At 40.7% G+C, this 132070-nt stretch overlaps 1 protein-coding gene, 1 non-coding gene and 1 pseudogene across 2 annotated transcripts; 2 read left to right on the top strand and 1 right to left on the bottom strand.

The window, feature by feature from the left end:
• Positions 1-37014: 37014 nt before the first annotated feature.
• LOC140824175 (U-box domain-containing protein 52-like) lies at positions 37015-81468 on the top strand (annotated as a pseudogene).
• Positions 81469-82435: 967 nt separating this feature from the next.
• On the bottom strand, positions 82436-83285 carry LOC140823005 (mitochondrial import inner membrane translocase subunit TIM23-1-like). The gene has a single exon (XM_073184054.1). It carries the CDS (start codon positions 83184-83186, stop codon positions 82659-82661), a length of 528 nt encoding a protein of 175 aa, XP_073040155.1. The 5' UTR covers positions 83187-83285; the 3' UTR covers positions 82436-82658.
• A 20522-nt stretch (positions 83286-103807) lies between these two features.
• On the top strand, positions 103808-103913 carry LOC140824870 (small nucleolar RNA R71). Its single transcript, XR_012116488.1, has one exon. It is a non-coding gene; the product is annotated as a small nucleolar RNA R71 (small nucleolar RNA).
• Positions 103914-132070: the final 28157 nt, after the last annotated feature.

Below are 132070 nucleotides of genomic sequence, written 5' to 3' on the forward strand. Positions count from 1 at the left end.
TCAGTAGTTAATTTAGTTTCTATTTACTTTTTGCATTCTATATTTGTTAGGAAAAGTCATGGATAAGTAAAATGTATGGCCGATTATGAAAATTGAATTGTGGTCCTGAGGGTTATATGTGTTCATAAGAACCTAGGAGTCACAGATATTTTGCACTGTCGTGTTTATTGATACTATTGTTGCTTAGAGACAAGTGTATGCCTGTGATGCTAAATAGACGACAGATATCTGATTCTTGGTAATTCTTGCATGACATTGATTGACACTTTCACAAACATAGAAATGATCTAGGCAGTTTTTCACAATATCCTTGGTCCTGTGTTCTTTGTTATTGTCAATTGTAGCCCTTTGAGCTTCAAGTTAATTGAGATGCTTACTTTTTCTTCGTGCACCTGTTTCATATATCATTTTGATTGAAAATTGCATGTGACTAGTTGGTATGAGATGATTAATGGATTGAAGGTAATATAGAACTTGTTTGAGCACTTTTCGTGGCGAAATACGGATAATATGTGACATAGGAATGATTTAGGCGATCTTTGAAACCGTTGAGCCTTCGAGCCTACCAAATGAAAATGAAATATCCCTAGTGTCCCATTTTGAGCCTACAAAAAAAAAATCAAGTGGTGTGTGTCAAAGACATACAATTAGCCCCCACTTGTATCTATTCTATATCCCACAGAAACTACCAAATGAAGCTTATACACCTATTTTCCTACCTGATTTTGAGAGAAATAAATTCATTGATGTTGTAATGATTCAAATTCTCCTTGAAAAGAAAAATAAAAAGTTAAAGTGTACGAAAAGGAGTTGGCAAATAAAAGAGGAAGAAAAAAAACAATGAAAAGAATCACACAAAAGTGGTGAAAAAGAAAAAAATGGAAAATGGAAGATATGATTGGGAAGAAAACAATAAAGAGATGGTGAATGAAATGCTAGCGAAATTGACGAAGATTCGATTATTTCTCTCAAATTTTGAATTCCATATCTTTTATTGTAGCCATGAGCCGTGGCCTAACGTTACAAGCCTACAAGACCTATTAACCTTGTCTCATTTATCCAATATACTAGTGGAGAAAAGTTGTTCAAGTCAAGCCGATGGATGCCTGAAAAACATTGTCAACGAGTATAGACTTTAATCACTTGCATGCAAGCATCTCATGGTGTGATTTCATCTTTGGTACATTTTTGTTGAATAGTTATTAAGCCAATTAATCACCGATAAAGTCCTTTGTGATCAGCTGCACTGAGCTGATGATTTCTTGAGTTTTTAAGGCGAGTGGGTATGACAACTCTATCTTTAAAGGCCCTAAAACTCCTTGCTTGAAAATTTGCGGAAAATTAAAAATTTTCTTTTTAAAAATAAATGGATTGCCTCATTCATAAAATCAACTGATAACTCAAGTTCAATGTTTAAAATATAGCAGCGGAAAAATAATTTTTGCCAACAACAACAATTTAAAATTTATCCAACGACTGATAAAATTGTTTGCGGAAAAATAACAACTGCTGCACTGAGGTCCTCGGGTGCCACTACTGCCGACCCAAGCTGACTCACTGGTCCCCGCCCTCGGCCCTGGCCTCATCAGTACCTACAACAATCAAGTCTAGTGAGCCTAAAGACTCAGCATGCAAATATCGTAGGTAACGAGTAAATACTGAAGTAAAATGTGCATGGAATAAAATATCATGTCATGAGGCATACTGAAAATAACTTGTACTGAGCAATTATAATACGTGCATAACTGAACTGAAATCACAGTAAAAATATTTGCTCCTTGTAGCCCTGTACTGAAATAACTGGTAAAATTTTCTGTTGAGATTATGGTCTACGCCTGTGGCCCCTGCACTAAGCTGAACTGGTCGGTACTTGGCTACTGGGGAGTATAAAACTGAACTGAGCTGGCCGGTCACTGGCGACCGGGTGGTACCAAACTGAACTGATCGGTCACTGGCGACCGTATAAAAATGCTCCCATCATAGTGAATTGACCACAAGCAATATCGCATAAATCTCAAAATAAGTATTTTCTATTTTCGTGCACGTAAAATAATTAACTGGCATAATGAAAATATCCTGTGTATTTTACCAACTGGATTGGATTGGATCGTCCCCAGGCTCAGTGCAACCTAATTGCCATGAAAAATATGCAATAGCTTATACTTGACCGAACTATGCAATTAAGTTTGAAAATGCGACAATTACGTCTAACGACTTCGTATTTAATCATGACTCCGAACCAACCCGAACCAACACTGAACCGACGTATAGTCATGATTAAAATACGCTTAAAATTATGAACTTATGCTCCTAAAATGATGAGGGTCGAAATCTAGGTGAATGGAGGCCAAAACGTGAAACGCTCTTTCGAGAGTCAGTTTGGCACATCGCACCGTAAATTCTCGTACGACCTCAAAAATGATCCGAATCACGAACGGTCAAAAACATGACCTTCCTAACTCAATGGGGCACTGTACAGTCCAAGGCCATAGGCTAAAAACCGACCGAGAACTCGAACAAGCCTCCGAACCGACACAGCAACTTGCTGTAATTTTCCAGCAGCTGCAACCTTGCTTGCATCGCGTCGTTTGCGAGACTTTTGGCCATTGTGGCTTGAACCACCGACCAAAGCCTCTCCACAACGTCCCAAGGAATGATTCGAACCATGGCTAAGGGCCCTAGGCCAGCCACAATCCGCATCACACCATAACTCAACCGAAGAATCCAACCGAGAACTTGCGTGTATGCGTGTGTAGTGTTTTGCTTTGATCGATGTCTCGTGTCGTTCCAGTGGCCATTTGATTGACCATGGCACGATCTAGACCTCTAGGGGCATGGTATGAACCATGGCTAAGGGCCATAGGCCAACCAAGATCCATACCAAACCAACCAAACCCGAGGCACAAGTGCTGTCCAACCGAAGGGGCGAGAGGGGAGGGGGCTGTTTTGGATGTTTTGCGTAAAAACCGATGAGCCATGGACCAAGCCACCAAAAAGGCGACTTAGTCACGTCCTAGACATGGTATAGAAGTGATCTAACCATGGCTATAGGCCCTTGGGCAACCAAGATCAGATCCCTTCTCCTTGTACAAAAAATCTTAATTTTTGAAGCTTAATATGACACTCATGGGGGATTTGCTGTCACTGACAAATTCTAATGTGTATGGGGCTGGAACCAACGTTCTATCATGACCCTAACATGTCCTAGTACATGTCCATATGCAGCTTTGAGCCCCTGGAACGATCCATCCCTGAAATCGAAACAAAACATACCCACACGTGAAGCATGAAAGTCGATAAAAATCTGTGCAGAATTTTCGTTTCTTGTCTATTGAAATTTTCGGTTTTTGCAATGATAAAACCTGATCATGTACTGAAAAATAATTAATAATATGACTTGATTCAGGTTTGAAAGAAATCTAGACATGCCTGGTTTCGTTTCGAAAGAAATGAACGAAACGACGACGACGCGGCACGGAGGAGACGGAGTTGCTTCTCTACCTTTCCTTGCTCTCGATTTTCTTCCTAGCTTTCTACTGAATTCCCACGATTTTTTAATCTGAAAAGGGCTGCTGAATGGTGTTGATTTCGGTGGTAGGGAGGGGGAGAATAAGTGGTTAAGAGGGTGAGGAGAAGAGGTGCACAATATAAGGGAGAATCAAGACCAAGTCTCCCTCAAATTTGAATTTGAATGGTTGTTTGATATCAACTATTGTTGGGGTGCTTCTAGAATGGTATGGCCGATTATTAGCTTGCTAATGTAGACTAGGATAAGCTCTAATAATTAATTAAATGGTGCTCCCAAAATCATAGAATTATCCTACAAATTAAATACCAAGAAGGGGTCAAAGTTTGATGGGTTGGCAAAGAGTTTGTCTAGCCAATAATGGGGTGACCGAAATATTACTAATAAAAATGAGTGGGAAATGTTGATTATTTACTAAATTAATAACTCTTAAAAGCCTCACTAATCCCTTAAATAATTTAGTGAGCTAACCCCTTAATTATGCAACTTAAATGGGCTTATTTCTTAATCACCTCAACTAATTAAATTAAATCCTCAAACCTCCTTTTTAACTTAAATGCACTTACTTGCTAGCTAAATTAACTTCTGGAAATATTTCTCAAATCTTAAATTCTATCTCAAAACTCCAACTTTAGTCCGGCCTCACTGAAATAACTGAAATGATAAAGATCAAACTACTGCATGAAATCATAGAATAATTAACTTCCAAGGAATGCATTAAAATAATCATGCAATGAAGTCGATTTAAATTTAAAAAATCTAGAATTATGCATGGCTTACATAGACTGATTTACGGGTTCTACAATCCTTCCCCCCTTAAAAGAAATTTCGTCCTCGAAATTAGAACTCACCGAATAACTCAGGGTAACGATCTCTCATCTCTGGCTCAGACTCCAACGTAGCTTCCTCCTCAGAATGGTTGAGCCATTTGACTTTGACTCGCTTAACAAGCTTGTTCCGAAGCTTCTTCTCCTCTCTGTCTAGGATCTGCACTGGTCTCTCCTCATAAGATAAGTTCGGGGTAAGCTGCAACAGCTCAAAATTCAGCACATGCGAAGGGTTCGCCATGTACTTTCTCAGCATGGAGACGTGGAACACATTGTGTACTCCGGCCAGATTCGGCGGAAGAGCCACACGATAAGCTAGCGTCCCAACTCTAGTCAAGGATCTCAAAGGGTCCAATGAATCTCGGACTGAGCTTCCCTTTCTTCCCAAATCTCATAACACCTTTCATAGGTGCTATCTTCACAAAGACATGGTCGCCCACTACGAACTCTAGATCTCTCCTTCTTTGATCTGCATAGTTTTTCTGTCGACTCTGAGCAGTCCTCATCCGATCACGGATCTTGACTACTACATCTGCAGCCTGCTGAACAATTTCTGGACCCAACTCTGCTCTCTCTCCTACTTCATCCCAATGAACAGGAGATCTGCACTTGCGGCCATACAAAGCTTCATACGGTGCCATGCCAATAGAAGACTGGAAGCTGTTGTTATAGGTGAACTCTACCAATGGCAAGTTCGCCTCCCAACTCCCAGAAAAATCAATGACGCAAGCACGAAGAAGATCCTCCAAGATCTGATGTGGGGACCCGGGCTCTATTCTTTTCTTTGGGATTATATGGATCTTATAAAAAAAATGTGGGTCAAATTTTCACTTTTCAACATTAATTCTAATGTTTGTAAACAAGCATAAGTTCTTTATTTATTTTACAAACATACAAACATGTCTTGTTCTACTACATCAATCCAACTAGTGTTTAGTACAATACCAAATACAAATAGTGCAAGACTACTAAAGACCACTAGTCCTCTGCTGCGCCCGAAGTCACCACGCTATCACGATCTCATCTCTATCTCGACCCAGATCCTGTCCCCACCTGTTGTTATGCACACATACAGACATAACAACAGCCGGAAACTCCGGTGAGAACAAATCCCAGTATAAACATGTATACATGCATATAATTAATCTAAAATATGAAACATGCCATTATGAATGACAATCATATAAACATACAATGCGAATCAAACCATGTCTGGACTCGACTCGACTAGAACTCTAGGGATCCCGGTGTGAATAAGACGATCTATCACCTACCCTCCCAATCGGGGTGACGGTACGTCTTATTCCTAGACTTCGGCCTAATCTGTATCCACATCTACAATAGGAGACTGATCTTCCCCTACGCTGTGATACACCGAACATCTAGAAGTTTGACTGTTCTGTCAAGACTCCCTATCTTAAATGCAATGATTAACAGTCTGTATACAATGCATACTCAATTCAAAAGATTTGAATACAAATTCTATAAACAAATCACAATCATAATTCAAGATAAACAATAAATCTAGTATGTGATTTTGGTTGGGAAACTCAAATGTGATCTCATTTGAGTTGTATCTCCCCAAACAAAACATGCATTATACCTTTCGTGTCGTAGGAAGAAATCGAAGTCTCAAGTTGGTATCGAATCTGTCAATCCAAATCTGAAATGACAATGTTGATATATCTTCTATCAATATCCAACTCTAAGAAACTCATATGTAATCCATATTCAATATTGGTAACAATCGACGGCATAACGACGTACTTTCTCGATACTAATCAATCTAAATCGCATCATATATCAGTAATCAATAATCTCAATTCATATTCATCATAATCTATACATCCCAAGCTCATATCTTTTCTGAATTCTCTATCTTTCTCATTCAAGACATGCTGAAAATCATAACAAATGCAAACGATACCATTTCTTCCATTCGTTTGCGAATATACAATGCTTACTATGTCAAGAACACAATATAACTATCATATTACAATTTCCCCAATCCATAAAATCTGAATCATGGTGGAATTGAAGGAAACTGATGCGAACGTGGACGTCCCAAGGAAAGCATGGGATCCTTTGCAGTTGCCGGAGGGACCAATCACGAGGGGTCGACTAAAGAGATTCAAGGAGGCGCTACAAGGAGTCATGAGTAAGCCTGAAGAGGTCGCGATGCATGGGAGTACGTTTGGAGGCCAACGGAAAGTCGTTCAAACATTGGTGTTGCTTACCGAGTCTGGACGGACCAGTACACGGACCTGCACACGGGGTCCGTGTCCTTCACAAGCTGGGGAGGGTTTTTACAGTGGCTCCACGGACCTGGAGACGGACCCAGGCACGGGGTCCGTGCCCTTTGAAGTTGGCGAATACAGTGCCTACACGGACCCGTACACGGAGGTGAACACGGGGTCCGTGTCCTTTGATCCAGATTGAAGATTAGTACAGTATGTACACGGACCCAGACACGGAGGTCTGCACGGGGTCCGTGCCTAGCGTTTTCTGCGCGGATTTGTTTCCTTTTCTAGAGTTTTATTATTTTGGGACACTAGATTGTATGGTATCTTTTGCTATATTGACTATGTTGGACGAAAAATTACACACAATACATAATTTTATTTTGAGTTTATCAAAACTTTTGAGAATTTTCTCTCAACTTTTCAAAGCCAAGCTTTGTCAAATCAAATCAAACTTATCAAAGTTTTTAACTTTGTGGCGTTTGTCGATCGTTGCTTGTGCGGATTGTCGTAGGCAAAGTTCTTCGAAGGTTCGTATAGTTTTCGATTGTTTATCCTCGTGTTTATTTGTTGCTAAACTCTTGCTAGTTTAGAGGTGAATATCACATATTACTTGATTCAAAAGATCGGGAAAAACACACGAATCTTAATATCGTAATTGAATAGAGGGTGCGATTTATTTTTAATCGTGTTTGCTATTTATTCGTGTCAAGATTCATATCATTTGGTATCAGAGCGCCAGGTTTATTGAATTCAAGTAAATTATCTTGTTCTTAAATTGCAGATCTGTATTATTTCTTCGAATATTTTCAGATCTGTTTTGTTCTATCGTTCTTCGTATTTTTTTCGTGAATCTGTGATACACGAAATTTTGAGTCATTTTTTTTTGAATTTTCGGAATTCAAAGAGGAAAAAAAAAAAAAAAAAAAAAAAAAAAAAAAAACAGTACAAAAATTCCGAAAATTCACCATTATTTCTTTTTGATATATTGTTCTATTGTCTTCATAGAGTCATATTCAATTGTCTCACACAGTCAAAAAAAAAAAAAAAATTTTCCTATATTCGAATTTCTTGTCTACACAGTCCAAGTGAGTCGGTCTCATTTGTTCACAAGTTTGAACTTTGATTGTTTGATATACCCACAATACAAAGCTTGAGCACTTCCAAGAGAGCTTTCAAAATTCGAGTGATACAATTGAGTGAGAGTGACTTTTCTTTGGAGTGAACGGTGAGTATTTGTTGTGAGCATACAAATAAAGAGGTAAAAGACGAGTGAATTTCTTTGGAGTGATCGTGAGCATTTGGGTGAGGATTATTTTATTTCTACTAACCTTTTCTTGCAGGTACAACTTTGAAATTAAATGGAGAGGGAGGTAGGAGATAGTTCGAATTCGGGGGTGTCCAAAGCTCATCTAGATGCGTTGTTTGGGGATTTTAGTAGAGCGATGACGACCCAAATGGAGTCGTTGCATGAGAGGTTGGGTAAACTTGAGGTTAGTGTTAGTGGGGGTAAACCTAAGCCTAGAGATTTGGGTAGAGATGATGAGGAGTATGATCTAGGAGGAGGCGATGAGAGTCAAAATGAGAATTGGGGTAGGAATGGGAGAGATAGAGGATTTGGTAGAGGAAGAAGGGAAGCCATGCGGGGTAGATATGAGGAGACTAGGGAAGATGGTCACATGGGTAGCATTAAGATGAAGATCCCTTCATTCCATGGGAAATCTGACCCGGAGGCGTACCTAGAATGGGAAAAGAGGGTAGAGTTCGTATTTGCATGTCACCACTACTCCGAACAAAAGAAGGTGAGGTTGGCGGTGGTTGAATTCTTAGACTATGCTCTCATTTGGTGGGATCAATTAGTGACCACTAAAAGAAAGTATAATGAGAGGCCTATTGAATCTTGTGATGAGATGAAGAGTGTAATGAGGAAGAGGTTTGTGCCTAACCATTACTATAGGGAGATGTTTAAGAGGTTACAAACTTTGAGGCAAGGGTTGAAGAGTGTTGAGGACTACTATAAGGAGATGGAAGTACTCATGATTAGGGCAAATACTGAGGAGGATAATGAAGCAACTATGGCTCGTTTTCTTTGTGGTTTGAACAGGGAGATCCAAGATCAAGTGGAGCTTCGGCACTACTTAGATCTAGACGAGATGGTGCAAATGGCCATAAAGGTGGAGCAACAACTCAAGAGGCGAGGAGTTGGCCGCACCAATCAAACCGGAGGTGCATCATCTTCTTGGAGATCAAATGTGGGGAAGCGTGAGGAGAACAAAGTGGTGGCCAAGCCCAAATTTGAGACCAAACAAGAGGCGCCTAAGCAAGGAGTCCAAGGTAAATCTGAAACTCCTTCTAATCGCTCTAGAGATGTTAGATGTTTTAGGTGTCAAGGGATGGGTCATATTTCTAGTGATTGTCCTAATAAGAGAGTCATGTTCTTAAATGATTATGGTGAGTATGAGTCTCAAAGTGAGGGGGATGGCGAGGGTAGTGATGATGATATGCCGGAGTTGGAGGATCCCGATGAGGGATATGGGGCGGTTGTAGGAGAAGCTCTAGTGACTAGGCGAATCATGAGTGCCCAAGTCAAAGATGAGGAAGTTAACCAAAGAGAGAACTTGTTCCACACTAGATGTTTTGTGAATGGTAAGGTGTGCAATGTAATCATCGATGGGGGTAGTTGCACCAATGTGGCTAGTGTTGAGATGGTTGAAAAATTGGGGTTGCCTACAATAAAACATCCTCAACCATATAGGCTTCAATGGTTGAACGATTGTGCGGAAGTGAGGGTTAATAGGCAAGTTTTAGTGTCATTCTCAATTGGGAAGTACAAAGATGAGGTTTTGTGTGACATGGTGCCCATGCATGCTTGTCATATCTTGTTGGGTAGGCCATGGCAATTTGATAGGCGAGTGACTCACGATGGGTTCAAAAATAAATACTCGTTTGTCTTGAAAAAAGAAACAGTTGTCTTACTTCCATTGTCCCCAAAGCAAGTATTGGAGGACCACTTGAAAAAGAAAAAGAGAGATGAGGCCGAAAAAAAGAGTGAACTAAAAAGTGAGATGGCCTTTGAAAACAAAAATGAAGTGGCTGAAAAAAAGAGTGATCAAAAGAGTGAGATAGCCACAAAAACAAAAAAAGAGAGGAAAGAAAATGAGAGAAAAGAAAAAGAGAGGAAAGAGGCCAAAAAGAATTCTTATATGGCCCAAAAAGGTGAGGTAAAACACTTGTTGCACACACATGAGCCACTTGTGTTAATTCTTTACAAGGAGATCCTCCTTAACACAAGTGATATAGCCGGATCCCTTCCGAGCATTGTTGTTTCACTATTGCAGGAATTTGACGATGTATTTCCGGAGGAGCTACCTCAAGGCTTACCACCATTGAGGGGAATTGAGCACCAAATTGATTTGGTGCCCGGGAGTGCCTTGCCGAACCGTCCAGCTTATAGGAGCAATCCGGAGGAGACTAAGGAGCTTCAAAGGCAGGTAAGTGAGTTATTAGATAAAGGTTATGTGCGTGAGTCCATGTCACCTTGTGCGGTGCCTGTTTTGCTAGTCCCTAAGAAAGATGGCTCATGGCGTATGTGTGTAGATTGTAGGGCAATCAATAACATAACCATTAAGTATAGGCATCCCATACCTAGACTAGATGATATGTTAGATGAATTGCATGGTTCTTGCATTTTTAGCAAAATTGATTTGAGGAGTGGCTACCATCAAATTAGGATGAGAGAAGGTGATGAGTGGAAAACTGCTTTCAAAACTAAATATGGGTTGTATGAGTGGATGGTTATGCCTTTTGGTTTAACTAATGCACATAGCACCTTTATGAGGTTAATGAATCATGTCTTGCGTGCACATATAGGTAAATTTGTTGTGGTTTACTTTGATGATATCCTAGTGTATAGCAAGAATCTTGAAGAGCATGTTCAACACTTGAAACTTGTACTAATCACATTAAGGACTGAAAATTTGTATGCTAACTTAAAGAAGTGTGATTTTTGTACAAACAAACTTGTGTTTCTTGGTTTCGTTGTAAGTTCACAAGGTATACAAGTTGATGAAGACAAGGTAAGTGCCATTCGAGATTGGCCAACGCCTACTACTGTTGGTCAAGTTCGAAGCTTTCATGGTCTTGCAAGCTTCTATAGGAGGTTTGTAAAGGATTTTAGCACATTGGCGGCACCGATGACGGCGGTCATCAAGAAGAACGTTCCATTCTATTGGGGCGAGGAGCAAGAGAAGTCCTTTAATATTATCAAGCAAAAATTAATTAATGCTCCTTTACTTGTGTTACCTGATTTTGCTAATACTTTTGAAATTGAATGTGATGCTTCAGGTGTAGGTATTGGTGGCGTGTTGATGCAAGGAGGAAGGCCGGTGGCTTACTTTAGTGAGAAGCTCAATGGGGCAGCGCTGAACTATCCCACGTATGACAAGGAGTTCTATGCACTTGTGAGGACTCTTGAGACGTGGCAGCACTACTTGAGGCCTAAAGAGTTTGTGATTCATCCAGATCATGAGTCTCTAAAGCACCTCAAGGGGCAACAAAAGCTGAACAAGCGGCATGCTAAGTGGGTGGCCTTCATAGAGACATTCCCCTACATGATCAAGTATAAGCAAGGTAAGGAAAATGTAGTGGCCGACGCACTATCACGGAGGTATGTACTTTTCTCTACTTTGGAATCTAAAATATTGGGGTTTGAACTTGTTAAAGAGTTGTATGTGCTAGATGATGATTTTAAGGAAGTGTTTGAAACTTGTATGCATGGTCCACATGATAAATTCTACTTGCATAAAGGTTTCTTGTTTAGAGAGGATAGATTGTGCATTCCCAAGTCATCGATTCGTGAATTACTTGTTAGGGAGGCACATGGGGGTGGACTAATGGGACACTTTGGGGTGGCTAAAACTTTAAGTGCATTGCATGAACATTTTTATTGGCCACACATGAAACGTGATGTTGAGCGTATTTGTGAGAAGTGCATAACTTGTAGACAAGCTAAGTCTAGGACACTACCACATGGATTATATACACCACTTCCCGTCCCTAGCGAACCTTGGGTTGATATATCTATGGACTTTGTTTTGGGATTACCTAGGACAAAGAAGGGGAGGGACTCTATATTTGTTGTTGTGGATAGGTTTTCTAAAATGGCACACTTCATTGCTTGTCACAAGACTGATGATGCATCTAATATTGCGGACATATTCTTTAGAGAAGTTGTTAGGCTACATGGCATGCCTAGGACCATTGTGTCGGACCGTGATGTTAAATTCCTAAGTTATTTCTGGAAAACACTGTGGGCTAAACTTGGCACTAAACTACTGTTTTCTACGACCTGTCATCGTCAGACTGATGGTCAAACTGAGGTAGTTAATAGGACGTTAGGAACTTTATTACGTGCTATTCTCAAGAAGAACTTAAAGAATTGAGAAAATTGCTTGCCATTTGTTGAATTTGCTTATAATCGTTGTGTGCATTCTACTACTAGCTATTCACCATTTGAAATTGTATACGGTTTTAATCCTTTGACTCCGTTGGATTTGATGTCTTTACCTGTGAGTGAAAGGTTAAACTTAGACGGTAAAAAGAAGGCTGAATTCGTTAGGAGTTTGCATGAGAAGGTAAAAGCCAATATTGAGAAGCGAAATGAGCAATATGCTAAGCAAGCTAACAAGGGGAAAAAGAAGGTGGTATTCGAGAAGGGCGATTGGGTGTGGCTACACTTGAGGAAGGAGAGGTTTCCGGAGAAGCGACGCTCAAAGCTATTACCTAGGGGCGATGGACCATTTCAAGTACTTGAGAGGATCAATGACAACGCCTACAAACTCGACTTGCCAGGTGAGTACAACGTAAGTTCTACATTTAATGTTAGTGATTTGTCGTTGTTTGATGTAGGTGATGAGCAAGATTTGAGGACAAATCCTTTTCAAGAAGGGGAGGATGATGCGAACGTGGACGTCCCAAGGAAAGCATGGGATCCTTTGCAGTTGCCGGAGGGACCAATCACGAGGGGTCGACTAAAGAGATTCAAGGAGGCGCTACAAGGAGTCATGAGTAAGCCTGAAGAGGTCGCGATGCATGGGAGTACGTTTGGAGGCCAACGGAAAGTCGTTCAAACATTGGTGTTGCTTACCGAGTCTGGACGGACCAGTACACGGACCTGCACACGGGGTCCGTGTCCTTCACAAGCTGGGGAGGGTTTTTACAGTGGCTCCACGGACCTGGAGACGGACCCAGGCACGGGGTCCGTGCCCTTTGAAGTTGGCGAATACAGTGCCTACACGGACCCGTACACGGAGGTGAACACGGGGTCCGTGTCCTTTGATCCAGATTGAAGATTAGTACAGTATGTACACGGACCCAGACACGGAGGTCTGCACGGGGTCCGTGCCTAGCGTTTTCTGCGCGGATTTGTTTCCTTTTCTAGAGTTTTATTATTTTGGGACACTAGATTGTATGGTATCTTTTGCTATATTGACTATGTTGGACGAAAAATTACACACAATACATAATTTTATTTTGAGTTTATCAAAACTTTTGAGAATTTTCTCTCAACTTTTCAAAGCCAAGCTTTGTCAAATCAAATCAAACTTATCAAAGTTTTTAACTTTGTGGCGTTTGTCGATCGTTGCTTGTGCGGATTGTCGTAGGCAAAGTTCTTCGAAGGTTCGTATAGTTTTCGATTGTTTATCCTCGTGTTTATTTGTTGCTAAACTCTTGCTAGTTTAGAGGTGAATATCACATATTACTTGATTCAAAAGATCGGGAAAAACACACGAATCTTAATATCGTAATTGAATAGAGGGTGCGATTTATTTTTAATCGTGTTTGCTATTTATTCGTGTCAAGATTCATATCAGAAACTTACATTACTTTGAAGCTCTTACTGCAAGGATCAATAATCTAAGCTCGGATTTGAAATCAGGTAGCTAAATCTTGCACAATCTAGTTTTTAAGCCATGAAAACTTGGAGCTTTTCCATGGATTCTCGGTTCTCTCTTGCTGGAAATGGGAGAGAATGAATCAGCAATACATCTATATATATATCCTGCCATGTGTCATTACAAGAAACAAGAGTGGCTTTCTCGCATGCAGCACCGCGGGTGCGGTCTCTGCAGCACCGCGGGTGCGCTCATGTTTCGGCAACCCTAGCATTTTCACAAAATATTGACCGCGGGTGCGGTCTCTGCAAGACCGCTGGTGCGGTCTTGTCACCGCGGGTGTGGTCTTCCTACACCGCGGGTGCGGTGATGCTACGAATAAAATGTGCCAACTTTCTGTCCATGCACCGCGGGTGCGGTCTGGGTTGCACCGCGGGTGCGGTATGGCTTCGGATTTTCTTGCTAAAATCCATAATTGCATGACCGCGGGTGCACTCCTGTTTTGAGCGCGGTTGCAGTCTTGCAAAACCCTAATTCTCATGTCTTTTCTCCTTTCCGTGCACGTCATGCATCCCCATATCTTCCGAGTATCATTTAAATGAAAACTAATAATCTCGAGCCTTACATTTCTCCCCCTCTAAGAAATGATTTCGTCCTCGAAATCACAAGTAATTATCAATTATACATGACAAGTAATATAATCAATACTGAAAATTTACTTACATCATGTAAATAGTTCGGGATGTTTCTGGCGCATATCTGCTTCTGTTTCCCAAGTCGCTTCTTCGATGCCATGACGACTCCATTGGACTTTCACTAATGGAATAGTCTTCATCCGGAGCTTCTTTTCTTTCTGATCCAGAATTTGTATCGGTTGCTCAATATAGCTCAAAGTCTGATCAAGATCAGCTTCGTCAGGTTGAATGACATGAGAAATATCTGGCATATACTTACGCAACATTGACACATGAAAGACATCATGTATCCCGGATAACGAAGGAGGAAGAGCAAATCGATAGGCTCGGTCGCCAATCTTCTCTAAGATCTCGTAAGGACCAACGTATCTAGGAGACAATTTTCCACGCTTGCCAAATCTGACAACACCTCTGAATGGAGAAATCTTTAGAAACACTCGGTCTCCTTGCTCAAATACCAACGGTCTACGTCTGACATTGGCATATTTGGCTTGCCTATCTTGTGCCGTCTTCATTCTTTTCTGAATTATTTTCACCTTCTCCGTCATGTCACGAATCATATCTGGCCCAAGTTCTGGTACTCTGAGACGTCATCCCAATATAGCGGAGATCTGCACTTCTTGCCATATAAAGCTTCAAACGGTGCCATTTCAATGCTCGTCTGATAGCTATTATTATAAGAGAATTCACAAAGAGGTAGAGAATCTTGCCAACTAGTGCCAAAATCTAGCACTACGGCTCTTAACATATCTTCTAAAGTCTGGATAGTCCGCTCTGACTGTCCGTCTGTCTGTGGATGATAAGCAGTACTCAGGTGCAATGTCGTACCTAAAGCCTGCTGTAAACTGTGACAAAAGTGTGAAGTAAATCGTGGATCGCGATCTGATACGATAGACTTCGGCACACCATGTAATCTAACTACCTCTCGAACATATATCTCCGCCATCTGATCATGTCGATACGTCATTCTGTACGGAATAAAGCAAGCTGATTTGGTCAGTTTGTCGATAATGACCCAAATCGCATCACAGCATTTAGATGATCGAGGTAACTTCGTCACGAAATCCATGGAAATGTGATCCCATTTCCATTCTGGAATGGCTCAACTCTGAAGTAAACCTCCGGGTTTCTTCCTCTCGGCTTTTACCTGTTGGCAATTTAAGCATTTAGACACAAATTCTGCAATGTCTGACTTCATCTGCTTCCACCAAAACTGTGTCTTCAAATCATTGTACATCTTTAGGCCACCAGGATGAATGCTAAACCGACTACAGTGTGCTTCTAATAGAATCTGATGTCTCAAATCTGAAACATCTGGCACGACAAGACGGTTATTCACATACAGCACATAATCACGTACCTGGTACTCTGATAAATGCCCTGATCTGACCATCTGAATCGATTTCTGCACATTCTGATCTGTTCTTTGTGCTTCTTTAATCCTCCAAATCAAATCAGGTTCAACATGAATGGTAGCAAGTCGTAGTGGCCTACTATCTGTATCAAATTCTAATTTGGACAAACAACAAGTTTCAACTAACTTTGTAACACCTATCGTCGATAAGGATAGGGAACAAACCTTTCGACTCAAGGCGTCCGCTGCTGCATTTGACTTTCCTGGATAGTATTTGATCTCGCAATCAAAGTCTTTCAGCAGATCAAGCCATCTACGCTGCCTCATGTTCAGTTCTGATTGGGAAAATAGATACTTCAGGCTTTTGTGATCGGAGTAAATCTCAAATTCCTCGCCGTAGAGATAGTGACGCCAGATCTTTAATGCAAATACAATAGCCGCCAATTCAAGATCGTGAATGGGGTATCGAATTTCATGTGGCTTCAGTTGTCTCGAGGCGTATGCGACCACATGACCTTGCTGCATAAGAACACATCCCAAACCTCTGTGAGAGGCATCACAATATACAACGAAATCACCCGTACCTGAAGGTATCGTCAATACTGGAGCACTAGTCAACTTCTTCTTCAATTCCACGAAGCTAGACTCACAATCCTCAGATCATATAAATGGCGCATTCTTTTGAGTCAACTAGGTGATTGGTTTTGCAATACTGGAGAAGTCTTTAATAAATCGTCTATAGTATCCTGCCAGACCCATGAAACTGCGTATTTCTGGCACAGAAGTCGGTCTTGGCCAGCTGATCACAGCTTCCACTTTACTTGGATCTACAGCAATACCATCTCCAGATATGATATGTCCCAAAAAGATAACTCGATTCAACCAAAACTCACACTTTGACAATTTGGCATACAATCTCTCATTCCTCAATGTCTGTAATACAATTATGAGATGCTCTGCATGCTCATTTCTGTTCTTTGAATACACCAGAATGTCATCAATAAAGACAATCACAAAATCATCTAAGTACCTCTGAAAGATTCGATTCATCAAGCTCATAAATACCGCCGGAGCATTCGTTAAACCAAAATGCATGACAATAAATTCGTAATGCCCATACCTGGTTCGAAATGATGTCTTCGGTATGTCTACATCTCGAACTCGGAGCTGATGATATCCGGATCGCAAATCAATCTTAGAATAAACAGAGGATCCCTGCAATTGATCAAATAAATCGTCGATGCGCGGCAATGGATATTTATTCTTCACGGTCGCTTTGTTCAATTGCCGATAATCTATACACAATCGCATCGATCCATCTTTCTTTCGCACAAAAAGCACTGGTGCGCCCCAAGGAGATACACTAGGTCGAATATATCCCTTGGCTAGCAAATCTTCTAACTGTGCTTTCAGTTCTTTCAGTTCAACAGGCGCCATCCTATACGGAGCTCGAGATATAGGAGTAGTACCTGGCATAAGATCTATGCTAAAATCTACCTCTCGAACTGGAGGTAACCCTGGGATTTCGTCTGGAAATACATCTACAAACTCCCGTACTACTGGCAAATCTGCCAATGCCGGGCTCGACTTCTGTACATTTACAGCATAAACAAGGAATCCATCTGCTCCTCTCTGCAACAGTCTATTCATAGGCAAAGCCGAAATCAAGGGAATCCGAGATCTGGAACCCTTTCCGTAGAATTTCCACTCTTCTGCCATTTCTGGTCTGAATCTGAAAATCTTGTGGAAACAATCCACGGTGGCTCTGTACTTGGTTAACATGTCAATCCCAACAATACAATCAAAATCATCTAACCCAAATACTAAACAATCTAGATCAATTTCATGACCCTCAAATTGTAAGATGCAATGTCTAACCGTAGCCACAGCGATCAAACCACTTCCCAACGGAGAAGTAATAGACACTACATCTAAAAAAGACTCAACAGGCAGAGAATGCAACAATGCAAATCGTTCTGAGATGAATGTATGCGATGCACACGTATCTATCAATATATAAGCAGGATAACCGCAAAGCGAACAGTTACCTGCTATGACATCATCTGGGGCATCTTGTGCTTGCTCCTCTGTCAATGCAAACACCTGAGCCTGTTGTCGAGGAGGTTGGCTCACGATCTGGCTACCTCTGGCTCTGGGCTGCGTCTGTGTCTGTGGTGGCTGGAAGGAATGGACCGATGATGCTTGTCTTTCCAGCTGAGGTACTGAACCAGATGCTCTTCCACTTTGCATTTGCTGTAGACCTTTCTGTGGACAGACTTTGGCAAAGTGACCTAGTTGCCTACAAAAATTACATCGGCCCGTGACTCCTTGGCACTGTTCAGTCGCATGTCTACCTCCACAAGAATTGCAGTAGACACCTGTGTATCTTGTACTCTGATCAAAACCACTCTGTCTGGATCCACTGGAGCTCGACGAACTGCTCCCAGGTCTTTTGAACTGCTTCCCCTTCGCTTTCAACTGATCTTTTCGCCCGCTACTGCTACTACCGCCGCTATCAAATCGAGAAGAAAGTTGTACTGGAGGTAGTGGCGGTCTCGGACTCGGGACAATATACGGAACACTCCGTTGCCTAAGCAATCCTGCTTCTGCTCCTTTGGCACGATTCAATGCCTCAGCGAAATTGTTGGGTCTTCCAGTATTTACCAACGTAAAGATATCGGGATTTAATCCGTTTATAAACTGATCTGCTACGGCCTCATCACTACCTGAAACATGAGGTGCAAAGCGAAGCAAGGAAGAAAATTTAGCAACGTACTCTTCGATGTTCAATTGCCCTTGCCTCAAGTTTGCAAACTCAGCGCCTTTATCTTTACGATAGGATATAGGGAAGAATCGCTGGTAAAACTCTGTCTTGAACGATTTCCATGTAATCTCCGTGCCACGCTGTTCCAATGCTCTTTTGATGTTTAACCACCAATTCTTAGCCATGTCTTGCAATTGATGGCCAATGAGTTTCACTCGTTTCTCATCACTGTATTCGAGGGACTCGAATAACATCTCGATATCCTCCAACCAGCTTTCACATTCAATGGCGTTTTCTGTACCCCTTAAGGTAGGTGGTCTGAAAGACTGGAATCGTTTTAACAGAGTCTCCATGGGTGTAGCCGTAATGTCCATTGGATCCCGGATGTGCTACCCTGCTCTGGTGCTATGGGTCGCAAAGGTACGGCTGCTCTTCGAGGAGGCATGTATCTGATATTCAAACAAATTAGTATACAAACTATGCAACTGTATCAGCCCTCCTCTGATCATTTACCTCAGATCCAGAATCGGCTCTAATTCAGCCTTTACTACTACATGCTGTAATACAAATCAGATAACAATACAACATGCAATAAGGAAAGCAATAAATCATGCTAGCACATCATAAAGCAAGGAAGAAGACTCAATCTACCCCGCTCCTTCTATCTTATCTCAATCTAAAGGACCTATGGCTCTGATACCACCTGTTGTGGGGACCCGGGCTCTATTCTTTTCTTTGGGATTATATGGATCTTATAAAAAAAATGTGGGTCAAATTTTCGCTTTTCAACATTAATTCTAATGTATATAAACAAGCATAAGTTCTTTATTTATTTTACAAACATACAAACATGTCTTGTTCTACTACATCAATCCAACTAGTGTTTAGTACAATACCAAATACAAATAGTGCAAGAATACTAAAGACCACTAGTCCTCTGCTGCGCCCGAAGTCACCACGCTATCACGATCTCATCTCTGTCTCGACCCAGATCCTGCCCCACCTGTTGTTATGCACACATACAGACATAACAACAGCCGGAAACTCCGGTGAGAACAAATCCCAGTATAAACATGTATACATGCATATAATTAATCTAAAATATGAAACATGCCATTATGAATGACAATCATATAAACATACAATGCGAATCAAACCATGTCTGGACTTGACTCGACTAGAACTCTAGGGATCCCGGTGTGAATAAGACGATCTATCACCTACCCTCCCAATCGGGGTGACGGTACGTCTTATTCCTAGACTTCGGCCTAATCTGTATCCACATCTACAATAGGAGACTGATCTTCCCCTATGCTGTGATACACCGAACATCTAGAAGTTTGACTGTTCTGTTAAGACTCCCTATCTTAAATGCAATGATTAACAGTCTGTATACAATGCATACTCAATTCAAAAGATTTGAATACAAATTCTATAAACAAATCACAATCATAATTCCAGATAAACAATAAATCTAGTATGTGATTTTGGTTGGGAAACTCAAATGTGATCTCATTTGAGTTGTATCTCCCCAAACAAAACATGCATTATACCTTTCGTGTCGTAGGAAAAAATCGAAGTCTCAAGTTGGTATCGAATCTGTCAATCCAAATCTGAAATGACAATGTTGATATATCTTCTATCAATATCCAAGTCTAAGCAACTCATATGTAATCCATATTCAATCTTCGTAACAATCGATGGCATAACGACGTACTTTCTCGATACTAATCAATCTAAATCGCATCATATATCAGTAATCAATAATCTCAATTCATATTCATCATAATCTATACATCCCAAGCTCATATCTTTTCTGAATTCTCTATCTTTCTCATTCAAGACATGTTGAAAATCATAACAAATGCAAACGATACCATTTCTTCCATTCGTTTGCGAATATACAATGCTTACTATGTCAAGAACACAATATAACTATCATATTACAATTTCCCCAATCCATAAAATCTGAATCATGGTGGAATTGAAGAAAACTTACGTTACTTTGAAGCTCTTACTGCAAGGATCAATAATCTAAGCTCGGATTTGAAATCAGGTAGCTAAATCTTGCACAATCTAGTTTTTAAGCCATGAAAACTTGGAGCTTTTCCATGGATTCTCGGTTCTCTCTTGCTGGAAATGGGAGAGAATGAATCAGAAATACATCTATATATATATCATGCCATGTGTCATTACAAGAAACAAGAGTGGCTTTCTCGCATGCAGCACCGCGGGTGCGCTTATTTTTCGGCAACCCTAGCATTTTCACAAAATATCGACCGCGGGTGCGGGTGCGGTCTTCCTACACCGCGGGTGCGGTGATGCTACGAATAAAATGTGCCAACTTTCTGTCCATGCACCGCGGGTGCGGTCTGGGTTGCACCGCGGGTGCGGTATGGCTTCGGCTTTTCTTTCTAAAATCCATAATTGCATGACCGCGGGTGCACTCCTGTTTTGAGCACGGTTGCAGTCTTGCAAAACCCTAATTCTCATGTCTTTTCTCCTTTCCGTGCACGTCATGCATCCCCATATCTTCCGAGTATCATTTTAATGAAAACTAATAATCTCGAGCCTTACATCTGAATAACTCGCTCCGACTGCCCATCTGTCTGCGGATGGAAAGCTGTGCTAAACAGCAACTTCGTACCCATGGTCGAATGCAAACTCTTCCAAAATGAGGAAGTGAATCTAGGATCTCTGTCTGATACGATCGAAATTGGAATACCATGAAGTCGGACTATCTCCCGGTTATACAACTCTGCATACTGAACCATGGTGAAAGTCGTCTTAATAGGCAAGAAGTGCGCTGATTTGGTAAGACGATCTGCAATCACCCAGATGGCATTCGATCCTCTGGCTGACCTCGGCAATCCGGTCACAAAATCCATGGTAATGTTCTCCCACTTCCACTCGAGAATAGGAAGAGGCTTGACAAACCTGCTGGTCTCTGATGCTCGGCCTTCACTAACTGGCAAGTCAGGCACTCGGATACAAAACGCCTGATGTCCTTCTTCATCCCTGGCCACCAATACAATAGCTGCAGATCTTTGTACATCTTCGTACTCCCAGGGTGGATGGAGTACGGGGACATGTGGGCCTCTGATAGAATATCTGCTCGGATAGAATCACTGCTAGGAACCCACATCCTGTCTCGGTATATCACAATACCGTCACTGATTGTATACAAAACACTGCCCTTGGCTTCATCTCTCTTGTTCCACTGTGCCAATTTCTCATCTGCTGACTGACCACTGCGAATACAGTCAAGAAGGGAAGACTGAATGGTCAAGGTAGATAGATAGGGAACTCTACCTCAAGGATAAGTCTCGAGATCAAACCTCTGCATCTCAGTCTGAAGAGGTCTCTGAATCGTCAAGTGAGCCATCACTGCGACTTTTCTGCTCAGTGCATATGCAACTACATTAGCCTTACCTGGGTGGTAGCTAATGTCACAGTCGTAATCTTTCACAAGCTCCAACCAACGCCTCTGACGCATGTTCAGCTCCATCTGCGTAAAGAAATACTTGAGGCTCTTGTGGTCGGTAAAGATCTGGCATTTCTCTCCATACAGATAGTGTCTCCAAATCTTCAAGGCAAAAACTACGGTTGCTAACTCCAGATCATGGGTGGGGTAGTTCTTCTCGTGGATTTTCAGCTGTCGAGAAGCATAAGCTATCACTCTCCCATGCTGCATCAAAACTGCACCTAAACCGAGCTTCGAAGCGTCGGTATGAAGGACAAACTCGCCGGGCCCTGATGGCATGGCCAAAACTGGTGCTGAAATAAGAGCTTGCTTCAAAGTATCGAAGCTCTTCTGACAGTCATCGCTCCACACAAACTTCACATTTTTCTTGGTCAGTGTTGTGAGTGGAACGGCAATGGAAGAGAATCCCTGAATGAACTTCCGGTAATATCCTGCTAGCCCAAGAAAATTGCGGATCTCGGATGCATTCTGAGGCACAACCCAATCTCTGACTGCTGCAACTTTTGCTGGGTCTACCTCAATACCACTGCTAGAAACAATGTGGCCTAAGAACGCCACCTTCTCTAACCAGAATTCGCACTTACTGAACTTTGTGAATAATTTGTGCTTCTGCAAGGTCTGCAGCACTGTGGTCAGATGTCTGCTGTGATCCTCCCGACTCTTGGCTGGTCGAGGTACGGCTGAAATACGCGATTCATGAGATCCATGAAGATCGCTGGCGCATTCGTCAGACCGAACGGCATCACAAGGAACACGTAGTGACCATAACGAGTCCTGAAAGCTGTCTTGGAAACATCTGCATCCCTCACCCTCAACTGGTGATAACCGGAACGTAGATCTATCTTGGATAAAATCGAAGCTCCCTGCAACTGGTCAAACAGATCCTCAATCCTCGGCAGTGGGTACTTGTTCTTCACTGTAACCCTGTTCAACTCCTGGTAGTCAATACAAAGCCTCATAGAGCCATCTTTCTTCTTAACAAACAAGACTGGCGCGTCCCATGGTGAAAAACTCGGGCGAATGAACTCCTTGTCGAGTAGTTCCTGAATCTGCTTCTTAAGCTCTGCCATCTCTGTCGGTGCTAATCGGTACGGCGCTTTGGAGATCGGAGCCGTGCCTGGCATAAGCTCGATGGAAAACTCCACCTCTCTCTCGGGTGGCATACCAGAGACGTCTTCGGGAAAAACGTCTAAGAAATCTCTGACAATCGGAACATCTGAGGTTGACTGGTTGGGTTCCTCGGGGACAGATAAAAAGGTCGCTAGAAATGCTCGACACCCTCTATGCATGAGCTTCCTAGCCTGAACATAAGGAATAATGCGCGGTAAAGGAAAGTACCTGTCTGGCTCAAATAAGAATTGCTCCATTCCCGGCGGTCGGACAAGAACAGATCTCCGCTAGAAGTCTATCAACACCCTGTTCCTCAATAGCCAGTCCATCCCTAGGATGATGTCAAATTCGGGCATCGGTAGTACAATCAGATCCGCATACACAAGATTACCGTGCAGCTCCAGGTCTATATCTCGGATAACATTGGTAGCTGCCATCTCCTCGCTTGACGGCAACACTACTGAAAAGGCTATGTCTAGCCCAATGGTCTTGATCTTGAGAAAATTTGCAAAGACCTCCGAAATAAACGATTGAGTGGCCCCTGAATCTATCAAGGCCTTGGTAGAGGAAGCAGATATGAAAATTCTCCCTGAAAGGTCGGAACTCTAAGTTGAACCCCATTGTTACAAGAACTAAACTTATAGACATGCAAAGGCCAAAGTTCTTCTAACTTAAATCTCAAAATGATACTGAGTAGAGCATGCAATCCTATCACGGTTCTAAGTTCAAACCTTAATCCCGATTCCCAAAATACGGAAATTCAAATAATTGCTTAAAGCTTAAAGGTACATGTCAACAACATAGTCTCCGGGTTTGTTTCCGTGGCATGGAGAGCAAAAACTCTGCCTTGAGTAGGCAGATTTCTCTGAGGACACTGCAGCAACATGTGGTCTGGACTGCCACACTTAAAACACTTTCCTGAGCCAGACTTGCACGCTCCAGGATGGCGGCGTGAGCACCTGGGACAGACTGCGTGCTCAAACGTCCTCGGGGCTGGGCGCCCCTGCTGTTGCTGCTGCTGGCCTCTGATTCTAGGCGGCCCATGAAATGGCCTCTTGTTTTGCTGCTGATGCTGATGAGGAGGAGGGCGGTGTGGTACTTGGACTGGGCGTTTGCCCTGGCGATCCCTCTCGATATCCCACAGCTCCTGCTTTGCGGCTAGGGCTTTGGAGACAGCAATCTCATAAGTAGCAGGGTCAGACACCCTAACATCCCGGCGCAAGATCGGCCGTAGACCCACCAGGAAATGCATCAACTTAGCTCTGGCATCATTCGCTATCAGGGGCACAAAGTGGCAGCCCCTCTCGAACTTACGGATGAACTCCGTAACCGTCATATCCCCTTGCCTCAGACTCATAAACTCGGTGGTCAACCTGGTGCGAACTTCCTCCGCAAAATACTTGGAGTAGAAAACCTCCGTGAAACGTGTCCATGACAGTGTAGCCAAGGTCAGGGCTACTGCTGCTCCTTCCCACCATAAGCGGGCATCTCCAGTGAACAGATAGGTGGCGCATCTGACTCTGTCGGCATCTCCCAGCTCCATAAACTCGAAGATGACCTCGAGGGATTTGATCCATCCCTCGGCAATCATGGGGTCAGACGTCCCAGAAAACTCCTTTGGACGCATTTTCATGAATCGCTCGTAAACGGCCTCTGGCCCTGTCGGCCTAGTCACCACAGCATTGTTCCCCGCAAACTGTGCGAAGAACTGTGTCATCCCAGTTAGCATTTGGGCATTCATGTCAGGTGGGGGTGGAGGTGGAGGTGGAGGAGGATGAGGAGGTGTCTGCCTCTCTTGTCTCTGATCGTCATCGTCCTCGCGACGGTGCTCGCCACCACCTCTCGGGCGTCCTACTTGACGTTTAGGGGGCATACTGTTCCAACATAACCCATACGTAACTAACATGCATAATTCCATAATTTATTTGAAATGAACACTGAAATACTGAAAATCTGGTCGAAATTATTTCATGGAAGCATGCTGTCAAAATAATTTGTGCTTTAAATAAAATGCTGAAAAGTAAAACTTACAGACCGAAGGCGTGACTTCGTGAGCTTCTCGTGGTCAGTAGTAGTGTAACCCTTTACAAGAATATAGGCTCTGATACCACTTGTAACGCCCCAGATTTGACGACTGTCCTCACTGTACCAAGACGAGTCTTTCCAGCGTGCTTATGTCCTCACTCACACGCACCCTAGGAAACTTCCCAGGAGGTCACCCATCCCAAAATTGCCCCAAATCAAGCACACTTAACTTTGGAGTTCTTATGTGATAAGCAAAAGAAAAAAAAACGCACCTTCGTGATATGAGTAGTACCAATCAAATCTTTTAAGCCCTCTTCAACTGTACGGTCCATTACATTGAACAGTCTCGGAATCCCTCTCATTCCCGTGTGGGTCGGTTCATTCATGTTCCCTCCACCTAGAAGCCTGCCAGGAGCCGCTCATTGTCCGTGCAACTGATGGTACCGGCGATCACCCCCCGCCCTCTTCGGCCCCGGGCCTCACATGCCCACCAGCTTCCGCTTGGTTCGTCCCCGAACCACACCGTACTAAGAGAGGTCAGCTCTGATACCAACTGTAAAGGTCCTAAAACTCCTTGCTTGAAAATTTGCGTAAAATTAAAAATTTTCTTTTTAAAAATAAATGGAGTGCCTCATTCATAAAATCAACTGATAACTCAAGTTCAATGTTTAAAATATAGCAGCGGAAAAATAATGTTTTCCAACAACAATTTAAAATTTATCCAACGATTGATAAAATTGTTTGCGGAAAAATACAACTGCTGCACTGAGGTCCTCGGGTGCCACTACTGCCGACCCAAGCTATCTCACTGGTCCCCGCCCTCGGCCCTGGCCTCATCAGTACCTACAACAATCAAGTCTAGTGAGCCTAAAGACTCAGCATGCAAATATCGTAGGTAACGAGTAAATACTGAAGTAAAATGTGCATTGAATAAAATATCATGTCATGAGGCATACTGAAAATAACTTGTACTGAGCAATTATAATACGTGCATAACTGAACTGAAATCACAGTAAAAATATTTGCTCCTTGGAGCCCTGTACTGAAATAACTGGTAAAATTTTCTGTTGAGATTATGGTCTACGCCTGTGGCCCCTGCACTAAGCTGAACTGGTCGGTACTTGGCTACCGGGGAGTATAAAACTGAACTGAGCTGGCCGGTCACTGGCGACCGGGTGGTACCAAACTGAACTGATCGGTCACTGGTGACCGTATAAAATAATGCTCCCATCATAGTGAATTGACCACAAGCAATATCGCATAAATATCAAAATAAGTATTTTCTATTTTCGTGCACGTAAAATAATTAACTGGCATAATGAAAATATCCTGTGTATTTTACCAACTGGATTGGATTGGATCGTCCCCAGGCTCACTCCAACCTAATTGCCATGAAAAATATGCAATAGCTTATACTTGACCGAACTATGCAATTAAGTTTGAAAATGCGACAATTACGTCTAACGACTTCGTATTTAATCATGACTCCGAACCAACCCGAACCAACACTGAACCGACGTATATTCATGATTAAAATACGCTTAAAATTATGAACTTATGCTCCTAAAATGATGAGGGTCGAAATCTAGGTGAATGGAGGCCAAAACGTGAAACGCTCTTTCGAGAGTCAATTTGGCACATCGCACCGTAAATTCTTGTACGACCTCAAAAATGATCCGAATCACAAACGGTCAAAAACATGACCTTCCTAACTCAATGGGGCACTGTCCAGTCCAAGGCCATAGGCTAAAAGCCGACCGAGAACTCGAACGAGCCTCCGAACCGACACAGCAACTTGCTGTAATTTTCCAGCAGCTGCAACCTTGCTTGCATCGCGTCGTTTGCGAGACTTTTGGCCATTGTGGCTTGAACCACCGACCAAAGCCTCTCCACAACGTCCCAAGGAATGATTCGAACCATGGCTAAGGGCCCTAGGCCAGCCACAATCCGCATCACACCATAACTCAACCGAAGAATCCAACCGAGAACTTGCGTGTATGTGTGTGTAGTGTTTTGCTTTGATCGATGTCTCGTGTCGTTCCAGTGGCCATTTGATTGACCATGGCATGATCTAGACATCTAGGGGCATGGTATGAACCATGGATAAGGGCCATAGGCCAACCAAGATCCATACCAAACCAACCAAACCCGAGGCACAAGTGTTGTCCAACCGAAGGGGCGAGAGGGGAGGGGGCTGTTTTGGATGTTTTGCGTAAAAACCGATGAGCCATGGACCAAGCCACCAAAAGGGCGACTTATTCACGTCCTAGAAATGGTATAGAAGTGATCTAACCATGGCTATAGGCCCTTGGGCAACCAAGATCAGATCCCTTCTCCTTGGACAAAAAATCTGAATTTTTGAAGCTCAATATGACACTCATGGGGGATGTGCTGTCATTGACGAATTCTATTGTGTATGGGGCTGGAACCAACGTTCTATCATGACCCTAACATGTCCTAGTACATGTCCATATGCAGCTTTGAGCCCCTGGAACGATCCATCCCTGAAATCGAAACAAAACATACCCACACGTGAAGCATGAAAGTCGATAAAAATCTGTGCAGAATTTTCGTTTCTTGTCTACTGAAATTTTCGGTTTTTGCAATGATAAAACCTGATCATGTACTGAAAAATATTTAATAATATGACTTGATTCAGGTTTGAAAGAAATCTAGACATGCCTAGTTTCGTTTCGAAAGAAAATGAACGAAACGACGACGACGCGTCGCGGAGGAGACGGAGTTGCTTCTATACCTTTCCTTGCTCTCGATTTTCTTCCTAGCTTTCTACTGAATTCCCACGATTTTTTAATCTGAAAAGGGCTGCTGAATGGTGTTGATTTCGGTGGTAGGGAGGGGGAGAATAAGTGGTTAAGAGGGTGAGGAGAAGAGGTGCACAATATAAGGGAGAATCAAGACCAAGTCTCCCTCAAATTTGAATTTGAATGGTTGTTTGATATCAACTATTGTTGGGGTGCTTCTAGAATGGTATGGCCGATTATTAGCTTGCTAATGTAGACTAGGATAAGCTCTAATTATTAATTAAATGGTGCTCCCAAAATCATAGAATTATCCTACAAATTAAATACCAAGAAGGGGTCAAAGTTTGATGAGTTGGCAAAGAGTTTGTCTAGCCAATAATGGGGTGACCGAAATATTACTAATAAAAATGAGTGGGAATGTTGATTATTTACTAAATTAATAACTCTAAAAAGCCTCACTAATCCCTTAAATAATTTAGTGAGCTAACCCCTTAATTATGCAACTTAAATGGGCTTATTTCTTAATCACCTCAAGTAATTAAATTAAATCCTCAAACCTCCTTTTTAACTTAAATGCACTTACTTGCTAGCTAAATTAACTTCTGGAAATATTTCTCAAATCTTAAATTCTATCTCAAAACTCCAACTCCAGTCCGGCCTCACTGAAATAACTGAAATGATAAAGATCAAACTACTGCATGAAATCATAGTATAATTAACTTCCAAGGAATGAATTAAAATAATCATGCAATGAAGTCGATTTAAATTTAAAAATCTAGAATTATGCATGGCTTACGTAGACTGATTTACGGGTTCTACACTATCTGAGCATTCGATTGGGTAAATAAACATTGACATATCACACACGCACATGACTCTTGGGAAATCACGAATTACATGAAATAGATAAGTCTGAGGCCAATATCACTTTTTGCGTTTCCATGACTGTTTAGAGTTTCACTACTTGTTAATTGACTTCCTGCTTTTATTTTATTTTGCTCGGGACTAGCAAAAGTTCAAGTTTGGGGGGTTTGATAAGTGCAAGATTTGCACTTACTTTATATTAAATTCCATTTTGAATTATGCTTGTTTCCAACAGAATTATGCGTTTTGGTTTGTTTTTGTTGTCAATACAGGAATGGAGAAAACAGCGGACACGAAGTCAAGTCGAGTCAAGGAAACATAGCGCCATGAAGCACTCGGACAGAACCTCGCGCGCACCCACGCGAGATCACGCGCAGCCGCGCGCACAAGGAAGCAGCAGAAGACCCGAGAGATCACGCGCAACCGCGCGCACACATGCACGGCCAGACACAGCAACTCAACCGCCACCGCGCCATTTCATGCACCACCACGCGCGCGCCGCGTTCCAGAATCATATATAATGCGCGAGTTAGGTCAGAATGGAGGACACGCCGTTTTGGACGAAAAAACAGAGGGAAGCTTCAGAGCGAAGGCGAGACGAAGGCAAGACATGCGAAGATCGATTACAAAGACGAAGAGCGACGAATCTGGGGACAAAGACGACACTTCGGATTTGTTATCTGTCTTTTGCATTTCTATTTTCTCATATGTCAATGTCTAAAACTTTGAATATGCGTCGTTTTTATTTCGATTTCGTGATGAACTAATCTCCCGTTCTAGAGAATGATGTAGCTTAGTGGACACGATGATTTGACGTGGTTATTTTATAAGATTGAATTCCATTTCATGTTTACTTGTGTTTCTCTGTGTTTATTGCACTGCAATTTACTGGCCATAAATTGTTTGTTGTTTGATTATTTCTACAACTCGGGAGAGGGACTAGGATTATAGATCATTAGAACACATCGTTAAATGTTTATAGCGTTCGGAAGACGTATAACTTTAGCGAGCCTTAGTAAGAACATTGTTTGCATTTATCTATGAAACTTAGATTCTAATTAGGAATAATTGAATCGAAGTTGATAGATACAGTTTTTCGTCACTTGGGAAAGGGGGAATAACATAACCTAAGTGTTCTTGGCCAGTAAATAATGAGAATTCACGAATATAAATTCAACTCTGAATATTTATCGTGGAAACTTTGTGAAATCATTTCTCTAGATATTTTCTCTCATTATTATTTCTCAATTTGGTGATTTAATTAATTCATTGTTTTCAATTAATTCGTTCAAACAAACCAACCTTTTATTTGATTTTCTAAATAAAATTGAGACTATTTTAACTACGAGCACTGATATACATTTTTATACACACTCCTCGTGGGATCGATATATGTACTCTAACCAGTACTAAAACTTGACACCGTACACTTGCGGTAGTGAAAACACGCAACAGTTATGCACGATTATGAAAATGTTATTTTACGTAAAACTATTTTCATTGTTGCATGTGTTATGTATACGTATTATTTTTTATCAAGATTATGGTTTGTTGAGTTTTTAGACTCACTAGGTGTGATCGATGCAGGTGAGTATGATGTTGATGGTAGTGGAGGTCTTGATGGTTGATCTGACTGGACTTAAGGTGCACATAACCCGTGGACCAGCGCTAGTTTTCCGCACTAGACTAGTTTATGATTTAAGATTTTTGAATTTATGTTAAAGATATTTTTACGACTTTTATTACTCTTTTGAGTGGTTTTTGAGACGTTGATAGATTTAACAATTTTTGCTAAGTTAGGATACGCAAATTTGACGATTTTATGATTTACACTATTTTCTTGGGATACTAAATAAGGTTCGTTGTTTATTTTTAAAATGGTGTAAAAAAATATTCAATAAATATATATATGTATTTCGGCCGATTAATAAGACGAAAAAAAAATTCTAGTACTTTTTAAGAAAACGAGTAGTGGACGTTTCAAGGTGTGCCTTTTCGTGATTCATGCACGAAAATTCAATCTAGATGCGAGGGAGCGTTGCCGGAGAGACGGGGAAGACCTTGCTGCGTTTTTTTCCCTTCAAAGTCCAAAGTGAAAGTGCTTGGGAATGTGTAGGTGTATGGGTGTATTGCTAGGGAGGAGAAAACCCTAGGTTTCTATAGCCTATTAGTGAGTTATGTAGGAGATGTTAGTGCTTGAGAGTCAAGTTTTGATATAGATGTTATGGTAGCCAATTAGACCCAAAAATCTTAATATAATAGGCCCACTAAAATGTAGGAAGAATAATCGTTTAAAAAAAATATCGAAGATATTAAGCGAGTTTTCAAAAAGTCCTTATTTTTGTCAAAAATCGATTTAAAATATAGCTCGACATGCAAAAACACCTCAAAAGGCACCATTTTTGAAAATTACATATTAATTATACCATATATTAAATAATTAAAAAATTCATTTTATAAAAATATATTTTCCTTTACATTCCCCGGTTCCCGTTCCTCAGCCGCGTCTCGAATAACCCTAAAAGTACTGATATATGCATTCTAGGAGAAATTCATATTTTAAACATGTAAATATGTCTACAACATTTTAATTTAATTACGCCTTTTTAATTTCTGTTAGATTTATATGCAGTTGGATTATATTATCTCATTTTCGACTTTACACTTCTAGTCGAGATGCCATCTCATGGTATATATATTTACCTGCCACACATCGTCTCAAAAAAAGTAAAAAAAAAAAAAACCATGCGATTTTTAAATAACTTTTTCAAATACTCACACATATATATATGCATCTATGACATGTTCACCTGGATTTAATTTATAGTTATTTAGGACGCAAGGCGCACTAAAGCACTAGGGTACCCTGGAGCCTGAAGAGTAAGGCACAAGGCGAAGCACACGCTTTATCGAAGAAAAGCGCATGTTGGGGATCGATGTAGAGTTTAGAGGGGGGTGAATAAACTCTTCTCTTTTGATGATAGTTTCTGCAAAGGGTGTTAGAATCCTGTTAGAGATTGTAGCTGTTCTTGTTCAATAGTACGTCCAACAGATCACAATGATAAACGGAAACAATCCGATGGAGTAGGGTGAAAAACAGTAATAGCAGTAAGCAATAAAACAGTAGTTGTTTCTGGAAATTCAAAGATAAAATCTTCTACGTCTCCCCTTCTTTTGTTTCCAGAAGGTATCACTAAAAGACTTTGGATTTTACAGTACAACACTTGTACACACCTACTTCAGCAGGGCTTATCTTTTGCCTACTGAAACTCTTAGTAACTAAACACAAAGTATGAAACATCCTGCCCTTCTTTTGCTTTAAAAGTACTAGAATTTTATTTTTTTTAATAAACACTCCATTCTCGGCCATACACATAAACCTCATGAAAATATTTTACCTTTTAAAATAAAACATCAACCAACTAGTATTTTAAAAATCAAGTGCAATAGCCATAAAACTGAAATCGTCTACTGTTTACCAAACCTAAAAAGCAATAAATTTGAAAATTAAATCTCATACTAACTCTCAAAAATCTCTCAAAAGCATAAATAAAAAGTCTTAAAAATCTTTAACTAAAATCAGTAATCATAAAACGTAATGCGGAAAATGTAGCGCTGGTCCTCGGGTTGTGTGCACCGACAGTCCAGTAGAATCATCCGTCAAGGCCTCCCTCCACCTCACCTGCATCCATCACACCTAGTGAGTCTAAAGACTCAACATACCATAATCTTTATAGCAAGTAATACGTAATACAGTCAACATATAACAGTGAAAAATACTTGTACTTAAAATATCTTTTTCATGATAATGCATAAACTTCAAACATGAATATTTTCGTAAACCTTTTTACGATGCATGAACTTTAAATATAAACATTTTCATAATGATGCATCAACTTTAAGCACAAACATTTTCATGACATGCATCACATAAACCTTAACCTTTTCCTTTCTTTTTCCTCAACATGACATAACATAAAGCATTTTTCATGATCATAAACATTTTCCTTTTTACTCAACATGACATAACATAAAACAGTTTTCATGATCATAAACATTTTTCCTTTTCTTTTTCCTTTGTTGAATTCAGATCGTTAATTGTGAATTTTCACAAACCTCAAAAGTCGATGGATCCATCTACATGAAACCGCAGTACTGGGCGGTGGGGGACACCAGCAACACTCTCACCGGTCAACTGGGCCCTGGCCTATCCTCATCGAATAGAAATACGATCTTCGGGGCTCTCTCTGGGGCCTTCTCCCATAAATAAGCTCCCTCTGGGGCCTTTTCCCCTCACGATATTCCCATTCTTACCTCAAACCTCATATCCTCATATCCTCATATTCGTAATAATGGAAGCACGATCGTCGGGCTCCCACTGGGACCGTCGCCCTCACGATATCTCAAATATTAGCGAATTAGTCACAATCACTTCACTTCCTTCCACGATTTTACATTCTCATTACTTTATAAAAATCATGCATAACATAACATTTTTGCTTTTTGAAACCAAGCATGCAACACGTCTTTTAAATGTCAACCTTAATTCATAAAAAATCATTGACATTTAAAAATCATAATTTAATCATGAACATTTCATAAACATTTAAAATGACATTTTAACCTCAATACATGTAAAATAACATTTTGACATCTTAAATCATAAACATATAAAATTCCATAAATATTTAAAATATCGTTTTAACATATAAAATCCAATAAACATTTAAAATATCATTTTAACATAAAAAAATTTCATAAACATCCATAACTATAGAAAATTATCATATTATCACATAAAACAGCATTCAAGGCACTGCCATGACGTTTACTATTTTTTGGTGTAAAAAGACCGTTTTACCCCTAGACGTAAAATTCCTCGTTTTTGACATTTTCTTAATTTCGTTGACTCTAACATGTCCCAAATAATTATTTAAGCCTACAAGAATTTTCCCATTTTTTTATTTACTTTAAATCAAGGACTTTTAAATTAATCTTTAAATGTGATGTATTAATATATTTTAATCCCGAATTAAACCAAACCTTGATATAAAATTCCAAATTAAAAAATTAGACTTTTAGTAATTATTTGAGCTTAAATATAATTTTTCTTTAATTTTATTAAGCTTAAATCTAGGTGTTTCCCGATTTGTTTTCAAATTTAGACGTACTTCCCGGTTTTGACTCGTATAGACTCGAAACTTCTCCAAACCTTGCCAAAATTTTAACCAAAGCTTCCTAACACATAACTAAGCCTTTTGAACTCAATTCAAGCCCACAAAAATCCCTGGAACCCGCCCCTACAGCTGCTGATTTTTCTGCATGGGTGTTCTAGTCCTAATAGGACTCTAACTCCTCCTATTTCGGTTCCAGCCCTTAATCAATTAACCCAGACCCTGATCGACCCTCCTAGGACCCTACCTGAACCCTCTAAGACCCTCTGAGATCAGCCCTCACGAGCCATGCACGAAGACGTGCATGGTTCTCTTCCTTGCGCTCGGCCGCGGCTAGATGGTGCTCTAGCCGTGTGCCCTTCCACTCCTAACCCTTCCAGCCCTGCATGCACCCCCTTGGCTCGAGGCTAGGACCCTCATGAGCCCAGCCCCTTACCTGGAAATCACCACGCACGGCTCCTTTCCTGAACCTCCCAAAAACCGAGCCCTAGTTACCCTAACTCCCGAAATTCGTGCAGCCTTTTGCCTCCCACTTTCCAGCCTTAAGTCGTGCTTATAGAGACTCTTAAACGTGTGGGAAAACCTCCCCTCAAGTACCCATAACATGGCAGCCCCTTTGTGCATCATTAGGTAGAGTTTTAAAATAAGAAAACACTAGTTTTGTGCATGTATAGCCATAAAAACGAAATTAAATAAAGTTTATCATGTTTTTCATGCAATCATGTATCAAACACATAATATGGTGTGAAAGATGAGAAAAAGGAGATTAAGGCATGCCTTTGCGTTTTAAACGCACGAATATTCGATGACGACTGAAGAACGACGACGAGGAGGCCTAGGCTTTGACAAACCTTGAAGCTTTGAATTTTTCTCTTCAAAAATATGTGTGTGTGTATCGTGTATTATGGTAGGGAGAAATTCTGAATTTGATTGTGAGTGTGTGGCCGTGTAGTACGTAGGTTTGGGGGAGGGATAATACCTTAAATACTTTAATTAATCCCTTAAACAAGTTTAGGCCCAAAAGAGCTAAATTGGACTCTAACTAAAATATTAAAATAATTTTGTTTAAATAAGTTTGTGAATTTAATAGTCGGGTTGTCAAAAAGCTCGTATTTTATTTCAAAAACTAACACCGATAAAATTTACGTCACGACGTATAACATCACCTCAAAACCTCTTACTTTCAAAAATAATAAAAAGCATCACCCATATTTTGAATAATAAAAAACAATTATTTAATAAAAACATTTTCTATTTTTCAGTCCTCGGTCTTCGTTCCTCGATCGCGACTCGAATAACCTTTAAAAATTACATTTTAATGCAACCATGTAGAAAATTAAATTTAAACATGCAAATATGCATAAAATAATTAATTATTGCAATTAAAACAAATAATTAAAATACACAAAGAATTTAATAATTGCATGCATGTGGTTTGCGTGGACCTTTAAATTTTCGGGACGTTACAAAGTAACTCAGTATAACAAAGTTCTAGAAAAGACTCTTTTCTAGTTTACAAACTCTTCTCGAAATATAGTAATGTGATTTTCTTGAAGAGATGAATAAATAGCAGTACAAGATGTCCAAAGATCAGATGTAAAATATGAAGTGTGTACTGCTTTTCTGCAAGTTTGAGCTAAGAAGATGGTGATTGATCCGCGGTTGCTCAAAGTAGCGTTGGATAGATAAAAGATCAGTATTTTTTCTCCAAGTGGTTTTGATTCATATATATAGATAACTTGAATCCAACGTCTATAATAAAAAACGGCTCTTTTGGTGTTTGAAAGAAACAACTTTATTCCTTAAATGGATTCAGTTCAAAAAGATTTCAACACAATCAATCTTGTTACTTATTAAAATGGGTAAATCGGATTAAATGACTTAGTACAGCATTTAATGGTGCAATAAATACTTATACTCGATAAAGTAACGGTAACATTTAAGATTACTTCCTTTAGCATAGAAGACATCAAGTTATCCTAATTCCAAACTCGGTTCTGCTTCTGGTTATCTAAGTTCTGAAAACTTAGTCCTGCTTTTGTATTGTCTACTGATTTTAGCTAACAGCCTACTGGTTTTGATTCGTATCGGCACAATAAATTTAGATCTAACAGCGCATTTGACATACATTTTAAAATTTAATATATATAAAGGTATTTATACTCTAAATCTATAATATTACATAAATTAAGATAACAAACATTATAAATAAAAATTCATTAATAGATAATGTATAGAAAATTATAACCAGAAAAAACTTTAATAATCTAAAATTCATTAGTAAGTCATCAATTCATGTGTAGAAGAAACTAAAGTAAAAGTTGCATAGAGGATTATAATATCATCTAAATCATCATATTCTTCTTCATCTTCCTCAACTATATCATCATCATAGACGGAAGATGACAGTAAAAGTTTGCATAGAGGACTTCTGAACTTTCTTATAAAAAATTCTTGCATAAATGTCTGACAACATGGTTTTCTTATCATTAATTAGCCATGTGTCTTGCTAATTTGGCTTCAAAATTGGTTAAGCTCGAGTTCCTTTTTATCTACTTACAAAATATCAGCTCACTTCTTTAAAAAGCATGCTCCTACGCCTCTCGGATGCCTTACGCCTAGGCAGAGGCGCACATTTTAAGCGAGCTTGTTTCAAGTGTTGCGCCTGTGGGTGCGCCTGGCAGGGCCTGTTGCTAGCCACAGCCAAGCGCAGGCTTTTAATAACCATGATTTAATATTTCTTTGGTATTCACGGGACATTTAGAAATGCAAATGTTCCGAGTTCAATGTGGAAATCTGCACCAGATTCTTGTTCATTTTACACTTCATCAAACGGAAAAGTGTTGAAGACCAAATCTGATAGCGAAAAGTGCAACTAGTTCAATGTCACCATGTTTTCTCGCTTCATTGTTCAGATTATGCAAAATTTCATCCCTAAGTCGGCCCAAATTTTACTCTGTTTTCGGATAACAATTCGTCTATATTTGGACGAAATTTCACAATTGCTTGTATTCTTATTACAGAGGAGTATGATTAGCTCAAAAATAACAATTGTTAAACTTTAGTAATGAGACGGTAATCCACAAAGTCTTGATCACGTTACATTTAGTTACACAAGAACAAAATGTGACTAGATCAAAAGCATGCAGATGATGTATGAGTCACTCAAAGTGGCACCTTTGGTAATTTCAAAATGGATCCAGATCAAAGGGAGAATATTATTGTCACAATACTGCGATAATTGATATGATATCATCTAGACCATCCTTTGGTCATTGCACTCGGGTCCATACCAAATGGCGCAGATGTTCCACATCAACGTTAGTGATGGTGCAGTATCATCTAAACCACTCCTTGGTCGTTTTAGACCAGGTTGGAGATCATACTAAATCTTTGAGAGTAATTATGTGGCATTGTTTCTTGACATCATTTGATTCTCCCATACTGGGTCGGACAAGTATATTCAATTTATAGATTTTGAACATCTGATTTTAGTCGAGGAAGTTGGGAAAGTGCTGTCTCTGATTTGTCATTTAATGATGAAAGCAAGAATACTTCACCACTGAACAGCAGAGATTATCTGCAAACGACTCAAGTAAAAGGGTTATCAACAGTAAGATCCCCCTCCAAAAGAGCCCGAAATCTCCTTGAGCAGATGTGAGTTTAAAACTTCAGTAAGTTTTGGAAAAATGTAACAATTTGATGGGAATGCAACATCATTTAATGTGTATTCCAAGAAATACAGGACAGATTGAAAAGATTGAAAGGAGAATTGAAGCAAACCATAAAAAAGTACAATGGTGCATGCCAAGAATCGGCAACTGCCAGAGAAAAAGGTAAATTAAGTTACAATATAAAACCATGTATTTCATTGATAAAAATGAAAGTACTGGAAATACTGAAGCATCCCATAAAATGAAATTAACCAACACATTTTTTTAATACGTGGAAAATGGAGGAATTAAGTAAGCTTGCAAAAGGCAGCTTTTGCCATTGTGGAGAGGGAGAAGCAGAAGTGTAAATCTGCAGTTCAACTAGCACAAAAGGCACAGCATATAGCAGAATTGGAATCAGTAAAGAGAAAGCTTGCGGAGATGAAGTTCAACCACGAAGGGTAAAGTTCAAAATGCGATAATGTAATCCAATTGCATGTAAATCTAAGAAAGATGGAAAATGCCTAATTAAATTATTTTAATTGCATTAATTAAGAGTGATAGACATGTTTACATGTTAAAAATAGAAATTCCTATTAGAATGCATAAATTAGTGTTTTCAAGGTTATTCGAAGCGTGATTGAGAACGGAGACAGAGGACACTAAAGGAAAAATATTTTACCAAATATGATTTTTAATTATTTAATATATGATATAGTTAATGTGTAAATTTCAAAAATAGTGTCTTTTGATATATTTTTACATCTCGAGTCATTTTTCAAACCAGCAATCGATTTTTGACTAAAATAAGAATGTTTTAGACACTCGGTTATTTTTTAAAAAACTTTCCTAAACGAGGTATTTTTCCTACGTACTAATGGGCCTATTATACTAGGGCTATGGGCCTAGTGGTATACCTTGGTATCTATATCGAAACCTTGACTCCCAAGCCTTTTTACTCTGCATAATCTCACGCTCAAAAATAAAATAAACTAGAGTTCTCCACCCTAGTAGCAGCCGCACACCTACACGTCCAAAGGCACTCTCACATCGGTTTTGAAGGCAAAAATCAGCAAAGGGTTCCCCGTCCAGCCGGCAACGCTCTTTCATGTCTAAACTCGAATAGTCATACGTAAATCACGCAAAGGCATGCCTTACACCCTTGTTTTCTCATTACTCACATTATATTATGTATTTTTGAATTTTCTTGCATGGTATATTATAAATCAAATGATTTCTTAACGTTTTTCTTGGTTTCTTGTATAAAATCTTTATTTTCTTGCATATTCTTTATGTTTCTTGATGATATGAAGGGGCTGTCAGGTTTTGGTGGTTAGGGGCTCGAATTACAAAAATTTTAAGGGCCCTTAGGTGCAAGATTCAGGTCTGGTTGGTTCTAGTATGGTGCAAGGATAAGTGCCGATCAGTTTGTGTTTTTAAGGGCTAGGTGCGGTTTGAGGATTGGTAAAGTGGGAGGCTGTGTAGGGGCTATCCAGGCGAGGGGCTGGGCTCGTGAGGTCTGATCCATGAGCCATGATGGTCCATACACGGCATGGATGAGTGTGGATGGGTAGGCACATGGCTAGGACTCGATCTATCCATGCAAACACGTCTTGGTGTGAACCATGCACGAGGACGTGCATAGCTGGTTAGGGCTGGTCCAAGAGGGTTTTGTGGGTTCAGTCATGGTCCTAGAGTAGATGGTTAGGGTCTGGTTTATTTGGTTTGCGACTAGGATCGAAGTAACATGTGTTGGTAAGGGCTAGGGTTTGGCCGAAATAAGTGCAGAAAATTCAGAAATGTTCCTGGTGTTATTAAGGGTTATAAATGGTTTGAATTGGGTTGTATAAGGTTTGGTTATGTGTTATTAAGCTATGGTTACAGTTTGAGAAAGTTTGGTTAAGTTTCGAATTGATTCCTACTAAAACGGGGACCACGGTTCAAGTTTGAAAACAAATTACTAAATTTGACTCAATGGGCTTAAGTTTACGCCTAAGAAATGATTAAAGGTGTGTTTTAAGGTGTTATGGTAGGTTTGGTTGGGTTCATGTCGAAGTTTCAAGATCCATGGGAAAAATTGGGAAGTTAGGGTTTCAGAGACAAAACGACCATTTTATACCTGAAAAATGTTATGGATCCTAGCAATGTCCTGATAACTGTAATAAATGCCGAAAAAGTTTATTATGAAAGGTGATGAAATTTTATGATAAAAAGTGATAAATGCTAAAAGACGTGTTGCATGCTTGGTTTAAAAGGAAAATGATATTTATGCATGTATTTTTATAAAATGATGAAAATGTTTTGAATGAAGTGATTTGATTACAATGGTAAGGAAATGAGGATTCTGAGATACAAAGCCCCAAGGGAACCCAACACTAGATTTCCATAGGCCACAGTCTAATAACGGAAAAGTGGTTGCTGGTGTCCCCGCCAACTATAGGTCAAGGCACAGAACGAAAAAGTTGTTACTGTTACCCAGCCGCTTGGTACCATGGTTACAGCTGAGATTGATCAATCAACCAAAAGATGAAAAGATTATCACACTTAATGAACTGATTTCTCCCAAAAAGGAAATTTATGTGTATAAAGATGAAAGGAAATGTTTAAGGTTATACAATGTGTTGTGTTCAAAAAATATTCCTTGAAGCCCATAATCAGAAGCCCAAACATTTTGTCCCAAGAAGAGTTGCAGTTCGGTCCAAGAAAGCACGATGACAGAAGTTGAGCCATGACCCAACGTGAGTAGACGTGGGATATGGTTGAAACTACCATGTGGAGCGTGACAAAAGCAGCAGGGAGGATCAGAAAGAACTCCCGACAAAATCAACACAAAAAATCCATAGCAAACTCTCTGCAGAATTTCTCTCATTTGTCTGTTGTTTACTTCCATTTCCAGCAATCTTCTTCTATAGATTTTTAGTATGTCCATCTACGTTTTATGTAAAAACTTTGTTCGAATTTGTAACAGCATAATGAATGTTGACGTTGTTTATGAATTTTCCCTTTAGTTTCATTATATTCCTCATTCCGTGTTCATATTTTTGGAGTCATTTCGAGCTAATTAGAACGAACGATCAAATCGAGAGTCGCAACGTTTGATAAAAAAGTCAGATTATTTCACAACTTTGGCACGGACACGTGCCTGGCACGACCAGCAAATTTTGTGATAAACAAGTTGGCACGCCCAGTGGGACCAAATGCCTCCAAAGCGTATTGAGAAGAATGAGGGAAGTCCTCCATCACAGGGGAAAGGTCATCACTCACAGGAAGAAGAAACTAATGCAAATGGAAGAACTGTTGAAAGACTTGTTCACCAGTTCGAAAAGGAGACTATGAAGGAAGGAGTTGTCTTTTTTGGTGGTGATGGACCTTCAACAAACTTCATGTTGACTATGGAAAAGAATATCCGCAGTGATCTCAGAGAAATGACCCAAGCTTTCGCTACTGCTATTGTAGTGACCCGTTCCAGAATCACCTACTAATCAAGAACTAAGCATGCAATTAACTTAATTAATAATAATCAGAGATAAATGCGGAAAAGGCCAACAAACGATAGTTATACAACCCAATCGAAATCAGAACAACTCAAAATATATTCGGTACAACCATAACGAAATAGAATAGTACTGAAACCTAAACCAACCAGCTACTCACTGTCCTCCTCCTGCTCTTCCTGAGCCATCCAACCTGAGGCCTGCCCCGTGGGAATGGGGTGTCCAAGATAAACAAAGACCGAGGACGTGAGCGATAAGAACGCCCAGTACAAAAGCATGAGTATACAAGCCTATATGAAATGCACATGCTATGATATGATACCAGGGTAGTCAAGAAACAGGAGTAACAAAGGATCTCAAAATGCTCAGTCTAGAGGCGCCAAATAGATAGTGCCGCGCTGTAGTAGCCCGAATTCCAAATTGGGTAATTAACGGATTAATGGTAATTAAGAAGGTTTAATGTGTAATTTTGACCGTGGTCATGATCGGACGGACCGAAGATGGTTCGGTAGCACCGAAGAGTTCGGACGATCCGAAGTGAGTTCGGTGGATCCGATCATGAGGTGTCAAGAGCCGATGGACACGTGGGAGTTCGGACGTTCCGAAGTGTAGGTTCGGTGGATCCGATCATGAGGTGTCAAGAGCTGATGGACACGTAGGAGTTCGGACGTTCCGAAGTGAGTTCGGTGGATCCGAACATAGCCTATAAATAGTGCTCGGATTTCCTCATTTTGTATTGTCAATTCTTGAAGTTGTGTCTCATTTTGAGAGGTTTGGAAGGTTTCTAGGGTTAGTTGTCGGTCGAGCGATAGCCAAGAGCTGTCAGGATTGGTAGTGTAGCGACGCCTGAGTTACGAGGCAATCGACATCAAAGGGCTGTCGACGGACGAAGGTAAACCCTAAACCTTTGGTAGTACTGGTTTTGCTAGTTGAGCATGGTAGTATTGTTCATTGGGTATGCTTTTGATGCGTAGGCTTGTTCTAGACCTGATTAGCGGTGTTGCGTAAGGTTAGGCTTGCTGTGATAGAGGTACGAAAGTACAATCCGAGATATCCTAGTTGAGTATACATTCATATATGTGTTGCATGATTATTTGCTGCATTGATATATGTCATATGATGCATGCTATTATGTCATGTTTTATGATGCATGTTGCATTTCATGTTGAGCCGTATCTCCTTCGAGATAGCCTTTACTTTTGAGCTGTATCTCTTTCGAGATAAGCTATATCTTGTGGGGCCGCTCAGCCCTGTCTTGTCTTGTGGACGCATGGACACCGAGAGTACACAGTGGCCGACGGGTCGGAGGGCTTCGGTGATCCGGGACATTTTAGGTCCACGTCTGTTCTTGTAGTGGATGCAGTGACCCAAAGGAGTACCGCGCGGCACTATCCACTTGGCGCCTCTAGACTGAGCATTTTGAGATCCTTTGTTACTCCTGTTTCTTGACTACCCTGGTATCATATCATAGCATGTGCATTTCATATAGGTTTGTATACTCATGCTTTTGTACTGGGCGTTCTTATCGCTCACGTCCTCGGTTTTGTTTATCTTGGACACCCCATTCCCACGGGGCAGGCCTCAGGTTGGATGGCTCAGGAAGAGCAGGAGGAGGACAGTGAGTAGCTGGTTGGTTTAGTTTTCAGTACTATTCTATTTCGTTATGGTTGTACTGCATATTTTCATTTTAGTTCGAGTTGTTCTGGATTTCGATTGGGTTGTATAACTATCGTTTGTTGGCCTTTTCCGCTGTTATCTCTGATTATTATTAATTAAGTTAATTGCATGCTTAGTTCTTGATTAGTAGGTGATTCTGGAACGGGTCACTACATTTATGGTATCAGAGCATGCTTACGATTTTGGGATATAGATTCGGTTTTGGGATTTTCGTTGACCATTTTACCATTTTCCCTATTCTATCTTGTAGCGATGGCTGACCACTTTGGTGATGAGAGTAGTCAGGGAAGTGTAGGTCGTTGGGGTGACCAGCACGATTTGTTAAGCGTCATAAGTTACCGTATGTTTCTCTAGACGTCATTCTTTCCAGTTTCTACTCCGATGGGTCATTCGGTGTTAGCAAAGCGTCTAGTGATGGGTTGTCCCTTAGATTTTGAGGGTAACGAATTGATTGCGAATCTTATGATCTTGGAGATGGAAGATTTTGATTGTATTCTAGGTATAGACCTATTGACTACCTACCGAGCTACCGTGGATTGTTACCAGAAGCTTGTTCAGTTTCGTACGACTGAGAGCTCTAGTTGGTTTTTCTATGGTGAGGGAGCGCGACCTCCGATGCCAGTGGTATCTGCTCTGAAAGCCTGTCGTGCTTTAGAGGCGGGCGGGGAAGGCTACCTCATCTATGCGATTAATTCTTCCACAAGTAGTGTTGGTATAGATGATATTCCAGTGGTTTGTGAATTTCCTGATGTTTTCCCAGATGAGATTCCTGGTTTTCCTCCAGTTAGAGAGGTGGAATTTGGCATTGAGTTAATGCCAGGGACTGCACCGATTTCTCGTGCCCCCTATCGTCTTGCTCCGTCAGAGATGAGAGAATTGAAGCAGCAATTACAGGACCTTCTTGATAAAGGTTATATTCGCCCGAGTGTTTCACCTTGGGGAGCTCCAGTCTTGTTTGTCAAGAAGAAAGATGGATCTATGCGATTGTGCATTGATTATCGCCAGCTGAATCGTGTGACGATCAAAAACAAGTATCCATTACCTCGTATCGATGATTTGTTCGACCAGCTTCAGGGTACCTCAGTTTACTCCAAGATTGACTTGCGATCGGGTTATCATCAGATGAGAGTTAGGGATGATGATATTTCCAAGACTGCATTTCGTACTCGATATGGGCATTACGAGTTTCTAGTTATGCCATTTGGATTGACGAATGCGCCAGCAGTGTTCATGGATCTGATGAATCGAGTCTTTCGGGATTTTCTAGATCAGTTGTGTTCAACAACAATTGAGATGTAATAACGATGTTGTTATTTCGTTTTGTTCATCCTCTAAGCCTGATTTCGAGGACGAAATCTTTTAAGGGGGGGAGAATGTAGTAGCCCGAATTCCAAATTGGGTAATTAACGGATTAATGGTAATTAAGAAGGTTTAATGTGTAATTTTGACCGTGGTCATGATCGGACGGACCGAAGATGGTTCGGTAGCACCGAAGAGTTCGGACGATCCGAAGTGAGTTCGGTGGATCCGATCATGAGGTGTCAAGAGCCGATGGACACGTGGGAGTTCGGACGTTCCGAAGTGTAGGTTCGGTGGATCCGATCATGAGGTGTCAAGAGCTGATGGACACGTAGGAGTTCGGACGTTCCGAAGTGAGTTCGGTGGATCCGAACATAGCCTATAAATAGTGCTCGGATTTCCTCATTTTGTATTGTCAATTCTTGAAGTTGTGTCTCATTTTGAGAGGTTTGGAAGGTTTCTAGGGTTAGTTGTCGGTCGAGCGATAGCCAAGAGCTGCCAGGATTGGTAGTGTAGCGACGCCTGAGTTACGAGGCAATCGACATCAAAGGGCTGTCGACGGACGAAGGTAAACCCTAAACCTTTGGTAGTACTGGTTTTGCTAGTTGAGCATGGTAGTATTGTTCATTGGGTATGCTTTTGATGCGTAGGCTTGTTCTAGACCTGATTAGCGGTGTTGCGTAAGGCTAGGCTTGCTGTGATAGAGGTACGAAAGTACAATCCGAGATATCCTGGTTGAGTATACATTCATATATGTGTTGCATGATTATTTGCTGCATTGATATATGTCATATGATGCATGCTATTATGTCACGTTTTATGATGCATGTTGCATTTCATGTTGAGCCGTATCTCCTTCGAGATAGCCTTTACTGTTGAGCTGTATCTCTTTCGAGATAAGCTATATCTTGTGGGGCCGCTCAGCCCTGTCTTGTCTTGTGGACGCATGGACACCGAGAGTACACAGTGGCCGACGGGTCGGGAGGGCTTCGGTGATCCGGGACATTTTAGGTCCACGTCTGTTCTTGTAGTGGATGCAGTGACCCAGAGGAGTACCGCGCGGCACTATCCACTTGGCGCCTCTAGACTGAGCATTTTGAGATCCTTTGTTACTCCTGTTTCTTGACTACCCTGGTATCATATCATAGCATGTGCATTTCATATAGGTTTGTATACTCATGCTTTTGTACTGGGCGTTCTTATCGCTCACGTCCTCGGTTTTGTTTATCTTGGACACCCCATTCCCACGGGGCAGGCCTCAGGTTGGATGGCTCAGGAAGAGCAGGAGGAGGACAGTGAGTAGCTGGTTGGTTTAGTTTTCAGTACTATTCTATTTCGTTATGGTTGTACTGCATATTTTCATTTTAGTTCGAGTTGTTCTGGATTTCGATTGGGTTGTATAACTATCGTTTGTTGGCCTTTTCCGCTGTTATCTCTGATTATTATTAATTAAGTTAATTGCATGCTTAGTTCTTGATTAGTAGGTGATTCTGGAACGGGTCACTACACGCGCGGTACTCCTCTGGGTCACTGCATCCACTACAAGAACAGACGTGGACCTAAAATGTCCCGGATCACCGAAGCCCTCCCGACCCGTCGGCCACTGTGTACTCTCGGTGTCCATGCGTCCACAAGACAAGATAGGGCTGAGCGGCCCCACAAGATATAGCTTATCTCGAAAGAGATACAGCTCAACAGTAAAGGCTATCTCGAAGGAGATACGGCTCAACATGAAATGCAACATGCATCATAAAATGTGACATAATAGCATGCATCATATGACATATATCAATGCACCACATAATCATGCAACACATATAAGGATGTATACTCGACCAGGATATCTCGGATAGTACTTTCGTACCTCTATCACAGCAAGCCTAGCCTTACGCAACACCGCTAATCAGGTCTAGAACAAGCCTACGCATCAAAAGCATACCCAATGAACAATACTACCATGCTCAACTAGCAAAACCAGTACTACCAAAGGTTTAGGGTTTACCTTCGTCCGTCGACAGCCCTTTGATGTCGATTGCCTCGTAACTCAGGCGTCGCTACACTACCAATCCTGGCAGCTCTTGGCTATCGCTCGACCGACAACTAACCCTAGAAACCTTCCAAACCTCTCAAATATGTGACACAACTCAAGAATTTGCAATGCAAAATGAGGAAATCCGAGCACTATTTATAGGCTATGTTCGGATCCACCGAACCCACTTCGGAACGTCCGAACTCCTACGTGTCCATCGGCTCTTGACACCTCATGATCGGATCCACCGAACCTACACTTCGGATCATCCGAACTCCTACGTGTCCATCGGCTCTTGACACCTCATGATCGGATCCACCGAACCTACACTTCGGATCATCCGAACTTGCATGTAAACTGACGTGTCGATCAACTCTTGACACCTCATGATCGGATCCACCGAACCCACTTCGGATCGTCCGAACTCTTCGGTGCTACCGAACCATCTTCGGTCCGTCCGATCATGACCACGGTCAAAATTACACATTAAACCTTCTTAATCACCATTAATCCGTTAATTACCCAATTTGGAATTCGGGCTACTACATTCTCCCCCCCTTAAAAAAATTTCGTCCTCGAAATCAGGCTTAGAGGATGAACAAAATGAAATAACAACATCGTTATTACATCTCAATTGTTGTTGAACACAACTGATCTAGAAAATTCCGAAAGACTCGATTCATCAGATCCATGAACACTGCTGGCGCATTCGTCAATCCAAATGGCATAACTAGAAACTCGTAATGCCCATATCGAGTACGAAATGCAGTCTTGGAAATATCATCATCTCTAACTCTCATCTGATGATAACCCGATCGCAAGTCAATCTTAGAGTAAACAGAGGTACCCTGAAGCTGATCGAACAAATCATCGATACGAGGTAATGGATACTTGTTTTTGATCGTCACACGATTCAGCTGGCGATAATCAATGCACAATCGCATAAATCCATCTTTCTTCTTGACAAACAAGACTGGAGCTCCCCAAGGTGAAACACTCGGGCGAATATAACCTTTATCAAGAAGATCCTGTAATTGCTGCTTCAATTCTCTCATCTCTGACGGAGCAAGACGATAGGGGGCACGAGAAATCGGTGCAGTCCCTGGCATTAACTCAATGCCAAATTCCACCTCTCTAACCGGAGGAAAACCAGGAATCTCATCTGGGAAAACATCAGGAAATTCACAAACCACTGGAATATCATCTATACCAACACTACCTGTGGAAGAATCAATCGCATAGATGAGGTAGCCTTCCCCGCCCGCCTCTAAAGCACGACAGGCTTTCAGAGCAGATACCACTGGCATCGGAGGTCGCGCTCCCTCACCATAGAAAAACCAACTAGAGCTCTCAGTCGTACGAAACTGAACAAGCTTCTGGTAACAATCCACGGTGGCTCGGTAGGTAGTCAATAGGTCTATACCTAGAATACAATCAAAATCTTCCATCTCCAAGATCATAAGATTCGCAATCAATTCGTTACCCTCAAAATCTAAGGAACAACCCATCACTAGACGCTTTGCTAACACCGAATGACCCATCGGAGTAGAAACAGAAAGAATGACGTCTAGAGAAACATATGGTAACTTATGACGCTTAACAAATCGTCCTGGTCACCCCAACGACCTACACTTCCCTGACTACTCTCATCACCAAAGTGGTCAGCCATCGCTACAAGATAGAATGGGGAAAAATGGTAAAATGGTCCACGAAAATCCCAAAACAGAATCTATATCCCAAAATCGTAAGCATGCTCTGATACCATAAATGTAGTGACCCGTTCCAGAATCACCTACTAATCAAGAACTAAGCATGCAATTAACTTAATTAATAATAATCAGAGATAAATGCGGAAAAGGCCAACAAACGATAGTTATACAACCCAATCGAAATCAGAACAACTCAAAATATATTCGGTACAACCATAACAAAATAGAATAGTACTGAAACCTAAACCAACCAGCTACTCACTGTCCTCCTCCTGCTCTTCCTGAGCCATCCAACCTGAGGCCTGCCCCGTGGGAATGGGGTGTCCAAGATAAACAAAGACCGAGGACGTGAGCGATAAGAACGCCCAGTACAAAAGCATGAGTATACAAGCCTATATGAAATGCACATGCTATGATATGATACCAGGGTAGTCAAGAAACAGGAGTAACAAAGGATCTCAAAATGCTCAGTCTAGAGGCGCCAAGTGGATAGTGCCGCGCGGTACTCCTCTGGGTCACTGCATCCACTACAAGAACAAACGTGGACCTAAAATGTCCCGGATCACCGAAGCCCTCCCGACCCGTCGGCCACTGTGTACTCTCGGTGTCCATGCGTCCACAAGACAAGATAGGGCTGAGCGGCCCCACAAGATATAGCTTATCTCGAAAGAGATACAGCTCAACAGTAAAGGCTATCTCGAAGGAGATACGGCTCAACATGAAATGCAACATGCATCATAAAATGTGACATAATAGCATGCATCATATGACATATATCAATGCACCACATAATCATGCAACACATATAAGGATGTATACTCGACCAGGATATCTCGGATAGTACTTTCGTACCTCTATCACAGCAAGCCTAGCCTTACGCAACACCGCTAATCAGGTCTAGAACAAGCCTACGCATCAAAAGCATACCCAATGAACAATACTACCATGCTCAACTAGCAAAACCAGTACTACCAAAGGTTTAGGGTTTACCTTCGTCCGTCGACAGCCCTTTGATGTCGATTGCCTCGTAACTCAGGCGTCGCTACACTACCAATCCTGGCAGCTCTTGGCTATCGCTCGACCGACAACTAACCCTAGAAACCTTCCAAACCTCTCAAATATGAGACACAACTCAAGAATTTGCAATGCAAAATGAGGAAATCCGAGCACTATTTATAGGCTATGTTCGGATCCACCGAACCCACTTCGGAACGTCCGAACTCCTACGTGTCCATCGGCTCTTGACACCTCATGATCGGATCCACCGAACCTACACTTCGGATCATCCGAACTCCTACGTGTCCATCGGCTCTTGACACCTCATGATCGGATCCACCGAACCTACACTTCGGATCATCCGAACTTGCATGTAAACTGACGTGTCGATCAACTCTTGACACCTCATGATCGGATCCACCGAACCCACTTCGGATCGTCCGAACTCTTCGGTGCTACCGAACCATCTTCGGTCCGTCCGATCATGACCACGGTCAAAATTACACATTAAACCTTCTTAATCACCATTAATCCGTTAATTACCCAATTTGGAATTCGGGCTACTACATTCTCCCCCCCTTAAAAAAATTTCGTCCTCGAAATCAGGCTTAGAGGATGAACAAAATGAAATAACAACATCGTTATTACATCTCAATTGTTGTTGAACACAACTGATCTAGAAAATTCCGAAAGACTCGATTCATCAGATCCATGAACACTGCTGGCGCATTCGTCAATCCAAATGGCATAACTAGAAACTCGTAATGCCCATATCGAGTACGAAATGCAGTCTTTGAAATATCATCATCTCTAACTCTCATCTGATGATAACCCGATCGCAAGTCAATCTTAGAGTAAACAGAGGTACCCTGAAGCTGATCGAACAAATCATCGATACGAGGTAATGGATACTTGTTTTTGATCGTCACACGATTCAGCTGGCGATAATCAATGCACAATCGCATAAATCCATCTTTCTTCTTGACAAACAAGACTGGAGCTCCCCAAGGTGAAACACTCGGGCGAATATAACCTTTATCAAGAAGATCCTGTAATTGCTGCTTCAATTCTCTCATCTCTGACGGAGCAAGACGATAGGGGGCACGAGAAATCGGTGCAGTCCCTGGCATTAACTCAATGCCAAATTCCACCTCTCTAACCGGAGGAAAACCAGGAATCTCATCTGGGAAAACATCAGGAAATTCACAAACCACTGGAATATCATCTATACCAACACTACCTGTGGAAGAATCAATCGCATAGATGAGGTAGCCTTCCCCGCCCGCCTCTAAAGCACGACAGGCTTTCAGAGCAGATACCACTGGCATCGGAGGTCGCGCTCCCTCACCATAGAAAAACCAACTAGAGCTCTCAGTCGTACGAAACTGAACAAGCTTCTGGTAACAATCCACGGTGGCTCGGTAGGTAGTCAATAGGTCTATACCTAGAATACAATCAAAATCTTCCATCTCCAAGATCATAAGATTCGCAATCAATTCGTTACCCTCAAAATCTAAGGAACAACCCATCACTAGACGCTTTGCTAACACCGAATGACCCATCGGAGTAGAAACAGAAAGAATGACGTCTAGAGAAACATATGGTAACTTATGACGCTTAACAAATCGTCCTGGTCACCCCAACGACCTACACTTCCCTGACTACTCTCATCACCAAAGTGGTCAGCCATCGCTACAAGATAGAATGGGGAAAAATGGTAAAATGGTCCACGAAAATCCCAAAACAGAATCTATATCCCAAAATCGTAAGCATGCTCTGATACCATAAATGTAGTGACCCGTTCCAGAATCACCTACTAATCAAGAACTAAGCATGCAATTAACTTAATTAATAATAATCAGAGATAAATGCGGAAAAGGCCAACAAACGATAGTTATACAACCCAATCGAAATCAGAACAACTCAAAATATATTCGGTACAACCATAACAAAATAGAATAGTACTGAAACCTAAACCAACCAGCTACTCACTGTCCTCCTCCTGCTCTTCCTGAGCCATCCAACCTGAGGCCTGCCCCGTGGGAATGGGGTGTCCAAGATAAACAAAGACCGAGGACGTGAGCGATAAGAACGCCCAGTACAAAAGCATGAGTATACAAGCCTATATGAAATGCACATGCTATGATATGATACCAGGGTAGTCAAGAAACAGGAGTAACAAAGGATCTCAAAATGCTCAGTCTAGAGGCGCCAAGTGGATAGTGCCGCGCGGTACTCCTCTGGGTCACTGCATCCACTACAAGAACAGACGTGGACCTAAAATGTCCCGGATCACCGAAGCCCTCCCGACCCGTCGGCCACTGTGTACTCTCGGTGTCCATGCGTCCACAAGACAAGATAGGGCTGAGCGGCCCCACAAGATATAGCTTATCTCGAAAGAGATACAGCTCAACAGTAAAGGCTATCTCGAAGGAGATACGGCTCAACATGAAATGCAACATGCATCATAAAATGTGACATAATAGCATGCATCATATGACATATATCAATTCACCACATAATCATGCAACACATATAAGGATGTATACTCGACCAGGATATCTCGGATAGTACTTTCGTACCTCTATCACAGCAAGCCTAGCCTTACGCAACACCGCTAATCAGGTCTAGAACAAGCCTACGCATCAAAAGCATACCCAATGAACAATACTACCATGCTCAACTAGCAAAACCAGTACTACCAAAGGTTTAGGGTTTACCTTCGTCCGTCGACAGCCCTTTGATGTCGATTGCCTCGTAACTCAGGCGTCTCTACACTACCAATCCTGGCAGCTCTTGGCTATCGCTCGACCGACAACTAACCCTAGAAACCTTCCAAACCTCTCAAATATGAGACACAACTCAAGAATTTGCAATGCAAAATGAGGAAATCCGAGCACTATTTATAGGCTATGTTCGGATCCACCGAACCCACTTCGGAACGTCCGAACTCCTACGTGTCCATCGGCTCTTGACACCTCATGATCGGATCCACCGAACCTACACTTCGGATCATCCGAACTCCTACGTGTCCATCGGCTCTTGACACCTCATGATCGGATCCACCGAACCTACACTTCGGATCATCCGAACTTGCATGTAAACTGACGTGTCGATCAACTCTTGACACCTCATGATCGGATCCACCGAACCCACTTCGGATCGTCCGAACTCTTCGGTGCTACCGAACCATCTTCGGTCCGTCCGATCATGACCACGGTCAAAATTACACATTAAACCTTCTTAATCACCATTAATCCGTTAATTACCCAATTTGGAATTCGGGCTACTACATTCTCCCCCCCTTAAAAAAATTTCGTCCTCGAAATCAGGCTTAGAGGATGAACAAAATGAAATAACAACATCGTTATTACATCTCAATTGTTGTTGAACACAACTGATCTAGAAAATTCCGAAAGACTCGATTCATCAGATCCATGAACACTGCTGGCGCATTCGTAAATCCAAATGGCATAACTAGAAACTCGTAATGCCCATATCGAGTACGAAATGCAGTCTTGGAAATATCATCATCTCTAACTCTCATCTGATGATAACCCTATCGCAAGTCAATCTTAGAGTAAACAGAGGTACCCTGAAGTTGATCGAACAAATCATCGATACGAGGTAATGGATACTTGTTTTTGATCGTCACACGATTCAGCTGGCGATAATCAATGCACAATCGCATAAATCCATCTTTCTTCTTGACAAACAATACTGGAGCTCCCCAAGGTGAAACACTCGGGCGAATATAACCTTTATCAAGAAGATCTTGTAATTGCTGCTTCAATTCTCTCATCTCTGACGGAGCAAGACGATAGGGGGCACGAGAAATCGGTGCAGTCCCTGGCATTAACTCAATGCCAAATTCCACCTCTCTAACCGGAGGAAAACCAGGAATCTCATCTGGGAAAACATCAGGAAATTCACAAACCACTGGAATATCATCTATACCAACACTACCTGTGGAAGAATCAATCGCATAGATGAGGTAGCCTTCCCCGCCCGCCTCTAAAGCACGACAGGCTTTCAGAGCAGATACCACTGGCATCGGAGGTCGCGCTCCCTCACCATAGAAAAACCAACTAGAGCTCTCAGTCGTACGAAACTGAACAAGCTTCTGGTAACAATCCACGGTGGCTCGGTAGGTAGTCAATAGGTCTATACCTAGAATACAATCAAAATCTTCCATCTCCAAGATCATAAGATTCGCAATCAATTCGTTACCCTCAAAATCTAAGGAACAACCCATCACTAGACGCTTTGCTAACACCGAATGACCCATCGGAGTAGAAACAGAAAGAATGACGTCTAGAGAAACATATGGTAACTTATGACGCTTAACAAATCGTCCTGGTCACCCCAACGACCTACACTTCCCTGACTACTCTCATCACCAAAGTGGTCAGCCATCGCTACAAGATAGAATGGGGAAAAATGGTAAAATGGTCCACGAAAATCCCAAAACAGAATCTATATCCCAAAATCGTAAGCATGCTCTGATACCATAAATGTAGTGACCCGTTCCAGAATCACCTACTAATCAAGAACTAAGCATGCAATTAACTTAATTAATAATAATCAGAGATAAATGCGGAAAAGGCCAACAAACGATAGTTATACAACCCAATCGAAATCAGAACAACTCAAAATATATTCGGTACAACCATAACGAAATAGAATAGTACTGAAACCTAAACCAACCAGCTACTCACTGTCCTCCTCCTGCTCTTCCTGAGCCATCCAACCTGAGGCCTGCCCCGTGGGAATGGGGTGTCCAAGATAAACAAAGACCGAGGACGTGAGCGATAAGAACGCCCAGTACAAAAGCATGAGTATACAAGCCTATATGAAATGCACATGCTATGATATGATACCAGGGTAGTCAAGAAACAGGAGTAACAAAGGATCTCAAAATGCTCAGTCTAGAGGCGCCAAGTGGATAGTGCCGCGCGGTACTCCTCTGGGTCACTGCATCCACTACAAGAACAAACGTGGACCTAAAATGTCCCGGATCACCGAAGCCCTCCCGACCCGTCGGCCACTGTGTACTCTCGGTGTCCATGCGTCCACAAGACAAGATAGGGCTGAGCGGCCCCACAAGATATAGCTTATCTCGAAAGAGATACAGCTCAACAGTAAAGGCTATCTCGAAGGAGATACGGCTCAACATGAAATGCAACATGCATCATAAAATGTGACATAATAGCATGCATCATATGACATATATCAATGCACCACATAATCATGCAACACATATAAGGATGTATACTCGACCAGGATATCTCGGATAGTACTTTCGTACCTCTATCACAGCAAGCCTAGCCTTACGCAACACCGCTAATCAGGTCTAGAACAAGCCTACGCATCAAAAGCATACCCAATGAACAATACTACCATGCTCAACTAGCAAAACCAGTACTACCAAAGGTTTAGGGTTTACCTTCGTCCGTCGACAGCCCTTTGATGTCGATTGTCTCGTAACTCAGGCGTCGCTACACTACCAATCCTGGCAGCTCTTGGCTATCGCTCGACCGACAACTAACCCTAGAAACCTTCCAAACCTCTCAAATATGAGACACAACTCAAGAATTTGCAATGCAAAATGAGGAAATCCGAGCACTATTTATAGGCTATGTTCGGATCCACCGAACCCACTTCGGAACGTCCGAACTCCTACGTGTCCATCGGCTCTTGACACCTCATGATCGGATCCACCGAACCTACACTTCGGATCATCCGAACTCCTACGTGTCCATCGGCTCTTGACACCTCATGATCGGATCCACCGAACCTACACTTCGGATCATCCGAACTTGCATGTAAACTGACGTGTCGATCAACTCTTGACACCTCATGATCGGATCCACCGAACCCACTTCGGATCGTCCGAACTCTTCGGTGCTACCGAACCATCTTCGGTCCTTCCGATCATGACCACGGTCAAAATTACACATTAAACCTTCTTAATCACCATTAATCCGTTAATTACCCAATTTGGAATTCGGGCTACTACAGCTATGATGGAATTTGTGGCAGAGGTGAAGGAATGGAGGAAGTCTGCAAAAGGAGAGGTTGTTACATCAGAAAACGATAAACTTCAAGAAGCGTACACTAAACTATTTAAAGATCAAGGCCATGGATCGGGGATTCCTCAAGCAGGTTAAAATCGCCGCTTGGGAGAAGCACTGATTCCTGAATCTGGCAGGGAAGGAAGGTACACTCCTCCGCACAAAAGAGAAGAGGAATTGGGGTTAAAATTCAAAAATTTCTGTAACAATAAACAAATGGCTGGTAATATGTTCTCTGTGATGTCTCCTAACTTACATCCAGGGATGCATGGTGATGGGGAAATGCGTGGATATTCAGTGCCAGGTTCGGGGAATAACACTCGGGGGGCAAATTATTCACCGCACCCATTGCAAACTCCAATCTTGGACTCCGAGACTGTACATGATGTTATACAAGAGTTGTATGGCCCAGGAGTGAGGCCAATCAACCGACCAGAGTTTCATAAGCCATACCCCGATGTTGTTGATCATGAAAATCCTTACCCACGAGGATATCACATTCCAGACTTTACTTTTTACTCGGGGGAAGACTGTCAATCTAATGTGGAACATGTGGTGAGGTTTACAATACAGTGTGGGGAACAAGCAAATTTGGATAATTTTTCCAACTACAAGTTACATTTGTTTACCGATTCATTGACTAGTACTGCTTTTACTTGGTATGCCACAGTGCCTCAAAAAATGAAGTTTGAGGTAAAAGAGAACAAGACATAAACTTTTTATGGAAAAGGCCGCTGTCACAGTGGAGATGATATGTATTATAATGGGAGGAATATGAGGTACAGTAGGGGATCCATGGCCAAAAGGCCGGAGAACCAGTATCTCGGAAATGTTTCGTTTCATGGGTCAATGAATGGCGAGGGAAGGAGTGACCGACAGTCATTCCAGAAGCTAATACAGAGGCCACCACCTTTAGACACCGATAATAGATATGAAAGAAAATCTAGTTTCGTTATTCCTCCCAGAGCAATCCCCAATGGTGTATGGAAACGGGTGGAGCATCCAAAGTTCCCGAAACCGCTTTCTCGGACCCAAAAACGACGTTTGTTGAGAGAAAAAGCTGCTGAGCGCAGATCTAAGGTGGAGGAATCACTCAGAGAGAAGAAAAAATTTGGGAGGAAGGCTACTGAAGATAAAGAATAGGAAGATAATGACTTTTTGTAGGAGGAAGACAGTAACGTGGTCAAGAAAGCTACCTTCAAGGTACGGCAGATTCTTGTCTCATTTGATTGTGTCACAGGATCATTAATGTTACCATACGAGTTCAAACGCAAAAGAATGTTTGGGTATGGTGGATTTATCGGAAATGAAATTGCTACAGATTCCGTCCAGAATAATGTTTCAAAAGATTGTACTGGAGTTCTCGTTGATGAAGAGAAAAGAGTGGTTATGAAGAAACCTATCAATGAAATGACTAAACATATCAAACCACTTTATATCACAGCGCATGTTAATAGAAAAAATGTATCTAGAGTATTGATAAATAGTGGATCTGCTGTCAATATTCTACCATACAGAATTCCGCAGAAGTTGGGGAAATGTGTGGAAGACTTGATTCCGACAGAAGTCTCTATGACAACTTTTACTGGAGAATCCACCAAAACCTTGGGAGTTTTACCAGCAAATGTTACTGTAGGGTCTCGATCCTCTATGTCAGTCTTTTTCTTAGTCAATTCCAGTGTTAGCTTCCATGCTTTGTTAGGGAGGGATTGGATTCATTCCAATCATTCTGTACCATCATCCATGCACTAAATATTGTTAATGTGGGAAGGGGATGAGGTGGAAGTGATACAGGTTGATTCACAGCCGTATCAATCGAATTCCAATGTCGTGGAAGCTAGATATTATGATGGAGCTTTTGGTCAAATTAAGTTTTGTAAATACGAGGTGCATGGACAACCAGGAGCAGTGTACATGGATACTCAAAAAGTTAAAGAAATAGTTGAGAAGGTTCTCAAACCTACTGCCATGGTCTCTTCTAGACCTACGGTCCGACCTATTATTGAGGAGGTCGATAACTTAGTTTACTAAAAAAGAGATGGAAGTCGCTGCAACTTCCGAGTGGAAAGCCAAAATGCAGCAGCTGGTGAACGAAGTGCAGCCTCAGGAATTGTGGGATATCGATGGTGTCACGCCACGAGCCTGGGCCCGCGCTTGCGTGACTGCACAAGGGGCCCCTATAACAAATACTTCGTATTCGTCCTCGCTTTAAGAAAATGATTAACCCAAGTTGCTATAGAAGTCCATTGTAAGCCATTATAAACTCATTTTAAATGTTTGATTTTTTCGATGTGGGACATCGCAATCACCCCTCCTTCAGAACGCAGCGTCCTCGTCGCGGCCTGACCCCTCGATCCACCAGCATCGAGAATCTAGAGGTGGCTCCTACAGGTTCAAGAGGTGACTCCCGTCATGTAGCACTTTGCCCCGCAGGTTCAAGAGGTGGCTCCCATGCACGTAGCACTTTGCCCCGCATAGCACTTATTTCCCGGTGTTCCATGCTGGTGACCGGCTCTGATACCATTCTGTCATGCCCCGAGCCCGGGCACGCGCTTGCGTGACTGCACAGGGGGCCCCTATAACAACTACTTCGTATTCGTCCTCGCTTTACAAAAATGATTAACCCAAGTTGCTATAGAAGTCCATTGTAAGCCATTATAAACTCATTTTAAATGTTTGTTTTTTTCGATGTGGGAAATCACAGATGGGGCTGGAGTAATATTTGAGGAGGAATATGGAGCTAGCAAGGAAGAAAAGTTACAAATAGAGAATTTAATCTTAGCTCCGGCCCAGATGAAAGATCGGCATTCGGAGACAAATGGTTCATAAAGATGGAATACATGAGAAGTACTGCACAAAGTAGGCTGGATAGCCACTTTGGTTAGTTTGTCATATTGACTCATAAGAAGTTTCTATAAATATGTGAGGAATAGGCTTTTATGTCATTCCTTGCTGAAGTTGTTTATAAATAATGTTGGAGCATTGTGAATAAATAAAATGATTGCTCATGGAATCCGATGTAGTTGATGTATTTTGAGAGGAATATTTGTTGTGTTGGTTGGCCAAATTGATGGAAAAGTGAAGTTTGTTTATGGCATATCTTGAAACCTTAGGGAGTATTGTTTGAAAAATTTTGTTTAACATTTGATTGGTAACAAGTATTTTTGATCCTCCATGTTTGCATCAATTTGAAGAAAACAGGCTTTTTGCCGTTTGCTTATGTTTTAGAAAATTTTGGCAGAGTTCCCCTTGTAAATGTGAAATACCAAAAATACTAGTACATGTAAACAAATCCCAAGCAGCATGTATTATGTTAACAAAATGTTTCCAAGAACAAAGTTTGGCTTTTTAAGCCACTTTTCCAAAAAACACTGGCCAAATCATGGCAAACAAGTGCAAAAAATTACAGCTACTGTCCCTAGTCTGAATGTTTTATTTCCTCTCAATGAGCATGACACTCTATACGTATATGCTCAACCGGTTGCAGAGATATTCATCAAAGCTTGGTAATTTTGATAGGCCAGCGGCACTACCACGAGGAATTTTCATCTCTATTGGTCTTTAAGGTATTTTCTTGTATTGGCCTTTGAGATAAATTCTCGATTTCTCCAACTATGTTCCTGCGAAATAAATGGGACCAAGTGATGAATAACGGAGTGTTGATCAACAAACTATGAATGCTCAAATAATAATGCAACATTACAACGAGGAAGAAGAGCATCTACTAAGCAGGATGGAAGATGACTAAGTGAATAACAGTGAGTTGATTTATACATACCTCATTTCCATCTTCTGAAATCCATCAGACTCTGCCATCTCAAACATAGCTAATTTATACAGTGCTAGCAAATGATTTGGGTAAAAAAAGAGCAACTCGTGTGGTTGTGTTCTCAATATGAAGATTACAGAAGTTGCACTAGCCATAGGCCAAGCTCTGAATATGCACAACAAGGTAGCCTCTTTGTTGAAGTGCAACACCCATTGTTACTTATCAAAAACTCATTCAGACATATACACAAACACCTTGAGTGCATCATGAAATTTGACATATTCTACAATGTTTTTGTCATGAAGAAGTAGAAAAAATGTAGAAATCTACCTTCTCTGAGACCTAGATATCCGTGTTTGAAAATTTGCGAAAAATTTAAAATTTTTCTTTTTAAATAATTAAAATTGCCACAATCATAAATGAACTGATAAATAAAGTTTGATGTTCAAAATGGCAGCGGAAGAGATTAACATTTTAGAAATAATAGTAAAAGTTTATCCAACAATAATTAAAATGTTTGAGCAATCAAATAATAATAAATGCTGAACTGAGGTCCTCGGGTCCTACTACTGCCGACTCGGGCTGGCTCACTGGTCCCCGCCCTCGATCCCGACATCATCAGCACCTACAACAATCAAGTCTAGTGAGTCTAAAGACTCAACATGCATATATCGTAAATAAATAGTAAAATTGCATGCAAGTGAAAATATCATGTCATGAGGCATATCGCAAAAATGTCGTGTCATGATTAATTATAATACGTGCATCACTGAACTGGGAAATTGATAAGCACGAATTACATAGCATTTTAGGGATTCTATTTTGTCGTATTCATGCTTATCTGGCAATTTTTATTACGAGTTTCGCGCTTAATTCATCTCATTATGGCTATTTGCAGGTTTGACCAAAAGATGGTGAAAGCCAAAGGAATGAAAGAAAATTCAAGCTCGCAGTGCCATGTCACGAAATACCCGGAAAAATAGGAAAACTTCACAAGAGAGCACCCGAACCCAGAGGACGGACCCCGTCAAAGGGTCCGTGTACATCAACTCCAAAGAAGACAAAAACCGAGGCTACACGGACCTCCAGACGGACCCCTGCATGGGGTCCGTGTCAGCCATTCTCGAGAAAGAAAAAATCCAGAGTCTACACGGACCCTTCTCCGGATGCAGGCACGGGGTCCGTGTACACATTATCAGATCGAGATTTTGGCGAAGATTTGCTCGTGATTTGGGGAGGAAATAAAAAGGAAAAACCTATACATTTAATGGGTTGTTGAATTTTGAAGAAGCGGCCGACTTTGGGGACTCTTGAAGACGGCGAAGACTTGGGAGAAACGAGAGAAAAAGACAGCGCAATTTACACGCAAGATCCACGCACCATCATTGAGATTTCTCTTCTCTCTTATTTTCTTATTTTTAGACATGAATTCAAACATTAAATTTTATTTTGGTTTTGAATTTATGGGGTAGTTTTCTTGTGATCGGGACCATGATAGGGACAAACGATTGATTTTGTTTATTCTTGGATCGTTTGAGTCATAAATTATTTTATGTTATTGATTAATGTTTACGTAATTTTCGTGCTTTTAATTTGGCCAATTATTTTCATGTTCGTCGTTCGATCTTGACTCGAAAGGGAATAGATTGAATTTAGCTTCAAAAATATTAATCAACACACGGTTAAACCGACTAAAAATAGTATTCGGTTTCAGTGTGCGATTCTAGACGACAGCTGTAATTCCATCGTTGATGCATGCGTTTTTGTTTAATTAAATTCAATTAGAAATAATTGGACTGTTAAATGAAAATAGGATTATAAATTCTAGAAATAAAGTTATAATTAAATTGGAGAATTGCATCGTGACATTGAATAATCTGTGATCATTTAATTCCAGTGCATGATTTTAAACAGAGTTTGTTACCATCGTGTGTTCCCGGTCATTTTATTTAAATTTGAAAATCCCCAAACTTCCAAATTTCTCTGATATTTGATTTAGTCATTAAATTCGCATAAATTAGTTTAAAATTTATTTAGTTGAAATAATAATCAAATCGCTCGTTATTGTTTGCCTAGATTAAATAAAATAATTGAATCTTAGTAAATAAATGATAGTCTCTTTGGGATCGATACTTGGACTGTTCGTCCATTTACTATAACTTGACCTAGTCCGCTTGCTAGAATTAATCCCAACCGAACTCGTCGGTCAAGTTTTTGACGCCGTTGCCGGGGACTATTTATTTGATATTAGGATAAATTATTCGTTTGAGACTAGGCTTTTATTCTTAGTTTTAAATTTTTTATTCTTTCTTTAGCATTTTAATTAATTTTATTTCAGCTTTTATACTCTTGTGGAGCTTAAATCGTGCACCTAAATTTTTGATTTCAGAAGTCGACTTGTGTTATATGAGTTGTGCTCAAGACGTCGAAGATCTAGTGCCATTTGATCTTGTAATGCCCAAGAATTAATCACTGCAATTAACGATGATTGATTTATCATTTCATGTGATTATGACGGAATTAATCGGGACACCGAGAAATGTATTCAGAAATAAAAATTATGAAAGATAGGAGCATGCCAGACCGCACCCGCGGTAAGGGGAGGACCGCACCCGCGGTGGTGCTACGGGAATTTGAAAGAATCGATACCGAAGGGTGACCGCACCCGCGGTGTTAACATTACCGCACCCGCGGTGCAGTACCGCACTCGCGGTCTCGACATGTACCGCACCCGCGGTCGTGCAATTGCAAGATGGATAAGATTGTCGACGCATGAGCGCACCCGCGGTCCTACACCTCCCGCACCCGCGGTACGACGTGCCTTGCAAAGAATGCGCCACCTCTTGACATGCATGCAATGATATATATAGGTGGTAATACATTCGAAATTCATTCAGAAAAGTGAAGAAAAGGGTCTGAAGAAGAAAGGAGAAAATCCTTACGCCTTTTTCGAGAAATCCGTTCGTCTGATTTTGAATCCGACTTCAGTATCGAGTTCCTAGCAACGTAGGCTACAACTGGACGTAAGTTTTACTACGTTTTGACATGCTTTGAAATTATGATATTGTCAGAAGTGAATGGAACTCATATATGTTGTGCTTGACATAGTAGACATCATAGAATCGAAGTCAGATTAAGAAACGGACTGATTATGGAATTGTTATGATTTTCGGAGTAGTTTTGGACTCGAGTTGATATCAGAATTGAATGGTTATCGATTATGGGATATTAGAATTGATATCTGACTGATATGATAGGGCTGGATATATTAAGATTATGATGTTATGTTGTTGAAACAGAATTTGATTGAATTCTGTTTGTACCCAGTATTAATCGAGTGGTGTATTGATATTATACTCCTCGATATTGTTCTTGTCAGATCGATATTGACAGGTTTTGAGTTCGAGACTTCGACAGAGTCAGAGTATCAGAAAGAAAGGTATAAATTAATGTTGAGTTGGGATTGCACAACTCGAGTGATGTTTGACTCGAGTTTCCCTAAATCACATACTTTTACTTATTGCATTGATATTTGCAATTAATCAGACTTATGATTGTAGTTTATTGATTTATAGCTACTGTGTGATAAGATTGATATTTGTAGCTTATTGATTTATAGCTACTGCATGTAATGACTGATGATTCGCTAGTCATTGACTGATTTGCTTAGATACTGACTGTATGTATTGATTACTGAGTCGTTGAGTCATAGGCTGATTCGCCTAGTCACCGGCTGATTCGTCGGGTTATTGACTGATTCGTCTTATTATAGGCTGATTCGCCTAGTCACCGGCTGATTCGTTTGGTGATTGACTGATTCGTCTAAACATAAGCTGATTCGCTTAATTACAGGCTGAGTTGTCTGATTATGGGCTGATTCGCCTAATTACCGGCTGATTCGTCGGGTTATTGACTGAGTCGTCAATTCTGTGGCTGATTCGCCCAGACACTGATATATGAATTATATCAATTCCGTTTAGGGATTGATTCATTCCTATCGACTGAGATTCGATATAATACCTATATTCAGACATCGGGATCCCTAGGATAGAGTTGAGTCGAGTCTGAGACGACGCGTCAGTGGAGTCGAGTCTGAGACGACGCGTCAGTGGAGTCGAGTCTGAGACGACGCGTCGGTTGAGTTGAGTCTGATATGACATGTTGATTTACATTGTTTATGCCATTCATGATTATTGAATGTTTGATATGAATTTATGTTTCTGATTTGAGACATGTTTTGAATACTTCCTATATATGCTTTCGTATATGCTTTTATATGACTGCATGTTTACATTGTTTATACTGGGATATTTATATCTCACCGGAGTTATCCGGCTGTTGTCTTGTTTTGTATGTGTGCATGACAACAGGTGGGGCTGGATCAGGGTCAAGAAGAGGATGAGAGAAGACGAGTTTAGCGTGGCGATTCCGGACTTGGTTTAGAGATAGGGTTAGACACTTGATATTAGTTGTTAAACCCTAGTTGAATAAATGTATGTTGTACAGGACTTGTACTTTTATACTGAGATGTATGTTCATGTTTAATATGTAATTTGAGTAAATTACATTAAGTTTCCGCTTTGTATTTGGAAAAAATTTAGACCCTGTTTTATAATTGATTAATTAGTCCCAAACATGATTAAGTACTTGATTAGCGTCCGGGTCCCCACAACAGGTGGTATCAGAGCTGTAGGTACTAGAACTGTAGATTCTTGAGATTGAGATAGAAGAGGCTAGTGAGCGGGGTAGATTGAGTTTTCTTTCCTTGCTTGTGATTGCTAGCATGACTTACTGCTTTATATAATACATGTTACTTGACTTATCTGATTTGATTCTGTAATATGTATTATTGGGAACGAATCTGAATTGATTCTCGATCAGCAGTAAGATGATCGGAGGAGAGATTGAATTGAAACAGATGTGTTGGATTGGGTCACTAATCCTTGTGAGTTTCAGATATGCCTCCTAGACGAATCCCAGAACAGGGTAGTACATCGAATCCTCCAATGGATGTAACACCGACTCCAATGGAAACCTTGCTGAAGAGGTTTCAGTCATTCAAACCACCCACTCTGAAAGGTACTGAAACATCAGTCGAGTGTGAGAGTTGGTTAGGTAGCATTGAGTTGCTGTTTGATTCACTGGAGTACAGTGATGAGCGCCGGATTAAATTGATTGGGCACCAGTTGCTGGATGTTGCACAAAGCTGGTGGGTTACAATGAAGAGGGCCTTGGAGCAACGAGGTACGATTATTACTTGGGATGTATTTAAAACTGAGTTTTATCAGAGATTTTTCCCAATATCGTACAGAAAAGACAAGGGGGCGGAGTTTGCCAATTTGAGACAGGGTCAGCTGAACATTGAAGAATATGTGACCAAGTTCTCTACCTTGTTGAAGTTTGCTCCTCATGTGTCTGAAAATGACGAAGCCGTTGCCGATCAGTTCATCAATGGTTTGAACCCCGATATTTTTACATTGGTGAACACAGGGCGACCCAATAACTTTGCTGATGCCATGAATAGAGCAAAGGGCGCTGAAGCGGGCCTGATAAGGCAGAGAGGAGCTGAATTTGTTCCTCCAGTGTCGAGACCACAGCAACCACTTCCCCGATTCGAGAGTGGTAGTAGCAGTGGTGGAACGAAAGATTTTCTGAAAGCTAGAGGAAAGCAATTTAAGAAGTCTGGCGGCAGTTCTTCTAGCTCTAGTGGTTCTCAGCAGAGTTATACGGGAGTGTACTGCGGAAATTGTGGAGGGAGACATTCCACTGAGCAATGCCAAGGAGTATTTGGTAGCTGCCACTTCTGCAAGCAACAGGGACATTTTGCCAGAGTATGTCCACAGAGGAGTTCCCAAAGATCCCAGGGAAATGAAGCATCTGGATCAGCGGCATAGTGGAGTAGACGATCAGCTGCCGTTCCTTCATTTCAGCCAGCACCATCTCAGTCACAGCTGAGGCCAGGAGGAAGCCACACAGTTAGCCAGCCTCCTAGACAGTAGGCCAGAGTATTTGCTTTGACCGAGGAGCAGGCTCAGGAAGCACCAGATGATGATGTTGCAGGTAACTGATTTGTTTGATTATCCTGCATATGTATTGAGGGATACCGGTGCTTCACATATTTTATTTCTGAAAAAAATTTGCATTGATGTATGCATTATCTGTTGAGTCCATATTTACTGTAGTATTTGTTTCCTTTCCTTTGGGAAAAGATCTTGTATCAGTGATTTCTGTTAGATCTTGTATACTACAGTAGGATGAGAATGAGATCGAGTTAGATCGTGTGGTAGCTTGCATTGTACTGGTGTTCTATGATTTTAGAACTGCATTACTGGTATTGATATGCTGATCAAGTAGATAGCTACCATAGATTAATTCCAGAAGATGGTGAGAATTAAACCTGAGATGATCAAGAAATGAATATTGTACGATAAGAATTCTAGACTGAGAATTCCTTTGATATTCGTACTAGCTATGACTCGATTATTACAGAAAGGAGCAGAATGACTCCTTATGTATTCAGTTGATTTACTGAAGTTGAGTCTATCATTGGCTGATTTACCAATGATAAGAAAGTTCTCGATGTTTTCTCTGATAAGACTTCAGATCTGATTTCAATCAGAGAGATTGAATTTAGTTTTGAACTGATCTTAGAAATTGTTGAAATTGTGAATCCTGATTGAGAAAGATAGTAGACAATCAAGATTAGATGGTACAGTCTGAACCAGAGTTGATTTCGAATCGATAGCAGTTTAAAAAGCTGATTAGAATATTTAGAACTCAATACCGATAGTCAGAACAGAGTGTCGATCAGAGTAACAGACACGTGATTTTGTATTTTGTATGAGATTGATTATTCTGTGATGTCAGATTTGTCAGAATTGTACAGCAAAGATTGATAGTGATAGTCAGAGCCGAATACCAGGTAGGTATTTCCTCTTTAATTTATGTTATTAACTGATTTGTGTATATCAAATAGTTCGAATCAGAAATGACAGATATTGTCAGAAACTTACAGTCGTGGATTTAGTGTTCAGTCTGATGATTGCGACTGTATTGTATTCGAACAGATAGTGGTGATATAGACAGATGAGATCAGTTATAACAGAAATGTATTGAAATGTTGGCAGAAATTGTACTGATATGTCTAAATTGCTAACAGAAAAGATAGAAAGATAGAAATCAGAAGATTATTACAGATTTTGTATAGTTCTGAACAGAAATAGGAGTACATTTCTATGGCTTTCGTAATGAAATTACCGCCATTTTCTTTAGATTATGATATGATATGATTATGATTGACAGATTATTCAATCTATATCTATCAGTTTGTACCAGATTACGTACAAACAGAACCAGATGGCATAGATCAATGTCAAAGAAACAGTCAGATTGACGAGAATGCAAGAATTAGATGATATCAGATTGTGATTTTGACGGAGTTGTACTTGTGATAGATTATATCATAAGCTCTCTTGTGCAAATTTATTACAGATTGACAGATAGTCAGAATAGATTACCAGATATTGACAGATAATTGTAGAGCTTTGGTACTGGATGATAGTACTGGTTGATATAGATTATTGTCATGACATGATTGATTGTATGACAGTAGCTATCAAGATAGTTCAGAATGGACAGATTTAAGAAACCAACGTTGGATAATAACGATTGGTAATTGAAGATGAATATTGATTATGTTCTAGATTGGGATAAACAGATAGGATAACAACTACAGATGATATTGTTTTGTTATAGATTGCGGATTGGCATATACGGATGTTGTATAGCCAGTAATGCGGGATTGATTCGGCTAGAACGAGTTGAAGAAGGATTATGATATTATAATTCTTGACTTCTGATTCCAGACCAGAATCAGAGCTTAATCAAAGAAAAATACCTCAGAATGATGTTAGTAAAACGAGTTTGGATGTTAAACTCTGTTATTCATTTCTTCTAATAGATTTGGATTGCTTGTGGAGAGTTCGAGGACGAACTCAGATCTAAGAGGGGGAGAAATGTAATGCCTAAGAATTAATCACTGCAATTAACGATGATTGATTTATCATTTCATGTGATTATGACGGGATTAATCGGGACACCGAGAAATGTATTCAGAAATAAAAATTTTGAAAGATAGGAGCATGCCAGACCGCACCCGCGGTAAGGGGAGGACCGCACCCGCGGTGGTGCTACGGGAATTTGAAAGAATCGATACCGAAGGGTGACCGCACCCGCGGTGTTAACATTACCGCACCCGCGGTGCAGTACCGCACCTGCGGTCTCGACATGTACCGCACCCGCGGTCGTGCAATTGCAAGATGGATAAGATTGTCGACGCATGAGCGCACCCGCGGTCCTACACCTCCCGCACCCGCGGTACGACGTGCCTTGCAAAGAATACGCCACCTCTTGACATGCATGCAATGATATATATAGGTGGTAATCCATTCGAAATTCATTCAGAAAAGTGAAGAAAAGGGTCTGAAGAAGAAAGGAGAAAATCCTTACGCCTTTTTCGAGAAATCCGTTCATCTGATTTTGAATCCGACTTCAGTATCGAGTTCCTAGCAACGTAGGCTACAACTGGACGTAAGTTTTACTACGTTTTGACATGCTTTGAAATTATGTTATTGTCAGAAGTGAATGGAACTCATATATGTTGTGCTTGACATAGTAGACATCATAGAATCGAAGTCAGATTAAGAAACAGACTGATTATGGAATTGTTATGATTTTCGGAGTAGGTTTGGACTCGAGTTGATATCAGAATTGAATGGTTATCGATTATGGGATATTAGAATTGATATCTGACTGATATGATAGGGCTGGATATATTAAGATTATGATGTTATGTTGTTGAAACAGAATTTGATTGAATTCTATTTGTACCCAGTATTAATCGAGTGGTGTATTGATATTATACTCCTCGATATTGTTCTTGTCAGATCGATATTGACAGGTTTTGAGTTCGAGACTTCGACAGAGTCAGAGTATCAGAAAGAAAGGTATAAATTAATGTTGAGTTGGGATTGCACAACTCGAGTGATGTTTGACTCGAGTTTCCCTAAATCACATACTTTTACTTATTGCATTGATATTTGCAATTAATCAGACTTATGATTGTAGTTTATTGATTTATAGTTACTGTGTGATAAGATTGATATTTGTAGCTTATTGATTTATAGCTACTGCATGTAATGACTGCTGATTCGCTAGTCATTGACTGATTTGCTTAGATACTGACTGTATGTATTGATTACTGAGTCGTTGAGTCATAGGCTGATTCGCCTAGTCACCGGCTGATTCGTCGGGTTATTGACTGATTCGTCTTATTATAGGCTGATTCGCCTAGTCACCGGCTGATTCGTTTGGTGATTGACTGATTCGTCTAAACATAAGCTGATTCGCTTAATTACAGGCTGAGTTGTCTGATTATGGGCTGATTCGCCTAATTACCGGCTGATTCGTCGGGTTATTGACTGAGTCGTCAATTCTGCGGCTGATTCGCCCAGACACTGATATATGAATTATATCGATGCCGTTTAGGGATTGATTCATTCCTATCGACTGAGATTCGATATAATACCTATATTCAGACATCGGGATCCCTAGGATAGAGTTGAGTCGAGTCTGAGACGACGCGTCAGTGGAGTCGAGTCTGAGACGACGCGTCGGTTGAGTTGAGTCTGATATGACATGTTGATTTACATTGTTTATGCCATTCATGATTATTGAATGTTTGATATGAATTTATGTTTCTGATTTGAGACATGTTTTGAATACTTCCTATATATGCTTTCGTATATGCTTTTATATGACTGCATGTTTACATTGTTTATACTGGGATATTTATATCTCACCGGAGTTATCCGGCTGTTGTCTTGTTTTGTATGTGTGCATGACAACAGGTGGGGCTGGATCAGGGTCAAGAAGAGGATGAGAGAAGACGAGTTTAGCGTGGCGATTCCGGACTTGGTTTAGAGATAGGGTTAGACACTTGATATTAGTTGTTAAACCCTAGTTGAATAAATGTATGTTGTACAGGACTTGTACTTTTATACTGAGATGTATGTTCATGTTTAATATGTAATTTGAGTAAATTACATTACGTTTCCGCTTTGTATTTGGAAAAAATTTAGACCCTGTTTTATAATTGATTAATTAGTCCCAAACATGATTAAGTACTTGATTAGCGTCCGGGTCCCCACAGATCTAGAGATTGAAAGCACTCTCCGCAGCATCCGTAGAAATAGAAGAAACAACAACTCGTCTTTGGAATCTGAAGCAGAATCTGAAATAGACCGTAAACCAGAAGTTACTGAAATGGCCGGAGAAGAAGATAATCGTACGTTGATGGAGCTTCATCGACCAGCATTTGAAGGTTATGGGTCTAGTATCATCCACCCTACGATTCAGGCGAATACATTCGAACTCAAGCCAGGCATCATCCAGATGATTCAACTCCAAGTCAAGTTTTGAGGATCACCGTCTGAAGACCCTAATGCACATCTGGAGAACTTTCTGTCAATCTGTGACACAATCAAGTGCAATGGGGTGAGTACTGATGCCATTCGACTAAGATTATTTCCATTCTCCCTACAAGGAGAGGCTATGGAGTGGCTTCGAGACCTTCCTGCTGGTTCTATCACGACATGGGAAGGATTGGTCGAGTTCTTTATGCACAGGTATTTTCCCCCAACTAAGATTACACAGTTAAGAAATGAAATCACATCATTTAGACAGAGAGATGGAGAATCACTGAATTCAGCATGGGCGAGATTCAAGAAGATGTTGAGGATGTGCCCGAGACATGGCTTTTCAATAGGCCAACAGGTTGAGACATTCTATTATGGGGTAGATCCTTCTGTGAGATCTATGCTCGATGCAGCAGCAAACGGAAGCTTGTACAGGAAAACGCCAACCGCAGCGCTCGAAATCATATCTAATATGGCATAGAGCAATGTGGGTTGGCAAGACAACCGCAGGGAGAAGAAAGTAGGATTCCTTGAGATGGATGCTCTGACAGCAATTACAGCGAAACTTGATGGATTGACGCATCAGATGGCACAGTTACAAGCACAGAAGTCAACACCAGTCAAGTCAGTGAATCAGATTCAAGGAAGTGCAGAAATGGTTGGTGGTTCATCTAGTGACATGCCATTCATGCCAGATATGTCTTGTGAGGGGATACAGTGCTTTGGAGGGGACTCGGTGAATTATGTGGGATACCAAGGTCGTCCACAATACAATCCATACAGTTTTTCATATAACCCCGGCTGGAGGAATCATCCGAATTTTGGATGGAAGCAACCTGAAACTTCTTTTGAACCACTACAGTTTAATCCTCCACAACATCCTACGCAGCAAAGACCTCCTCAACAACCACCTAAACCTCCACAAGGTGCTGGACCTTCAATGCCACCCGGTTTCAAGCCACAGGATAGCAAGTCGAATCTTGAGGACATGCTTGCCAAATACATCGCTGGAAATGAGATGAGATGGCAAAACCATGATGCCATGATGCAAAGAGTGGAGACGCAACTAGGGCAGTTAGTGACACAAATGGCTACACGAGCTCCGGGTACACTACCTAGTGACACGGAAAAGAATCCAAAAGGTGTCAATGCAGTCACGGTTACGTCTCCCATAAAGCAAGAAGTGATTGATGTTGAAGGAGATGAGAAGGAGAAGAAAATATCCAAGCAAGAGTCCAATGACACGAGGGAAAAAGGTAAGTCTCTAAACTCAAACTCCAATATTGATATTAATTCACTCTCATTTCCCCAAAGAGCAAAGCAACTGCAACTGGATACCCAATTTTCAAAATTTCTTGAGATTTTCAAAAAGCTGCACATAAATATCCCATTTGCAGAAGCTTTAGCTCAAATGCCCTCATATGCAAAATTTCTTAAAGAGATTTTATCAAACAAGAGGAAATTGGTTGACTTTGAGACAGTTAAGCTTTCGGAGGAATGTTCTGCTATTTTACAAAATAAACTCCCTCTGAAGCTTAAGGATCCAGGTAGTTTTTCTATCCCTTGCACTATTGGAACTTCAAATTTCAGTAAAGCTTTGTGTGACTTAGGTGCAAGCATTAACTTGATGCCATATTCATGCTTTGAGAAACTGAAAATAGGTGAAGTGAAGCCAACTACAATTTCCCTACAGTTAGCTGATAGATCGATTAAATATCCTAGGGGAGTTGTAGAGGACGTGTTAGTTAAGGTTGCCAAGTTCATTTTTCCGGTCGATTTTGTTGTGTTGGATATGGAAGAAGATCTTGAGATTCCTCTTATTTTAGGAAGACCGTTTTTAGCCACTGGGAAAGCCCTGATAGATGTACAAAAGGGTGAGTTGGTGCTGAGACTGAATGATGAGAGTGTGGTGTTTAATGTTTTTCAGTCCATCAAATATCCTAATGATACATCTGCTTGTTTTAGAATTGATGCTACTGACGAGTTTGTTGAGTGTGTTTTAAAGGAATTGATAGGTGACGATCCTTTGGAGGTCTGCTTAACTCATTCATCTCCGCAAGAATTGGGAAATCAAGAGCTTCATGAATGTATCTCCTATCTGGAAGCAGGCAGACCAATTTCAAAGACGGTAAATTCTAGGATTGGGGAGCTTGGGCATGTCCCAAGACCGTTAAAGTCATCCATCGAAGAATCCCCGATCCTAGAGATGAAACCTCTTCCTTCGCACTTAAAATACATGTTTTTGCTTGATAATGATAAATTGCCAGTAATTGTTTCATCTACTTTGACAGGTATGGAGGAAGAGAAGCTGCTGCGAGTCTTGAGGGATAACATCAAAGCCATAGGTTGGAGCATTGCAGACATTAAGGGGATCAGCTCTTCTATGTGTATGCATAAGATTCTGATGGAGGCCGATCACAAGACGTCTACTCAACCCCAAAGGCGTCTAAACCCAACCATGCAAGAGGTGGTAAAGAAAGAGGTGATTAAGCTACTGGACGCAGGTATTATTTATCCGATTTTTGACAGTAGGTGGGTCAGTCCAGTCCAAGTCGTTACAAAGAAAGGTGGGATCACTGTTGTGAAAAATGATAATAATGAATTAATTCCCACGAGAACTGTTACAGGGTGGCGTGTTTGCATCGATTATAGAAAACTTAACGATGCCACCCGTAAAGATCATTTCCCCCTCCCGTTTATTGATCAAATGTTGGAAAGGTTAGCAGGCCATTCTTTTTATTGTTTTCTGGATGGTTATTCGGGTTATATGCAAATTCCTATCGACCCTGAAGATCAGTAGAAAACCACTTTTACTTGTCCTTATGGGACATTTGCATATAAACGGATGCCATTTGGTCTATGTAATGCACCAGCAACCTTCCAACGATGCATGATGGCAATGTTTCATGATATGATTGAAGATTTCATTGAAATATTCATGGATGATTTTTCTGTCTTTGGCTCTTCATTCGATACTTGTTTAGTTAACTTGTCTAAAGTTTTGGAGTGGTGTGAGGAGTCGAATTTGGTCTTAAATTGGGAAAAATGTCATTTTATGGTGAGAGAGGGAATAGTGTTGGGGCATAAAATTTCTGAAAATGGGATTGAGGTTGATAAGGCAAAGATTGAAGTAATTGAGAAACTTCCAGCCCCAACCAACATTAGAGGAGTGCGTAGTTTCCTTGGGCATGCGGGATTCTACAGACGATTTATAAAAGATTTTTCTAGCATTGCCAAGCCCATGACTAATTTACCGATAAAAGATGTGCCTTTTGATTTCTCTGCTGAGTGTGTGCAGGCATATCAGGTTCTGAAAGAGAAATTGATCACAGCACCTGTGATGATAGCACCTGACTGGGGGTCGCCATTTGAGGTGATGTGTGATGCAAGCGACACGGCGTTAGGGGCAGTGTTGGGACAAAAGAGAGACAAGTGCATTCATGTCATCTACTATGCTAGTATGACATTGTCAGCCGCCCAACTGAACTATGCCACCACAGAGAAGGAGCTTCTTGCTGTTGTTTTTGCTCTGGATAAGTTTAGATCGTATTTAATAGGGAGCAAAGTTGTAGTGCACACAGACCATTCAGCCTTGAAATACTTAATGTCTAAAAAAGATGCAAAACCAAGGCTAATTCGTTGGATTCTTCTTCTGCAGGAATTTGACTTGACGATAATCGATAGGAAGGGCACAGAAAATCAAGTTGCTGACCATCTCTCGCGTCTGGAGAATCACGTTCAAGGTAATGATTTTATTCGCGAAGATTTCCCGGATGAACAACTCTTTGAGATCACCAATCTACCGTGGTATGCTGATTTTGTTAACTATCTTTCAAGTAAGTTCATTCCTCCCCACTTTACTTATCAGCAAAAGAAGAAATTTTTCTCCGATTTGAAATATTATTTGTGGGAGGACCCTTACTTGTTTAGAATATGCGCAGACGGTATAATCCGGAGATGTATTCCCCAGGAAGAGGTAAGTGAAATTTTGTTTCATTGTCATGCTGGTCCGGCTGGAGGCCACTTTGGGGCAACTAGAACTGCATCCAAAGTCCTCCAGTCTTGTTTTTATTGGCCTACTTTGTTTAAGGATGCGCATGAATATGTCACAAAATGTCCAGATTGTCAGCGAACAGGTGATATCTCTAGGAGACATGAATTACCTCTCAATAACATTCTTGTGTGTGAATTATTTGATGTGTGGGGTATCGATTTCATGGGTCCGTTCCCGGTTTCTTTTGGGAACAAGTATATTTTGGTGGCTGTAGATTATGTGTCTAAGTGGGTGGAGGCACTTGCATGCAAGACTAATGACTCTAAGGTGGTTGTTCAATTTCTAAAGAAAAATATTTTTTCACGTTTTGGAACACCTAGAGCCATTATTAGCGATGGGGATACTCATTTTTGCAATCGTCAATTCGACGGTCTGTTGGAAAAGTACGGGGTCCGACATAAGGTGGCTACACCTTACCATCCTCAGACTAGTGGCCAAGTCGAGGTATCAAATCAAGAGATTAAGCGCATTCTTGAGAAGACTGTCGGTGCTTCAAGGAAAGAATGGTCTAGCAAACTTGACGATGCACTGTGGGCATACCGCACTGCTTTTAAAACCCCCATTGGCATGTCTCCTTTTAAATTGTTGTATGGGAAGTCGTGTCACCTACCTGTCGAACTTGAACATAAGGCTTATTGGGCTACTAAATTTCTAAATTTTGATGCTAAAGCCACAGGTGACGAGAGAGTGCTGCAGCTAAATGAATTGGATGAGTTTAGGTTGGAGGCCTACGAGAATGCCAAGCTTTACAAAGAAAAAACCAAACGCTGGCATGATCAAAACATCGTCCATCGAGAATTTGTGGTAGGACAACTGGTTCTGCTATATAATTCTCGTCTGAAACTGATGCCAGGTAAGTTGCGTTCACGGTGGTCAGGACCATACACTATCACACAAGTTTTTCCCTACGGGACGGTGGAGATCACTAGTGAAGCAACGGGACCTTTCAAGGTAAATGGGCTTAGGCTGAAGGTTTATCATGGTGGTGCCATACCCGATGAGCCGACCACTGTGGATCTACAAGATCCAAACTAAATCAAGAGAGTACAGTCAGGCTATCGACTCTAAATTTAGCGCTTACTAGGAGGCAACCCAGTGTTTAGTTTTATTTTTCTGTCATGCTTTAGTTTATTTTATTTGTTCGAATTCACTTTCGTTTTGTTTTTCTCGCATTTTTCGTAAGTTAATCTCAGTGAATGGTGGTGCAGGTAATTTATCTACTGACAGTGGAATTTCTCAAGTGTGGGAGAATCTATCAAGGCGATCGGTTTCAAAACCACAAATTGACCAGGGAAGTTTCTGTACAATTCTTGCATCTTGTGTGCTTGATTGAGCTTCAAATTTCGTGTTTAGATCTATAGAATTGTACATGCAAGACATCACATTTGGGTTGGTTCGTATATTTTTCCAAAAAAAAAAAAAAAAACCAAACATGAATGTAGCCTGATACCGAGCATCCACGGACCTTTCCCCGGACCCCAGCACGGGGTCCGTGTACTTAACCTTCAAAAATGTCTAGTTCAAGAGTCTACACGGACCCCGGAACGGACTACTACACGGGGTCCGTGTCTGGCATTTCCAGAATATTCGAACTTGCGCATGAACACGGACCCGTACACGGACCCTTACACAGGGTCCGTGCCCTCTAAATTCGCGACTGCTCTGAATTTAAATCGCGATTTCTGCTCCCAAATCCCTAAAGCCCCAAAATCGATTCCCTCCGTCTCCGTCTCTCTCACTACCACCGCACCTCACTGCCGCCGCTCCTCACACCGCCGTCCTCGCAATCTCTCACACTCCCACCTCCTCTGTCGCCTCCCCCACCCGAACAACACCAAACATCGCCGGCCACCGCCGGACCACCCTCTTCCGCGGTGAACTCTGTCTTTTAACTGGTAAGCGTAGCTCTCCTTTGTTTTCGGCCTCCGAATATTTTGCGCGACTTCAGATTCGGTGTTGGGGATTGATTTTAGATTGTTCGGTTGTTGGGCATTCATTGTTCGTGGATTATCTTGCTTTTTGCGTGTTTGAATCGGTCATTATTGTTAAGGATATTGTTGTGGACTGCGTAACGGTGCGTTGGGATAAAATTGCATTGGTTGGGAATATTTGGAATAAATCTTTGGATTATCGATATTGAATTGCTGGGGTATTGTGTCTTGTTGTTCGTTTCGTTTGGTGAGTGGTGATCAGTGATTGGGTTGTTTGGTCTGGAGATTGTTGCGCTTGAATTTGTGGAGTATTCGGATAAAGTCTCTTGTTCTAGAAATGCCTCCCCGCCGTATTACTGGTAAGCGCCCCTGAACCGGTGCTTCTTCATCCTCTGGGTCAGCCAGGAGATCATTTGATGCTTCCAAATTCACATCCTTCGAGAATTTTGAATGGTACTCGGCACTTCACGGGAATTCTGTCATTGTGGAGCGGTCTATTCATCCCCGTATTGATGCCGAGGTGCCACTCCGCGCCGAGTTCGATAAATTTGGATGGGACCCTATCTTGGACATCTCCGGCCCATATTATCCCGACCTGGTATGGCAATTCTTTGCCAACGTCGAAGAAAAAGAGATCACCGGTCTGTCACATGTGCGTACATTCGTGAAGGGGGTTCCTATCGAGGTGAACAGCTCATACTTAGCTACGCTTTTAATGTCCCAAATGAAGGGCCGCCGGTGTCCTTTAATCAGTTAGATATATTCTTTTCGGACATCACCTTTCGGATCCCGGAAGCCCGGCGCCGCCTTCAGTACCATACCTCTCATACCGGCTCCCGCTCCAGCGTCCTCCCGACTACCATCCCGCTACTTGATCGTTTGATTTGCTATTTCACGGGAGCGAACATTATCCCGAGGAAGGCCGATAACAATGAAGTGCGCCTCATGGACCTCTATATCATAGATAAGATGTTGAATGGATTAGGGGCGATCACCGCCATTCCGGTGGCGTCGATCATCATTTCCCATAGCGCTCAGTCGCTCATACTGACCCCACAAAGAATAAGACGTCCTACGCCCCTTTCCCTATCATCATCTCTCGCATTTTGGCAGCCCATGGCATCGATTTCACAGGTGAGACTTCCTTTATGCCTACCTCTACACATATGCTCATCGCTCAAGCCATGCAAGGCATGTACTTCATATGCCGACAGGGCACTTGGTACCGCAATCCCGTAGTCGACACATAAGCCCTCACCCCCGTGACCCACCGGTGCCTCCCCCTGCCATCGATGACCGCGCCTGGGATGACCGTGTGGAGGAAGAGGCGACATTGGACGCTCAAGCTGGCCCTCAAGCTGGTGTACCCCCTAGACCGCGCAACTCGCAAGCCAGGCGCCGTTTTTATTCATCCCTACTGGACTGCATGGACGACATCCGCAACCGCTTAGCTCGAGTCGAGCAACAGTCTCCCGACGCCTATGCCCCACCCTGGGAAAGAGCGACTCTCGATGCATTCATTGACTTAGAGCTGGGGTCAGACGACGAGGAGTAGTTTTATTTTAGACTATGTGGAGGATTGTATTCATTTTGTTTAACTTCGAAATTTCGTTCGTTGTTATTGATGTTTTGGGACATGATGTTTATGTTTATTATATTTTGGACTTTATTGGAGCGCTTGCGTGTTTTCGTCTATTACATTTTACGGTTTTTGGTGTACTCGATGTCATTCTTTCAGGATTTGCTGATTTCCACCTCTTTCCACCACGTACTCGACATTTTACCAGGGAAGTATTTTTGTTTTCACATTCTTGATTATTCTTTTTATTGCGTTTTACACTGAGAACAGTGTCGTGGTCAAGGTGTGGGGGTGGGTCAGTCTTGTTACACATCGTTGCACAACACTTAACAACACTTTTCACGTAGGATGGAACTATTTTTAGACTAAGAACTCTTGTTTCACTTAATAATCGGATTAATTTGTTAGATTTTGGATCACCCGAAAAATTGTTTCATGCCTAGTATTGAGTGAGAGGAGTCGTAGTTTCAAGGAGAGAGTCTAACATGAACTAGTTCTGTATCAACATTTTGTTCAATGCACGTGGTCAAACTTTTACTCATTGATAGTGAATTGGTGAAATGTAAACTAAAAAAAATGAGATTAATCGAACAACGATCCCTAGAACTTGTCTGATTAGCCCTCGAAGCGAAAATACGAACGTTGGTGACTTAGGGATGATTTAGGCGATCTTTGGACCGTTTGAGCCTTTCAAGCCTGACCGATACATCATTCATTGCCCCTAGTAACCCCTTTTGAGCCTGAAAAATCGAATGGTGTGTGTCAAGGACACACAGTTAGCCCCCATTCGTCAGTTGTTCAATGTCCCACATCAACTACCTGAATCTTAGCCTATACACTTCTTCCTACCTACATGTGAGAGAAATAAAACTCCTGTGCACATTGAAATGTTTGAATTACTCCAATAGATTGAAGAAATATGTGTGAAGGAGTCGATTAATTTTTATTCATGAAAAAAAAAGGAAAAAGGAGGAAAATGTATAGTATTGAAGACACCCGAAAAAATCTGTGGGTGAAAGTTGGTGGACAATGAGAAAGAAAAGGAGACGCTAGAGCTCTGAAAATGATGAAAAGACAGTAACTGTTGACGAGTCGAAAGTTGAATGAATGTGCTACAGGAATAATTTTTATTGTATCTCACTTTTGATTCCCCTATCTTTTATTGTAGCCGTGAGCCTTGGCCTTACGTTATAAGTTTGAAAAGACCTATTAACCAGGTCATTGTCGTTCAACATTTAGTAGAGAGGGGTATGAAAGTCAAACATATGGGGCGTTTCGATAACAAATAAAAATAAGTGATCATGAAACCAAGTAGCTGGAGATGAGTACGAGTCAGACCTACACACTACACACATCTTGTTCTGTTGATCCTTACTGGGTAAATGTTTGAATCTTGAATTACAACGAAAACAAATCTTGTGATATGCGAAGTTGATCTTTTGACCAGGGGTGAAAGAGTTTAACAAATTGAGAAGTTTTGACTGTGTCACCTGAGTTCTGAATCTGAAATATTTCTCATCTTTATCTTTTGTCTGATTTGTTCGAGGACGAACAAAGGTTAAGTGTAGGGGAGTTGATAAGCACGAATTATATAGCATTTTAGGGATTCTATTTTGTCGTATTCGTGCTTATTTGACATTTTTTATTCCGAGTTTCGCGCTTAATTAATCTCATTATGGCTATTTGCAGGTTTGACCAAAAGATGGTGAAAGCCAAAGGAATGAAAGAAAAGTCAAGCTCGCAGTGCCATGTCACGAAATACCCGGAAAAATAGGAAAACTTCACAAGAGAGCACCCGGACCAGAGGACGGACCCCGTCAAAGGGTCCGTGTACATCAACCCAAAGAAGACAAAAACCGAGGCTACACGGACCTGTTGACGGACCCCTACACGGGGTCCGTGTCCCTCATCACCCGAGAACCCAACTTACAGTGTGTGGACGGACCTCCAGACGGACCCCTGCACGGGGTCCGTGTCAGCCATTCTCGAGAAAGAAAAAATCCAGAGTCTACACGGACCCCTCTCCAGATGCAGGCACGGTGTCCGTGTACACATTATCAGATCGAGATTTTGGCGAAGATTTGCTCGTGATTTGGGGAGGAAATAAAAAGGAAAAACCTAGACATTTAATGGGTTGTTGAATTTTGAAGAAGCGGCCGACTTTGGGGACTCTTGAAGACGGCGAAGACTTGGGAGAAACTAGAGAAAAAGACAGCGCAATTTACACGCAAGATCTGCGCACCATCATTGAGATTTCTCTGCCCACTGGCCAAATTGACTACGGGGGGCAACTGTTGTGCTCAAAAAATATTCTTTGAAGCCCATAATCAGAAGCCCAAACATTTTGGCCCAAGAAGAGTTGCAGTTCGGTCCAAGAAAGCATGATGACAGAAGTTGAGCCATGACCCAACGTGAGTAGTCGTGGAATGTGGCTGAAACTTCCATGTGGAGCGTGACAAAAGCAGCAGGGAGGATCAAAAAGAACTCCTGACAAAATCAACACAAAATCTATAGCAAACTCTCTACAGAATTTCTCTCATTTGTCTGTTGTTTACTTCCATTTCCAGCAATCTTCTTCTATAGATTTTTAGTATGTCCATCTACGCTTTTATGTAAAAACTTTGTTTGAATTTATAACAGCATAATGAATGTTATGTTTTTTATGAATTTTCCCTTTAGTTTCATTATATTCCTCATTCCGTGTTCATATTTTTGGAGTCATTTCGATGGAATTAGAACGAAGGATCAAATCGAGAGTCGCAACGTTTGATAAAGAAGTCAGATTATTTCACAACTTTGGCACGGACACGTGCCTGGCACACCCCGCAAATTTCGTGATAAACACAATGTTCATGTTAAAGTTTTTAATGTAATTTTTACTGTTGCATGTGGATGTGTAAGTATTATTTGTTATTATGGTCAAGGCTTATTGAGTTATTAAACTCACTAGGTGTGAATGATGCAAGTGAGGATATTTCCGTTAAGAAAAAGGGAATTGATGATTGAACTTGCTGGACTGATCATGCACTGAAACCCGAGGACCTTGCTAGTTTTTTCGTACAATTGATGATTTAACAGTACTTAAAATATTTTTATGACTTTTACGCGTATGAGGGGTTTTGAGAAGATTGAAAATCTTCATGCTATTCCTGAAGATGTTAGTTTTGAGTTTGGTTGAATGTTTATGATGTTATGATTTTTAATATAGTTATTGATTTTGAAGTAATTTAGATGGTTGGATCATTTTAAGTGTCATTGAGAAAAAAATATAAAATTTATCCAATTCAATTTAAAAGCAATGTAAAAGCTAGGAACGTTTCACGAAACCAAAGAGAAGCAGAAGGCAACGGATGCATTAACCCTCTGTTTGATTCGATATTAAAGGTACTTAATTCATGATATTGAAATTGCACAAATAACTTCTCTAGTTCACAAAAGATTGGTGAAGGGGGATATGGGCATGTTTATAAAGCTATTTCAGATCACACAGCTATTGCTAAAAAAGTTTTGAGCTCGTACATATAACAAGGCCAAAAGCAATTCCAAAGAAAGGTATTTCTTCATTCAAGCACAAAATAGTGACGCAACGACATTGTCACATTTAAAAGATCACATAATTTATGCTTTCTTACATCCGACAGGTTGAGGTGTTGAGTCAGATGAGGCACCCCATATTGTAATCCTTTAGGGCGCATGTCCAAGCATGGCTGCGTGGTGTATGAGTACATGGAAAACAGGAGCTTAGAAGTCATGCTTAATTGCAGAAATGGCACTCCACCTTTCTTATGGACGTAGCAGAATAGCCGAGAAATCGCCACTGCCCTTAATTTTCTTGATCAAATGAGACTAGAGCCACTCGTGCAACGTGACCTTAAACCTGCGTACATTAACTTAGACAAAAACTTCACAAGCAAGATTAGTGACATTGGCCTATCAAAGCTCCATCAAATTTGGTTGGTTCCAGTATTCAGTATCGTATGACAGCACCTGCAGGAACATTCTGTTACATTGATCCAGAGTACCACCAAACAGGAATGCTGGGAACAAAATCAGACATATATTCGTTAGGTGTAATGCAGCTGCAGATCATGATAGCCAAACCTGCAATGGGCCTAACACATTATGTTGAGAATGCAATAGAGGAAGATCATTTTGCTGAGATTCTGAACCATAAGGTGAAAGACTGGCCAGTTAAGGAAGTTTTATCCTTGGCTAAAGTGGCCTTAAATTGCTGCGAATTGAGAAGAAAAAACAGGCCAGATCTTGATTCCATGATACTACCCGAGCTGGAACAGCTAAGGAGCTGGGATCAGAAGTTAAAACTAAAAGAGATTTTATCATATGTTCTCACAAGATAAAGGTTTGCACAAACTCACCTTCAAGCCATGTTTTTCAGACCGAATTTGGTGGTACGTATTTTCAACGTAAAGGATTTCAAAAAGAAAGCCCGTCTTCAAGTTAGGTCAGCCAGAATTTAGTATCAAATGTAACAAATACTACTATACTAGCATCACTTCACATATATTAGTGCAATAATGAAGGGTGTTTTCATGTTTCAACTAGGAAACAACAAACAGCAATCCTGAAATCTAAATGGAAACTCCTTGCATTTACACATCTGGAAGTGGAAGCAGCACTAGCTCAACACTAAAAAATGTGGATCAGTAGGGAAATTCTTAATCATATGTTCATACATCCCTCTGAATCAAATTCTTTGTTATATCCTTGAGGTGAGTACATTGAATGACATTAAGAGCATGATTGCTGGGTACTTTTCATATTATAATAGCCTACCTTGCAAAGACTGCATGCAGATTAACTTTCCATTTCTAAATTCCAGGTTTATGTGTATATTTATTCATTTGTGTCGCAAAGAAACTCGAGAAATGCTATCTAAATGTTTATTTTCATCTTATTAACCAATGGTCAACTGAATCATCAAACAATTTGGTATAAAGCAATTAGAAATGTAGTAAAGAAACTTTATTGAAAGAGACAACATAATTTTTTTTTTAAAATAAAACTATTATAAACTTCGTATTTCAATAATTCTATTCCTATTATTTTTATAACTACTGACCAACAACCATAAAGTCTGTTGAATTCCTTATTTTCAATTATTTGGCTTCTGTCTATCACTATAATTAACTCAACAGCGTTACCAGTTTACATGTTATCATCTGACAACCAATCTAATTCAAAATAGGTAGATTCTCATAATCACAATTCACTAAATTGCCCGAGGCAATTGATGTGAAGAGATTTGTACAGCTCCCATGCACATGAAATCATGAAAACCTGCAAAAGTCAATCACCAATTCTTCAAATTTTTTAAACCTACATACAAATATATAACATAAATCGCAGACTTTGAAATCTTATCTAAATATGTCATCCATTCAAATAAATGCAAGGGAAGATGATACAGATTTTGGGACATTGAATATGGAGTATTAAATCACCAAGCTACCAATGCAAGAATAAGAAAAATTAAATTATTTAAACAGTATAAAGGTGCATATGAATTCCACACATAAGAAAGCTCAGGAGACAATATGATCCATTCCACATACAGATGATAACCCCCAAAAAAACTATGCGAAGAAGAACAATCCAAAACATCCAGGGAAGAACTGTACATCAGCAATGTCCTTCAATTGTTGATCATCAATTGTTGATCATCGATTGCAACATCGACAAAAACTTTATCCCTGGATATTTTTCAAGCGTGAAACAGCTGTATCACGTTTAATGAGCACGTTTGACTGTTCCTTGGCAATTTTTGTGCACTGTAAAACTTGAATAAAACGTCATAACAGGAGAGAGCTTTCGAAAAAAATTACCAGGCAAAGCCACTTTCAGAGCCCAAAACAACATGGAAACGAAACAAAAAACACCAATCGTTTCAATTCATATATTGCCCTCCAGAGAATTCAATGAAATGGAGGACCTGAATATGAAAACATAATACTCACCTCTTAGCAAATTAATGAGCCAAATTTCATAGATTGCCGTCATAAATAGTTCCTGGAATTTATTCACAAAACCATGTCTTCTACATTCAAATCAATATTACACTCCATGTCTATTTAATTAATTGCTAGATACTACTCAAAACTGATACTTCATAGAGAAAAATCTTCCAGTTTCTTGATTACGCGTGGTGATCATCACAATCATCGGAGAAAGAAAAAATATTACTCAAATGGGCACGTATCGCTTCAACGCCTGCTTCCCCGTAACAGCAATCCCTACAATCACGGCACCTATGGCTCCGGCCACCGCCGCAGACCTTGGTCCCGCCGCCGCCTTGTAAAGAGCTCCAGTCCCCAACCCCGCAACGACACAGTTGATTACGTCATCAGTATCTCTAACCGCCACCATTCCACTCTCAAGAGCCGCATACATCAACCCGATAACACCGCATCGATTACCCACCTGTCGACCCGCATGCCCCGATCCGTTAAGAATCCGATTCACCTTCAGCTTCAATGTATCGGTCTGCTCAATCGATTTAACTCCGGACACAATACCCTTGAAAGCGCCGACCGAAACGCCGCCAAGGTACCCGATTCCCGTATAATACGTGAGATTCTCACCCCAGGAGCGGCGCTGAGCGAGCGACTCTTCTTGGAACAGGTATTCAGGGGAGGTGGGGAGATTGTACATGGATTGGTAAGGGTTGTAAAGTCGGCGATTCGAATCGTTTTCGTCGCTATTTGGAGCCATGATCGTTGTAGGGTTTATGCTCGGGTGGAAGGGACTGACGGAGAAACTTCTCTTTTAGGTTTTCGATGTGGTTCCTCTCTGACTTTTGTCCAAGGGAAGAAAATATATAAATTCATATTACCAATTATTATTAGGGCAACTTATTTAAATTACCCAACTCTCTTTTCAACTTTCTTTATATTACTCATCCCCACAAAACTTAGTTTTAACTATCTCAATTTTTGAAAATATCAATAATACCCTTTTCCTCTAATTATGGTATGTGACATTGTTATACCTATCGAGTTTGTTCTTAAAGGCATATAGTCCCAAAACATACAGCTACGCAAGGTTTTCAACCTATATATCATACTTAATTGATCGATTTTTTTAAAGGTTCATCATGCTTCCGTATAATAAATTGAACTATTTACCTCTTTGACCTGAATGCCGTCGGGTTATATCCACCGGGTTTTACAGAATGTTCTTCACATCCTAACCACGCGGTCGCAACAGATGGTTCTGACGTAGATTCATTCAACAGCACCTAGCACAACCCTATTTTGTTTCCTACCTCAGGGTGTATAGTAAAATAGTTTAATTTGAAACTAATACATGAGAGGGGCAAAAACCTTGGTTCTTTTATTCAAACGTACTAAATATTATTACATAGTAACTTCCTGTAGAGAAGGAGAAACTTGTTTAGCTTGTAATTGGACTTACAACACACATAAACTTGAAAGAGAAAATATTACAAATATTTGGAAGAAAAACGAAGAGGTTGAGTGATCTATTCATCTTTTCTTCTGCCTATTTATTTATAAAAGTCCCTGTCGGATTTGTATTTCGGACTTCAAACTCTTGCTATAGTATGATGCTTTTCAGCTGTGGTTGGCCCTATCTAGTTGAGTGGTTGAATGGTTGAATGGTCCCTCCACTCAAATTGGCTTCTTCCTAGATTATTAATCTAGAAACAGCTAGTTCTTCTGATTTTATCTCCTAACATAACCTGTAGATATGTGTATATCAGCTGAGATCTCGTTCCCTTCTTCTTTTAACATTTTCTAGATATCTTTGGTATTTTCCAGCTGCTTTTTTATTCTCTTCATGCGTCTTTTAGAAACCTTTAAATATGTATAATACATTTTTCTTTAGGTTTCGACTTTGTTCTTGTGTATTTGTATTGGCTCTCATTTACTCTATTTATAGTTGTAATTGGGTCCAATTTTCCTTGGTCATTTAGTGGGTGAGTCACATGCCCACTTTCTTTTGTCGAGAAATCTTTTTATTTTGTTATCCCCGAGGAAAAGTGATTAGGTTCAAATGTTCACTTATTTTTGTCGAGGAATCTTAAACTTTTGATGTCTCTGAGGAAAACATGGTTGTGGTCCTTCACCACTTGTTTCTGCCTGATGCTTTCTATCTGACTGGGGTCTGAAAGCCTTGCCAAATTCTGGCTCCTTATGATTTGGGCACTCTAGACAGATATTCTCTGACCATCTTCCCACATGTGCCATGTTACAGAATTTTCGACGAGTTTTTTTACTCTCCGGGAGCTTGCTATTCCACAGAAAATTTCTTTTCTTTTCGAATAGATCTTATGTAAAACTTGTGGTTTTTCCTGTTATAGTATTTAACAGGAATGATACGTTTACCGAATTATAATAAAATTTGAACGGAAACTTGACCTTGTCCATCTCAGTAAGACAAACCTAATCCCCATGCTCTTCTAGTAGAAAATCGTCTTCAGTAATTGAAGCAACAAGGGGTTTTTCTTCTGATGAAAGATCCTTAATAAATTTTTGAACATTTATATCTGGCCTCCTTAACTTAATAAAATGAAAGGCTTCGTGAGATCCTTTCCTTCCTGGTTCTGGTGCTGTTGATCGAGCAAAACTTGCACTATGGAATCCTCAATAAAAATATGATTTTGTATGCTCAAAATTAATCGCAAGTGCATGATGTCAAGTAATAGTATAATGTATGTGAGTACGAGTATCGTTCCACTGAGCACTGTATTTAACAATTATTCTTTTCAGTTATGAGATCTTTAGCAACGAAAATTTGATTGAGTGATTAATACTACTATGCTCAAAGAAAGATGCAAATAAAATGATTTAATAAGTAATGAATGATAATTAATATCTAAAATGTTGAGTAAAATTCAATTAGAAATGATTTTTTTGGGAATTTCGGTTCAACTACCCCTCGTTAATTAATTAATTCGTTCTATAGTGATTATATGCTTCCGACATGATTTCCTATTCAATTGAACACACTCTCTCGAGCTGTGCCAAACTAATTCGAATCAATGAAGTAATTAAATATCTTTAATTATTTATCCAGAGTGAATCGCATTTCGATTTATGAAATCCCCTAGATTTCGACCTTAAGGACTATGACTATCGGCGCGTATCCAATTTCATATATCTATGTAAATTGTAGATCCACAGATTATACTACTCGTTCCTAACACAAGTTATTCTCTCGAACTCACTCGCAATATAAAGACGTTGTTAAAGTTAGCTACGCTCTAACAACACAATAAAACAATAGTATAATCAAGAATAACGCAACAATCGAATATAAATTAATTCAAATCAAAGTTTTGGGTAGGCTACCCTTAAATCCAAACAAATATTAAGGGTTTATCTACTAAAATTCATGAGTGAAATCAGCAAAACAATGTTTAAAGATGAAAACTAAATTAGAAATACTAGAATTGACGAAAAACGCGAAAAACGGTGCCCGGAAATCCTCGAATCTTCAATCCAAGCGCAAAAGTCTCTCCCAAGCTCCGAGCCGCCTTTCAATGAAGTCTGAATCCCCTCTATTTCGTGCAATAATCATCCCCATATCATCTCCCTTTTTCCAATAAGGTAAGGAATTGGCAAATATATTTTTTCCAAAAAGAAGTGGCGCTCGGGCGGTAGAATATTACCGCTCGAGCACCACACTCTCTGTAAAGCACTTGGGGAATGCGGTTTCTCGTGCTCGGGCGGTAGGGAATTATCGCTCGAGCGCCAATCTTCTGTAACTTTTCTCTTCTTGGATCCCGGGTCGCGCTCGAGCAGGTAGTTCTCTGGAATTCTCCTTGGCATTTAACCTCTCGCGCTCGGGCGGTACAATTTCACCGCCCGAGCGCCAAATCTTCTGAACATTATTTTCTTGACTTGGCACTTGGCTCTGATTTTTGTTTTTCCGGTCATTTTTCCTGAAATTTCGTCACATCCAAGTGAGACACAATCACATGCAAATGTTTATTCTAAAATGAACAAAATGTAAACGAAATGTACGCATGCACAATGCAAACACACACAAACTAATGCAATAAAACACGTAAAAATCACACATATCAACCCCCTCATACTAACCTTTTGCTTGCCCTCAAGCAAAATAGGTTATAGACCACAATCAAAACACGAAACAAACACAAAAGGGAGGGTATTGAAACAACTAAAATGATGGTGAAGTAGCGAACCGGTATCTCCTGCCTCAGCAAGTGTTTGAACCACATCCAATTAGTCACATCCCAACATTCATAAATACCCCTTTTCGAGCACCTTATATCATTTTGATTTGACCAGAAAGTTTGGTCGTGTGTGTGTGCTGTGGGTTTCACTAGCTTGTGCTTCAGACAGTTTTGTTCTCGTATCATGCGAGTCACCAAATCGACAGTTCAATAGAAGTTTCTCTATCCTGAGTTCTGTTTCTATTTGTGACCAACAAGTAAACACAAAGCGGCAAAGTTATCTGGGTGTACAATAGGAATTTGGGAGTCAATATCCATGAGTTTTCAAACGGCTCAAAAGATGGGGAGTACACTGATCATTTTCATTATGCACTTGTCAGAATTTTTTCTGACATCCCTCAACGCCTTACATCTCCATCTTTTTAGCCTCGGGATAGGATTTCATCCCTTTTTGGCTCCCCCACACCTTACATCCCCTTTTTATTTATTTATTTATTATTTTTTTTTGTAGTGCATAATTTTCTCATGTGTACTCCCTAGGTTCTGAATATAAGGTGTTTGCTTTCAGATGGCCTAGGGATGGATTTTGAGGTTCTATGCACGATTGGGAACAAGAGGATTTGAGGTACTCTTTGATTATCTACTCGAGTTAATGCTACTGGTTGGTCACTCCTATCAACCAAAATTGATTCAAGTGCAACTCGCATATCATGTTTCTATCAGTTTCTCCCACAGATATTTTAAACTCGACTGTCATTCACACCACCACCAAAACCCACTTTTATATGCATATGAAAACTTACAAAACCGGGGTATTCATAACGAGGGATAAGACTAAGCAACATGCAGTTCATTTATCTCACAAACATCATTGGCTACCAATTTACTAGTTTCACCATCACTGACACTCATGCAAGACAAATACGAACGCAAACAAATAAGAATACGTACAAGTGTGCAATGTCCTCATTGCACAAAAGACTCAAAACACAGAAATGCAAACACAAATGCAGACTCATAAACATGAAAGCTAAAAACATGCTAGACTGAAACAATGATAAGAAAGAAAACAGAAAGCGGTAAAGAAAGAAAAGTGCTAGGAAGGTGAAACAGTGAACTCCCCTATCAAGGCTCCTCGTCGTCATGCTCCCGCGGTGGCACTCCTGCCGCATCCCCCAGATGAAGGTAGTCATACTGAAATTGGTAGGGAGGAATGAACGGCGGTTGTGGTGGTATTGCTCCCGGGTCCATGCCCCCGTGGATGAGCATGGTTCGCATCATGGAGTCTAGATGAGTGAATTGTGACTGAAAATTGATGTTGACCTACTGTTGATGAGCCATGTAGGCAAGACTCTCGTCCATTTTGTCGGTCTGAGTGCGTCTGCGAGGCTGTGGGCGACGAGAGACAGCAGCGCTGGATCCACCAGCTTCCTCCGCCTGAGTGGGGAAGTCCACCCGTCGTTTTGCCCTTTTTCGCTGTTCATCCTCCTGACAAATTGGCCTCATCGGTTGAAGCCACTCCTCGTCGTCCCGGAAATGTACCCCAGCCCGTGCACACAGTTCGGATATGATCGTCGGAAAGAAAATCCCGATGTGGCTGTTGTGAGCACTCAACATGATCTGAGAAGCTATAAGTCCGCCCACATTTATGTCGTATCCTTGGGTCAAAGCAAAAAGTAGCACAGCTCCTTCCTTTTGCACCTCGCTCTTATGCGAGACCGACATCATCCTTCGGGACACAAAAAAATACCACATGGCAACTTCAGCTTTCAAGTAATTCTCGTCAAAACAGCTTGGCGTTCCGCCCAACAGTTTCCACATCGCACCGGATAGCATAGAGTCTCGATAATCAAAGTGTAGTTGGGATCAGCCACCAACGCCTGGAAGTTGGAGTCGTCAAACTCTGCTGTTTCTAAGAGGGCGTTAATCGTAGCTGAATCAAACGGCACAAGCTTGCCTCTAACAAATGCCCTACCATCAGTTCGCTCACAAGCATTCGCATAGAATTCCCTGACTACCGACACCACTGCCGCTTGAGGTTGCTCACTAAATTTTCCCCATCCCCTTTGATTCAAGTCCACAATGGGCTCTAAATACCTATCCTCATATTGGCGACGAAATCCCCGTTCGGGAATGGGGTTTCTGTGAATCTTTTCATGATCATATCTATCCCGAGCCGCAGCACTTACAAAGAGTGTTCTATCAAACGAGGAGGAAGAAGAAGAACCGGGGTTACCTCTTTGTTTCTTGGGGGCCATGGTGGTTGAAGATGGAGATAGTGACCGGAGTTGTAGAGGGAAAAATTGCCTGATTTGCAAGTAGGAGTGCACCCACAGTACCCAAGTCTTGATCTTTAGAGGAGTTTCCTGCAAGAAAATGAAAGGGGCGAAAGTGAGAGTTAGGGATTGAGGAGGAAATTTCGTGCAGAATGAAAGAGGGGAAAGGGATTTTCTCTTTTTAACGCAGTCGCGCTCGAGCGGTAGAAAACTACCGCTCGAGCGCCAACCTCTCGGGAAATATTTTTTCGAAAGTCAGTGTTCGCGCTCGAGCGGTAAAAAATTACCGCCCGAGCGCCAATCTCTCTGGACTTTTCATTTTTTCGTTTTTTTACACAACTATAAAAAATAAAACATACTGACAAGAAAGAAAAATCAAATAAATTGCAAGAGAAAGGGAAAGAAAGGTAGTTCTCAATTTACAGTCGAGAGCTAGACTGTCGGCCGGTCTCAGTTTGAATTGTCTTGGAACCAGATGATTCCAAGTTACGGCTCAACTGTGCCACCCATGTAGTGCTTCAGTCGCTGGGCATTGACCGTAAATGTCCTATCCTTCCCATCGTGCAGTTCCACGGCTCCCGACGGGTATACTTTAGAAATCACAAATGGTCCAGACCATCGTGACTTCAATTTTCCATGAAACAGTCGCAGTCGGGAGTTGTAGAGGAGGACATTGTCACCTTCCTTGAATTCCCTCTTGATGATCCGCTTGTCATGGGCTTTCTTCGTCTTCTCCTTGTATGACAGTGCAAGATCATATGCCTGGTTCCGGAGTTCCTCCAACTGATCCAGTTGCAGCAGACGTCGTTCACCTGCGTCAGTAAATTAAAGTTCAATTCTTTGGTAGCCCAGTATGCTCGATGCTCTAACTCTACAGGTAAATGACATGCTTTACCAAGAAACAACCTATATGGTGTAGTGCCTATAGGTGTTTTAAAAGCAGTCTTATATGCCCAAAGAGCATCATCTAATCTCACTGACCAATATTTTCTACTGACACCTACAACTTTCTCCAAAATTCGCTTTATCTCTCGGTTTGACACTTCCACTTGACCGCTCGTTTGGGGGTGATATGGGGTAGAGATCTTGTGTTTGACACCGTATTTGCTCAAAAGTTTTTCAAAGAGTTTGTTGCAAAAATGAGTGCCACCATCCCTGATGATTGCTCATGGTGTTCCGAATCTGTTAAAAATATTTTTCTTTAAAAATTTTAAGACCACCTGAGCATCATTAGTGGCATATGCTTCTGCCTCTACCCACTTAGACACATAGTCAACTACAACCAAAATATATTTTTTCGTGAACGAACTGGGAACGGTCCCATGAAATCTATCCCACATACATCAAAAACATCATACTCAATGATATTATTCAATGGCATTTCATGACGGTTAGAGATGTTACCTGTCCGTTGGCATTTATCACATTCTAGCACATAAGAACGAGCATCTTTAAAAAGGGTTGGCCAATAAAAGCCGCATTCAAGTACCTTAGATGTCGTTCTTGTTGGTCCAAAGTGACCACCTACATCACAGTCATGACAATGATTGAGAATGTGGGGACCCGGACGCTAATCATCTTCTTAATCGTCTTTGGGATTTAATTATCTGTTCTGATAAACAGGGTCTAAAAATATTTCTTTTTAAAATATAAACGCGGAAGGTAATGGCATCTAATAATATACATATCTGTATAAAATACATTTCAGTATTAAAATACAATAATCTAGTCTAAGGTTCAACTACTAAAGTCAAGTAATAAAACCAAGTCTACTGTAAGTCCGGAATCACCACGCTAAACTCGTCTTCTCTCATCTTCATCTCGACCCTGATCCAGCCCCACCTGTTGTCATGCACACATACAAAACAAGACAACAGCCGGATAACTCCGGTGAGAATAAATCCCAGTATAAAACATGGTAAGCATGTATATAAACAAACTAAATCATAAAACATGCTATCATGTATAGAAACAATCTATTTCATAGTCTATGAAATTAATCAAATAAGCATGCAACTCAATTCAGATAAACATGCATATAAACAATCTTAATCATAAAACATGCTAACCCAACTGAAAGCAGTAACGATGGGTCCCATGATCTAGGAGCCACATCCATATAAGCATGCAGTTCTAATCAAATCATGTCTAGACTTGACTCGATCTATAACTCTAGGGATCCCGGTGTGAATAAGACGTCACTGTCTGTCACCTACCCTACCAATCGAGGTGCTGTACGTCTTATTCCTAGACTTCGGCCTGATCTGTATCCGCATCTACAAAGGGGCGGTGATCTACCCCTAAGCTGAGATATCGCCGAACATCTAGAAGTCTGCCTGATCTCCAGACTGTCCTATCTTAATGCATGAATACAAAATCTGTAAATCAAGCATAATAAGATAAAACATAAACAAGAATATAGTATGTGATTTATTGGGCAACTCAAGGATGGTCTCGCTTGAGTTGTTTCTTCCCGAATATCACATGAATTATACCTTTGTCGTCCCGGTCTGACGAAGACGATGACTTGTATTCAACTCTGTCCATATCAAATCTGAAATGACAATATCGAATACACTGTATCAGTAAATAACTCGATATACAATCTGTTCTGATCAATACTCAATTCTGTATACAATCTGATCAATGTCTGAACATAATACAATCTGAGTCATATCAATAATATCACAATCTAATCGAAATCATATCTGAATCTGATCAATCTAACTCAACTGATGTTTCGACGGCATAACAATACAATCTGAATAATCCCGTCAATCTGAATATCACAAATATAATACTGGAACTCATAATCTGTGTCAACATAATTCCTACTCTGAATATTAACACAATTCTGATATAAAATCTCAGTCAATATCTCTCAAAAATCATAACAATTACAGGAATAGTCTGTTCTTTAATCTGACTTCAATTCTACAATGTCTACGGTAGCAGAAACACCATATCTGAATCATATTCAATTCTGAGAATATCATAAATTCAAATCTTGTCTAAACGTAACAAAACTTACGTCCAAATGAAGCCTGCGTTGCTAGGAACACGGTACTGTAATCGGATTCAAAATCAAATAGACGGTTTGCTCACAAATCAATGTGAAAAATAAGAACAAAGCTTTTCCCTCAAAATCTCGATTCTTGCTTCCATCCAATCTGAGAGACACGCTTATGTTATATGTATATATACTACATGCATTTCAAGAAAGGTGGCACACTCCTTTTCGCGACACGTCTCGCGCTCGGGCGATCAAAAGTTGCCGCCCGGGCGAGTAATTCTCGGACCCTCGCCCATTCCAGCAGCCTCGCTCGGGCGGTCAAAAACATCCGCCCGGGCGAGTGACTCTCGGCCCTCTTCTCCTAGGCACTCTCGCTCGGGCGGTCAAAAACGTCCGCCCGGGCGAGTCACTTTCGCCCAAATTGTATAATTTCATATACTTGCTCAAATCTTATCTCGAACTGGCCCGACTATAATTACATCAATTCATAATCAGTAAATGATATCAGATTACAATAATTAAATTCTCGGGCATTACATTTCTCCCCCTCTTAGATCTGAGTTTGTCCTCGAACTCACAACAATCAATTCAGATATATTAGAAGAAATGTGTACAGAGTTTAAACCAAAACTCAAATATCTGATTCCAGTCTGGAATAAGAATTCACGAAGTATAATGTCATAATACTTTTTCTCCAGTTCTTCTGACAGAATCAATCTCGCATTACTGGTTATACAACATCCGTATAAACCAATCTACAGCTCATCACCTATCAGGACCATCAGCTGTTATCAAATCTGTTTATCTCAAGCAAAGATATATACAATCTTTAGCTTCAACTACCAATCGTCATCATTCAACGTTGGTTTCTTAAATCTGTCTATTCTGAACTATCTGGATAACTAGTGCTAACATCCAGCACTAAAGTTCTACCAATATCTGCCAATATCTGATTACCACACCCTGACTATCTGTCAATCTCTCTGACTACCTGTCAATCTGTAATAAAGAGAGCTTATGATATAGTCTATCACAAGTACAACTCCATTAAAATCACAATCTGATATCATCTAATTCAATACTCTAATCCATCTGATTATTTCTTTGACATCGATCTATGTCATCTAGTTCTGTTTGTACGTAATCTGGTACAAACTGATAGATATAGATTGAGAAATCAGTCAATCATAATTATATCATATCAAAATTTAAAAAAAATGGCTGTAATGTCATTACGAAACCATAGAAATGTACTCCCATTTCTATTCAGAAATATACATATTCTGTAATAAATCTTCTGATTTCTATCTTTCTGTTTTCTTCTGTTAGCAATTGAGACCTATCAGTACAATTTCTGCTAACATTTCTGTACAATCTCTGCCAGCCTTTCTGTACAAATTCTGTTACAACTGATCAAATCTGTTTATATTATCACTATCTGTTCGAATATAATACATTCACAATCATTTGAATGAAAACTGAACCCATTACGGCGCATTTCTGACACTATCTGTAAGTTCAGATTCGAACTATCCGGTATAAACAAATCAGGTAATAACATATATAAAGAAGACATACCTACCTGATATTCAGCTCTGACTGTAGATATCAATTCTGTTACAAAATTCTGAACCATTTTGATATCATAAACTAATCAGTCCCATACAATCACAAAATCAAATATATGTTAATCTGACTGATGCTCTGTTCTGATTAGCAAAATACAATGCTGAACCCTCTAATTTCTGAACTGATGTACACTCAACTGATTACAATAAACTGTGTCAACACTGATTCACAATAACAGTAATATCACATCAGATTCAGAATAGAAAGAACCTATACAGATCTAGTGAGTTTACGAAAACTCATAACACAACGATTTCTGGTAAATATCTTGATATCAATCTGATCAACTGCTATATTTCATCTGCCAATAGAATATGCTCCCAACAATATAAGATATCGCAAATACTGATGTAGAACAATAATAATACTCAGCAGATATATAACAATAAGAGAATAAGATAACCAGAATATGATAATCTGCAGATAATAAATTTCTGACATTTCTGGCATTCCTGATCTTTCTGTCTTAACTGTCTAAATCAATCAATTCTCAGGTACTGTATACTCTGAATAAACACTGTATCAATAACTGCATACCAGATTCATACCTGATCCATTTCTGTATAAAATAATCGCAGTTCTCTGAATATTTAACACAGTCTTTAAATATTCAACAGAATCAATCAAGTGCTGCAAGATATCAATAAATCATAGATATACCAAGCATAATCTTCAGAATACCTCTGAACATAAACGCCATTAATTTAGACACAGAACTGAAATATCTTCAAGAGAATACTCAATCAACTGTAATTCTCAGTCAGTATTCTAATCTGTCAATTCTTTCAATTCTGTCTAATCATTCAGTATCATTCTATACATTCAATGTCATTCTTGACTGGATTCTATCATATAAACAATACCTGGTATCGATTCAATTCTGAAATCTACCCTTTTTGATATCAAACACATCTGAAATTTTATCTAGGCAACCACCAGTCAACTAATACATTACGGGCAAATCTGTCACCGTTAGACTCGATTTCAGCATATCTACCAAACACATAAGGATACCATCTGTTCCTTTTTGTGATAATCGAGTCATAACAGTACAATGATCTAAGGAATTCTAGATCTAGAATCCTCATTTCTCAACTAGATCCAATCTTAATCTTACCATTTCTGGAACACATTCTATGATATTTCTGTACTTGTTTAGCATTACATGTAAATAATGAAATCGAAATCATATAACACAAGTACATCATAATCTAACCCAATCCCGGGTTCATCTCACTGTAGTATATAACATGTCACAGAGATCTCTGATATCAACATATTCCTCAACAACCAAGGAATCAATACTACAGTATACACAGACCTCACAAATATAGCATATCACCATGCTACTCAATCACAGATACTCATGAAGAATGCATTAGTACACATCAATACGTATGCAATATATCATAAAAGAGTAGTACCTGTTGTAAATTCTGGGTCTGTTCTTCTGTCATTACCACCAATGACTTTGCTCTTTAAGATCTTCGAAAATGTTTCTGAGGGCAAACTTTAGCAAAGTGTCCCGTCTGCTTACAGATATTGCACTTCCCAAGCACTCCCTGACATTGTTCTGTGGAGTGTCTCCCTCCACAAGTCCTGCAATACACTCCGGTATAGCTCGGACCAGGACTGCTAGAACTAGAGGAATCACTTCCTAACTTCTTGAACTGTTTCTTTTGAATTCTCAATGGTTCTTTTTCCTTACCACTACGACTGCCAATCTCTATTCTGGAAGGCAGTTGCTGTGCAATCTGTTCTGGAAGAACATATAATGCTCTCGGTTGTCCTATCAGAACCGTTTCCGCTCTTTTAGCTCTATTCAAGGTATCCGCAAAATTACTCGATTGCTTTACATTTACCAACGTGCGTATTTCTGGATTCAATCCTTGAATGAACTGGCTAGACATAGCATCATCATTTCTAGCCACAAGAGGAGCAAAACGTAGAAGTGTGAAGAACTGTACCAAGTATTCATCAACACTCAAAAGACCCTGTCTCAGGTTTGCAAATTCTGCACTTCTATCCTGTCTATATGAGGTAGGGAAAAATCTTTGATAAAATTCAAATCTAAAGGTCTTCCACGTGATCACTGAACGACTCTGCTCTAAGGCTCCTTTGGTGAGTAACCACCATCTTCTAGCAGTCTCTTGCAACTGGTTCTCAATAAGCCTAATTCTACACTCATCTGTGAAATTCAGGAATTCAAATAACATTTCTGTCTCCTCTAGCCATTTCTCACAATCTACTGACGTCTCAGTTCCCTTCAGAATTGGCGGTTGAAACGACTGAAACCTCTGTAACTGTGTTTCCATCTGAATTTCTGCCACATCTATCTGAGATTCTGTTCTATCTGTCTGATCATATGACGTACTGCCTTTTTCTGGAATTCTGCGGGGAGCTATATCTGATTACCAAAAACATCAGTAATCCCTATACCACAAACCTGTTTCAAATCTTTTCCTGACCATCTTACTGCTGGTCATGAATCCGATCTGATTCGTATTCAGTGATACATAATACCAATCTAATTCACATAATCAGGTAAACATGTATCTAAAAGCAATAACACATAATCTCATGCTAGCATCACAATGTAGATCAACATCATAAGAAATCTCATGCTAGCACACACATGCAAGGAAAGAAAATTCATCTACCCCGCTCATTCTCTTCTATCTCATTCTGACTCAATCTAATAGATCTATCAGTTCTAACTATCTTAATCTAAAGATCTAACTCTAAAGGAACTATCAGCTCTGATTATCTACCTTTAAAGGATCTATCGCTCTGATACCACCTGTTGTGGGGACCCGGACGCTAATCATCTTCTTAATCGTCTTTGGGATTTAATTATCTGTTCTGATAAACAGGGTCTAAAAATATTTCTTTTTAAAATATAAACGCGGAAGGTAATGGCATCTAATAATATACATATCTGTATAAAATACATTTCAGTATTAAAATACAATAATCTAGTCTAAGGTTCAACTACTAAAGTCAAGTAATAAAACCAAGTCTACTGTAAGTCCGGAATCACCACGCTAAACTCGTCTTCTCTCATCTTCATCTCGACCCTGATCCAGCCCCACCTGTTGTCATGCACACATACAAAACAAGACAACAGCCGGATAACTCCGGTGAGAATAAATCCCAGTATAAAACATGGTAAGCATGTATATAAACAAACTAAATCATAAAACATGCTATCATGTATAGAAACAATCTATTTCATAGTCTATGAAATTAATCAAATAAGCATGCAACTCAATTCAGATAAACATGCATATAAACAATCTTAATCATAAAACATGCTAACCCAACTGAAAGCAGTAACGATGGGTCCCATGATCTAGGAGCCACATCCATATAAGCATGCAGTTCTAATCAAATCATGTCTAGACTTGACTCGATCTATAACTCTAGGGATCCCGGTGTGAATAAGACGTCACTGTCTGTCACCTACCCTACCAATCGAGGTGCTGTACGTCTTATTCCTAGACTTCGGCCTGATCTGTATCCGCATCTACAAAGGGGCGGTGATCTACCCCTAAGCTGAGATATCGCCGAACATCTAGAAGTCTGCCTGATCTCCAGACTGTCCTATCTTAATGCATGAATACAAAATCTGTAAATCAAGCATAATAAGATAAAACATAAACAAGAATATAGTATGTGATTTATTGGGCAACTCAAGGATGGTCTCGCTTGAGTTGTTTCTTCCCGAATATCACATGAATTATACCTTTGTCGTCCCGGTCTGACGAAGACGATGACTTGTATTCAACTCTGTCCATATCAAATCTGAAATGACAATATCGAATACACTGTATCAGTAAATAACTCGATATACAATCTGTTCTGATCAATACTCAATTCTGTATACAATCTGATCAATGTCTGAACATAATACAATCTGAGTCATATCAATAATATCACAATCTAATCGAAATCATATCTGAATCTGATCAATCTAACTCAACTGATGTTTCGACGGCATAACAATACAATCTGAATAATCCCGTCAATCTGAACATCACAAATATAATACTGGAACTCATAATCTGTGTCAACATAATTCCTACTCTGAATATTAACACAATTCTGATATAAAATCTCAGTCAATATCTCTCAAAAATCATAACAATTACAGGAATAGTCTGTTCTTTAATCTGACTTCAATTCTACAATGTCTACGGTAGCAGAAACACCATATCTGAATCATATTCAATTCTGAGAATATCATAAATTCAAATCTTGTCTAAACGTAACAAAACTTACGTCCAAATGAAGCCTGCGTTTCTAGGAACACGGTACTGTAATCGGATTCAAAATCAAATAGACGGTTTGCTCACAAATCAATGTGAAAAATAAGAACAAAGCTTTTCCCTCAAAATCTCGATTCTTGCTTCCATCCAATCTGAGAGACACGCTTATGTTATATGTATATATACTACATGCATTTCAAGAAAGGTGGCACACTCCTTTTCGCGACACGTCTCGCGCTCGGGCGGTCAAAAGTTGCCGCCCAGGCGAGTAATTCTCGGCCCTCGCCCATTCCAGCAGCCTCGCTCGGGCGGTCAAAAACATCCGCCCGGGCGAGTGACTCTCGGCCCTCTTCTCCTAGGCACTCTCGCTCGGGCGGTCAAAAACGTCCGCCCGGGCGAGTCACTTTCGCCCAAATTGTATAATTTCATATACTTGCTCAAATCTTATCTCGAACTGGCCCGAATATAATTACATCAATTCATAATCAGTAAATCATATCAGATTACAATAATTAAATTCTCGGGCATTACATTTCTGCCCGAACTCCTCCTCTGCAACACACCTTCTTATCATAGAATCTGCACAAATCTTAAACAAAAACGGTTCCTCCCAAAAATAATATTTCACGTCAGAGAAGAATTTCTTTTGTTGGTGAAATGATAGATTTGGTGGTGGCGTGCCTGTGACAAGAAAGTTAGCGAAATTTTCATACCAAGGACAATGTTTCATCTCAAACAGTTGCTCGTCAGGAAACCAATCATTAATAGCCTGATCTACACAATCATCACTAACAAGCTCTAGTCTAGACAAATGATCCGCCACCACATTCTCAACACCTTTCTTATCTTTTATTTCCAAATCAAACTCTTGCAACAATAAAATCCATCGAAGTAGGCGTGGCTTTGCATCTTTTTTAGCAAGTAAATATTTCAGTGCCGAATGATCGGTGTAAACAATGACTTTCGACAAAACAAGATATGAGTGAAATTTATCGAGAGCAAATACTACTGCAAGTGGTTTCTTTTCAGTCGTCGTATAATTTAGTTGAGCCTCATCTAAGGTCTTACTTGCGTAATAAATTGTATGAAATACCTTGTTTTTCCGCTATCCCAGCACAGCTACCACCGCAGTATCACTGGCATCACACATGACCTCGAAGGGTAGATCCCAATCTGGTGCCACCAAGACAGGAGCCGTCACCAAGAGCTTCTTCAAGTTCTCGTATGCCTGTAAACAGTCAGAATTAAAATCAAAGGGCACATCTTTCGTAAGTAAGGAAGATATAGGTCTGGAAATTTTAGAAAAATCTTTGATAAAACGCCGATAAAAACCGGCGTGGCCTAGAAAACTTCTAACTCCCTTTATGGATGCCGGAGGTGGTAAGTTCTTGATAACTTCAACTTTCGCCTTATCCACCTCCATTCAATTCCCTGATATCTTATGCCTCAATACTATTCTTCTTGTACCATGAAATGACATTTTTCCCAATTCAGCACCAAATTCGTCTCCTCACATCTCATCAAAACCACTTCAAATTTTGCAAACAGTCATCAAAAGAAGAGCCAAAAATCAAGAAGTCATCCATAAAAATATCAAGAAAGGTTTCTATCATGTCATGAAATATAGCGGTCATGCATCGTTGAAACGTGGCAGGGGCATTACACAAAACAAAGGGCATCCGTCTATAAGCAAAAGGGCCATAAGGACGAGTGAAAGTGGTTTTCTCTTGGTCCTCAGGCGCAATCATAATTTGGTTATACCCTAAATACCCATAAAAAAAACAATAAAACTCATGACCCGCTAACCTCTCAAGCATTTGATCAATGAAGGGCAGTGGAAAGTGATCTTTACGTGTAGCATCATTTAATTTCCTATAATCAATGCACACACGCCATCCCGTAATTGTCCTAGTGGGTATTAACTCATTTTGTTCATTTGTGATCACAATAATCCCACCTTTTTTCGACACACACTGAACAGGACTTACCCATGCAGTATCAGATATAGGATAGATAATACCTGCATCAAGGAGTTTGATAGTCTCTGCTTTTACTACCTCTTGCATCTTTGGATTTAATCTTCTTTGAGGTTGCACAAGAGGTGAGTACTTATCTTCCATCAAGATATTGTGCATGCAGACTGATGGTTTGATTCCTTTGATATCTGCCACCTTCCACGCAAAAGCACTCTTGTGCGCTTTCAAGACTTTCAACAGTTTGTCCTCCATCACATCTGTCAAAGCAACAGAAATAATGACAGGTAAAGTGTTGTGCTCACCTAGGTATACGTACTTTAGGTGTGGAGGCAGTGGTTTGAGCTCGAGTGTCGGTGGCTCCTCCAGGCTTAACTTCTGTGGGATCAAGTCTTTTCGATCTCCCAAATCATCTAACCTCATCCTCATTGGCTTTCTCCATGGATGGTTGGCATTAAAGTATGCCACTATTTCAGCTTTTTCTTCGTCCAATTCCTCTTCTCCCAATTCAGTAGTGATAGCGGCCTCCAAAGGATCCCTAAGAGCATCCTGTACATAGTTAGACACAAGGGGATCAAAAGCATCAATTCTAAAATAACTATCAGAATGCAAAGTGTGCTTAAGTGCATTAAAGACATCAAAAGTAATCTCTTCCTCCCCCACTCTCAATCTCAACTTCCCTTCTTGAACATCAATCAGGGCCTTGCCAGTTGCAAGGAATGGTCTCCCCAAAATCAAAGGCATCTCCATATCTTCCTCCATGTCTAGCACCATGAAATCAGCAGGAAAAATAAACTTATCTACTTTCACTAGCACATCCTCAATAACTCCCCGTGGATATTTGACAGATCTGTCTGCCAGCTGTAAAGACATCTTCGTTGGCTTAGGTTCCCCCAACCCAAGTTTCCTAAACACAGACAAAGGCATAAGATTAATACTTGCACCAAGATCACACAAAGCTTTTTGAAAAACAACATCACCAATCATGCAAGGAATAGAGAAACTCCCTGGGTCTTTTAGTTTCGGTGGGATTTTTTTTGCACCAAAGCGGAGCAATTTTCAGTTAAGTTTACTGTCATGTGATCCTCCAACTTCATCTTATTAGCTAATATGTCCTTAAAATTTAGCATAACTATGCATTTGCATTAAAGCATCGGCGAAGGGAATATTGATATGCAATTTTTTAAATACCTCAAGAAACTTACCGAATTGTGCATCTAGTTTTGCTTTTTTCAATGTTGCAGGAAAAGGAGGAGGTATAACAATTTTAGGTTGTGCAAAGGGTGCTGGTGTAGAGTTAGAAGACTTACCTTTGGATGTCTAAGTCAATTCATCTGACATTTGATTTTTTTCTTTTCCTTTCGAATCTAAAATTTTCCCACTCTTCAACTCAATGGCCTTCACTTGCTCTTTTGGATTGTTCTCGGTGTTACTTGGCAAGGTGCCCGGCTCTCTACTTGCTATCATCTTTGCCAATTGTCTAATTTGATTCTCGAGCCCTTTTATCGATGTATCTTGGTTTTGAAGTCTAGTTTCAGTGGATGAAATAAACTTAGACATCATTTGCTCCAAGTTGGACTTTTCTTCTCTAGGAAGATCAGATCTGTACATCGGTTGTTTTCCATATGGTTGTCCTCCCTGTGGTCGATTCTGACTATTTTGGTCACCCCATGAGAAGTTGGGATGTTGCCTCCATCTCGGATTGTATGTGTTCAAATAAGGGTCATTCCTTGGGCGGTTCTGGACTCCCACTTGATTTATTGATGCCCCTTCTTGCACATAAAATGGATTGTCATCTTGACAGTCCTTCACATAGTGTTCTCCTCCATACTTTTCACAGAATATCTCTTGAAGACGCATCGCCGTGCCACCCACATTCAAGTTGTAATGCCCGAGGAATTGATTATCGTAATTTGCTATGAGATTAGTGAATTAAATAGATATAACTGTAAACGGGCCACTACGAGACCAGATTGGATAACGAATATAAATTTCACCAATTTCGGGCAGAACTAGTGGCGCCCGAGCGGTAGAAAGTGACCGCCCGAGCGCCAATGTTCCATGGCATCACGTTCGGGCAGAAGGTGTGGCGCCCGGGCGGTAATTTATGACCGCCCGAGCGCCAGAGTCTAGCATTTCGGACAGAACCTTCCGCGCCCGGGCGGTAGAATCTTACCGCCCGAGCGCCGAGCTCGCGCCCGTTCGACCGCCCGAGCGCCAGCAAGATTTGGCCAAAGGAAGCCACGTTTCATTGGCATGCAAGTGGCAAAATATATAAACGATTTTCCCTCATAATTTGACAAGAATCAGAAGAGGGAAAAGCTACGAAGAGCTTTTGGAATCCTTACGCTTGCATCTCTCAATCCGTCCGTCAGATTTGAAATCCGACTTCGGTACTGTGTTCCTATCGTTGTAGGCTACGCGTGGACGTAAGTTTTAAGATGTTTTGGCATGTCTTGACATTATGATGTTGTAGGAATCAGATATGATTCATATATGTTGTTTCTGACATATTAGACATCGTATAATTACAACCGGATTTAAGAACGGACACCGTATAGAATTGTTATGAATTTTAGAGTTGAATTGACTGGGTTTTGATACCAGATTTATACCATTATCAGTGATGAATTGGGAAAATTGATGTAATTGTTTATTATAGAGATTGTGCAGTTTAAATGATACTGAGATCAAGTAGTGAATTGATAGTATAGGTGTTGATTTGGATTAGTAATTGATAAATTGTGTATCAACATTCCATTTCAGATTCATCTTACCTCATTTCGACATCGCGACCTCGACATCGTTAAAGGTTTAGCAAAGAAAGGTATAAGTCATGTTTTGTTTGGGGAGATGTAACTCAAATAAGATATTATTTGAGTTTCCCAACCAAAATCACATACTAGTATTATTAGATATATTGTAACATGTTTATGAATTGTGTATAGCATTATATTCAATCTTTTAACATGTTTATGCTTTGATTTCAGAATTGTATTCAAGCATGTATGATCAGTGTGATATTCAGATATGAATATGATTATACTTTGTTTACATATTGATATTCATTGCATCTAAGATAGGAGAGTCTTTGACAGGCATTGTCAAAAAGCTAGACGTTTCGGTGTATCTCAGCATAGGAGTAGGTATTACTCTTATTGCCGCCGTTGATACAGCTCAGACCGAAGTCTAGGAATGAGACGTTCATTACCCCGATTGGAGGGTAGGTAGTGACGTCTTATTCACACCGGGATCCCTTGAGTTCTAGTCGAGTCGAGTCCAGACATGGTTTGATTCGCATTGCATTGCATGTGCATATGATGTCATTCATGATAGCATGTTTCATGTTTAATTGATTATATGCATGTATACATGTTTATACTGGGATTTGTTCTCACCGGTTTTCCGGCTGTTGTTATGTCTGTATGTGTGCATAACAACAGATGGGGCAGGATCTGGGTCACGCAGAGGATGAGAGATGGACATAGCGTGGTGATCTTGGGCATAGCAGAAGAACTAGTAGTTGTACTTTTGGCATGTACTGTATTTAATTACTAGTTGTCGAATATGGTTTGGAACCAGACATATTTGTATCTTTTGTTATAGATTATGTTGTTACTGTCTATGGTGTATGCTTGAGTTATATAACATTAGAATTAATGTTAAAAGCAAAAAAAAATTTGACCCTCTTTTTATATTAATGATCCGTTTTAATCCCAAAGAAAAGAATTAGAGCCCGGGTCCCCACACAAGTTGTCTAGTTTCCTGTTTAAAGCATCAAGTTGTGCAGTAATAGCAGAAAAATCAGTTACCTGGTGAACTCCTGTTCCCTTCCGCTGGTTGTTTCTTTCTAATTGAGGGTGATAGCTGCTAGCAGCCATCTCCTCCAACAACTCATATCCTTCTTCCGCAGTTTTTCTCAACAAGTTTCCACAAGCAGCAGCATCTATCATAGTACGGTTAGGATTAAGCAAACCATAATAAAATGTTTGAACGACTAAACCAAGTGGTATTTCGTGATGTGGGCATCTTCGTAGTAGATCCTTGAAGCGTTCCCATGCCTCATATAAAGACTCCTGATCGAATTGAGCAAATGTTGTAATGTCTGCCCGCAGCTTCATGGTCTTTGATGGAGGAAAGTATTTAATGAGAAATGCTTTCGCCATGTCTTCCCATGTAGTGATCAAACCTACAGGCAAAAAATTTAACCATGCTTTAACTTTATCACGTAAAGAGAAAGGAAACAAACGCAACCTAACAGCATCATCAGAAACTCCATTGAATTTAAAAGTATCGAGTATCGCAAATTTCAAGAAAATCTGCGATGTGCGTGTTTGGGTCATCTACTGTAGATCCTTGATAGGACTCGTTTTTACGTGTTTTTAGTGTTAGTTTTGAGTCGCATTCATGCATCATATTAGTTTGTTTTAGTTTAATTTAGCATTCATTTAGCATTATTTAGCATTTGGCTGATCTCGTGTATTTTGTGGTTGTTTTGTAGGAATTGGACCAAAAAGGGGGATTTTATATGCAGAGCAGCGAGAATGCCTCGCTAGGGCGGTCGAAAGTGACCGCCCCAGCGAGCATTTTAATCCAGCCGAGGAGTATTTGCGCGAACCTCTCGCTAGGGCGGTCAAAAGTGACCGCCCCAGCGAGACCAAAGACGCGGCCAAGGATTTTTATTCGAGAACCACTCGCCCCAGCGGTCAAAAGTGGCCGCCCTAGCGAGCGACGAAATCCGAGAAGATTTGTTTCCAAATTTTATGGACTCTATAAAACCACCTAACCTAATACACGAGAGGAGGCGCCGCGATTTGGAAGGGAGAGCACTGTAGCAGGCGATAGCTCAACGGAACCGGAACAAGAACTCAACAGCGTTTTCTCTTTACTCTTTTATTGTAGTTAGGATTTAGGGGATCCGACCCCGAACCGTTGTTTGATTATTTAATTCTCGACTTTTGATTCATTCTTGATTGTGCTATTATTTTACATTGAATTGTTAAAGCCTAGCTAACTTTAATAATATCTAATATTGTGGGTGAGTTCGAGAGAATAACTTGCGATAGGAACAAGTAGCATAATCCGTGGATCTACAATTTACATAGAGATATGAAGTTGGATACACGTTGGTAGTCATAGTCCAGTAGAGCGAAAACTAAGGGATTTCATAGATCGACATGCAATTCACCGTTAGTAAATAATAAAAGAGATTTTATTATTCTTTCGTGTAGAATTAGTTTAGCATAGCTCGAGAGAGTATGTTAATTGCTTAGGAAATCCTGTCAAAAGCGTAAATCAGTGTCGATATTAATTAATTAAATTAACGACGGGTAGGTGAACCGAGATCCTAACACTCGCTTATTTATTATTTTAGTTTATATTATTTTTAATGTGTTTGTTTCAATTTAGTGTTTTAGTATTAATTTAGTTAATAAGTAATTCAATTGTCGTTTTAATTAATTAAAGAATTTAATTTAAAGTAAATTTGTCTAATCAATCTCTGTGGGATCGATACTCGTACTCTTATACGTTTTACTATAACTTGACTGAAAGCGGACCGGTTACGGTGGCCGGAAGCGCAACGGAAGTCAAAAATTCTTAATTTTTAAAGCATATTTTCGGCCACCATATATAATTGTGTAATATTTACAAACAACACCAAAACATACATAGGGTGTTAGAAATTTCATTACCTATCAACTTCAAGAAGTTGATGATGGCACCAACTTTGTTGTGAACAACAAAGCTCTTCAAATGGAAGACAAGTCTACAAGCTCACCTTTTCCTCTTCAAGAATTAGGCCCACCACTTAGCTATGTAAATCCCCTCTTGATTTGCACTAGAAAATCAAAAGGATTTTTCAAGGAGAAGATTTTATTCTCCAAAAATGAAGAACAAAAGAGAAGAAAAATATGGAGAGAAAAGCCTTGAAGTTTCGGCCAAGTGAGGAGGGAAGAGTGAGGAGTGAAGTCTAGTCTTGGGTGTGGGAAAAGTTGGGAGAAAAGTTGCATGCCTTTGCAATTTTTTAATCAAAAATATTCCACACCTCTTCACCTCCCAAGCATGCAAACCCTAGCATGTAGTATCCCGATGCCTAAATTGAGTAATTATTGGATTAATTATATTCTGCGAGTTCGGAAGGAACGAACCAGGATCGGACCGTCCGAAGAGGTTCGGATCGTCCGAAGTGGGTTCGGATGGACCGTTCGGTTCGGTGTCAGACCGAGTCTTGTCAACAGTAGACCGTGTCAGGGTTCGGATCGTCCGAAGAGGTTCGGATCGTCCGAAGACAGGTGGCTGGACACGTGGAAGACATGCAGAGTTCGGAACGTCCGAAGTGGATCGGATCGTCCGAAGTGCACAGGATCGGATCTTCCGAAGTGGATCGGATCGTCCGATCGTCGTCTATAAATAGAGGCGCGAGGCTTCACTTTTCAATTACCAATTCCGAGAGTTCCAGAGCGTTTTAGTCGTTTCTGATGGGTTTCTAGCTTTTCCCGAGGTTCGGGCACTAGCAGGGAGCTACTGGCTTTGTAGCGGAGCTGTGCTCTAGTTGGGAGCTAGCGGCATCAGTGGGCTGACTACGGACGCAGGTATGGTTCTAGGTTCCCTTGAGATTTGGAAGTATCTATTAGTCTAGTTAAGGCTTTTAGATGTGGTTTAGTGATATGGTATCACTTGGATTGTAGGCTTGATTCTAGGGCTGATTACTAGGATCTACTGGTTTGAGGTACGGAAGTACTATCCGAGATATCCTGGTTGAGTATGCTTTACTATGTGTTGCATGTTTATGTGTTGCATTATTATCTGACATATGATGCATGGTTTATTATGCGGCATTTGCATAATCATGTTGGGCCTGTTTATCTTTTGAGATAGCCTGTTCAGAGGGTGCTCAGCCCTCGGTTGTTGTGGATGGTTGGACCCCGTTGGCCGACGGTGGTCAGGATACCGGTATATCCACAGGTTTATGGTATGGGAGCCACCTCCTGGTGCGACGGCGCAGAGTGCTACATACCTTGACGTCATTTGCCTGAGCAGTTTTTCGTTATACCCAGACCCTGGTATCCAGTACATTTTGCATACATGCATGTCATAGTCTTGTATACTCATTCTTTCGGTACTGAGCGTTTTATGCTCACGTCCTCGGTTTATCTCTGTTTTGGACACCCTATTCGATGGGGCAGGTCTCAGGTTGGACGGTCCAGGAGGGAGAGGACAGGGAGCTAGCAGGGGTTGACCTGTAGTTGCTGGTATTTTATTCTTGGGATTTAGTTTGATTTGGTTGTTTTAGTATTCGTACTTACTGATTCGATCGGGCTGTATATGTTGTTTTTCCGCTGTTTATCTGATTCAGTTTTATTAAGTTAATTGCATGCTTAAGTTCTGATTAGTAGGTGATTCTGGAACGGGTCACTACATTTATGGTATCAGAGCATGCATTAAGATTTTGGGATTTAGAACTGTTCTTTTGGGTCTAATCTCTGGTGACTTTTTGTAGAGATGTCTGGTTTTGACGACGATGCTAGTAGTCATGGCAGCGTGGGACGCTGGGGAGACCGCGACGATCGGGAGCGTCGTCGAGAGCATCGGGAACGTCGTCCACACCGACGAGATGAGCCTCGGAGTTTCAGTATGCATAGGTTCTTGCAGATGGGGCCGAAACCTCTTTCGGGCGGCGAGACTCCGGATGTTGCGGAGAACTGGCTTGAGAGGATGGAGAGCTGTTTCAAGTCTTTCCAGTGCTCGGCGGAGCAGCAGATGGATACCCTTGATTTCTTGCTGGAGGGCGGTGCACGTAAGTGGTGGAGGTCTACCTCTGCACCGATAGTTCAGCGTCAGGGCCGAGTTCTTTGGGCCGATTTCCGAGCTGCTTTCATGCTGCTTTACTTTCCGCCAGCTCTTCTGCAGACCAAGGCGATTGAGTTGATCAATCTGAAGCAGGGAAGTTTGTCTGTTGATGAGTATCAGCAGAAGTTCTTTGAGTTGCTCCCATATGTTCCGCACGTCAGTGACAATGCGGTGGCCAAGTATAATCATTTTCTTCAGGGCCTCAATCAGGAGATTTATGATCGGGTCGTGGTCTGTGATGATCCGACGTCGTATGAGGGCCTTGTGAACCGTTGTCGCCAGGCAGAGGGCAGTTTGCTGAGGGGTCGAGCCATGCAGTCTGCTCGTCCTACTAGTTCTTTGGGTCCCCGTGCCCAATCATTTAAGAAGGCTGGATCTACTTCTTCTTCCTCTGGATCTGGAGGAGTTCACCATTTTGGGAAGAAGAAGGGCCCGTGTCAGCATTGCGGGAAGGACCATCCGACAGAGCGTTGTCGCAGAGTTGCGGGTGCTTGTTTCAGGTGCGGTGAGATGGGCCACATGAAGAGAGATTGTCCACAGATGGGTGGAGGATCAGGATCTGGTTCTCAGGCTTCAGTTCATCAGAGGCCACAGCAGGGACAGTCTACTCAGGGCTCTAACCTCCGACCGCGTACTCAAGGGCAGGTCTTTGCTCTTAACCAGGATCAGGCTGCTGAGGAGAACGAGAGAGTTATTGCAGGTATTTGTAATTTATGTGGATTACCTGCTTACGTTCTCATTGATACTGGTGCATCGCATTCATTTATATCTGCGAGGTTTGCTAAGCGTCATGCTTTACCTTTCACTTCTTTGGACATTGTGGTATCTGTTTCCACACCGATGGGTCATTCGGTGTTAACTAAACGTCTAGTGATGGGTTGTCCTCTAGAGTTTGAGGGTAATATCTTAACTGCTAATTTGATGATTCTTGCGATGGAGGATTTTGATTGCATTCTGGGAATAGATGTACTGACTGTGTATAGAGCTACTGTGGACTGTTACCAGAAGTTCGTGCAGTTTCGTCCAGTGGAGGGCGACAGTTGGTTTTTCTATGGAGAGGGAGCGCGACCCCCGATGCCTGTGGTTTCTGCTCTGAAAGCCTGTCGTGCCTTAGAGTCGGGCGGGGAAGGCTACCTTATCTATGCTATTGATTCGTCCGCAGACAGTGTCGGGGTCAGTGACATTCCAGTGGTTTGCGATTTTCCGGATGTTTTTCCCGAGGAGATTCCTGGTTTTCCTCCAGTTCGGGAAGTGGATTTCAGCATTGATTTAGTGCCAGGCACGGCACCAATCTCCAGAGCTCCTTATCGTTTAGCTCCATCAGAGATGCAAGAATTGAAACAGCAGTTGCAAGATCTTCTTGACAAGGGGTATATTCGACCCAGTGTGTCCCCGTGGGGAGCACCAGTTCTTTTTGTCAAAAAGAAGGATGGTTCTATGCGGCTCTGCATAGATTATCGGCAGTTGAATCGTGCTACGATAAAGAATAAGTATCCGTTGCCACGGATTGATGATTTATTTGATCAACTGCAAGGTACCTCTGTGTATTCCAAGATCGATTTAAGGTCTGGTTATCATCAACTTCGAGTTCATCAGGGAGATATATCAAAGACTGCATTCAGGACCCGGTATGGGCATTATGAGTTTCTGGTTATGCCTTTTGGGGTGACGAATGCACCAGCAGTTTTTATGGATCTGATGAATCGGGTATTTCGAGACTTCTTGGATAAATTTGTTGTGGTGTTCATAGATGATATCTTAATCTATTCGCGTGATCAGCGAGAACACGTACAACACTTGAGAATTATTTTACAGATACTTCGCGAGAATCAGCTTTATGCGAAGTTGAGTAAATGCGAGTTTTGGATTGACAGGGTTGTATTCCTTGGTCATGTTATTTCTAGCGAGGGAGTTTCAGTTGACCCGAGCAAGGTGGAGGCGGTATTGAACTGGTCGCGTCCGACGACAGTAGCCGAGATCCGCAGTTTTCTGGGATTGGCTGGGTATTATCGCCGCTTCATTGTCAACTTCTCTCAGATTGCTAAGCCACTTACTCAGCTCACTCGGAAAGATGTTTCATTTGAGTGGACATCAGAGTGCGAAGAGAGTTTCTTGGAACTTCGCAGACGGTTGACATCTGCGCCTGTTTTGGCCTTACCGGCTGGATCTGGTGGTTTTAGTGTTTACACCGACGCCTCTTTGCAGGGTCTAGGGTGTGTTTTGATGCAGAATGAGCATGTGATTGCTTATGCGTCGAGGCAGTTGAAGCCTCATGAGGAGAACTATCCTGTTCATGATCTGGAATTAGCAGCGATCGTTTTTGCTTTGAAAATCTGGCGCCATTATCTGTATGGTGAGCGATTTGAGATTTTCACCGATCATAAGAGTTTGAAGTATCTGTTCACTCAGGCAGAGTTGAACATGCGTCAGCGTCGCTGGATGGATCTACTCAAGGATTATGATTGTGAGATCAAGTATCATCCAGGATCTGCGAATCTCACGGCTGATGCTCTTAGTCGCAAGGTGAGATTGTCTGCTCTTCAGACTTGTGCTGTATCTGGGATTATTCAGGATTTCTGTTCGATGGGATTCAATTATAAGCATCGGAAGGGATCAGAGAGTATCCGTGTGGCTACTATTTTGTCTGAACCAGTGTTGTACTCTCGGATTAGAGATGCTCAGATGTCTGATTCTAAGGTTCAGAAATTAGCTCGGTTGGCTGATGGAGATAATACTTCTGGTTTCCACTATCAGTCTCAGGGTCTTTTGTGCTTATCTGGTCGTGTTGTTGTACCAGAGGATGACACTTTGAGGGAGGAGATTTTGTCCCAGGCTCATCGTAGCAAGTTGAGTGTTCATCCGGGGAGCAACAAGATGTATAAAGATTTAAGGACTCGATTTTGGTGGAAAGGTATGAAACGCAATGTTTATCAGTATGTCTCCAAGTGCCTGGTCTGTCAGCAGGTAAAGGCAGAGTATCGACGACCTGGAGGTTTGTTGCAGAATCTTCCTATTCCGGAGTGGAAGTGGGAGCATATCACGATGGACTTCGTGACTCACTTGCCTATGTCTGTGGGGAATAGAGATGCTATCTGGGTTGTAGTAGATCGGCTTACCAAGTCTGCCCATTTTCTTCCGTATAACAGAGATTTCACTTTCGATCGGATGGCACGGTTGTACATTCAGGAGATTGTACGGTTTCATGGTGTGCCTGTGAGTATCGTTAGTGACAGAGATCCTCGATTTACGTCTAGATTTTGGGGTAGCTTTCAGCAAGCTTTGGGCACTACTTTGAGTTTGAGTACTGCGTATCACCCAGAGACTGACGGACAGTCAGAGAGGACTATTCGTACGCTTGAGGATATGTTGAGGTCTTGTGTGATGGATTTCGGGCCAGCTTGGCAGGATCATTTGCCACTGATAGAGTTTGCATACAACAACAGCTTTCATAGGAGTATTGGTATGTCTCCGTTTGAAGCGTTGTATGGTCGACGTTGTCGTACTCCTCTGTTCTGGGAGGAAGTCGGAGAACGACAGGTCGAGGGTCCAGAATTGATTCAGCAGGCCAAGGATAAAGTTCTTGTGATCAAGCAGCGGATTAAGACTGCTCAGGATCGACAAGCGAGTTATGCGAACACCAAGCGCAGGCCTCTTCATTTTGATGCAGGCGAGAAAGTGTTTCTCAAGGTATCACCTTTTCGGAGGATTCTGAGATTTGGACTCAAGGGTAAGCTATCTCCGAGATTCATTGGTCCTTTTGAGATCTTGGAATGTGTGGGAGATTTGGCCTACAGATTAGCCTTGCCACCGTATCTGTCTAGTGTTCACAATGTGTTTCATGTGTCCTTGTTGAGACGATACGTAGCGGATGAGTCCCATGTTTTGCATCCGACAGAAGTTCAGTTGAATCCGGATTTGTCTTTTGTAGAAAGACCGGTTTCGATCTTAGACCGGAAGGATAAGGTACTGCGGAATAAGACTATTCCTCTTGTCTTAGTGCAGTGGCAGCGCCGAGGTACTGAAGAAGCTACTTGGGAACTAGAGAGTCGCATGCGGTCAGAGCATCCTGAGTTGTTCTAGTTGTAGCATTTTCAGTTATGATTGTAATTTCATTTGGGCTTTCAATTTGTAATTCATTCTTGAGATGAATGTATTGATTGTTCAGAATTGTTATTCTTCAGACTCGATTTCGCGGACGAAATCCTTTTTAGAGGGGGAGAATGTAGTATCCCGATGCCTAAATTGAGTAATTATTGGATTAATTATATTCTGCGAGTTCGGAAGGAACGAACCAGGATCGGACCGTCCGAAGAGGTTCGGATCGTCCGAAGTGGGTTCGGATCGTCCGTTCGGTTCGGTGTCAGACCGAGTCTTGTCAACAGTAGACCGTGTCAGGGTTCGGATCGTCCGAAGAGGTTCGGATCGTCCGAAGACAGGTGGCTGGACACGTGGAAGACATGCAGAGTTCGGAACGTCCGAAGTGGATCGGATCGTCCGAAGTGCACAGGATCGGATCTTCCGAAGTGGATCGGATCGTCCGATCGTCGTCTATAAATAGAGGCGCGAGGCTTCACTTTTCAATTACCAATTCCGAGAGTTCCAGAGCGTTTTAGTCGTTTCTGATGGGTTTCTAGCTTTTCCCGAGGTTCGGGCACTAGCAGGGAGCTACTGGCTTTGTAGCGGAGCTGTGCTCTAGTTGGGAGCTAGCGGCATCAGTGGGCTGACTACGGACGCAGGTATGGTTCTAGGTTCCCTTGAGATTTGGAAGTATCTATTAGTCTAGTTAAGGCTTTTAGATGTGGTTTAGTGATATGGTATCACTTGGATTGTAGGCTTGATTCTAGGGCTGATTACTAGGATCTACTGGTTTGAGGTACGGAAGTACTATCCGAGATATCCTGGTTGAGTATGCTTTACTATGTGTTGCATGTTTATGTGTTGCATTATTATCTGACATATGATGCATGGTTTATTATGCGGCATTTGCATAATCATGTTGGGCCTGTTTATCTTTTGAGATAGCCTGTTCAGAGGGTGCTCAGCCCTCGGTTGTTGTGGATGGTTGGACCCCGTTGGCCGACGGTGGTCAGGATACCGGTATATCCACAGGTTTATGGTATGGGAGCCACCTCCTGGTGCGACGGCGCAGAGTGCTACATACCTTGACGTCATTTGCCTGAGCAGTTTTTCGTTATACCCAGACCCTGGTATCTAGTACATTTTGCATACATGCATGTCATAGTCTTGTATACTCATTCTTTCGGTACTGAGCGTTTTATGCTCACGTCCTCGGTTTATCTCTGTTTTGGACACCCTATTCGATGGGGCAGGTCTCAGGTTGGACGGTCCAGGAGGGAGAGGACAGGGAGCTAGCAGGGGTTGACCTGTAGTTGCTGGTATTTTATTCTTGGGATTTAGTTTGATTTGGTTGTTTTAGTATTCGTACTTACTGATTCGATCGGGCTGTATATGTTGTTTTTCCGCTGTTTATCTGATTCAGTTTTATTAAGTTAATTGCATGCTTAAGTTCTGATTAGTAGGTGATTCTGGAACGGGTCACTACATAGCATGTCTCACATATATTATATGGTTTTTAACACATTAAAAACCATAGACTAAATTTTAATTATCTCAAACATTTTTGAGATTAATTAAATACTACTTGAATTTATTCAAGTCCTACTAGTTAAATAATTATTTTAATTGAGCTCTACAAGACTCAATATTATTAATTCAACACTTGAATTATTTTTAATTATTTGGACTCTACTAGGTCCACTAGTGTTTAATGAATTCAACACTTGAATTAATTTAATTTAGTCTCCAATAATGTTTATGAAAATCACAATTTTCAACTACATTATTCACTTGGCCAAATTTTAATCTTAGGAACACTTCCATAAATTAAAATTTATATTTCTCTCTTAGAAGTCATACTTCTATTTTTCTTAACGCTTATAAACACATTTATAAGCCGTTCAACACATTGAACTATTTTACTTCTCATCGGGATTTACCAAGCAAGTACTTGTGTGGCCCTCAATGGTTCATTGATACAACTAGCCGTGGGTTCACATCTCTATGTGATTCGGACTAAACATGTCCTTATTCGAGCATACCCCAATTGCTCCATTCTTACTTATCAACTCCTTGATAGTAAGAACGTCAGAACTCAAGTCTGATAGTACCCAACCAATCACGTTAAACGCCTAGCAGCATCGCTTACGTGATTCCCTAGGTATCACATGATAGTGCCTGCAAGAACCATTCAATTATGGTTAGCGTACAGTACGGTCCCTTCAACTCATATATCCCGACCGATTCGACAACTATTGGTTTATCGAGAGTTGTCAATGAATCGATACTATGTGTCATGTCGTGGTTGCATCGATGGTGTAATCTATGAAACCCCTTTCATAATTACCACCATACTCTGATCAGAGATTTCAACCCACACATACATGAAAAAACACATAGGATATCCATACCCGTAGGTAAGCGGTGAATCCCCGACTACAATGCATCGACTCCTATATGTTTCGCCGTAACACCCAATCTTGCCACCTAATGACCCCATAAGAGTCGGTAAACAAGTCAAAGTGAAACGCTAGCACATAGAGTCTCAATGTTGTCTCGGGTCATAAGGACTAATGGTGTACAACCATAAACCAGGACTTTTCCACTCGATAAGTGAGAACCACTTGGAAAGTCCTTTTATGGAGGGTTGTTCAGTGCACTCTACCAGGAGCACCTATCTGCATGCTCGGACATCACAATGTCCCCTACCAATGAAACATGGTACTCACATCGCAGATACTAGTCTCTAACTCGAGCGGCCTTTATCCTTCTTAGTGGCGGCTGAATCGACTAGGAACGGTTTAGAATATACAGTATTACAAATATGAGTTTCATGATACTCATCATATGAGCATCTCATATTCTTTCTACTATTTGTATATTCAAGGGCTTTATCTATGCAGCTAGCATGGGTATAAAGATAAAGATGCGCCAAATTAATAAATTCAAATATTATTAAAATAAAGATCGTTTATACAAAGAGTTTCATCGTGAACAGTCGGCCAACACTTGGCTCGACGTGCACCTACTCTAACAATCTCCCACTTGCACTAGAGCCAACTACCTATATTCTTTAGACCCATTGATTCGCGATGCTTCTCGAATGATGGTCCTGGTAAAGGCTTAGTTAGTGGATCAGCAACATTATCTGCGGAGCCGACTTTGTCAATCGTGACATCTCCTCTTTCCACAATCTCTCTGAGGATGTGGTACTTTCTCAGTACGTGTTTGGACTTCTGATGAGACCTTGGCTCCTTCGCCTGAGCTATGGCTCCCGTGTTGTCACACATCACCGGGATAGGAGCAACTCCATTTGGAATGACGCCCAACTCTTGGACGAAATTCCTAATCCAAACGGCCTCCTTTGCTGCAGCCGATGCAGCAATGTATTCTGCCTCAGTGGTGGAATCCGCAGTACTGTCTTGCTTGGAACTCTTCCAAGAGACAGCCCCACCATTGACCATGAATATGAATCCGGAGGTTGACTTCGAGTCATCAACATCGCTTTGGAAGCTAGAGTCGGTATAGCCTTCCAATTTTAGTTCTCCACCCCCATAGACCAAGAACAACTTATTGGTCCTTCTCAAATACTTGAGGATGTCTTTCACAGCTTTCCAGTGTGGAAGACCAGGGTTGGATTGATATCTACTCACTACACTTAGTGCAAAAGCCACGTCAGGACGTGTAGATATCATCCCATACATGATGCTACCAATAGCCGAAGCATACGGAATTCGTGTCATCGCCGCTATCTCTGCATCAGTCTTGGGAGACATAGACTTGGATAGGGACACGCCATGACACATTGGTAGATGTCTTTTCTTGGACTCGTCCATCGAGAACCGCTTCACGATGGTATCAATGTATGTGGACTGGGTGAGACCAAGCAATCTTTTCGATCTATCTCTATAGATCTGTATTCCCAATACAAAAGATGCTTCACCCAAGTCCTGCATTGAGAACTTACTTGCTAACCATATCTTTGTTGATTGCAACATTCCTACATCATTCCCAATGAGTAGAATGTCATCAACATAAAGAACAAGGAATGTCACAGCACTCCCACTGACCTTCTTATACACACAGGGTTCCTCAGGATTCTTAGTAAAACCAAACTCTTTGATTGTACTATCGAATCTGTGGTTCCAGCTCCTAGATGCCTGCTTAAGACCATAAATAGATCTTTGAAGTTTGCATACCATATGCTCACTTCAGATAGATGTAAACCCTTCAGGTTGAGACATGTAAATCTCTTCCTTAATATCCCCATTAAGGAAGGCAGTCTTGACATCCATCTGCCATATCTCATAGTCATACCATGCAGCTATGGCTAGCAAAATCCTAATGGACTTGAACATCACAACTGGAGAAAAGGTTTCCTCATAGTCAACACCTTGCCTTTGAGTATATCCTTTTGCAACCAGTCGCGCCTTGAAGGTCAATACCTTCCCATCCGCCCCAAGTTTCCTCTTGTAAATCCATTTACACCCTATGGGAACAATTCCCTCAGGTGGATCCACGAGATTCCACACTTGGTTCGAATGCATGGAATTCATCTCAGATTCCATTGCTTCAAGCCATTTGGATGAATCGGCATCAGATAACGCTTCCTTGAAGGTCCTTGGATCACATCCAAGATTAGGCTCATCATGGCCCTCTTCAAGAAGCAGACCATACCTCACAGGTGGTCTCGAGACTCTCTCGGATCTTCTAGGAGCTTGTATCTCCTCACTTGGCTTCTCGGGTGTGGGTTCTACAACTGTGGGTGTCTCTCGAACCTCTTCGAGTTCTATCATCTCGCCTTTTCTATCCAATAGAAATTCCCTTTCCAAAAAGGTTGCGTTCCTAGAAACAAACATCTTTGTTTCTTGAGGATGATAGAAATAATATCCAGCTGAATTTCTTGGATATCCCACAAAGTAGCATAAAATGGATCGACTATCCAATTTATCTCCCAATACCTGCTTCACATAAGCAGGGCACCCCCATATTCTAAAATAAGAATATTTGGGTGGCTTACCCATCCATATCTCATATGGTGTCTTATCAACTGCTTTTGTATGGACATGGTTCAACAACAGTGCCGCTGTCTCAAGCGCATATCCCCAAAAGGATGGCGGCAACTCCGTGAACCCCATCATAGACCGAACCATGTCCATCAAAGTCCGGTTACGACGCTCAGAAACACCATTCAACTGTGGTGTAGCGGGCGGAGTCCACTGCGAGAGAATCCCATTCTCTCTAAGATACTCTTGGAACTCGCCACTCAAGTACTCGCCACCTCGATCCGATCGAACTGTCTTGATGCTTCGTCCCAATTGTTTCTCTACTTCACTTCTGAATTCTTTGAACCGTTCAAAGGCTTCAGACTTGTATTTCATCAAATACACATACCCATACCTCGAATGGTCATCGGTAAAGGTGATGAAGTAGGCATGTCCATGCTTAGTGGTGATGCTAAGCGGACCGCACACATCGGTATGGATCAAATCCAATAACCCTTTGGCTCGCTCCGCATGGCCCTTAAAGGGAATTTTGGTCATCTTTCCTTTCAGACAGGATTCACAAGTCGTGAGAGCATTAATATCAGACATATCAAACATGCCAACTCCCACTAGCTTGTTCATCCTTCTTGAGGAAATATGACCTAATCGAGCATGCCATAATTGTGCCGCATTAAGAGTATCTTGTTTGCGCTTATTTGTTGTTGTTATCGTTTGGACATTGTTAAGTGGAATATCTTTTAATTTTAAGGTGTAGAGATTGTTTTCAAGTTCACCGGTACCAACTAAACATTCATTCTTGTAAATATTGCAAACACCTTTGCCAAATAAACAAGAAAATCCATCGATATAAAGCATAGGAATGGAAATAATGTTTTTAATCAAGTCTGGTACAAATAAAACATCTCTCAAAATAAGCTTAAAATCATTGTTCAAAATTAAACAAACATCTCCTACGGCTTTAGCAGCAACTCTTCCTCCATTGCCCATCTTCAAGAAGGTCTCACCCTCTCGGAGCCTCCTACTTCTTCCCATCGCCTGCAAATCATTACAGAGATGTGAGCCACAGCCGGTATCCAATACCCAAGAAGTAGAGTTAATCGAGATATTTACTTCAATAAAGAACATACCTTTGCCAGAACCCTTCTGCGCAAGATATTCCCTGCAGTTACGCCTCCAATGTCCAGGCTTCTTGCAGTGGTGACAGATGTCAACAGTCTTTTCAGCCTTCACTGGCGCGGCTGCCACAACGGGACTCGAAGTCTGCCTCTTCAAGGGCTCGCTCTTCTTGGTACGCTGGAAAGAACGCTTCTTTCCCTTCCAAGGTGGACCGGTCTTCGTGCCAGATGAAGAGCCCACATAAAGAACCTGCTTCTCCTTTTTGATTGTGGACTCAAAGGTCACAAGCATGTTCACCAACTCTTCAAGGCTGGGCTCGAGCTTGTTCATATTGAAGTTCACAACGAAAGGATCGAAAGAGCTAGGCAGCGACAGCAGTAGCACATCAGTGGTCAACTCCGAAGGCAACACCAAATCCATGCCTACGAGCTTGTCCACGAGCCCAATCAACTTTAGGCCATGCTCATGGACCGAAGTCCCATCTCGCATGCGTAAAGTGATGAGCTCCTTTACTGTGGCATGCCTCAAAGGCCGAGTCTGCTCACCGAAGAGCTCCTTGAGGTGCATATGAATGTCAGTAGCATTCTTAGCATCCTCGAATCGCCTTTGCAGCTCATCGTTCATCGAAGCCTGCATATAACACTTCGCCTTCAAGTCATGGTCACACCATTCCTTGTAGGTCTGCAATTCCTCAGGAGTGCAGCCTATAGGAGCCTCAGCAGGGGGCGCCTCAGTCAGTGTATACGCGATTTTCTCCGAGTTTAGGACAATCTTTAAATTTCTTAGCCAAGTGATATAGTTTGGTCCGGTTAGAATGTGTTTTTCGAGAATGACGGAAAACGGGTTGCGAATTGATGACATTGTCACAGATTTGTACTGAAAAGTAAAACAGATAAATGTTAATGACTATTTCAAAATATTTAATAAGATATAAAGTTTGGACTTTTACTTTATAAATAATTACTCCCACTGTTTTGACATCTTTCACTACCCTCTAGTGAAAACGGGAAACTCCTTTCCTCAGTAGGTACGTAAGGTCCAATTAGCGAATTATGATCCCGTTTATACAGCCAATCTCAATTCCTAAAAGGTAGTTTCCCAATTGCATCACAATGCAACCCTTAACGTAAACTTTTGTCTCACGTTTGATTAGGACCCATTATAGACGTCGTTCATCTTTACGTGTCAAGCCTTACCCATCGATGTTGAACCTTAATGGACGGTCGCCATGAGTTCCCTCAATTATCTGAGCCGAAGTCATGGGAGTTCCACGTAGTTCACATCACTATGTCAATGGATGTCACAGCTTTCCGGCACCCAGGGCCCCCTCAATTATCTGAGCCGAGCCCCGAGTACGGGTAGCGTTCATCATGCACCCATTGTCGATGGAAGACAAGGAAATTATAAACAAATTTATAATTCCCCTTTTCGGACTTGATATTAATTTTGAATCTTATTCAAAATGAGGGGTTTTAATTTTGAAAGGTCTCATCATTAATTTTATTTTAAAAGCTCGCCATGTTTGATCGTATGTTTGCCGGATTCATGCAACTTTGTTATTATAATAATAATAACGCGCACATACTCATTATTTATAACATATCATGCATATATTATAAATAGAAAACAATACAAGGATGATCAATCGCCCCAAGTACTAATGGCCCGTGTGAGCCAAACACGGGCCTAGGTCCAATCCTAGGGTAAATGCACGGGATGCAATGCAACTATACTATTACATTAGCATCCAATATTACATGTCTTCGATCTTCATAATCACCAAGGCCACCATCTTCCAATCTTGATCTTCCCCTATTCTAATATTTACAATTAAATATCCATGGCACATAGGGATACATCTCATGGGGGGTGGGAACGGGCCATAAACCAAGCCCACTTTATAAATTGATAATTATTACAATCATACAACACAAATATCCTAGCATACACCTAGCAAATTGGGCTTGGGCTTTTGATCATCTTTCATGCATAATATCACATATCATACACCATCAATTAATTATCACTATAATTAATTGATCCAATATTATATATCTTGATCCAATCACTAACCGCCACAATTATAAATTAAATTAACAAAGTATACAAACTCCTTTGTCTACTTTCAAATTAATTTATTTATAATCGAATTTCTTGTAAATCACAATTTACTATAAATAATTAAAGTCCTACTTCAATTATTTATTTTATGAGAAAATATGTGCAACAATTGTAAATTTAAACTTAAGGGCCCAAAATTCATTTTTCACCAAAAATATTTTGGCCCATTTAAATTTCACAAATTATGTTGGTCATCCAATGGCCCAACATCTCAAGGCCCATGACACTAAGATTCACCAAAACACTTTTGGAAACCCTAGTCGTCATCGCCGTCGCCGGAGCTCCGTCGCCGGATTCCGGCCACAAAAAAATTTATTTTTTTTTATTTAAAAACTGTACATTTCGGGGGCTGCCCCTCGGCTGCCCGAAATTTTCGGGCAGCCCCTTCGGGCAGCCCCTCGGCTGCCCGAAAAAACTATTTTTTTTTTTGTTTTTGCTTCAAAAATTTCGGCCCTATCAAATCTTGCACCAAAAAATTTCTCAAGCGGTTAGAAATCGATCTCAACATAATATTACGTAAATATTACACAAAATCCGTAACCTTAGCTCGGATACCACTTGAAAGCGGACCGGTTACGGTGGCCGGAAGCGCAACGGAAGTCAAAAATTCTTAATTTTTAAAGCATATTTTCGGCCACCATATATAATTGTGTAATATTTACAAACAACACCAAAACATACATAGGGTGTTAGAAATTTCATTACCTATCAACTTCAAGAAGTTGATGATGGCACCAACTTTGTTGTGAACAACAAAGCTCTTCAAATGGAAGACAAGTCTACAAGCTCACCTTTTCCTCTTCAAGAATTAGGCCCACCACTTAGCTATGTAAATCCCCTCTTGATTTGCACTAGAAAATCAAAAGGATTTTTCAAGGAGAAGATTTTATTCTCCAAAAATGAAGAACAAAAGAGAAGAAAAATATGGAGAGAAAAGCCTTGAAGTTTCGGCCAAGTGAGGAGGGAAGAGTGAGGAGTGAAGTCTAGTCTTGGGTGTGGGAAAAGTTGGGAGAAAAGTTGCATGCCTTTGCAATTTTTTAATCAAAAATATTCCACACCTCTTCACCTCCCAAGCATGCAAACCCTAGCATGTCTCACATATATTATATGGTTTTTAACACATTAAAAACCATAGACTAAATTTTAATTATCTCAAACATTTTTGAGATTAATTAAATACTACTTGAATTTATTCAAGTCCCACTAGTTAAATAATTATTTTAATTGAGCTCTACAAGACTCAATATTATTAATTCAACACTTGAATTATTTTTAATTATTTGGACTCTACTAGGTCCACTAGTGTTTAATTAATTCAACACTTGAATTAATTTAATTTAGTCTCCAATAATGTTTATGAAAATCACAATTTTCAACAACATTATTCACTTGGCCAAAATTTAATCTTAGGAACACTTCCATAAATTAAAATTTATATTTCTCTCTTAGAAGTCATACTTCTATTTTTCTTAACGCTTATAAACACATTTATAAGCCGTTCAACACATTGAACTATTTTACTTCTCATCGGGATTTACCAAGCAAGTACTTGTGTGGCCCTCAATGGTTCATTGATACAACTAGCCGTGGGTTCACATCTCTATGTGATTCGGACTAAACATGTCCTTATTCGAGCATACCCCAATTGCTCCATTCTTACTTATCAACTCCTTGATAGTAAGAACGTCAGAACTCAAGTCTGATAGTACCCAACCAATCACGTTAAACGCCTAGCAGCATCGCTTACGTGATTCCCTAGGTATCACATGATAGTGCCTGCAAGAACCATTCAATTATGGTTAGCGTACAGTACGGTCCCTTCAACTCATATATCCCGACCGATTCGACAACTATTGGTTTATCGAGAGTTGTCAATGAATCGATACTATGTGTCATGTCGTGGTTGCATCGATGGTGTAATCTATGAAACCCCTTTCATAATTACCACCATACTCTGATCAGAGATTTCAACCCACACATACATGAAAAAACACATAGGATATCCATACCCGTAGGTAAGCGGTGAATCCCCGACTACAATGCATCGACTCCTATATGTTTCGCCGTAACACCCAATCTTGCCACCTAATGACCCCATAAGAGTCGGTAAACAAGTCAAAGTGAAACGCTAGCACATAGAGTCTCAATGTTGTCTCGGGTCATAAGGACTAATGGTGTACAACCATAAACCAGGACTTTTCCACTCGATAAGTGAGAACCACTTGGAAAGTCCTTTTATGGAGGGTTGTTCAGTGCACTCTACCAGGAGCACCTATCTGCATGCTCGGACATCACAATGTCCCCTACCAATGAAACATGGTACTCACATCGCAGATACTAGTCTCTAACTCGAGCGGCCTTTATCCTTCTTAGTGGCGGCTGAATCGACTAGGAACGGTTTAGAATATACAGTATTACAAATATGAGTTTCATGATACTCATCATATGAGCATCTCATATTCTTTCTACTATTTGTATATTCAAGGGCTTTATCTATGCAGCTAGCATGGGTATAAAGATAAAGATGCGCCAAATTAATAAATTCAAATATTATTAAAATAAAGATCGTTTATACAAAGAGTTTCATCGTGAACAGTCGGCCAACACTTGGCTCGACGTGCACCTACTCTAACATGACCGGGTGACGCTACACGATTCTTGCTCGAAAAAGGGCGTAAATCTCCAGAAATTTGCAAGGGAAAGTGGGTGGCTGCTGCTGCTGAAAGGGAAAGCTCAAGAACCCTAGCTATTCCTCTGTAACTCAACGTGTTTGTGTGTGTGTTGTGTGTGTGCGTGTGTGGGGATTAGATTAGGTAGATTTTTTGCTTAATTAACTTAGTGATAAAATAATATTAATCTAATTATTTAATCCCACTCAGGTTGGAATTCTCAAATTCAAATTAGTTTTTGAAAAGCTTAAATCTTAAAATCACCTAATCAATTAAATTAGGCTGTAAAAAGCTTAAAATTTCACAAATCATTTAGAATACCAATTTATTGATTGAAATAAAATACCACCATATTCATAAATCGCGTAAATCGTCACCTGTCTCTTTTCTCGATCCCGTATCGAATATTCGTCTGAAACATAAAACTCAAGAAAACGTTTTAACGTACATCAAATAAATATGTAATAATTTAAAATAATGAAAATCATAAATCATGCATCGGAAAAATCATTTTAAAATTGAATAATAATTTAACAATTTAATAAATTCATGAGTTTACGTGTACTATTTTGGGCTCTACAATTGCTCTCCCACTTAAATAAATTTCCTTCTCAAAATTAAATCTTACCAAACAACTCAGGGTAGCGACTTCTCATATCTGTTTCGGCTTCCCAAGTGGCCTCCTCCACTAATTGATTCAGCCACTGAACTTTGACCAACTTGGTCACTTCGTTCTGAAGTCCCCGCTCTTGTCTGTCTAGAATTCGGACAGGTCTTTCTTTGTATGAAAGATCTGGAGCAAGCTGCAACGGCTTATAACTCTAAACATGCAAAGGATTTGCCATATACTTCCTCAGCATCAAAACGTGGAACACATTGTCTACTCTAGCCAGATTCGGCGGGTAGTAGAGCTACACGATAAGCAAGTGTCCCAACTCTGTCAAGAATTTCAAATGGTCCAATGAATCTCGGACTCAGGTTGCCTCTCATCCCAAACCTCATAACACCCTTCATGGGTGCTATCTTCACGAATACGTGATACCTATGGCAAATTCGAGATCTCTTCTACTCTTGTCAGCATAACTCTTTTGGTGACTCTGGGCCATCTTTATCCTGTCTCGGATCTTGAACACCATATCTGTAGTCCACTGAACAATATCTGAGACAAGTTCTGATCTCTCGCCAACTTCATCCCAATGAATGGGCGATATGCATTTCCTTTCATATAGTGCTTCGTAGGGGGCCATACCTATAGATGATTGAAAACTATTGTTGTAGGTAAACTCCATTAAGGGTATTTTCGATTCCTAATTCCCATGGAAATCGATCACACAAGTTCGCAACAAATATTCCAATATATGAGGGTGGAATGTCATACGTTATAGCAACTTCGTCCCCAAAGCTGCATGTAAAATCTTCCAAAAAGGACGATGTGAATCTCGGGTCCCTGTCAGATACATAGAAACTTGGGATCCCGTTCAATCGAATATCTCCCGAAAGAGCTCTGCATACTGAGTCATGGATAAAGCCGTCTTCACTAGTAAGAAGTGTGCCGATTTAGTAAGTCGATCCACTATAACCAAATGGCATTAGATCCTCTCACAGACCTTGGCAATCCAACAACGAAATCCATGGGATATTCTCCCATTTTTTACTCGGGAATAGGGGGAGCGACTTAAGAATCACAGCTGGCCTCTGATGCTCTGCTTTCATTTGTTGGCAAGTGAGACATTCATATACAAATTGGAGAATGTTTCCGCTTCATCCCTGTACACCAATACAACATCTGTAAGTCCTTGTACATCTTGGTACCCCCTGGATGGATGGAATACGGAGATGTATGTGCCTCTGTCAAAATATCCTCTCTAATTGAATCGACACTAGACACCCACATTCTTCCTCTGTACCTCACAATACCATCGGACACTGCATAGAGTACACTGACCTTGGCTTCATTCTTCCTTCTCCATTTTTGTAACTGTTCATCTGAAGGCTAACCTCTATGGATTTGGTCTAGCAAAAAAAGAATGGACTATCAGATTAGACAACTTGGGAGCTCTGCACTTAGGGTAAACTTCTAGGCCAAAACTCTGAATCTCTTACTGAAGAGGTCTCTGTGTTGACAGATGTGCTACGACTGCTACTTTCCTACTCAAAGCATCTGCCACAATGTTAGCTTTCCCTGGATGGTAGCTAGTTTAACAATCGTAGTCTTTCACTAACTCCAACCAACCGTCTTTGTCTCATATTCAGCTCTCTCTGCGTGAAGAACTACTTGAGACTCTTGTGATCAATGGCATATCTCGCCGTACAATAATGTCTCCATATCTTCAACACAAAGACAAAGGTATCTAACTCTAGATCATGAGTCGGGTAGTTTTTTCTCATGTACTTTCAACTGTCTGAAGGCATATGCTATAACCCGACCATGCTGCATCAATACTGCGCCTAGACCGAGCTTAGAAGCATCGGAGTATATCAGAAAATTGCCTTCCCGTGATGGCATGGCTAAAACTGGCACTGTCATAAGAACTTGATTCAAAGTATCGAAGCTCTTCTGACATTCTTCACTCCACAAAAAATTATCTTTTTTCTTAGTCAATGAAGTGTGTGGCACTGCAATCGAGGAGAAAACTCATGAATAAATTTCATGTAATAGCCTGCCAAGCCTAGAAAACTACGAATCCCTGACCGCGTTCTTCGGCTCAACCCATTCTTTTACTGATGCACTTTGGCTGGGTCCACCTCAATGCCACTGCTAGATATGATATGTCCCAAGAATGCTACTTTCTCCAATTTGAATTCACACTTACTAATTTTGCAAACAACTGGTGACTCTGTAAGACTCGCAAAACTGTACTCAAATGCTGACTGTTCTCCTTATGGCTCTTCGAGTATATAATATTATCTTCAATGAATACTATGACGAATTGATATAGGTAGAGCTGAAATACTCGATTCATTAGGTCCATAAAAATCGCTGGAGCATTCGTCAGTCCAAATTGCATCACTAAGAACTCGTGGTGCCCGTATCGAGTTCTGTAGGCTGTCTTATGAACATCTGCATGCTTTACCTTCAGCTGATGATATCCAGAATGTAGATCTATCTTAAAGAATACTATAGCTCCCTGCAACTGATCAAATAAGTCCTCGATCCTTGGTAATGGGTATTTGTTCTTGATCGTTACCTTGATCAATTCTCGGTAATCGTACACAACCTCATGCTTCTATCTTTCTTCTTTACTAAGAGCACTAGAGCGCCCCATGGTGATAAACTATGGCGGATGAATTCTTTGTCTAAGAGCTCCTGAATTTGCTATTTGAGTTCTAACATCTCTGCTGGAGCCAAACAGTATGGTGCATTATAGATTGACACAGTTCATGGTACAAGGTCAATGGCGAACTCCACCTCTCTCTGGTGGAAGGCCTGTGACTTCGTCTGGGAAAACGTTAGGAAAATCTCTGACAACTGGTATGTCAGATATCGACGATGTGGGTGCGTCCGGTGCTGAAATAATACTGGCCAAGAATGCTTGACACCCTTTACGTATAAGTCTCCGTGCCTGCATGCATGAGATCATGCGAGGGAAAATTTCTCCACCGGTCTGGCTGAAAAAGAAATTTCTCCATGCCCAACTGTCTTACCAACACTGATCTTCTCTGAAAGTCAATTAGAACTCTATTCTTCATCAGCCAGTCCATCCCCAAGATAATATCAAACTTTGGCATTGGAAATACAATCAGATCGGCGTAAACTAGGTGGCTCTGTAGTTCAAGATCGATATCTCTGATCACGCTAGTAGCTGATAACTCCTCCCTTGATGGGACTGTCACGGAGTAGCTCACGTCGAGTCCAATGAACTTGACACCCAAATAATTAACGAACGTCTCTGAGATAAAAGAGTGAGTAACCCTGGAATCAAACAATGCCTTCGTGGCTACTCTATTTATGAAGATATTTCCTGAGAGATGTTAGCATAACACATAAACTTATACCCCAAAATACTATTCTTAACCTCATGCATAGTTGGAAATCCCTATCCAAAGTCTCCAAAATACGAAAATAACCAACTATTATTCCAAGTAAATTCGAAGCATGAATGGTAAAAATAATAATATAGTGTCGAATTAGATAGGTACCAGTCAGTAGAGTCGTGTCTGGTTTAGCCTCCTCGGCCTGCATGGCGAACACTCTCCCCTGGATCGGCTTCCTCCATTGCGGGCAATCCTTCGGCAAGTGATCACTGGCTCCACACTTGAAGCATTTTCTCGAACCCCATAGACACTGTCCCATATGATGATGGTTGCATTTTGGGCACACTGGATACTCACCAGGCTTCCGAGGAGCCTTCTTTTGCAGAATAGGGCCTTTCTCTTTCGCCGGTCTTTGAAACGGCCTCTTTCACTGCTGTCCCTGAAATGACTTCTTAAACTGCTACTGCTGTGAGTGAAGTTGCTGGGGTTCCTGATAGGCCTCTTGCCCTGCCTGTCATTCTCGATAACCCTCTGGTCCTGCTCTGCTGCCAAGGGCTCTCAACACGGCGATAGCATAAGTGGTAGGACTAGCAACTCTAACATCACGGCACAAGAGCGTCCGTAATCCATCAATGAAATGCCTCAACTTCTCCCGGGCATCATTCGCAATTAGGAGCACAAAGTGACACTCCCTCTCAAACTTCCATACAAATTCTGCCACGTTGGCTGTCTCTCTGTCGCAAGGTGATAGCCCCTGGTCAATCGGGAGAGAACCTCTTCAGTAAAGTATTAGAGTAAAATACCCCTTGAAACCCTCCCAAGTAAAGGTTTGGAAATTCACTGCCACCGATGCACTCTCGCACCACAGTCTGGCATCCCTGTCAAAAGAAAGTGGGACACCTGACTCTGTATGCATCCTTCAACTCCACAAAAGTGAATATCACCTCGATGGACTTAATCCATCTCTTTGCTATCATCGAGTCAGTAGTCCCCAAGAACTCCTTCGGATCCATCCTCCTGAATCTCTCTTACACCGCCTCTGGCTTGGGCCTCGCTCCTGTCTCCTCCCAGCATTGTTCCTCGCAAACTATGCGAAGAACTGTGTCATCCCTGCAAGATCCGTGCCTGCATATCTGGTGGTGGGCGAGGAAGCAGACCTCTCCCCATCCCGAGTCTCTCAACCCTCCTCACCTGCTCCACGTTCGATCATGTGTCTAGAAGGCATACTGTTCCAAAATTTATGAACACGTAAACCAACATGCAAGGACATAATATCCATATCATAAGATGAATGTAAATCTAAATTAAACATGTACATGCTGAAATAATGACTTTGATGCTTACTACATGAAATAATTTTAAAACTTTAAAACTTACGGAATTGATGCTTGACTTCGTGAGCTTCTCGAAACAGACAGTAGGAAAAACCCTTCACAAGAACACTGCTCTGATACCAACTGTGACGTACTTTACTTTTTAACTACTTAAAATTTGTGGAAATAATTTTTTTCTTAAATAGTAATAATATTTCAAAACGCAATACAAATAAAATTCTTAACTAAAATATTTGAAACATATACAAGTACAAATTATTTTTGTGTCATCAATGACGCCATCAAAACGAGCTTGCACAAATACTTGTTTAAACAACGTGAAGTAATTTCATGAAAATCAGAGTGAATGAGTTTAACATGCATGAATTCTTAAAAACTTAAGCGGTCCTCGGGTTAGGCTCCGCACAGTCGAGCCAACTCAATGGTCCTCACCTTTCATCTCCTCAAACTCGTCCTTACCTGCATCAATCAAGTCTTGCGAGTCTAAAGACTTAACGTTTATAAACTGAGAATAGCCAGTAATACATAATAAAACCACATGCATTTTAAAGTATTGTACTGTGGCAGGGATCATCACAGCCTTTCGGCCGAACGTCCACGCCCACATACATAAGATTCTCGGTCATGCTTTACCGGGTGGATTGGTCCCTGGTCATCCTTTGTGATAAGCATAAAAAAATGTACATTAATTAAATGTTTTATAATATAAATTTATAGTTTTTGTTTGATTAAATGTTTAAATATTAAATGTTTATAATAAATTGTATAAAATATAAGTTTGTGTGTTTATCAGTTTTTACTATTTTTATATGTTAGATAAAACAAGAAACCTTGTTGTTGCAAATGAGATTAAGATGATTCTTGGACATGTAGAAAGTTTGATGTTAATATCTACAATATTGGTGGCATGCATAATAATAATCCCTCACAATTGAGATCAAATTAATCAACAAATAAAGTTATCAAAAGAGTGACAATTTTACCATGCTCTAGAATTTTGACCATATCTCTCAAATTACTTGGTCAAATGGTAAAAAAAATACCAAAATTCAAACAAATCAATTATCTACATGTTTTATTTTATGTGGAAAAGAAAATTCGGATGGGAAGATTTTCAAAAGTGATGTGTATGAGACTAATTTCTTGGAACATCACGAAGACTTATCAGTAAAAAAAAAAAAAATTTTATTGTGGTTGTCTCTCTCTAAATTTGACTATAATATGAGTCATTGTAATGTATTGAGACATCCCTCATTCAATGAACAAACCTTTGAGTTAATATTCTCTCATTGTTATTCTTTTATTTCTTCATTTAAATATAATTAGCATGTTAATTTCATATTCAAAGTTTTATACTTTGAATAATGAATAGCTAACTTCTCAAAGTTGAGATGAAAATATGAAGCTTTGGTATGATAATAAGGTTATTAAAAGGTAATAATCTATGTTTTATATTATTTATCATTATTTATTGTTTATGTTATATTTATTTTTTAAACATTATTTTACCCTACTTATAAGTGGGAGTTTTTGATTTATTGTTGCTAATTTTACACTACATTTTTGGAACCATTTAAATGTTAGTTTGGTATTACCAATCATTTAAAACTGGATGCCTTGATTTATTATATGAATTTCATAATATTAATTTCTGGTATCACTTAAATGTGTTTGATATTACAAACCATTACAGTGAGAAACTTGATTTCTGCCAACTCATATTTGTAATACTGTATATTCTAAACCTTCCTAGTCGATTCAGCCGCCACTAAGAAGGATAAAGGCCGCTCGAGTTAGAGACTAGTATTGCGATGTGAGTACCATGTTTCATTGTTAGGGGACATTGTGATGTCCGAGCATGCAGTAGGTGCTCCTGGTATGAGTGCACTGAACAACCCTCCATAAAAGGACTTTCCAAGTGGTTCTCACTTATCGGTGGAAAAGTCCTGGTTTATGGTTGTAAACCATTAGTCCTTATGACCGGGACAACATTGAGACTCTATGTGCTAGCGTTTCACTTTGACTTGTTTACCGACTCTATGGGGTCATTAGGTGGCAAGATTGGGTGTTACGGCGAAACATATAGGAGTCGATGCATGTTAGTCGGGGATTCACCGCCTTACCTACGGGTATGGATATCCTATGTGTTTTTTCATGTAGTGTGGGTTGAAATTCTGATCAGAGTATGGTGGTAATTATGAAAGGGGTTTCATAGATACACCATCGATGCAACCACGACATGACACATAGTATCGATTCATTGACAACTCTCGATAAACCAATAGTTGTCGAATCGGTCGGGATTATGAGTTGAAGGGACCGTACTGTACGCTAACCATAATTGATGGTTCTTGCAGGCACTATCATGTGTACCTAGGGAATCACGAAGCGATGCTGCTAGGGTTTAACGTGATTGGTTGGGTACTATCAGACTTGAGTTCTGACGTTCTTACTATCAAGAGTGTGATAAGTAAGAATGGAGCAATTGGGGTATGCTCGAATAAGGACATGTTAGTCCGAATCACATAGAGAGATGTGAACCCACGGCTATTTTATCAATGAACCATTGAGGGCCACACAAGTACTTGCTTGGTAAATCCCGATGAGAAGTAAAATAGTTCAATGTGTTGAACGGCTTATAAATGTGTTTATAAGCGTTAAGAAAAATAGAAGTATGACTTCTAAGAGAGAAAATAAATTTTAATTTATGGAAGTGTTCCTAAGATTAAAATTTGGCCAAGTGAATAGTAGTTGAAAATTGTGATTTTCATAAACATATTGGAGACTAAATTAAATTAATTCAAGTGTTGAATTAATTAAACACTAGTGGACCTAGTAGAGTCCAAATAATTAAAAAAATTCAAGTGTGAATTATAATATTGAGTCTTGTAGAGCTCAATTAAAATAATTATTTAACTAGTGGGACTTGAATAAATTCAAGTAGTATTTAATAATCTCAAAAATGTTTGAGATAATTAAAATTTAGTCTATGGTTTTTAATGTGTTAAAAACCATTAATATATGTGAGACATGCTAGGGTTTGCATGTTGGGAGGTGAAGAGGTGTGGAATATTTTTGATTAAAAAATTGCAAAGGCATGCAACTTTTCTCCAACTTTCCCCCACCCAAGACTAGACTTCACTCTCACTCTTCCTCCTCACTTGGCCGAAACTTCAGGCTTTTCTTCCATATTTTTCTTCTCTTTTGTTCTTCATTTTTGGAGAATAAAATCTTTCCTTGAAAAAACCTTTTGATTTTCTAGTGCAAATCAAGAGGGGATTACATAGCTAAGTGGTGGGCCTAATTCTTGAAGAGGAAAAAGTGAGCTTGTAGACTTGTCTTCATTTGAAGAGCTTTGTTGTTCACAACAAAGTTGGTGCCATCATCAACTTCTTGAAGTTGATAGGTAATGAAATTTCTAACACCCTATGTGTGTTTTGGTGTTGTTTGTAAATATTACACAATTATATATGGTGGCGAAAATATGCTTTAAAAATTAAGAATTTGACTTCCGTTGCGCTTCCGGCCACCGTAACCGGTCCGCTTCAGTCAAGTTATAGTAAACGTGATAAGGTACGAGGTATCGATCCCACAGAAATTGATTAGACACAATTACTTTAAATTAAACTTTAATTAATTTAAAACGACAATGGAATTACTTATAACTAAATTAATACAAAACACTAAATTGAAAACAAACACATTAAAAATAATATAAACAAAATAATAAATAAGGCGAGTGTTAGGATCTCGGTTACACTACCCGTCGTTAATTAATTAATTAATATCGACACTGATTTACGCTTTTGACAGGATCCAAGCAATAAAATACTCTCTCGAGCTATGCTTAAACTAATTCTACACGAAAGAATAATAAAAATCTCTTTATTTATTTAAAACGGTGAATTGCATGTCGATCTAGAAACGCCTTAGTTTCGCTCTACGGTGGACTATGACTACCAACGTGTATACCAACTTATATCTCTATGTAAAGTAGATCCACGGATTATGCTACTGTTTCCTATCGCAAGTATTCTCTCGAACTCACCCACCATATTAAGATATTATAAAGTTCAGCTAGGCTTAACAATTCAAGTGTAAAATAATAACACAATCAAGAATGAA

The sequence above is a fragment of the Primulina eburnea genome, chromosome 2, assembly GCF_022965805.1.
Source record: "Primulina eburnea isolate SZY01 chromosome 2, ASM2296580v1, whole genome shotgun sequence".
NCBI lineage: Eukaryota > Viridiplantae > Streptophyta > Magnoliopsida > Lamiales > Gesneriaceae > Primulina > Primulina eburnea.

Bases quoted from the DNA above. Each gene is read 5' to 3' on its own strand.
- LOC140823005 (XM_073184054.1), bottom strand. From the start codon at position 83,186: ATGGCTCCAAATAGCGACGAAAACGATTCGAATCGCCGACTTTACAAC.